At 44.8% G+C, this 105,720-nt stretch overlaps 1 long non-coding RNA gene across 1 annotated transcript; it reads left to right on the forward strand.

Moving 5' to 3' along the window:
- Window positions 1-3,618: 3,618 nt before the first annotated feature.
- Window positions 3,619-99,812, forward strand: LOC149436063 (uncharacterized). Its single transcript, XR_016308336.1, has 3 exons — window positions 3,619-3,753; window positions 17,814-17,894; window positions 99,672-99,812. It is a non-coding gene; the product is annotated as an uncharacterized LOC149436063 (long non-coding RNA).
- Window positions 99,813-105,720: the final 5,908 nt, after the last annotated feature.

Consider the following 105,720-nt stretch of genomic DNA (forward strand, 5'->3'; position numbering starts at 1 on the left):
GAACACTACACCCCCCCAACATGGCCGACCACTGGACACCATCATAATACAATTCTATTACACTCTATACATAGAACACTACACCCCCCCAACATGGCCGACCACTGGACACCATCATAATACAATTCTATTACACTTTATATAATTTATGTAAATGGTGCTAAACCTAATTGGACCATTCTGTGAATTAAAGCCTCGAGTCCGCACCCCCACCGCTCTTCTTGCCCGGAAGGCCTCTAAATATAGGAGAATATATTTAATTTACAGATTTTTATGTTCTTTCTGGAGCTGAGTAGATTAACAGTTGCTACTTCATATGCAGTTTGTCCTGCAGAAAATACGACTGCATTGCCACATTATGGAGAATTGTTTAAATTAAGACCAGACGGGTAAGTGCAGCACGAGGTCTGTTTCTCCGGCCATCGCGAATCAATAATATTTTATTTGCTCGAATAACTCCCATTTAAAGATCGCCTATATTGGCGTCGGCGTGATTTCCGGGGGTTAATATACTGTCATTTGGTTTGTTTAGCTGTGTTTGTGAAGGAGCAGTTGGCAAACTCTCCCCAGCTGTCCATTCAGTCGACCATTACAGATAATGTGATGGAGAAAATTGCATTTTTGCGGCGGCGAATATCCAGCGTTCAGCGTGAGGCCGGCACCGAGGACGGTATTAATACCACCGAAGAAAGGAACAGGACAAAGGAAGGGACTGGCACCGGATTCCTATTTCCGTCTCATATGAAAGAATTTTTATTCAGCGCCGGGACCATGCAAAAGCAACGCAGAGATGGAATCGGCGGTGAATGTCATTTGTGGAATAGGGCAGACAATATCACGTTCATTCAGCAAACACAAAGAGTGACCATGACGTGGAAAGTGCAGTAAATCAAAGTCATCAAATGGAAACAAATCATCTCCACAAACTTAGTTCTGGTCAAAAAGATATAAAAACCCTAACAGAGGAAAAAACGAATGGGGCTTTTAACTACTTCATGTCCGGACACTTCCCCCCCCTTCCAGTCCGGACACTTTCCCCCCCCTTCCAGTCCGGACACTCCCCCCCCCCCCCCCCTTCCAGTCCGGACACTCCCCCCCCCTTCCAGTCCGGACACTTTCCCCCCCCCTTCCAGTCCGGACACTTTCCCCCCCCTTCCAGTCCGGACACTTTCCCCCCCCTTCCAGTCCGGACACTTTCCCCCCCCTTCCAGTCCGGACACTTTCCCCCCCCTTCCAGTCCGGACACTTTCCCCCCCTTCCAGTCCGGACACTTTCCCCCCCTTCCAGTCCGGACACTTTCCCCCCCCTTCCAGTCCGGACACTTTCCCCCCCCTTCCAGTCCGGACACTTTCCCCCCCCTTCCAGTCCGGACACTTTCCCCCCCCTTCCAGTCCGGACACTTTCCCCCCCCCTTCCAGTCCGGACACTTTCCCCCCCCTTCCAGTCCGCACACTTTCCCCCCCCTTCCAGTCCGCACACTTTCCCCCCCCCTTCCAGTACGCACACTTCCCCCCCCTTCCAGTCCGCACACTTCCCCCCCTTCCAGTCCGCACACTTCCCCCCCTTCCAGTCCGCACACTTCCCCCCCCCCCCTTCCAGTCCGGACACTTTCCCCCCCCTTCCAGTCTGCACACTTTTCCCCCCCTTCCAGTCTGCACACTTTTCCCCCCCTTCCAGTCTGCACACTTTTCCCCCCCCTTCCAGTCCAGACACTTCCCCCCCCCACCCTCCAGTCCGCACACTTTCCCCCCCCTTCCAGTCCGCACACTTTCCCCCCCCTTCCAGTCCGCACACTTTCACCCCCTTCCAGTCCGAACACTCCCCCCCCCCCTTCCAGTCCGCACACTTTCCCCCCCCCTTCCAGTCCGCACACTTTCACCCCCCCCTCCTTCCAGTCCGGACACTTTCCCCCCCTTCCAGTCCGGACACTTTCCCCTGCCTTCCAGTCCGCACACTTTCACCCCCCTTCCAGTCCGGACACTTTCTCCCCCTTTTTTACAGTTCTGTAGCAGGGCCCTTTGACATGTTCTGCAGCGGGGCCCCTTCCTGCCATTTTGGCTCCCCCCCCCCCACCATGGCAGAATGCTAGGGCCCAATTGCAGGTGCAATCTTTGCCACCCTGGTAGTTCCACCACTGCCAATAATGTGGAGCCATCCTCCCATCACACCTAAATGAGCTTTTCAAAATTATGGCCAGTAATGGGGCAACTCCACATGTCCATGGTTTCCAATCTTCCAGGGAGACGTCTAACTGCTACTTTTTTTTTTTTTTTATGGTTGAATTGGATGGACTTTTGTCTTTTTTCAGCCAGACTAACTATGTATGTATTATATTAATAAAACAGTGAAGTACAAGCAGTAACCCGTAATAACCAATTAATCATTCTGACTGTACCAGCATGCTAATATCTGATTGGATGCCTTGACCAGGGGCAGATTGAGCATTTGGAAACTCGGGCACTGCCTGAGGGCCCGGGGTCAGTAGGGGGCCCCATGAGATGCCCCTGGTACCTTTTTCATAGGCTTTTTTGAGTTTGGGCAAGGACACAGGGGCCCTATGATCCCCTATTGCCCGGGGGCCCCATGAGTTGGCAGCCCGCCCCTGGCCTTGACTATACAGCAAAAGTTTGACTATCACACTTATGTGTCATTGTTGGACATCCCATTCCAAAACCATGGCCGCCAATATGGAGTCACCCTCTTTTGTGTCTATAACAGCTTCCACACTTCTGGGGAGACTATCCACAAGATTTTGGAGGGTGTCTGTAGAAATGTGTCCCCATTTGTGAGGTCAGATATTCATGTTGTCTGGTTTAGGCTGGAGAACGCACTGGACTGACTGGATTGGTCACTAGTCATAGGTAGGTGGTTGTGTGGGCAATGAGGAATTAGTCAGTTTCAACGGGTTGTTCTCGGTGGTGGTGCACCCTCTTGGGGGCTTGGACTGCTACCTTTCTGGTATGGCCATGTGGTCAATTCAGCAAGAAGACTTGATCGGGGACATTAGGTGCCCCACCCAGGTACTGATGTCGGAAAAGAAGACCTGGCTCACCATCAGTATTCCAGTTCTTCCCAAAGGTGTTGAGTAGGGTTGAGGTCAGGACTATGTGTAGGACATTCATATTTCCTCCACACTAAATAGGTCAAACCATGTCTTCATCTAGCGGGCTCCACTCCTCATATAAAGTTGTTTTTTTTTTTTTTTTTTTTTTTTTTTGTGGGCATAACATCCTCCACTCTTCTAATAAGACCCTCCACAAGATGTGTCTGTGGAAATGTGTCCCCATGTGTGTGGTCAAGTACTGATGTTGGATGAAGAGACCTGGCTTGTTGAGGTCAAGGCTCCATGCAGGACACTCCAGTTCCTCGCCAGACTGGTCAAGCCATGTCATTATGGAGCTGGCTTTGTACACAGGGCACAGTCATGCTTGAACCGAAAAGTGTTTTCTCTAAACTGTCACCACAAGGTTGGAAGAGAACAGTTGAAGAACCCTTTCACTGGAGACACGGGAACCCCTTCATAGTCATTTCGCTGTAGTTCCTGCATTATTATGACGAGTGCTGTATTTATGTACATTGTCTGTGGCTGAACTTCTGGTGTATTTCTCACCCTCTAGGAACGGATCCAAGATAGTCCCTCCCCCGCTCCCTCCATAGAAGACCCCCAGCGACCTGGAAGTCATGCATCGTCCCATCAAAGCAGCAGCATATCCAGCTCACCTTCACAACTAGACAACATTGCAGACCGTGTCAGTAAGTATCCTTTTTTTTTTACAAGTTGCTGTAACTGTGGCGGGACTGCATAGAATTTTTGTGAAATGTGGCTTCAGTCTTTTTCATACATGTTGTGAAAACGTTTCAAAGAGGATAACCGTTATGTAGTACTTCATATAGTAAAAAATAGGCTATGACCAGGGGCGGACTGACCATTCCAGCACTCGGGCACTGCCTGAGGGTCAGGGGTCAGTAGGGGGCCCCATAAAATGCCCCTGGTACCTTTTTTATAGGCTTTTTTGGGTGAGTTTAGAATTTGGGCAAGGACACAGGGGCCCCATGACCCTCATTTGCCTGGGGGCCCCATGAGTTGTCAGTCCGCCCCTGGCTATGACCATTTCACAAAGGATTACTCCTGTCTGAGTTGAAATAAAGCCTTGAGGCACATGTAAGAAGCAGAGCCTATAGCTCAGGGTTTTAGTAGATGTAGTACACCCATCCACCCCACCAGGGGTGGACTGACAATTTGGAAACTCGGGCACTGCCCGAGGGCCCAGGGTCAGTAGGGGGCCCCATGAGATGCCCCTGGTACCTTTTTCATAGGCTTTTTTGAGTTTGGGCAAGGACACGGGACCCATGATCCCCTATTGCCTGGGGGCCCCATGAGTTGTCAGTGCACCCCACTGCCTTTTGTCTGGAATTTGGGAACCCAATTTGCTTAACTGCTTGTACTGGAAGATGATTCCCAAACACACCCTCTGCAGCCAGGGCTGTTGCTGTAGAGCAGGCATCTTTGAATTACAGTTCCCAGGCCACATCCGGCCCACAGCAAGACTTTATCCAGCCTACAGCTAGGATCAATGGAGTATTTTTTGGGTGCCCTCCTTTCTGAAGGCTGCCCATCACTGCTCAGTGCTGCTGTGTTCAAATACCCATTGTTACAAAACAGAGAGAACCAGACACCCCCTTGGGACTTTGCAGGCAGAAAGAATTATCTAAAAAAAAAATATCTTTCTTTATTGCAAGTGTGATGGGAGTGACTTTTGGGGGTGGGGAGACCCCTGTCTCAGCTCCATAAATTACTCATATGTGTAAGCCACCCTGTGTCTGTTAGGGGTACAGGGTGGGAATGTCCTAGTATTGTGTATTGGTGTGGGAGTTGTCCATTGTTCACTGCCATGTGCTGCATCCCATTGTTCTATTGTGTGTCTTGGTTTGGTGGGGGGTGTTTCCAGCAGCCCTTCCCTCTGATGGGATGGCCTGCTGATGTGTTTCCTGTTCCTGTTTGTATTTCCCCGCCCTGTGTATATATCTTGTGTTTTGTTAAAATAAAGCAGTTCACTTCCTGTCTTAAGAAGTCTGGTGCTGTCTATTTCCTGTATGGTCAGTGGTGGTGTCCGGGGATCTGTGTTCAGACAGGGAAGCGGGAGTCTAACGGAAATACCCCAGTGCAGACTGCGTCCAGTTCCGTTACAGCAAGTATATCAAATATATCAATAAAGCAGATCAACAGGTCAGATAAAAACATACAACCTTTGCATAATACAAAACTGTATAGGAGAAAAGACCCCCCTCAATGGGACTTTAAAGGCATCACCAATATAGGTACAAATTACATCAATCTTTATTGAACATAGATAAATATTCGCCATAAAACATTCAACAGGCAGAGATATACAAATGAATACAGTAATACCGTACAAAGTTGTGTCGACATAAGAGTTCCTAAATAGCATCCGATGTGTTTCAGCTTAAGTCTCCTCCTTCAGGGTCCAGTCCAGTGGAGGGATTGGCAGAGAGGGGTGGAGGACACTGAATGGTGGCCAGTGGAGGGATTGGCAGAGAGGGGTGGAGGACACTGAATGGAGGCCAGTGGAGGGATTGGCAGACAGGGCTGGAGGACACTGAATGGAGGCCAGTGGAGGGATTGGCAGACAGGGCTGGAGGACACTGAATGGAGGCCAGTGGAGGGATTGGCAGAGAGGGGTGGAAAACACTGAGTGGAGGCCAGTGGAGGGATTGGCAGAGAAGGGTGGAGGACACTGAATGGAAGCCAGTGGAGGGATTGGCAGAGAGTGGTGGAGGACACTGAATGGAAGCCAGTGGAGGGATTGGCAGAGAGTGGTGGAGGACACTGAATGGAAGCCAGTGGAGGGATTGGCAGAGAGGGTTTATGTATCCTCCCCAGACCGCATCCAGACAAGAAGTTAGTTAGTCTGGCTGAAAAAAAGAAAAAAGTCTATCCAGTTCAACAATAAAAAAAAGGTTATAGTCCTACACCAAACGCGTTTCAGAGTAAATCATACTCCTTCTTCAGGGTCCAGACTCTGTGCATGAGATGTACGCCTCTAAAGAAGTGTATTATGATGGAGACCAAACAGAAAATATCAATAATCGAGTTTTCAGCCATATTCAAAACAATTGGCGCATAGCCAGGTTTATGTATCCTCCCCAGACCGCATCCAGACAAGAAGTTAGTTAGTCTGGCTGAAAAAAGGCAAAAGTCCATCCAGTTCAACCATTAAAAAAAAAAAAAAGTTATAATCCTACACCCACAGTTGATCCAGAGGAAGGCAAAAAAAAAACCCAGCAAAGCACCATCCAATTTGCTCCTGCAGGGAAAAAATTCCTTCCTGATCCCCCGAGAGGCAATTGGATATTCCCTGGATCACCTTTCCCTATAAATGTTATATCCAGTTATATTCTGTGTATCCAAGAAAGAATCCAGGACTTTCCTACAGCAATCCACTGAGCTGGACACAACCAACTCTGGAGGGAGTCTATTCCACATTCTCACAGCTCTTACTGTGAAGAAACCTTTCCGTGTTTGGAGATTATATTTCTTTTTCTCCAGATGTAAAGAGCGCCCCCTTGTCCTCTGTGATGACCTCAGGGGGAATAACTACACCGAGTTCACTATATGAACCACCGATGTATTTATACATGGAGATCATATCCCCCCTTATGTATTATACATGGAGATCATATCCCCCTTATGTATTATACATGGAGATCATATCCCCCCTTATGTATTATACATGGAGATCATATCCCCCCTTATGTATTATACATGGAGATCATATCCCCCCTTATGTATTATACATGGAGATCATATCCCCCCATTATGTATTATACATGGAGATCATATCCCCCCTTATGTATTATACATGGAGATCATATCCCCCTTATGTATTATACATGGAGATCATATCCCCCCCCCCTTATGTATTATACATGGAGATCATATCCCCCCTTATGTATTATACATGGAGATCATATTCCCCCTTATGTATTATACATGGAGATCATATCCCCCCTTATGTATTATACATGGAGATCATATCCCCCCCTTATGTATTATACATGGAGATCATATCCCCCCTTATGTATTATACATGGAGATCATATCCCCCCTTATGTATTATACATGGAGATCATATCACCCCTTATGTATTATACATGGAGATCATATCCCCCCCTTATGTATTATACATGGAGATCATATCCCCCCTTATGTATTATACATGGAGATCATATCCCCCCTTATGTATTATACATGGAGATCATATCCCCCCTTATGTATTATACATGGAGATCATATCCCCCCTTATGTATTATACATGGAGATCATATCCCCCCCTTATGTATTATACATGGAGATCATATCCCCCTTATGTATTATACATGGAGATCATATCCCCCCTTATGTATTATACATGGAGACCATATCCCCCTTATGTAATACATGTATCAGTTTGGTTGCCCTTCTCTGTACTTTCTCCAGTTCCCCAATGTTCTTTTTGTGAATTGGTGCCCAAGCACCAACTGGCCCCCCAAGAGAGCACTGAGGCCTCACGATAGCCACAGAGGCGAGCGTTGCTGAAGCAGAAGCAGTTTCCATTATAGCCACTATTCTCAAAAGGTTGGTGGAAAAAACACATCTCCATACACTGTGAGATCCTCCAATGTTGTAATCCACAGCTCAGCCAGAAAACCCTAACCTGGAGAACGAGCAGCAAGACCGGAACGGGTTATGTCAGACTTGTCACCCGAGTGCAGTCTGGGGAGGATACATAAATCTGGCTATACACCAATTGTTCTGAATATGGCTGAAAACTCAACTGTTGATATTTTCTGTTTGGGCTCCATCATAATACACTTCTTTAGAGGCCGTACGTCTCATGCACAGAGTCTGGACCCTGAAGAAGGAGGAGACTTCCTCTGAAACGCGTCGGATGCTATTTAGGAACTCTGTTATGTCGACACAACTTTGTACGGTATTACTGTATTCATTTGTATATCTCCGCCTGTTGAATGTTTTATGCTGAATGTTCATCTATGTTCAATAAAGATTGATGAAATTTGTACTTATTTTGGTGATTCCTTTGAAGTCCCATTTAGGGGGGTCTTTTCTCCTGTATAATTTTGCACTTTAGGGATGTTGGCATGCCGTGGATAAGGGGGTACCAGCAGTCCTCCTGTACGGGGCCCAGGCCAGCAGGGGGGACCAGGCAGCTGGGTGAATTGTATGTGGGCAGCGAGATTGATCGGCATGGCGGGGGGGGGCAGTTACTGGAACCGATCCCCTGTATGGCTCTCTGCAGCAGCTGAAAGATGGCTTCTTCTCCTCTCCTTCCCTGGCTTCCAGCTGCTGCAGGGAGAGCCATACAGGGGATCAGTTCCAGTAATTGCCCTCCCCCCGATGCAGCTATCACCCACCCAATACATACATTTCCCTCTGCTGCCCCCCACCCCTGTAATGTTGCCGGCTTCCCTCCTCTCCTTCCCTGGCTTCCAGCTGCTGCAGGGAAAGCCATACAGGGAAACAGTTCCAGTAATTGCCCTCCCCCCGATGCAGCTATCACCCACCCAATACATACATTTCCCTCTGCTGCCCCCCACCCCTGTAATGTTGCCGGCTTCCCTCCTCTCCTTCCCTGGCTTCCAGCTGCTGCAGGGAAAGCCATACAGGGAAACAGTTCCAGTAATTGCCCCCCAACCCCCGATACAGCTATCACCCACCCAATACATACATTTCCCTCTGCTGCCCCCACCCCTGTAATGTTGCCGGCTTCCCTCCTCTCCTTCCCTGGCTTCCAGCTGCTGCAGGGAAAGCCATACAGGGAAACAGTTCCAGTAATTGCCCTCCCCCCGATGCAGCTATCACCCACCCAATACATACATTTCCCTCTGCTGCCCCCCACCCCTGTAATGTTGCCGGCTTCCCTCCTCTCCTTCCCTGGCTTCCAGCTGCTGCAGGGAAAGCCATACAGGGAAACAGTTCCAGTATTGCCCCCCAACCCCCGATACAGCTATCACCCACCCAATACATACATTTCCCTCTGCTGCCCCCACCCCTGTAATGTTGCCGGCTTCCATCCTCTCCTTCCCTGGCTTCCAGCTGCTGCAGAGAGAGCCATACAGGGGATCCTTTCCAGTAATTACCCCCCCCTCCGATGCAGCTATCACCCACCCAATACATTTCCCTCTGCTGCCCCCACTCCTGTAATGTTGCCAACTTCCCTCCTCTCCTTGCCACCGGCAGCTGCAGGCATACAATAGGACCCTTCAGGATGGAGAGCGGGGGAAGGAGATCTGGTAAATATGTCGCATTTACCAGCACCTTCCTTTCCTGAATGAACACAATGAGCGATTGGTACCAAGCAATCACTGTGTTCATTCATAATTGCAGCCTACTAAACTGTGTTTTTTGTGGGAATTTAGGGGAAGGGGGTGGTTAAGGTTGGCTGTATGGTGCCCCATGGTTTGGATGGTCCTGTCAGGTTGGGTGTATGGGGCCTCATGGTTTGGAGGGTCCTGTCAGGTTGTGCTGTATGGGGCCCCATGGTTTGGAGGGTCCTGTTAGGTTGGCTGTATGGGGCCCCATGGTTTGGAGGGCCCTGTCGGGTTGGCTGTATGGGGCTCCGTGGTTTGGAGGGCCCTGTCGGGTTGCTTGTATGGGGCCCCGTGGTTTGGAGGGCCCTGTCAGGTTGGCTGTATGGGTCCCCCATGGTTTGGAGGGCCCTGTCAGGTTGGCTGTATGGGTCCCCCATGGTTTGGAGGGCCCTGTCAGGTTGGGTGTATGGGGCCCCACGGTTTGGAGGGCCCTGTTGGGTTGGTTGTATGCGGCCCCGTGGTTTGGAGGGCCCTGTCAGGTTGGCTGTATGGGGCCCCGTGGTTTCTACCAGCAGCCCTGAGTGTACCCTGTAACATGGACACACACCAGGCGATAAAGAATCAGTTGTCTGAAATGAATGAATCAATTTGAGAATATTCTTCCAAAGATCGCCAACATTTCGGAAAATAATTCCTTCATCAGGGTGAAAACTTAGGCGCACCAATCCTATAATGTGATGTACAGGAACTAGTCACATGATGCTGCATGTATAAGTAATACAAGGGCTGGATATCCACCGTCCAAAGGTTCCACGGGGAAGCCATCCCCCATGAGGAACCATCAGCCCACCACAAGGATCCCAGGGCTCCCCGCCATATGCATGCAAAGAGGTCTACAAGGAAATGCAGATGTTCTACTGGATGCCCTCAATGGAGAGGGAGCCAATATTTCCACAAGTAAATGGAATTAGTATTGATTTGGAAAAGACTGAAGTAGTTCCAGTAGTAGATAATTATCGCACTGCATGAGGCCCGGAAGGCGGTATGGGGGGGGGGCTTGGGGGGGGTCGAAAAATTAGACAAAGAACTTACCGAGTACACATGGAGCTTAAGTAATCGATGGCAGCAGTAAGGGGATATGAGTGCTGACCCCATTAAATAGGAGCCCACCTTTTGTCACTGGCCAATCATGTGGTGGGAGGTAATGACGCCGCGTACAGCCGCCAATGTTTTGTAAAATACACAATGTGGCCCTCTTGCTGAAGGCTTCCCGCCACTGCTTAGTGCTGCTGCGTTCAAATACCCGTTATGGTCATCATACCCCATATGGAAGAAAAATATGTTTGAAATATGTTTTAAAAATATTCTTCCCAAATATATCTCTGCCAATCCCTCCACTGGCCTCCATTCAGTGTCCTCCACCTCTCTCTGCCAATCCCTCCACTGGCCTCCATTCAGTGTCCTCCACCCCTCTCTGCCAATCCCTCCACTGGCCTCCATTCAGTGTCCTCCACCCCTCTCTGCCAATCCCTTCACTGACCTCCATTCAGTGTCCTCCACCCCTCTCTGCCAATCCCTCCACTGGCCTCCATTCAGTGTCCTCCACCTCTCTCTGCCAATCCCTCCACTGGTCTCCATTCAGTGTCCTCCACCCCTCTCTGCCAATCCCTTCACTGACCTCCATTCAGTGTCCTCCACCCCTCTCTGCCAATCCCTTCACTGACCTCCATTCAGTGTCCTCCACCCCTCTCTGCCAATCCCTTCACTGGCCTCCATTCAGTGTCCTCCACCTCTCTCTGCCAATCCCTCCACTGGTCTCCATTCAGTGTCCTCCACCCTCTCTGCCAATCCCTTCACTGACCTCCATTCAGTGTCCTCCACCCCTCTCTGCCAATCCCTTCACTGACCTCCATTCAGTGTCCTCCACCCCTCTCTGCCAATCCCTTCACTGACCTCCATTCAGTGTCCTCCACCCCTCTCTGCCAATCCCTTCACTGACCTCCATTCAGTGTCCTCCACCCCTCTCTGCCAATCCCTCCACTGGCTTCCACTAACCCAACGTATAAAATTCAAAATACTAACCGCAGCTTACAAAGCCATCCACAACACTGCCCCTAGCTACATCACCAACCTCATCCACAGATACCACCCAAATCGCCCACTCCGCTCCTCCCATGATATCCTCCTCTCTAGCTCCCTCATCACCTCCTCCCACACTCGCCTCCAGGACTTCTCCAGAGCCTCTCCCATCCTCTGGAACTCCCTACCACAGTATGTCCGGTCAGCCCCCACCCTGTCTGCCTTTAGGTGATCTTTGAAAACTCGCTTCTTCAGGGAAGCATGTCTCATGCACAGAGTCTCGACCCTGAAGGAGTAGACCTACTCTGAAACGAATTGGGTGTAGGATTTTAACTTTTTTTTTATGGTTGAACTGGATGGACTTTTGTCTTTTTTCAGCCAGACTAACTATGTAACTATGTAAACACTTGTGAAAGCGGTAGATACTTTTACGAGCGTCACACGGTTTTAATGTGAAAACGCTGCTGCCAGGAGGAGGAACGCTTTTAGGAGAGGTTTTTTTTGTGTGTATGAGGCCTTCAGCTTGTCTGTTTCCTCGTACTCTCTATAGCACGGTAATCACAAACCACGACTGCCCAATGAGATATGATGCGGACATTGTATGTGTATGTTTCTCACCTCCGAAGTACGTTTTCACGCGTGGACAAAATTACAAAGTAATCTACCGACAAATATGTAGCAATTTGAAGTAAAAGCTGACCTTCAGGTTCCTCTCGTCCCCCTTGAAGGGCCCCATTCTGTAGATATTTCTGCTTGTTTGAAGGGCCCCATTCTGTAGGTATTTCTGCTTGCGTCTTGCAAAATGGTGTCGCTTCAACCTCTTAAGGACCGCCCTGATATACCGCTACAGTGCGGCACCTGTGCGCAGGATCACGTGTATATATACACGTCATCCTGCATGTCAATCACCGGGTCCCCGGACAGTAATTACCCGCCAGCGCCCGGTGATTACCGAGCATATCCGATGGGGAGGAAGACTGTTTTGTTTACAGCTGTCAGCTCGGGCACACTGCACAGCACAGCCATCCTGATCAGTGTGCTTACAGTGAAGCACACAGACCCCACCCCCTAGTAAAACACTAACTGCACACAGTTAACCCTTTGATTGCCCCTCATCTTAACCCCTTCCTGCCCAGTGCCATTATCAGGGGTGTATTTACCACAAGGCAAACAAGGTATTTGCCTAGGGCGGCATTTTTCAGGTGGGGGCAGCTGCAGTTTTCAGGGGGGCAGCGCTGCCCCCCCCCCGAAAGAAGGGATGGAAGAAGAGACACACGCAGGGTGGGGACCAAGTGGGATCTGAGAGAGGCTGCGGGCTTCTTGATTATGTATGCAGAGCCCGACTCTTGTTCCTGGGGATGTCCGGAGCTGTGAAGGTAAGTGTCTATATCTCGCCGGAGTGTGGGGGGGGGGGGGTAGTGGAAGGCAGGCTCTCTTGGGTGGGGCCAGGGTGTTGTCAGTCAATGTCAGGCTCTTTTCATGTTCATGGGGGAGGGGGTGTTGGTCGGTGTCAGGGTCTCTCCATGGTGGTGGTGGTGGGGAGGGGGGGTAGTGGAAGGCTCTCTTGGGTGTGGGGGTGCAGGGTGTTGTTGGTCAATGTCAGTCTCTCTTCATGTTCATGCGGAAGGGGGGTGTTGGTCAGTGTCAGGGTCTGTCCATGGTGGTGGTGGTGGGGAGGGGGGGGTAGTGGAAGGCTCTCTTGGGTGGGGGGTGGGGGCAGGGTGTTGTTGGTCAATGTCAGTCTTTCTTCATGTTCATGCGGAAGGGGGGTTTTGGTCGGTGTAAGGGTCTCTCCATAGTGGTGGTGGCGGGGGGGGTGCTGCCTAGGGCAGCACAAAACCTAAATCGATTTTTTTTTTTGCTTATAACACAAAAAATTAAAACTTGCACAGGCGATCGAGTACCGCCAAAAGAAAGCTCAATTCCTGGGAAAACAAAGGTTGTAATTTTATTCGGGTGTGGCGTTCCATGACCGCGCAATTGTCAGTTCAAGTAACGCAACGCCGTAACGCAAAAAATGGCCTGGTCAGGAAGGTGGGGGGGGAGATCTTCTGGAGGGCGAGGGGTTAAAGGCTGCCATACAAGGCGGGCTGCATCTTTCTGGTACCAATGTGCTTTATTGGCACATTGACGTAGTTTATGCAGAGGTGTAATGAGCGTAAACATTCATGAATATCTAACGTAGGGTGATAACATGGGGTCGCAGACGATAACGGCTTGGTAAAAGGGTGGTCTTCGTGGTTCATGACAATGAAGATAGGGCCGCCCCTACTCTGTCTTCTAGCTTCGGTTGCGTGGTACACAACTCCCTGAGGGTTGGGCGAATACACCTGCTGCTTCGATCAGAAAAAGCGTTAACAAAATAGAAGGTTATTTTAAAAAAGCATGTTGATTGGGGGTTTGACCGTAAACATCAGACCTGGGTATGCGTGTCGGCAACATTGGGCGACCGCTAAGGTCAAAAGGAACTAAAGAGAAAGTCCTTACCTGGTGATGGAGGCCAATGGAGAGAGGTCTTCCCTTGCGGCTAAGTTCCGGACTCCCCTGAGAGTGGGACAGCGGGAGTCAGGCCCAAAGTTGCACAGGTCACCTGTAGGAGTGCTGATTGGTAGTCCACTCAGAAGCACAGCTGGTGCACGGAGATAGGTCTGCAGACAGGAGGCGCTTGTGTGTGGTATGCAAGCCCTTCTGGGATTTAGATGTTTACTGGGTAGTCGGTTCAAGCCAAGGTCAGGTACCAGGTGGGAATCAGAGCTGACGTAGTCAGATGGGATAGCCGAGGTCATACACAGAGAACCGAGAGAGAGAGTATCCGTAAGCCAGGCCGAGGTCAGATCAGGGGTAAGGCAGAGTACCCAAGTCCAGGAGCAAGCCGAGTCGGTAACAGGAAATCACGGGTCACAGGGAACAGGGGATGGGGAGCTAGAGATCATCCTGCAACTTGAAGAAGTGATGAGCCTCCTTATAAAGGGCGCCTGGCACCAGACTGAGGCTCATGTGTCCTTCTGTGGCCATGCAGAGTACTGGCAGAAATTCCAGATCTTCCAGAACCTCTGCCTTGGACAGGACCCTGACAGTCTTCTCATGAGCTATAGAAAAAAAGTGCCAAAGGGCTCATGCAGGAACCAAGGAAAGTAAGAGGTGAAGGTAGAGGAAGAAGGGTTTCTCGTGGTAGTGGAGGTCAAACGCGGGTCTGTTTCGGGACAGACCAGGTGGGGAGATGACAGAAATACTAGTTGGGTTGTAAGTCTACAGACTGGTTGGTAGTTGAGCCAGGGCTGCCGAATCGTCAGAAACCGGTCATGTTGGTCTTCCAATACTGCCGTTCATTTTTCATTCATGAAGATGCCCTGAATTCTGGATTTCAATTCTTCAAAATGTCGGAGATTTCCAGGCATGTACTATGATTTGTCGGGTTGCCATAAAGAAGAACTCAATCAGTATCCTAGATTTGCGTGGGATCTCTTGGAACGGTCTGTGAAGGAGAACATTGCTGTCAAGGTCCTACCTTTCCTCAGGGCTGTGCTGCTCCATGTGCTGGCATCCATCTTAGGTGTCTGCAAAGCATTGTGGGATCCTTTATACTTTCAGTCCTCTGCGGCTCCTCCCCCAGGAGGTGGCGGCTTATCACATATAAGTCTGCTGTTTGTAGCTGTCCATTGCATTCGTGTCCTGTCTCTTGCATAGCAACAAGCTCCTATTTAGTTACTCTTTGCTTTCCTGGATACCGACTCGGCTTTGGCTAAGACTCCTGGCTTCTGACCCCGGCTCTGGCCACCATTCTTCCTGGCTCCTGATCCCGGCTCTGGTGACGATTCTTCCTGGCTCCTGATCCCGGCTCTGGTGACGATTCTTCCTGGCTCCTGATCCCGGCTCTGGTGACGATTCTTCCTGGCTCTTGATCCCGGCTTTGGCTACGATTTCTACTGTTGGACTTGCATAGACTCTTGTCTTATTTTTATATTAATAAACCTACCTTTAATTGCACCTCCTTGTGTGTCTGGCTCCTCGCTCCCTGACAGTTGCTCAGATTTTTCGGCAAGTTGGGATGAGTGACCAGGTGGATCAAGTTGTATACCCTAGTCTGGTGTGCTGTGTCTTTCAATGGCCTCCTAGCACAGAACACAAAGAGTTTTTCGTTAATGAAGATACCCTAAATTCTGGATTTCACTTCTTCAAAATGGAGTGTCGGAGCTTTCGGGCGCGTGCTATGATTTGTCCGGTTGCCGTGAAGAAGAACTCAATCAGTATCCTAGATTTGCGATTTGCGTAGGATCTTTTGGAACGGTCTATGATGGAGAACGTTGCTCAGATTTTTCTGCAAGTTGGCACCAGTGACCAAGTGGATCAAGCTGTATACCCTAGTCCGGTGTGCTGTGTCTTTCAATGGCTTCCTAGCACAGAACACAAAGAGTTTTTCACAAGAATACTGCTCAGGGGGGAATCTGCAAACACCAAGCAGAAATAGCTTCACATTTGCCCGCATCCTCCACCAATTGTGAGTTTTTAACTTTAGATGGGAAATTTTGACGGCCCATTCAACAACATCCATTTTAATTGTCCGTAGAAACCCTTAACAAAAGGCTTTGGCCTTGCATGGTTGCAGATGAAAATTCTATTCAGCCCCCAGACTATTTGGTGTTCTCAGATCCTCAACCTGTTTCAGCACCTGCTGAATATTTCTTTTAGGCATTGGCCTATTAAGGGTGCCTGTCTGTAAGACACGTGCTCCTTGCATGTCTATCTCCACACCCAGGTGGGAGGGACAGGAGGAAACCTGGCAGCATGGCGGGGGTGAAGGGGCACACAGAGTAAAAAGAAAAATTGTAAAAAGAATTGCTGGCATTGCCCTGTAATTGAAAAAAAAGATGATGTGGAACCCCCCCCCCCCCCCATCCATACCAAGCCCTTTGGGTTTGGTATGGATTTTGAGGGGAAACCCCGTGCCAAATATTTTTACAAAAATGGCTTTGGGGTCCCCCCCAGAACCCATACCAAACCCTTATCCGTCTGCGAGCGGGGGCTTATTGGAATCTGGAAGCCCTTTTTAACAAGGGGGCCCCAACATCCCAGCCTCTCCCGATGTGAATGAGTATGGGGTACATGGTACCGCTGCCCATTCACAAAAAAAAAAAAAAGTGTAGTGTGAAAAATGACAGTAGACCGACATAAAATGTACGAAATGTCCCCTGAAGTAGATCCAACATCAATCACAATGCCCGCTGTCACCGCCGACCCGAAAAAAAAACCGCTCTGCTCTCGACACTGGCTCCTGACCATCTGGCAGCTGCACCGCGATGGCAGTTCCTAAATACAGCGATGATGGCACAAGGGGGTGGGGCCATCCCTGCCCCTTTGTGATGTCATCATGCTCTGTGATTGGCCAAAGCATTGCACCTTGCTTTGGCCAATCACAATGCACTGTTGGGGCGTGGCGCATTGTGGGGCGTGGCAGATGAACAGCCCGCCGAACACACTTATGTTCAACTCGAACATTTAGCCCAGTGGTCTCCAAACTGCGGCCTGGGGGCCTGATGTGGCCCTTTTCTTGCCTTTATTTGGCCCTTGGGGCACTATTCCCCCCACTGACACCAATGACGGGGCACTATTCCTCCCACTGATACCAATGAATGGGGCACTATTCCTCCCACTGATACCAATGATGGGGCACTATTCCTCCCACTGATACCAATGATGGGGCGCTATTCCTCCCACTGACACCAATGATGGGGCACTATTCCCCCAACTGACACCAATGATGGGGCACTATTCCTCCCACTGATACCAATGATGGGGCCCTGTTGCTCCCACTGACACCAATGATGGGGCTCTATTGCTCCCACTGACACCAATGATGGGGCCCTATTGCTCCCACTGACACCAGTGATGGGGCACTGTTGCTCCCACTGACACCAATGAAGGGGCACTATTCGCCATACTGACACCAGCAGTAGAGCACTATTACTCCCACTGACACCAATGATGGGGCACTATTCTTCCCACTGACACCAATGATGGGGCACTATTCCTCCCACTGACACCAATGATGGGGCACTATTCCTCCCACTGACACCAATGATGGGGCACTATTCTTCCCACTGACACCAACAATGGCATAGTTTACTTCCACTGACACCAGGACATTTTCTACTCCCAAAAGTCACAGTCCCGGCCCCCCCTAAAGTCTGAAAGACCATAAACTGGCTCTTTGTTTAGAAGGTTTGGAGACCCCCTGAAGTAGCCCAACACTACTCCACACCGTGTCACCATTCCTCCCGACGTTCCGGAGTATGGATCCTACTTCTTGATTGTTACACGTAGATTTATCTGTGTGTCCCGATGAAGCCGTGTTTGGAATCTGCGATGATATCTTGTTACTTAGTTGTTTTATCTCTCGCCCTCAGCAATGCTGCCCAACTCCAGGGAAGGAGACCTGAGCGAGCAGGACATGGGAAGCAGCATAAAGAAAATGTCAAAAGAGAAAGGTAACCATCGGAGTTCCCATGATTCGCAGAATCGCATCGCATGATCATTGCTGTGATTGTGGGGATGTTGTTATTATACGGCATTTATATGGCGCCAACAGACCGCTCAGCGCTTTACAATATAACGGGAGACAATACAGCGAGGATACAAGAACAAAACTGAGAGGAGTAAGAGGGCCCTGCGCATTATGCAGGCCATAGACGGGTCGAACATCGGCCGATTTAAAAAAAAAAAAAAAAAAAAAAAAAATCTGTCGTTTGATCAACCGACGTTACCACCAACGTTAAAAAAATCGGCCAATTTTCGACCCGTCTATGGCCGGCATTAACCCCATAACGTCTGTCCCTTGCAGAGACGGGGCACACCATACAATGTAACGGGGGAGCGCACCATACAATGTGACGGGGGAGCGCACCATACAATGTGACGGGGGAGCACCATACAATGTGACGGGGGAGCACCATACAATGTGATGGGGGAGCGCACCATACAATGTGACGGGGGAGCGCACCATACAATGTGACGGGGGAGCACCATACAATGTGACGGGGGAGCGCACCATACAATGTGACGGGGGAGCGCACCATACAATGTGACGGGGGAGCGCACCATACAATGTGACGGGGGAGCGCACTATACAATGTGACGGGGGAGCGCACCATACAATGTGACGGGGGAGCGCACCATACAATGTGACGGGGGAGCGCACCATACAATGTGACGGGGGAGCACCATACAATGTGACGGGGGAGCGCACCATACAATGTGACGGGGGAGCACACCATACAATGTGACGGGGGAGCACACCATACAATATGACGGAGGAGCGCACCATGTGACGGGGAATCGCACCATACAGTGTGACAGGGGAGCGCACCATACAATGTGACGGGGGAGCGCACCATACAATGTGACGGGGGAGCGCACCATACAATGTGACGGGGGAGCACACCATACAATGTGACAGCAATACAAATACATTACTTGGATTACAATGTTTTTATTTGGATACATTTGTTGCAACCGCAAGACTTTTCATATAAAATATAATGACGGACTGGACTTCCTCTTCTTCTTTCTTCTGTTTGTTCTTCTTCCTTCTGCTTCCTTCTTCTTCTTCTTCCTTCTTCTTCCTTCTTCCTTCTTCCTCCTCTTCTTCCTCCTCCTTCCTCCTCCTTCCTTCTCCTTCCTCCTCCTTCCTTCTCCTTCCTCCTCCTTCCTTCTCCTTCCTTCTCCTTCCTCCTCCGTCGTCCTCCTTCTTCTTCTTCCTTCTTCTACTTCCTCCTTCTTCCTCCTTCCTCCTTCTTTCGTCTTCTTCTTCCTCTTCTTCTTCCTTCTCTTCCTTCTTCTTCCTTCTCTCTTCTCTTCCTTCCTCTTCCTTCCTCTTCCTCCTTCCTCTTCCTCCTTCCTCTTCCTCCTTCCTCTTCCTCCTTCCTCTTCCTCCTTCCTCTTCCTCCTTCCTCTTCCTCCTTCTTCCTCCTCCTTCTTCCTCCTCCTTCCTCCTTCCTCCTCCTCCTCCTCCTCCTTCCTCCTTCCTTCCTCCTCCTCCTTCCTTCCTCCTCCTCCTTCCTTCCTCCTCCTTCTTCCTTCCTCCTCCTTCTTCCTTCCTCCTCCTTCTTCCTTCCTCCTCCTTCTTCCTTCCTCCTCCTCCTCCTTCCTTCCTCCTCCTTCTTCCTTCCTCCTCCTCCTTCCTTCCTTCCTTCCTCCTCCTCCTTCCTTCTTCTTTCTTCCTTTTTCCTTCCTTTTTCATACCTCCTTCCTTCCTCCTCCGCCTTCTTTCTTCTCTCTTTTCCTCCTCCGCTTTCTCCCTCCTTCTTCCTCTTCCTTCGTCCTCTTCCTTCTTCCTTCGTCCTCTTCCTTCGTCCTCTTCCTTCGTCCTCTTCCTTCTTCTTCCCTTTTTCCTTTCTTCCTTATTTCTATTCTTCTCTCTTCTTCTTTCTTCCTTTTTCCTTCCTTTTTCATTCTTCCTTCTATTCTTCTCTCTTCTTCTTTCTTCCTTTTTCCTTCCTTTTTCATTCTTCCTTCTATTCTTCTCTCTTCTTCTTTCTTCCTTTTTCCTTCCTTTTATTCTTCTCTCGCGCCGCGTTCGTGTGAAGTGGTCCTTCAGCTTCACTCTCCCCCCTCCCCCGAGCACAGATCGGTGTGGCCTGTGTGCTGATCAGGGTAAAGATGCGACGCTGACGATGGCAGACATTATTATGCGGCGCACACGGCGGTATCGACTCGCTCCGGCTGACGCGTGCGCTTGGCTGAATGGCGATCTTCACACCATTCCGACGCGTCAGCAGTTTTGGGCTGAGATGTGAGCTACGTGTCAATACAGCAAAGACGCAGAGGAGCAACTCCGGACTCCTCCGCATACAGAGACTGCGAAAGTCGGGAAAGCAGAGGCGTGGCATGACAGCCAGGCAACACGCATTTCCAGAAGGGGCTTCTCGGCCCCCCGCCCCTCCTCCATCTCCGATTGCCTCCCTATAATGGAAGATCTTTGCTCCATGATACGAGGATGGATTAATTGTATCTATGACTCCATCTGTGAACTCCAACCTTTGATGCCAAAATCCTGCGACTCCAAATCTGTGCGATCTCCATTGCGACTTTTGATGCAATTTTTGGATGGGTGCCGCCTCGGCGGGACTTTGGCTTTGACTGTTGCAGAACTGCAGTTTGTGTTCGACCTGTTTCTGCATTTTGTGTTTTTGCACCTGCGTTTTTTTGTTTTTGTAAAAAGGGTCAGGTGCTTTTTTGAACGCAGAAAGTTGCGTTTTTGTTTCTATGGACTTCAATGGAAAGGCTGCAGAAAATCATGTAATGCATTTTTGATGCATTTTGCTTTTTTTTTTTTTTTCCTTGTTGCCAGGCCGTCAACACTACATGCTTTTCTGCAACCTTTCCATTGCAGTATATCGCATGTGAGTCGCACAGGAACCGCATCGCATTCCTGTGCCAATCACATGCGATTGGTGATTTGATGGTGGTGCGATCGGAGACATACATTATGCACGGCTCTAATCGCACCAAAAACATACAGGGCCCTTTTTTGGGTCCGCACTAGAATCAGATCACATGGGTATTCACACCCATGTGATCCGATTCTGCACATTGCACTGCGTTTTGTGGATCGCTTTCGGGGTGCTAACATACACACTTGCAGTGGTTCGCATGACCGGGGTGTGATTCTGATGCAGTGCGGAATTCGCACTGAAAACACTGCAAATTACGCACCGCATCAGCGTGAACCCGGGCTCAAAGTTGCACAAAAGTCTTGTCTTGGTGTCATCGGTGGGACAGCTGTGCAACAGTCAAATTCGCATCCAAGTCGCACCCATCTGAAGTTGCATCAAAGTTGCAATGGAAGTATCATGATTTTGGAGCCACACAGGTGTCAATGGAGCCTAAAGTGGTGCAAAACCCAAAAGCAAGCGTTTATTATATATCGCATTTATTATATATCGCATTTATTATATATCGCATTTATTATATATCACATTTATTATATATCGCATTTATTATATATCGCATTTATTATATATCACGTTTATTATATATCACATTTATTATATATCGCATTTATTATATATCGCATTTATTATATATCGCATTTATTATATTGCGCTTATTATATATCGCGTTTATTATATATCGCGTTTATTATATATCACATTTATTATATATCACATTTATTATATATCGCATTTATTATATCGCGCTTATTATATATCGCGTTTATTATATACCGCATTTATTATATATCGCGTTTATTATATATCGCATTTATTATATATCGCATTTATAATATATTGCATTTATTATATATCGCATTTATTATATCACATTTATTATTTCGCATTTATTATATCTCGCATTTATTATATATCGTATTTATTATATATCGCATTTATTATATCACATTTATTATTTCGCATTTATTATATATCGCATTTATTATATATCGTATTTATTATATATCGCATTTATTATATCACATTTATTATTTCGCATTTATTATATATCGCATTTATTATATCGAATTTATTATACAGTCAGGTCCATAAATATTGGGACATGGACACAATTCTAACATTTTTGGCTCTATACACCACCACAATGGATTTGAAATGAAACAAACAAGATGTGCTTTAACTGCAGACCGTCAGCTTTAATTTGAGGGTATTTACATCCAAATCAGGTGAACGGTGTAGGAATTACAACAGTTTGCATATGTGCCTCCCACTTGTTAAGGGACCAAAAGTAATGGGACATTTGGCTTCTCAGCTGTTCCATGGCCAGGTGTGTGTTATGCCCTCATTATCCCAATTACAATGAGCAGATAAAAGGTCCAGAGTTCATTTCAAGTGTTCTATTTGCATTTGGAATCTGTTGCTGTCAACTCTCAAGATGAGATCCAAAGAGCTGTCACTATCAGTGAAGCCATCATTAGGCTGAAAAAACAAAACAAACCCATCAGAGAGATAGCAAAAACATTAGGCGTGGCCAAAACAACTGTTTGGAACATTCTTAAAAAGAAGGAACGCACCGGTGAGCTCAGCAACACCAAAAGACCCGGAAGACCACGGAATACAACTGTGGTGGATGAGCGAAGAATTCTTTCCCTGGTGAAGAAAACACCCTTCACAACAGTTGGCCGGATCAAGAACACTCTCCAGGAGGTAGGTGTATGTGTGTCAAAGTCACCAATCAAGAGAAGACTTCACCAGAGTGAACACAGAGGGTTCACCACAAGATGGAAACCATTGGTGAGCCTCAAACACAGGAAGGCCAGATTAGAGTTTGCCAAACGACATGTAAAAAAGCCTTCACAGTTCTGGAACAACATCCTATGGACAGATGAGACCGACATCAACTTGTACCAGAGTGATGGGAAGAGAAGAGTATGGAGAAGGAACTGCTCATGGTCCTCAGCATACCACCTCATCAGTGATCATGGTGGTGGTAGTGTCATGGCGTGGGCATGTATGGCTGCCAATGGAACTGCTTCTCTTGTATTTATTGATGATGTGACTGCTGACAGAAGCAGCCGGATGAATTGTGAAGTGTTTCGGGAATATTATCGGCTCATATTCAGCCAAATGCTTCACAACTCATTGGACGCTTCACAGTGCAGATGGACAATGACCCAAAGCAGACTGCAAAAGACACCAAAGAAGTGGAATGTTCTGCAATGGCCAAGTCCATCACCTGACCTGAATCCGATTGAGCATTTCACTTGCTGAAGACAAAACTGAAGGGAAAATGCCCCAAGAACAAGCAGGAACTGAAGACAGTTGCAGTAGAGGCCTGGCAGAGCATCACCAGGGATGACACCCAGCGTCTGCTGATGTCTATGCGTTCCACACTTCAGGCTGTCATTGACTGCAAAGGATTTGCAACCGAGTATTAAAAAGTGAAAGTTTGATTTATGATAATTATTCTGTCCCATTACTTTTAGTCCCTTAACAAGTGGGAGGCACATATGCAAACTGTTGTAATTCCTACACCGTTCACCTGATTTTTATGTAAATACTTTCAAATTAAAGCTGACAGTCTGCAGTTAAAGCACATCTTGTTTGTTTCATTTCAAATCCATTGTGGTGTATAGAGCCAAAAATGTTAGAATTGTGTCAATGTCCCAATATTTAGGGACCTGACTGTATCTCATTTATTATATCGCATTTATTATATCACATTTATTATATCACAGCTTACCAATCCTCCGATGTGGCGGCTGCATTCGTCTTTTTAATTTTAGGCTTTCTTTCCTTTTATTTTCAATTGGTGATCCTACCTGTAAGTCTGTTTTTTTTTTCCCTGCAGATGTAGCAGTTAGAGGGTTGAGACAAACCTTTACAACTGGCAGGGGTGCTTTTGATGATTAGCTTTTAATCATGTAAACCGTTTATCCTGTAATGGAAGAAATGCGTCTGCTGCTACAGCGCACATAAGTCAGCCGGCGAAAGTGTTCCTCCAAATACTTGGGAATACCCTTGGGATGGGAAGCGGGCCCCCTTGGGCTCAGGGGCCCCCAGACTTCCCGTAGCGTATTGTTCTGCAGTAGAAAGGGCCACATTGACTATAACGCCATCCTGCGTGCTGCCGATACCGATCTTCCATCCAGCCAGACCAGTCTATAAATGATACAATCCCTGAACTAAAGATCCCCTCCGTGCCCCTCCCCCCTGAGATGTAAATCGGGCCCCCTCAGGCTCAGGGGCCCCCAGACTTCCCGTAGCGTGTTGTTCTGCAGTAGAAAGGGCCACATTGACTAAATCGCCATCCTGCGTGCTGCCAATACTCGCAGCAACGGCTCCCATCCAGCCAGACTCATCCATAAATTTTATAATCCCCCTCCATGCCCCTCCCCCTCCCCCATTCCCTTCAAAAGTTTTCCAAAACCGGGATGGTAATAATAAGGAAAAACAAAAATAAAAGTGCGTGTGAAGTTGGGCATCACCATTTATTAAAGCTGACAGGCGCGCGCGTTACGCCGCTGCGGCAAACATATGTCTCCACATCTGCTTTCAGTAATATCATCATGATTTTAAAAATGATTTATAGCGCCGCGCATCATAAATCGCCGCCGTGGCGGTTACTTACAAATTCAAGACTTCGCTGAAAATGTGTTCGGGAGACGAGGGGTTCCGGGGGAGCATGTAAAGATTTCGCCGAGGGGGGGGCTGGCGGCCCTGCATGGGGTTAGCTACAAAAGAGGCAAAACACCAAATTTGGGTTTTTTGTTCTTTTTTTTGGGGGGGGGGATTTGCGAAATTCTCCCTCTGCCAGTCCTGGTGGTGTTGGGATGAGTTGGCACCTGGAACGCGGTTTCTGTGGCGTGAACCGGCACCCCAAGTACAGATTTAGGGCTTCCTCACAGCAAGTTATTTAAGGGATTTGTGCAATTTATTCCCCTTTTTTTTTTATTTTTTTGCTTTTTTACATGTCCTACATGGCAGTACCCGCTGCCCAGTTCCCTACCCCCCCCCCCCTTTAAAAAAAAAAAAACATACAAATTGGCCAAAAAGAAGTTATGCCAGCCATAGATGGGTAGAAAATCGGCCGATTTTCGCACCGTTAGTGGGTTAATTGGTTGCCTGTTTTTCGGGCTTTTTGCACATTTTTTTTTATCGGTCATGTTGGAAAATTTGCGGACGATTTTGACGATCGGCCGATTTTCCCGGCAATGATGGGCAAATCAGCCGATCATTTTACCCATAAAAAATCTGCGCATGAGCCGTGACCTGCAAGAAGAAGAAGAAAAATAAGAAAAAGAATAAAAATTCCAGTCCGCTATTACCGTATTTTTCGCCGTATAAGACGCACTTTTTCTTCCCCAAAACTGGGGGGGAAATGTCAGTGCGTCCTATAAGGCGAATATGGAGCAGGCGGTCCGGTATTTCCACCGCGGCCGTGTCAGAATACCGGGCCGGCCGCTCAGCTCTGCAGCGGGACCTTACCTGTTCCTCTATCCAGCGGCGTGCTGTCTTCCTGGCTTCTGTAGTGTGGGCATGACAGCAGGGTGCCCAGTGCGCATGCGCGAGAAGCGGTGCCTTTTGTGAATGGTAAGGCGGCACCTGGGACACATGACAGATCCCAGAAGCCGCCGGACCAATCACAAAGCGCAAGTGCTTCTCACACATGCGCACTGGGCACCCTGCTGTCATGCCAAGCGCCATTACAGAAGCCGGGAAGACAGCGTGCGGCTGGATCAAGGAACAGGTAAGATGAAAGAACAACTCCGCAGAAGTAAGAGCGGGTACCTGTCAAATTCAGGTACCCGCTCCCCACCTCCCCAAAGGTCAGCAGTCATCTGTACTGTCCGCAGTCTCTGGTCATCCCTGCGCTGTCCGCAGTCTCTGGTCATCCCTGCGCTGTCCGCAGTCTCTGGTCATCCCTGTGCTGTCCGCAGTCTCTGGTCATCCCTGTGCTGTCCGCAGTCTCTGGTCATCCCTGTGCTGTCCGCAGTCTCTGGTCATCCCTGTGCTGTCCGCAGTCTCTGGTCATCCCTGTGCTGTGTCCGCAGTCTCTGGTCATCCCTGTGCTGTCCGCAGTCTCTGGTCATCCCTGTGCTGTCCGCAGTCTCTGGTCATCCCTGTGCTGTCCGCAGTCTCTGGTCATCCCTGTGCTGTCCGCAGTCTCTGGTCATCCCTGTGCTGTCCGCAGTCTCTGGTCATCTTTGTGCTGTCCGCAGTCTCTGGTCATCCCTGTGCTGTCCGCAGTGTCTGGTCATCCCTGTGCTGTCCGCAGTCTCTGGTCATCCCTGTGCTGTCCGCAGTCTCTGGTCATCCCTGTGCTGTCCGCAGTCTCTGGTCATCCCTGTGCTGTCCGCAGTCTCTGGTCATCCCTGTGCTGTCCGCAGTCTCTGGTCATCCCTGTGCTGTCCGCAGTCTCTGGTCATCCCTGTGCTGTCCGCAGTCTCTGGTCATCCCTGTGCTGTCCGCAGTCTCTGGTCATCCCTGTGCTGTCCGCAGTCTCTGGTCATCCCTGTGCTGTCCGCAGTCTCTGGTCATCCCTGTGCTGTCCGCAGTCTCTGGTCATCCCTGTGCTGTCCGCAGTCTCTGGTCATCCCTGTGCTGTCCGCAGTCTCTGGTCATCCCTGTGCTGTCCGCAGTCTCTGGTCATCTTTGTGCTGTCCGCAGTCTCTGGTCATCCCTGTGCTGTCCGCAGTGTCTGGTCATCCCTGTGCTGTCCGCAGTCTCTGGTCATCCCTGTGCTGTCCGCAGTCTCTGGTCATCCCTGTGCTGTCCGCAGTCTCTGGTCATCCCTGTGCTGTCCGCAGTCTCTGGTCATCCCTGTGCTGTCCGCAGTCTCTGGTCATCCCTGTGCTGTCCGCAGTCTCTGGTCATCCCTGTGCTGTCCGCAGTCTCTGGTCATCCCTGTGCTGTCCGCAGTCTCTGGTCATCCCTGTGCTGTGTCTGCAGTCCATTAGTTCAGAATTTTTTTTTCCTGTTTTCTGCCTCTAAAACCTAGGTGCGTCTTATGGTCAGGTGCGTCTTATACGGCGAAAAATACGGTATATTGTATATGAAAAGTCTTGCAGTTGCAACAATGTATCTATTTGTATCCAAATAAAAACATCTGTATCCGAAATGGATACATTACTGCATTTCTTCTTCTTCTTCCTACTTCTTCCTTCTTCTTCCTCTTCCTTCCTTCTTCTTCCTTCCTCTTCTTCCTTCCTCTTCTTCCTTCCTCTTCTTCCTTCCTCTTCTTCCTTCCTCTTCTTCCTTCCTCTTCTTCCTTCCTCTTCTTCCTTCCTCTTCTTCCTTCTTCTTCCTCCTCCTTTTTCTTCCTACTTTTTCTTCCTCATCTTTCTTCCTCCTTCTACTTCCTCCTTCTTCTTCCTTCTTCTTCCGCTTCCTCCTTCTTCCTCCCTCTTCCCTCTTCCTTCTTCTTCTTCTTTCCTTCTTCTTCTTCTTTCCTTCTTTCCTTCTTCTTTCCTTCTTCTTTCCTTCTTCTTCCTCTTCATTCTTCCTCCTCCTTCTTCTTCCTCTTCATTCTTCCTCCTCCTTCTTCTTCTTTCTTCCTCTTCATTCTTCCTCCTCCCTCTTCTACTTCCTTCTTCCTCCTTCTTCCTTCTTCATTCTTCCTCCTCTTCTTCCTCCTCTTCCTCTTCTTCCTCTTCCTCCTCTTCTTCTTCTTCTTTCTCTTCTTCCTCTTCTACTTCCACTTCCTCTTCTTCCTTTTCCTCTTCTTCCTCTGCAAAGGACAGAAGTAATTATGGGGTTAAATGCCGGCTATAGACGGGACGAAAATCGGCCGATTTCTTTACCGTTGGTGGTAACCAACGAATGACTGATTTTTTTTTTTTTCTTTTTTACAAAAAAAAAACGGCCGGTTTTCGACCCGTCTATGGCCTGGTTTAGTTCCCATAGACTTTAGTAGGCTCCGGAGCCGTGTTCAGGCTCTGTGGACGTTTTTTTGAGTTTGACGAACCTCCTGCGAACGGTTCCTCGCCTCGTTTTCTCATCCCTAACTGCTCTGTCACTGCATCAAAGATGTTGATGGCACTTGCCGTTCAGCTTTTGATCTCCACTTTTTTTTTTTTGTGGGGGTGGGGGGATTGTTGCGTCCTCCACACAGTTGTATAGTTGGCTTTGGCCTCTACAGAGTTATTTAGCTATTGGAACCCCTTACCCTTACCTTTCCAAAGATCATTATCATTGATGTTCCACTGAAGACCTCCCATTATCAGCCATTAAGCAGTGCACAGCCGACTGGCGATCAGCACGGCGGTTGGATGTCACAACCTGCCAATAGAAACCAAGCACTGGAGCACTCCAGTCTCAGAAACTCATTGGTACTCTACAGTGTATGTGTGGTTGAAGAAAACCGGACAATTTTGAGTGGTGGCCATAAGTGCTAGGTTTTTTTTCCCATAGTGCCATGCTTGTTGATGCCCAATGAACATAAAAGTAAACCGTGAAATCAAAGCTCACTTGAAAGTTCATGAGGGTACAGTGTGGTCTGACCTCTAAAGAGGAAGGCCCTATATCCCTAACCCCCCCCAGCCATGGTGCAAGGCTCCCGACAGGAACATAGCCCTCTAGTCTACCTGTTCAAAACGAAATGGACTCCAATCCTTAGGAACCAGCCATAGTTGGTCCTCCAATGGTGCAAGGCTCCCAACAGGAACATAGCCCTCTAGACTACCTGGCCAAAACCAGGTGAACTCCAATCCTTAAGGACCAGCCATAGTTGGTCCTCCAATGGTGCAAGGCTCCTGACAGGAACATAGCCCTCTACTCTACCTGGCCAAAATCAGGTGGACTCCAATCCTTAGGGACCAGCCATAGTTGGTCCTCCAAGTACTGGGTGAGGGCTCTCCCAAAGAGAAACCCCCAGTTGGAGAGAGGAAAAAGACTTGTGAAGGCCACAGATCCTCTCCTCGACTTCAGGTCAGGCCCCCAATGAAATCCCTGCGGCTTGTGGAAAAGAAGAAACCCACACATGCAGTGCAAGTGCCAAGTGAAAAACACATGGGCAGGCCTTTTTGCAGGTTTAAATGTTGCTCCAGGCCAGGCAAAAGGCCTTCCCGAGAAGCATAGTGCAAGAAAAGCAGTAATGACTTGAAACTCAGTGGGGTCCTAAACCCACCAGGTTTTCCTGGCATCCCTGGGACGTAGGGTGTAGTGAGGTTTACTTGGAGCTAGTGATGGCCTTGGTGCCCTTAGAGATGGCATGTCTTGACCCAGCAACAGGTGCACAGTGGTCTGGATCTCCCGGGAAGTGAAGGAGGAGCACTTCTTATGAGTCAGGTGGGAAGCGTCTCTGGTGATGCACTCAAAGATGCCATTGACAAAGCAGTTCATGATGCTACTGGCCTAGGACAAGATATCTGTGTTGGGGTGTATCAGCTTGCACGTACAACACAAAAATTGGCCGCCCTCCCCCTGGGCAGAGAGAGCCTGATACCAATCCACCCCCCACTCGCGAGAGCCTTCCATTACCACCACCCTCCATACACCGGCCACCCCAATCCCCACCCACCCCCAGCAAGAGAGAAAGGCACTCACCTTCACAGCTCCAGACATCCCCTGGAAATAGAGTCAGACTCTGCATACACCGTCAAGCAGCTCGCATCCTCTCTCAGATCTCACCTGGATCCCACGCTGCGTGTGTCCCTTCTTCCATCTCTTGTTACAGGGGGCATTGCTACCCACCTTGAAAAATGCCACCCTAGGCTAATTCCTTGTTTGCCTTGTAGTAAATGCACCACTGCATAGATGGCCTAATTCTCTTTCCTGCTCTTCTGCAGCTTCTTGCCATCCTTCTTCTGGTTCTTGGTCATGGCTCTCTTGGAGCCAATCTTGGGCACTGGGGCAGACTTGGCTGGTTCAGGCATGACAAGATAAAAAATCTCTTCACTACATGCTGTAATTGTGCCGACCCCAAAATGGGCACATCACCCAGAGCTCATGCTCCCCAAACCCCTAACCAGACAAGAGCAGCTCCATCCCTACCAGGAGGCATTAGGACTTATGTAGAGTACTGTCTACAGCTGAGGACAAGCCTGGTGCACCAGGCCAGAATCAACCCGGGAGGAAAGGATTAACTTCTCAGTCCACACCTATTATATCTGGAATTACTAACTGCCATCGCACCTGATAGGATGAGTGGAAGTGTCAATCCACTTTGAAGAACAGACCAACCTTCTCCTGAACTCCATCTCCTCAGAGAAACATCCTAAATGCTTTTCATTTTTGCACAGTTTGCCATGGCGGTTGGCTGCAGGTGCGGAGGATGCTGGCGGATCTGTTCGCTGCGAATTTCCTACTGTGAAAAATTAAGACATTACCTGTTTTTCACATGCTCCGATTTTCATGATGATCCTTCCTGGTCTAAGACGGAATGTCGGCGTTGGGGTGTATCAGCTTGAGCACCTTGAACATCGATGGTCTAACTCTCCTTCCTGTTCTTCTCCAGCTCCTTGCTATCCTTCTTCTATTTCTTGGTCATGGCTTTTTTGGAGCCCATCTTGGGCACTGGGGCAGACTTGACTGGTTCAGGCACGACAAGGAAAAAAATCTCTTCACTCCATGCTGGAAATGTGCCGACCCCCAAGAGGCACATCACACGGAGCGCGTGCTCCCCAAACCCCTAACCAGGCAGGAGCAGCTCCTTTCCTACCAGGAGACATTAGGACTTATGGTGAATCCTGTCTACAGCTGAGGACAAGCCTGATTCACCAGGCCAGAATCAACCCGGGAGGAAGGGATTCCTCCTCAGTCCACACCTATAACATCTGGAATTACTACCTACCATCGCACCTGATAGGATGAGTGGAAGCCTCAATCCACTTTGAAGAATAGACCAACCTTCTTCTGAACTCGATCTCCCCAGAGAAACATCTGCTCGCTACAGATTTCCTACTGTGAGAAATGAAAACGTTATCCGTTTTTCGCATGCTCCGATTTTCATGATGCTCCTGGCCTAGGACGAGATGTTAGTGTTGGGGTATATCAGCTTGAGCACCTTGCATGTAGATGGCCTAACTCTCCTTCCTGCTCTTCTCCTGCTTCTTGCCATCCTTCTTCTGGTTCTTGGTCATGGTTTTCTTGGAGCCCATCTTGGGCACTGGGGCAGACTTGGCTGGTTCAGGCACGACAAGAAAAAAAAATCTCTTCACTCCATGCTGGAAATGTGCCGGCCCCCAAGGGGCACATCACCCAAACCCCTAACCATACAAGAGCAACTCCATCCCTATCAGGAGGCATTAGAACTTATGGAGAGTCCTGTCTACAGCTGAGGACAAGCCTTGTGCACCAGGCCAGAAAGAGAAACCCCCAGTTGGGGAGAGGAAAAAGACTTGTGAAGGCCACAGATCCTCTCCCCGACTTCAGGTCAGGCCCCCGATGAAATCCCTGTGGCTTGTGGAAAAGAAGAAACCCACACATGCAGTGCAAGTGCCAAGTGAAAAACACATGGGCAGGCCTTTTTGCAGGTATATATGTTGCTCCAGGCCAGGCAAAAGGCCTTCCCGAGCAGCATAGTGCAAGAAAAGCAGTAGTGACTTAAAACTCAGTGGGGTCCCAAACCCACCAGGTTTTCCTGGCACCCCTAGGAATGTAGGGTGTAGTGAGGTTTACTTGGAGCTGGCCTAGGACGAGATGTTAGTGTTGGGGTGTATCAGCTTGAGCACCTTGCATGTAGATGGCCTAACTCTCCTTCCTGCTCTTCTCCTTCTTCTTGCCATCCTTCTTCTGGTTCTTGGTCATGGCTTTTCTTGGAGCCCATATTGGGCACTGGGGGAGACTTGACTGGTTCAGGCATGACAAGAAAAAAAATCTATTCACTCCATGCTGGGAATGTGCCGACCCCCAAGGGGCACATCACCCAAACCCCTAACCATACAAGAGCAACTCCATCCCTATCAGGAGGCATTAGGACTTATGGAGAGTCCTGTCTACAGCTGAGGACAAGCCTTGTGCACCAGGCCAGAATCAACCGGGGAGGAAAGGATTCCTCCTCAATCCACGCCTATTACATCTGCCATTGAACCTGATAGGACGAGTGGAAGTGTCAATCCACTTTGAAGAACAGACCAACCTTCTCCTGAACTCCATCTCCCCGGAGAAACCTCCTAAACGCTTTTCATTTTTGCAAAGTTTGCCACGGCGGTTGGCTGCAGGTGCGGAGGATGCTGGCGCACTTTCTCGCTGCGGATTTCCTACTGTGAAAAATTAAAACATTATCCGTTGTTTTCGCATGCTCCGATTTTCTCCGTCGCCGCGCAGATTTCCGTTCGCCCTTTTGAATTAATCATTGCCAACTAGAATTAAGTTGTTTAAGGAAAACAAGATAAAACAGGTGCTGAACACCTGAGACAGCAACGGGGAGCTGCGCGGCCGGGGAAATCTTCTCTCCGGGGACGTCAATTATATATTTTTTTTTCTTTTTGTATTTACTTTTTTCTCTCTCCCCCTTCTTACAATTACAGTATTCTAAAAGGTGGACAGATGGAGTTGAAAGGGAAAAAAATGGCGCATTAAGCGTCGTGAATTCTAATTTTTTTACAGTACGGGATGCAAAACTAATTAAAGCAACTTAGAAAGTAATTTTAAGACAACTGCAATCCATTATCTAATTCGGTTTTCCGGGGGCAGGAACATGAGTTTCTTTTAGAAAATAAACCGCTAATGACTTTTCTTAGTTTGTCCGCCAAGGAATACCTGGACAGAAAGATAAATGAGGATGCAAGGAGGGTAATTGTAGCCGGCTTGCAGACGCTTTGTGATAAAAAGGCTGTTCGCTGCGTTGGTCTACAGCAGATACATGGACACCACTGTGAGCAAAGCTGCTGCTTCCTGCTTTGAGTTGTCAGCTTAGTGTCACATTTCTCCAATCTGCCATAGCATGATGACAACCCACCCGAATCCATCGAGCCATGGACTCCACTAGACCTCAGAAGGTGTGCTGTCAGCAAAAGATCCCGTAACGTTGGTTCTCCATGGATCGGACTTTTTTTCCCCACAGATGCCTGATTGGATTGAGATCTGCAGAATTTCAAAGCCAAGGCAACGCCTTCAACTGGTTCCTCTAACCCACGGGCGTCAAACTGGCGGCCCTCCAGCTGTTGCCAAACTACAAGTCCCATGAGGCATTGCAAGACTGGGGGTTACAAGAATGACTCCCAAAGGCAGGGGCATGATGGGACTTGCAGTTTCGCAAAAGCTGGAGGGCCGTCAGTTTCACACCCCTGCTGACCATTCTTGGATTCATCAGACCAGGCCACCTTCTTCCATTGCTCCGTGGTCCAGTTCTGATGCTCACTTGCCCATTGTAGATACTTTTGGCTGTGAACACGGGTCAGCATGGCCACCCTGACTGGTCTGTAGCTATCCAGCCCCCTACACAACAAACTGCAATGCTCTGTGTGTTCTGACACCTTTCTATCAGAACCAGCATTCACTCTTTCAGCAGTTTGAGCTCCAGTAGGTCTTTCCTTTGGATCAGGTTACACGGACCAGCCTTCCCTCTCCACCTCCATCAATGAGCCTTCCCTCCCCATCTCCATCAATGTGCCTTGCCTCCCCTCTGCCATCAATCAGCCTTCCCTCCTCCTCTGCCATCAATGAGCCTTTCCTTCCTCACCATCATCAATGAGCCTTCCCTCCTCCACCATTAATGAGCCTTTTCTTCCTCACCATCATCAATGAGCCTTCCCTCCCCACCTCCATCAATGAGCCTTCCCTCTTCCACCTCCATCAGTGAGCCTTCTCTTCCTGACCTCCGTCAATGAGCTTTCTCTCCCCCACCTCCAACAATGAGCCTTCTCTCCCCCACCGCCATCAATGAGCCTTCCCTCCTCCACCGCCATCAATGAGCCTTTCCTCCCTCACCATCATCAGTGAGCCTTCCCTCTCCACCACCATCAATGAGCCTTCCCTCTCCACCACCATCAATGAGCCTTCCCTCTCCCACCTCCATCAATGAGCCTTCCCTCCCCCACCTCCATCAATGAGCCTTCCCTCCCCCACCTCCATCAATGGGCCTTCCCTCCCCCACCTCCATCAGTGAGCCTTCCCTCTCCCGCTTCCATCAGTGAGCCTGCCCTCTCCAGCCTCCATCAGTGAGCCTTCTCTCCCCCCACCTCCAACAATGAGCCTTCTCTCCCCCACCGCCATCAATGAGCCTTCTCTCCCCCACCGCCATCAATGAGCCTTTCCTCCCTCACCATCATCAATGAGCCTTCCGTCCCCACCAACACCAATGGCAACCACCAAACCCAGACACATCCATTGGTTTGCCATCCAGAGAAGCATGATTGGTCACTCCAGAGAACACGTCTCCATGCTCTAGAGTCCAGTGGCGGCGTGCTTTACACCACGGCATCCAACGCTTTGCATTGCACTTGGTGATGGAAGGCTTGGATGCAGCTGCTCGGCCATGGAAACCCATTCCATGAAGCTCTCTACACACTGTTGTTGGGCTCATCTGAAGGCCACACCAAGTTTGGAGGTCTTTAGCTATTGACTCTGCAGACAGTTGGTGACTTCTGCGCACTGTGCGCTTCAGCATGCGGTGACCCCGCCCTGTCATGTGACGTGGCCTACCACTTGGTGGCTGAGTGGCTGTTGTTCCCAGTTGCTTCCACTTTGTTATAATCCCACTAACAGTTGAGCGTGGAATATTTAGTAGCCAGGAAATGTCACGGATGGACTTATTGCCCAGGTGGCCACCTATCACGGGACCACGCTTGGAGTCACTGAGCTCCTGAGAGCGACCCATTCTTTCACCAATGTTTGTAGAAGCAGTCTGCATGCCTAGGGGCTTGATTGTATACACCTGTGTCCATGGAGGGGATTGGAGCACCTGAATCACATGATTGGGAGGGGATTGGAGCACCTGAATCACATGATTGGGAGGGGATTGGAGCACCTGAATCACATGATTGGGAGGGGATTGGAGCACCTGAATCACATGATATGGAGGGGATTGGAACACCTGAATCACATGATTGGGAGGGGATTGGAACACCTGAATCACATGATTGGGAGGGGATTGGAACACCTGAATCACATGATTTGGAGGGGATTGGAACACCTGAATCACATGATTTGGAGGGGATTGGAACACCTGAATCACATGATTTGGAGGGGATTGGAACACCTGAATCACATGATTGGGAGGGGATTGGAACACCTGAATCACACGATTGGGAGGGGATTGGAACACCTGAATCACACGATTGGGAGGGGATTGGAACACCTGAATCACACGATTGGGAGGGGATTGGAACACCTGAATCACATGATTGGGAGGGGATTGGAACACCTGAATCACATGATTGGGAGGGGATTGGAACACCTGAATCACATGATATGGAGGGGATTGGAACACCTGAATCACATGATTTGGAGGGGATCGGAACACCTGAATCACACGATTGGGAGGGGATCGGAACACCTGAATCACACGATTGGGAGGGGATCGGAACACCTGAATCACACGATTGGGAGGGGATCGGAACACCTGAATCACACGATTGGGAGGGGATCGGAACACCTGAATCACACGATTGGGAGGGGATCGGAACACCTGAATCACACGATTGGGAGGGGATCGGAACACCTGAATCACACGATTGGGAGGGGATCGGAACACCTGAATCACACGATTGGGAGGGGATCGGAACACCTGAATCACACGATTGGGAGGGGATCGGAACACCTGAATCACATGATTTGGAGGGCGGGGACAATACTTTTGTCAATATTGTGTGTGTATGTGTGTATATATATATATATATATACTATGTATATATTGTTCCCAGTTTCTTTGTCTCATGTCAGGCCTCATCTCAGACGTGGCGGTTCCTTTAGGCTCACGATTGCCTTGTTTATTATATCAATAGATGTAAAGTTTCTTCAGCAACAAATGTATTCCTAGCTCTCCGCCTCCTCGCCAAAACCCAACCGGCTTCCAGCAACTCTCCGCCAATCGTCTGCCTCCCATTACGTAATTAAAAAGAATTACAATCACACCAATACTTCCCTGCCAGGTAAAGCCCATAACAAGGTAACCTTGTGCTTTCTGCCACTTTGACCCCCCTCCCCTCCCCTTCCTGGGTCCCCAGGGGCCACTCTCCTCCACATACAAACAGGAAACAAAAAAGGTAGCGGCATCTGGTTGTAATCTGTGTGTTTCCCTTTTTTCAAAAGTTCCTGAAGAAAAGTGATTATAAAGTGGCCTCCGCTGATTCCAGATAGGCGCAGGCAAAACATCGCACGGCTTTGAGATAAGAACTTGTGACAAAACCTGCAAAATAGATGCAAAACATTTTTATTTAAAAAAAAAAAAAAAAATAAAAAAAATAAAAAAACGAACGGCACGAGATTAACATTTTCTCTGTCGCTTGCCAAGAGTTGCGCATTTCAACGGCGAGCAGTTGGCTTGTTTTCAACGCCGATAAATAATGATGTTTGCCGAGGAAACAATTATACTAAAAATAATTTGAAAAGGCTGGGTACCTTTTTCTTTTTTTTTTTCCCGTTTAAAGACCGCGCGTGCGACTCATTGAAAGAACGTCGCATATGGGCAGTGAGGGGCCCTCTTGCATCTCGCAGCCAGTTCTTAAACAGTCGCACTTATTGATGTGCGCAAAGAGCGATCGGAGGTTTGCGTTTGAAGCCGGGAATTTTTTTTTTTTTATTTCCCTGTGACACGGAGCTTTTGATTCGTCCTTTTTTTTTTTTTTTTACGAGTTTGACATCTGTTAAGAGTCGATTCGGGAAAACTTTGACACACTTCGTTCGCCGTGACGGTTTGGATGTGGCGGCGCCTGTGATCGGGGGAGGAAGATAATTAGTTGGGAAGAATTTGTTGCCGGCCCTGAAAACTTTTCTGTTTAATAACGGGCCAGCACTTCATCTGTGGCGCGGCCTCCTCGGAGAGCGGGGCGATTCATCTGCGGGCGCATATTAATGGGGGGTTCATTTATATGGCCGGCCTCAGGTGTGAGATTCTAGTGCTGACAGCTTTCTTTCCCTTCATTATGTAGTCCGCATCACTCAGCTCGGGTTCAAACTGATGCGGTGCGGAATTCGCAGCATTTTCTGTGCGGATCAGAATCGCACCCCGTTCGTGCGAACCGCTGCGGGTGTGTATGTTAACAGCACCCCGAAATTAGGCCGCAGAATGCGGTGCGATGGGCAGAATCGGATCGCATGGATGGGAACAGATCCGATTCTAGTGTGGACCAAAAAAGGGTCCTCCACCTTTTTGGTGCGGATGCGTTGCTATCTGAGCCGTACAAAATGTACATCTCCAATCGCACCGCACAGAATTCGCATGTGATTGGCACAGGAATGCGGTGCGGGTCCTGAGCGAATCACATGCGATATGCCGCACCGCAGAAGTGTGTCAGAGTGGATCTAAACTCAAAACCAAAAATTTTATATTTTGCCGCAAACCAGTCATTAGATGTGGCAGCTGCATTCGTTTTCTGTTTTTAGTTTTTTTGTATCTCTATCTCCCGTCTGATCGATGTTTATAAACAATGTTACTTTGTATCTCTCTATTTCCCATCTGATCGATGTTTATAAACAATGTTACTTTGTATCTCTCTATCTCTCGTCTGATCGATGTTTATAAACAATGTTACTTTGTATCTCTCTATTTCCCATCTGATCGATGTTTATAAACAATGTTACTTTGTATCTCTCTATCTCCTATCTGATCGATGTTTATAAACAATGTTACTTTGTATCTCTCTATTTCCCGTCTGATCGATGTTTATAAACAATGTTACTTTGTATCTCCCGTCTGATTGATGTTTATAAACAATGTTTCTTTGTATCTCTCTATCTCCCGTCTGATCGATGTTTATAAACAATGTTACTTTGTATCTCTCTATCTCCCGTCTGATCGATGTTTATAAACAATGTTACTTTGTATCTCTCTATTTCCCATCTGATCGATGTTTATAAACAATGTTACATTGTATCTCTCTTTTTCCCGTCTGATCGATGTTTATAAACAATGTTACTTTGTATCTCCCGTCTGATTGATGTTTATAAACAATGTTTCTTTGTATCTCTCTATCTCTCGTCTGATCGATGTTTATAAACAATGTTACTTTGTATCTCTCTATCTCCCGTCTGATCGATGTTTATAAACAATGTTACATTGTATCTCTCTATTTCCCGTCTGATCGATGTTTATAAACAATGTTACTTTGTATCGAGAGTATAAATTCAGTTCCTCTAATCTTTCCTCATAGCTGAGCTCTCCCATGCCTTGTATCAGTTTGGTTGCCCTTCTCTGTACTTTCTCCAGTTCCCCAATGTTATTTTTGTGAATTGGAGCCCAAAACTGAACTGCATATTCCAGATGAGGTTTAACTAATGATTTGTACCGGGGGAGGGGGGGGGGGAGATGATATCTCTCTCTTTAATTGGATACTTATAGGCAGCTCCTGAAAAGTCCCGTGGTTCCCTTCTGTTCTATGGTGTCGGTTCTGAGGTTTTAGTGCCATCACCTAGTTAGTCCATCAGTGCCATCCAATCAGATGGGAGACAGAGAGGTACAAAGTAACATTGTTTATAAACATCGATCAGATGGGAGATAGAGAGATACAAAGTAACATTGTTTATAAACATCGATCAGACGGGAGATAGATACAAAGTAACATTGTTTATAAACATCGATCAGACGGGAGATAGAGAGATACAAAGTAACATTGTTTATAAACATCGATCAGATGGGAGATAGAGAGATACAAAGTAACATTGTTTATAAACATCGATCAGATGGGAGATAGAGAGATACAAAGTAACATTGTTTATAAACATCGATCAGACGGGAGATAGAGAGATACAAAGTAACATTGTTTATAAACGTCGATCAGATGGGAGATAGAGAGATACAAAGTAACATCGTTTATAAACATCGATCAGACGGGAGATAGAGAGATACAAAGTAACATTGTTTATAAACATCGATCAGACGGGCGATAGAGAGATACAAAGTAACATCGTTTATAAACATCGATCAGACGGGAGATAGATACAAAGTAACATTGTTTATAAACATCAATCAGACGGGAGATAGAGAGATACAAAGTAACATTGTTTATAAACATCGATCAGACGGGAGATAGAGAGATACAAAGTAACATTGTTTATAAACGTCGATCAGATGGGAGATAGAGAGATACAAAGTAACATCGTTTATAAACATCGATCAGACGGGAGATAGAGAGATACAAAGTAACATTGTTTATAAACATCGATCAGACGGGCGATAGAGAGATACAAAGTAAAATTGTTTATAAACATCGATCAGATGGGAGATAGAGAGATACAAAGTAACATTGTTTATAAACATCGATCAGACGGGAGATAGAGAGATACAAAGTAACATTGTTTATAAACATTGATCAGACGGGAGATAGAGATACAAAGTAACATTGTTTATAAACATCGATCAGATGGGAGATAGAGAGATACAAAGTAACATTGTTTATAAACATCGATCAGACGGGAGATAGAGATACAAAGTAACATTGTTTATAAACATCGATCAGACGGGAGATGGAGAGATACAAAGTAACATTGTTTATAAACATTGATCAGACGGGCGATAGAGAGATACAAAGTAACATTGTTTATAAACATTGATCAGACGGGAGATAGAGAGATACAAAGTAACATTGTTTATAAACATCGATCAGACGGGAGATGGAGAGATACAAAGTAACATTGTTTATAAACATCGATCAGACGGGAGATAGAGAGATACAAAGTAGATCATTAGACAATTCGGTTGTATCCAGATTGTATCGTCTTTTATACTCCAGTAACCTTCTCACCCATATTGAGGGATCATTTGTGGTCAATGGATACTTAGTCTACATAAACCCTCACCTGGTGAAGCAGCCCATTGGTTTAATCACTTGTACCGCGGAGTGAGCGCTACGGGCAGGCTAGGCCGAACTTCAGGTTTTGAGGCTCGCATGCACATGCCCCCACCCCCCACCCGACCTGCACTGTGATTGGATACAGCGTAAGTTTGGTAGCTGATTTCATCCCATGATTTTGGCCGAAGTCAGCTGATCGGCTGTGTCCAATCACAGGGAACAGCGATCTGGCTGTTTATCCAATAATAAATTGCCGTAAAGTATAGGAAAAGCGGCACACGTTACCAGGGGCGGACTGAAAACTCATGGGGCCCCCGGGCAATAGGGGATCATGGGGCCCCTGTGTCCATGCCCACACTCAAATCACACCAAAAAAAAGCCTTTGAAAGGTACCAGGGGCATCTCATGGGGCCCCCTACTGACCCCGGGCCCTCGAGCAGTGCCCGAGTTCCCAAATGGTCAGTCCGACCCTGCACTTTACGCATCGCTAGGCACACAGTTAACCCCTCGATCGCCCCTAGATGTTAACCGCTTCTCAGCCGGTGTCATTAGTACAGTACCGGTGTCACACCAACGGCCCTCCAGCTGTTGGCAAACTACAAGTCCCATGAGGCATTGCAAGAGTGACAGTTACAAGCATGACTCCCAAAGGCAGGGGCATGATGGAACTTGTAGTTTTGCAACAGCTGGCGGGCCGTCAGTGTGACACCCCCGATGGACAGTATTAGCACCGATCACTGTATTAGTGTCACTATTGAGGTCAGTGTCAATTAGTGTCCCTCCTGGCCAGCGTCCGCTAGCGCCAGATTGCCCGCCACACTATCACAGTCCCACTATAAGTAGCTGATCACCACTATTACCAGTATAGCATCATAGCTGCATAAATTCCGGTATAAATACCATAGTTTGTAGACGCTATATGTATACAGTTATTGGGATTTTGCCAAAGACGTAGCAAAATACATACTTTATTAAAAAAAATAGATTTTTTAAATTTTCATTGTTGATGCTTTATAACAGAAAGTAGAAAATGTCCTTTGTGGGTTTTTTTGTGTGTTCTTTTAAATTTTGGTCTGTTTTAGTTTATATAATAAAATATTAAAAATAACAAAGTGATCAAATACCAACAAAAGAAAGCTCTATCTGTTTGAAAAAAAAAAAAAAAACGATATAAATTTCGAGGGGGAGGGGGTGGTCCTTCACTCGCACATCGCAAAATACATTTTGGCCTAACTTTATGAAAAAAAAAAATATTTTTTAAATTTTCATTGCTGATGTTTTATAGCATAAAGTAGAAAATGTCCTTTTGGGTTTTTTTGTGTGTTCTTTTACATTTTGGTCTATTTTAGTTTATATAATAAAAAAATGAAAAAAAAACCAGTGGTGATTAAATACCAACAAAAGGAAGCTCTGTGTAAAAAAAAAAAAAAAAAGTTATCAATTTCGGAGGGGGTGGTCCTTCACTCGCAAGCAGAAAAATACATTTTGGCCTAACTGTATGAAAAAAAAATAGATTTTTAAAATTTTTATTTATGTTTTATAACAGAAAGTAGAAAATGTCGGGGGTTTTTTTTGTGTGTTCTTTTAAATTTTGGTCTATTTTAGTTTATATAATAGAAAAAGAAAAAAAAAACAGTGGTGATCAAATACCAACAAAAGAAAGCTCTGTGAAAAAAAAAAATATATATATATCAATTTCGGAGGGGGTGGCCCTTCACTCGCACGCAGAAAAATACATTTTGGCCTAACTTTATGAAAAAAAAATATTTTTGAAATTTTCATTGTTGATGTTTTTTAGCATAAAGTAGAAAATGTCCTTTGTGTTTTTTTGTTTTTTTTGTGTGTTCTTTTTGGCCTAACTTTATGAAAAAAAAAAGATTTTTGTAATTTTTATTAATGTTTTATAACAGAAAGTAGAAAATGTCCTATGTGGGGTTTTTTTTTGTGTTTTTAAATTTTGGTCTATTTTAGTTTATATAATAAAAAAAATGAAAAAAAAAACAGTGGTGCTTAAATACCACCAAAAGAAAGCTTTATCTTTGTGAAAAAAAAAAAACGATATAAACTTAGAGGGGGAGGGGGTGATCCTTCACTCGCACTTCACAAAATACATTTTGGCCTAACTTTATGAAAAAAAAAATAGATTTTTAAAGTTTTATTTGTTTTATAACAGAAAGTAGAAAATGTCCTATGTGGGGTTTTTTGCGTGTTCTTTTAAATTTTGGTCTATTTTAGTTTATATAATAAAAAAATGAAAAAAAAAACCGTGGTGATTAAATACCAACAAAAGAAAGCTCTATCTGTGTAAAAAAAAAAAAAAAAAAAACAACAAACAATATCAATTTCGGAGGGGGTGGTCCTTCACTCGCAAGTAGAAAAATACATTTTGGCCTAACTTTGTTAAAAAAAAAATTTTTTAAATTTTCATTGTTGATGTTTTATAGCATAAAGTAGAAAATGTCCTTTTGTGGGTTTTTTTTTGTTTGTTTTTTATGGCCTAACTTTATGAAAATAAAATAGATTTTTAAAATTTTTATTGATGTTTTATAACAAAAAATAGAAACTGTCCTATGTGGGGGTTTTTTTTGTGTGTTCTTTTAAAATTTTGGTCTATTTTAGTTTATATAATAAAAAAAATGAAAAAAAAAAACAGTGGTGATTAAATACCAACAAAAGAAAACTTTATCTTTTGTGAAAAAAAAAAAAAAACTATATCAATTTCGGAGGGGGTGGTCCTTCACTCGCAAGCAGAAAAATACATTTTGGCCTAACTGTATGAAAAAAAAATAGATTTTTAAAATTTTTATTTATGTTTTATAACAGAAAGTAGAAAATGTCGGGGTTTTTTTGTGTGTTCTTTTAATTTTGGTCTATTTTAGTTTATATAATAGAAAAAGAAAAAAAAAACAGTGGTGATCAAATACCAACAAAAGAAAGCTCTGTGAAAAAAAAAAAATATATATCAATTTCGGAGGGGGTGGTCCTTCACTCGCACGCAGAAAAATACATTTTGGCCTAACTTTATGAAAAAAAAATAGATTTTTTACATTTTCATTGTTGATGTTTTTTAGCATAAAGTAGAAAATGTCCTTTTGTGGTTTTTTGGGTTTTTTTGTGTGTTCTTTTACATTTTGGTCTATTTTAGTTTATATAATAAAAAAATGAAAAAAAAACTGGTGATTAAATACCAACAAAAGAAAGCTCTATCTGTGTAAAAGAAAAAAAAAAAAGCTATCAATTTCAGAGGGGGTGGTCCTTCACTCGCAAGCAGAAAAATACATTTTGGCCTAACTTTATGAAAAAAAAATAGATTTTTAAAATTTTCATTGTTGATGTTTTATAGCATAAAGTAGAAAATGTCCTTTGTGTTTTTTTGTTTTTTTTGTGTGTTCTTTTTGGCCTAACTTTATGAAAAAAAAAAGATTTTTGTAATTTTTATTAATGTTTTTTAACAGAAAGTAGAAAATGTCCTATGTGGGGTTTTTTTTGTGTTTTTAAATTTTGGTCTATTTTAGTTTATATAATAAAAAAAATGAAAAAAAAACAGTGGAGCTTAAATACCACCAAAAGAAAGCTTTATCTTTGTGAAAAAAAAAAAAACGATATAAACTTAGAGGGGGAGGGGGTGATCCTTCACTCGCACTTCACAAAATACATTTTGGCCTAACTTTATGAAAAAAAAAATAGATTTTTAAAGTTTTATTTGTTTTATAACAGAAAGTAGAAAATGTCCTATGTGGGGTTTTTTGTGTGTTCTTTTAAATTTTGGTCTATTTTAGTTTATATAATAAAAAAATGAAAAAAAAAACCGTGGTGATTAAATACCAACAAAAGAATGCTCTATCTGTGTAAAAAAAAAAAAAAAAAAACAACAAACAATATCAATTTTGGAGGGGGTGGTCCTTCACTCGCAAGTAGAAAAATACATTTTGGCCTAACTTTGTTAAAAAAAAAATTTTTTTAAATTTTCATTGTTGTTTTATAGCATAAAGTAGAAAATGTCCTTTTGTGGGTTTTTTTTTGTTTGTTTTTTATGGCCTAACTTTATGAAAATAAAATAGATTTTTAAAATTTTTATTGATGTTTTATAACAAAAAATAGAAACTGTCCTATGTGGGGTTTTTTTTTTGTGTGTTCTTTTAAAATTTTGGTCTATTTTAGTTTATATAATAAAAAAAATGAAAAAAAAAAACAGTGGTGATTAAATACCAACAAAAGAAAACTTTATCTTTTGTGAAAAAAAAAAAAACAAAACGATATCCATTTCGGAGGGGGTGGTCCTTCACTTTCAAGTAGAAAAATACATTTTGGCCTAACTTTATGAAAAAAAAAATAGATTTTTAAAATTTTTATTGATGTTTTATAACAGAAAGTAGAAAATGTCCTATGTGGGGTTTTTTGTGTGTTCTTTTACATTTTGGTCTATTTTAGTTTATATAATAAAAAAAATGAAAGAAAAAACATTGGTGATTAAATACCACCAAAAGAAAGCTTTATCTTTGTGAAAAAAAAAAAAACGATATAAATTTCGAGGGGGAGGGGGTGGTCCTTCACTCGCACATCGAAAAACTACATTATGGCCTAACTTTATGAAAAAAAATAGATTTTTTTAATTTTCTTTGTTGATGTTTTATACCATAAAGTAGAAAATGTCCTTTTTGTGTTTTTTTTTTGTTTTTTTCGTGTGTTCTTTTAAATTTTGGTCTATTTTAGTTTATATATAAAAAAAATGAAAAAAAAGTGGTGATTAAATACCAACAAAAGAAAGCTCATTCTGTGTAAAAAAAAAAACAAAAAAAAAAAAACTATATCAATTTCGGAGGGGGTGGTCCTTCACTCACAAGCAGAAAAATACATTTTGGCCTAACTTTATGAAAAAAAATAGATTTTTAAAATTTGTATTAATGTTTTATAACAGAAAGTAGAAAATATCCTTTGTGGGGTTTTTTTTTTTTTTTTATTCGTGTTCTTTCTGGCCTAACTTTATGAAAAAAAATAGATTTTTAAAATTTTTATTGATGTTTTATAACAGAAAGTAGAAAATATCCTATGTGGGTTTTTTTTGTGTGTTTTTAAATTTTGGTCTATTTTAGTTTATACCAATGTTTTTTCTTTCATTTTTTTATTATAATCAAATACCACCAAAAGAAAGCTTTATCTTTGTGCAAAAAAAAAAATATCAATTTCGGAGGGGGTGGTCCTTCACTCGCACGTCGCAAAATACATTTTGGCCTAACTTTATGAAAAAAAAAATAGATTTTTATATTTTCATTGTTGATGTTTTATAGCATAAAGTAGAAAATGTCCTTTGTGTTTTTTTGTTTTTTTTGTGTGTTCATTTAAAATTTTGGTCTATTTTAGTTTATATAATAAAAAAAAATGAAAAAAAAAAAACAGTGGTGATTAAATACCAACAAAAGAAAACTTTATCTTTGTGAAAAAAAAAAAAAAAACGATATCAATTTTGGAGGGGGTGGTCCTTCACTCGCAAGCAGAAAAATACATTTTGGCCTAACTTTATGAAAAAAAATAGATTTTTACAATTTTTATTGTTTTATAGCATAAACTAGAAAATGTCCTTTTTTTTTTTTTGTACTTTTTGACCTAACTTTATGAAAAAAAAAAAAAGATTTTTAAAATTTTTATTGATGTTTTTTAACATAAAGTAGAAAATGTCCTATGTGGGGTTTTTTTGTGTTCTTTAAAATTTTGGTCTATTTTAGTTTATATAATAAAAAAATGAAAGAAAAAATATTGGTGATCAAATACCAACAAAAGAAAGTTCTATCTGTGTGAAAAAAAAAAAGCAATCTCAATTTGGGGGGGGGGGGGGGGGTCCTTCACTTGCACTTCCGGGTTACACGATATTCTGCACATCCCGATGGAGATGTGTCTTGGATATGGCGGTCTGTGTCGCGGATCACGTTTAATAATCGCGGTCCCACACGAACTCTGCGCAGAGCTGTGTACACTTTATCGATCAGCACTTTGTTTCGCACGGATTGCTTTGGACGTTAATTTTGGATTTTAATAGTCAGACTTTCGCCGTTTTTGAGATGTGTATTGGGAATCGATTGTATTTTATCGATGGGGAATTGTATAATAATTGATTGATTTTGCTATTTTTGCGTTAGATCATCAGTTTTAGAAATCCTCAGACCAGTATTGATAAGGAGTGTCAGTCATTTCCTCGGTCCGTCCTCTGGATGGGGGATGGGCGGGTAGCAATTGGCTGTGAACTCTTCTGGAGTAATAAACTATTTATACAATAATCGCGATGATTTCTGCCAAGAAACGTCTGTAGGAAATAAGATCTTCTGTGTGAGAGGAGAGGAGAGGAGAGGAGAGGAGTCACCTTGTGCAGTTTTATCATAAGATAAACCACTTATCAAACTTTCCACAAATAATAACGAAGTATAACATGAAACTAAATGTTACTTAAACTGAAGGCCTTTATAATTCCCTAACTCTCCTCTCCTGAAATACTCTGCGCTGCTGGAGGACTCCTCTCCTTCCTCTATAACTCCTCTCCTGAAATACTCCGCACTGCTGGAGGACTCCTCTCCTTCCTCTATAACTCCTCTCCTGAAATACTCTGCTCTGCTGGAGGACTCCGCTCCTTCCTCTATAACTCCTCTCCTGAAATACTCTGCACTGCTGGAGGACTCCTCTCCTTCCTCTATAACTCCTCTCCTGAAATACTCTGCTCTGCTGGAGGACTCCTCTCCTTCCTCTATAACTCCTCTCCTGAAATACTCTGCTCTGCCGGAGGACTCCGCCCCTTCCTCTATAACTCTCCTCTCCTGAAATACTCTGCGCTGCTGGAGGACTCCGCTCCTTCCTCTATAACTCTCCTCTCCTGAAATACTCTGCGCTGCTGGAGGACTCCGCTCCTTCCTCTAAAACTCCTCTCCTGAAATACTCTGCACTGCTGGAGGACTCCGCCCCTTCCTCTATAACTCCTCTCCTGAAATACTCTGCACTGCTGGAGGACTCCGCTCCTTCCTCTATAACTCCTCTCCTGAAATACTCTGCACTGCCGGAGGACTCCGCCCCTTCCTCTATAACTCCTCTCCTGAAATACTCTGCACTGCTGGAGGACTCCGCTCCTTCCTCTATAACTCTCCTCTCCTGAAATACTCTGCACTGCTGGAGGACTCCGCTCCTTCCTCTATAACTCTCCTCTCCTGAAATACTCTGCGCTGCTGGAGGACTCCGCTCCTTCCTCTATAACTCCTCTCCTGAAATACTCTGCTCTGCTGGAGGACTCCTCTCCTTCCTCTATAACTCCTCTCCTGAAATACTCTGCTCTGCTGGAGGACTCCTCTCCTTCCTCTATAACTCCTCTCCTGAAATACTCTGCTCTGCTGGAGGACTCCGCTCCTTCCTCTATAACTCCTCTCCTGAAATACTCTGCGCTGCTGGAGGACTCCGCTCCTTCCTCTATAACTCTCCTCTCCTGAAATACTCTGCTCTGCTGGAGGACTCCGCTCCTTCCTCTATAACTCTCCTCTCCTGAAATACTCTGCGCTGCTGGAGGACTCCGCTCCTTCCTCTATAACTCTCCTCTCCTGAAATACTCTGCTCTGCTGGAGGACTCCTCTCCTTCCTCTATAACTCCTCTCCTGAAATACTCTGCACTGCTGGAGGACTCCGCCCCTTCCTCTATAACTCCTCTCCTGAAATACTCTGCTCTGCTGGAGGACTCCGCTCCTTCCTCTATAACTCTCCTCTCCTGAAATACTCTGCTCTGCTGGAGGACTCCGCTCCTTCCTCTATAACTCTCCTCTCCTGAAATACTCTGCTCTGCTGGAGGACTCCGCTCCTTCCTCTATAACTCCTCTCCTGAAATACTCTGCACTGCTGGAGGACTCCGCTCCTTCCTCTATAACTCCTCTCCTGAAATACTCTGCACTGCTGGAGGACTCCTCTCCTTCCTCTATAACTCTCCTCTCCTGAAATACTCTGCACTGCTGGAGGACTCTGCTGTTTCCATAATATTGCTGTGTTGTGATTGCGCTTTACAATTATCCCAGTTATTCCCGGTGTTATAACAGTCACACTGTGCGCTTGCTGAGTTTCCCTTTAGTATCAGACGCAGATAGTTCCAGTCTGGATGGTGCGGCGATCCCCCCCGTCACCTGTTTGTCTTGAAAGACTCGGGGACCTTGCGCTTTATTATTTATTGAGAGATAATGCAGCGCCAGCAGGATTATTGTTGTGATAGCGCTTCGCCTTTCACGAAAACCAGATTGCCGCGTGACTGACGGGTCTGTCAGTTGGTGAATGAAGACTGACAGTGTAATATTGAAAGCGCAACGCTCGCAGAACTGCCGCCTGAAGTTTTCTCATGACGCGGCATTTTTCCTATAAAAGACGGCAATTTTATTTGTCCTCCTTTCAATGTATCGCTTTCCACCCAGAACAACAATTTTGTTTTACTCAATAAGCAGAGAAGCGGAGGATCTCGGGGCGGGATTAACCTGTCAGGTGCCGGGAGTTCTCCAGAGAGCGCGCAATCACGGCTCGCAGTGTCACTGGAAGTTCTACGGAGAACGCACGTTCACGGCTCGCAATATCAACAGAAGTTCTCCGGAGAACGCGCGTTCACGGATCGCACTGTCACTGGAAGTTCTACGGAGAACGCGCGTTCACGGATCGCACTGTCACTGGAAGTTCTCCGGAGAACGCGCGTTCACGGATCGCACTGTCACTGGAAGTTCTACGGAGAACGCGCGTTCACGGCTCGCAATGTCAACAGAAGTTCTCCGGAGAATCATGGCTCGCACTGTCACTGTAATTTCTCCGGAGAACGTGCGTTCATGGATCGCACTGTCACTGGAATTTCTCCGGAGAACGTGCATTCACGGATCGCAGTGTCACTGGAAGTTCTCCGGAGAATGCGCGTTCACGGATCGCAGTATCACTGGAAGTTCTCCGGAGAATGTGCGTTCACGGCTCGCACTGTCACTGGAAGTTCTACGGAAAACGCGCGTTCACGGATCGCATTGTCACTGGAAGTTCTACGGAGAACGCGCATTCACGGCTCGCAATATCAACAGAAGTTCTACGGAGAATGCGCGTTCACTGCTCGCGATGTCAACAGAAGTTCTACGGAGAACGCGCGTTCACGGCTCGCACTGTCACTGGAAGTTCTCCGGAAAACGCGCGTTCACGGATCGCATTGTCACTGGAAGTTCTACGGAGAATGCGCATTCACGGCTCGCGATGTCAATGGAAGTTCTATGGAGAACGCGCGTTCACGGCTCGCAGTGTCACTGGAAGTTCTCCAGAGAATGCGCGTTCACGGATCGCAGTATCACTGGAAGTTCTCCGGAGAATGTGCGTTCACGGCTCGCACTGTCACTGGAAGTTCTCCGGAAAACGCACGTTCACGGTTCGCATTGTCATTGGAAGTTCTACGGAGAACGCGCATTCACGGCTCGCAATATCAACAGAAGTTCTACGGAGAATGCGCATTCACTGCTCGCGACGTCAATGGAAGTTCTACGGAGAACGGGCGTTCACGGCTCGCAGTGTCACTGGAAGTTCTCCGGAGAATGCGCGTTCACGGATCGCAGTATCACTGGAAGTTCTCCGGAGATTGTGCGTTCACGGCTCGCACTGTCACTGGAAGTTCTACGGAGAACGCGCAGTCACGGCTCGCAGTGTCAATGGAAGTTCTCCGGAGAATGCGCGTTCACGGATCACACTGTCACTGGAAGTTCTCCGGAGAACGTGCGTTCACGGATCGCAGTGTCAGTGGAAGTTCTCCGGAGAACGTGTGTTCACGGCTCGCACTGTCACTTGGAGTTCTCCGGAGAACGCGCATTCACAGCTTGCACTGTCACTGGAAGTTCTCCGGAGAACACGCATTCACAGATCGCAGTGTCACTGGAAGTTCTCCGGAGAATGCGCATTCACGGATCGCACTGTCACTGGAAGTTCTCCGGAGAACGTGCGTTCACGGATCGCACTGTCACTGGAAGTTCTCCGGAGAATGCGCATTCACGGCTTGCACTGTCACTGGAAGTTCTCCGGAGAATGCACGTTCATGGTTTGGAATGTCAATGGAAATTCTCCGGAGAACGCGCGTTCACGGCTCGCAGTATCAATGGAAGTTTTCCGGAGAACGCGCGTTCAGGGCTCGCAATGTCAACGGAAGTTCCTTTCTCACACTTAGGAGGTGTGGAGGGAATGAGAGTGCCACACATATACACTAATCAGCCATGACCTTATGACCACCCACCTCCATCAATGAGCCCCCCCCCCTCATTTCCTTCAATGTGCCTTCACCCCCTCACCTCTATCAATAAGCCCACCTCCAAAAATGAGCCCCCTCTCATCTCCTTCAATTAGCCTCCCCCCCACCTCCATCAATGAGCCCCCCCCCATCAATGAACTTCCCCCTCCATCAATGAGCCTTCCCTCCTCCCACCTCCATCAATGAGCCTCCTATCCCACCTCCATCAATGAGCCTCCTATCCCACCTCCATCAATGAGCCTCCTATCCCACCTCCATCAATGAGCCTTCCCTCCCCACCTCCATCAATGAGTGTTCCCTCCTTACCTCCATCAAATAACCTCCCCCCTACCTCCATCAATGAGCCTCCCCCCGTCCTCCATCAATGAGCCTCCCCCCGACCTCCATCAATGAGCCTTCCCTCCACCCCCATCGATGAGCCTTCCCTCCTCCCACCCCCATCGATGAGCCTTCCTGCCCAACCTCCATCAATGAGCCCCCCACACTATTAATGGACCTTGCCCACCCTTGACCCTGTCACTGGTTTTCCTCCCTTGGACCCCTCTTGGTCAGTCCTGACCTCTGCAGACCAGGAACATCCCACAAGAGCTGCAGTTTTGGAGTTGACCCAGTCGTCTAGACATTACGATTTGGTCCTTGTCAAAGTCCCTCAGATCCTCATTCTTGTCCATTTTTTCTGCTTTCAACACATCAACTTCAGGGACAATATGTTCTCTTTCAGATGTCATTGGTACCAGAAAATCAATGTTTTTCCCTTTTACCTGTCCATGGTCAGAGTTATGGCTGATCATTGTAAGTCCTGGAAATATTTCACACCACAGGAGGTCGCCAGACAAATAAATACGATGAATAACATCAAATACCACATTGTTACCTTATATATAAAAAAAGTATCAATTTAAATTTTAATTTCATTGTATTTTGTTTTTTTTGTTTTTTTTCCAGCCAATGATGAGCTCCAAAAATACGTCGGATTTTCTTGCACCCAACTTTCATGTGAAATAACCCAACTCTCCTCTTCTGAAATATTCTGCAAACTGCTGGGGAGGCCCAACCAACTATAGTTATTTTTTTGGGGCGGTTTTTCAGGCTCCGCCCCTGCAGAGCCACACCAGTCATTCAGAGATTTTGTAGTTCTCGATGAATTGTGAGGGCGCTGATGAGCACGCTCATAATTTATGGATTCTTCCTGCATACTGACAGTCTGCAGGAGCTTGACTTTGCACCCAACCGTCCGCTTATTGCAGGTGCAATGCTCTGCAGGCGCCTGAGAAAAAAAAAATTAACTTCTTCACCTGAAAAATTATGTGCTTTTGTTTTATTTTTGTTTTTTTAAAAGTGAACTTGGCCTGTAAGCCCTAATGAAGGGGGAGGTGCTAATCTCTGAAACACGTTGGGACAAAACTTACCTTGCCAGTGCAAGCATAGATCTATACTCAGAAAAGTTTACACCCCCCCCCCCCAAAAAAAAAAAGAAACAAAAAAAACAAAACAAATAACAAACACACACCCACCCCCTCCCAAAAAAAAAAAAAAAAACAGGCAGACTCAATAAACCACTTAGACTTTTTCTGCTGTCACTTTTCTATGTTTCTATTTCACTGATCCTCTTGTACAAAAAATAAAAAGTGCTGTATTCAGAAATGCATTGTCAGGTTCTCCCTTTATATTTCACCTCCACCTAATCCCTCTTTTAAAAACAAACACCCCCTCCCAAAAAACAAACAGGCAAAATCAATGGTCCACTCGGATTTTTTCTGCCGTCACTTTTCTATGTTAATATGTCACTGATCCTCTTGTAAAAAAAAATGTGCTATATTCAGAAATCCATTGTCAGGTTCTCCCTTCATATTTCACCTCCAACTAATTCCTCTTTAAAAACAAACAACCCCTTTTAAAAAAAAAAGAAACGACAAACCAGGCAAATTCGATGCACCACTCGGACTTTTTCTGCCGTCACTTTTCTATGTTTCTATTTCACTGATCCTCTTGTAAAAAAAAAAAAAAATTGCTGTATTCAGAAATCCATTGTCAGGTTCTCCCTTAATATTTCACCTCCACCTAATCCCTCTTTAAAAACAAACACCCCCTTCCAAAAAACAGGCAAATTCGATGCACCACTTTAGAAACATAGAAAAATTACGGCAGAAAAAAAAATCTAAGTGGTGCATTGAATTTGCCTGTTTTTTGGAAGGGGGTGTTTGTTTTTAAAGAGGGATTAGGTGTAGGTGAAATATAAAAGGGAGAACCTGACAACAGATTTCTGAATACAGCTAAATTTTTTTTTATTTTTTTGTACAAGAGGATCAGTGACATAGAAACATAGAAAAATGACGGCAGAAAAAGTCCAAGTGGTTGTCACTGATCCTCTTGTACAATGCAAAAAAAATACAATTTACTGTATTCAGAAACCTTTAGTCGGGTTCTCCCGTCATATTTCACCTCCACCTAATCCCTCTTTTAAAAACGAGCACCCCCTCCCAAAAAACAAGAAAAAAGGCAGATTCGATGTACCACTCAGACTTTTTCTGCCGTTACTTTTCTATGTTTCTATTTCACTGATCCTCTTGTACAAAAAATAAAAAAAATTTAGCTGTATTCAGAAATCCGTTGTCAGGTTCTCCCTTTTATATTTCACCTCCACCTAATCCCTCTTCAAAAACAAACACCCCCTCCCAAAAAACAGGCAGATTCGATGGTCCACTCTGATTTTTTTCTGCCGTCACTTTTCTATGTTTCTATGTCACTGATCCTCTTGTAAAAAAAAAAAAAAAGTGCTATATTCAGAAATCCATTGTCAGGTTCTCCCTTCATATTTCACCTCCAACTAATTTCTCTTTAAAAACAAACAACCCCTTTAAAAAAAACAAATGACAAACCAGGCAAATTTGATGCACCACTTGGGCTTTTTCTGCCATCACTTTTCTATGTTTCTATTTCACTGATCCTCTTGTAAAAAAAAAAAAAAAATAGCTGTATTCAGAAAAAAAAAGAAAACAGGCAGATTCGATGGACCACTCAGACTTTTTCTGCCGTCACTTTTCTATGTTTCTATTTCACTGATCCTCTTGTAAAAAAAAAAATAGCTGTATTCAGAAAAAAAAAGAAACCAGGCAGATTCGATGGACCACTCGGACTTTTTCTGCCGTCACTTTTCTATGTTTCTATTTCACTGATCCTCTTGTAAAAAAAAAAAAAATTGCTGTATTCAGAAATCCATTGTCAGGTTCTCCCTTCATATTTCACCTCCACCTAATCCCTCTTCAAAAACAAACAACCCCTCCCAAAAAAACAGGCAGAATCGATGGTCCACTCGGATTTTTTCTGCCGTCACTTTTCTATGTTTCTATGTCACTAATCCTCTTGTACAATAAAAAAAAATACAATTTACTGTATTCAGAAACCTGTTGTCAGGTTCTCCCGTCATATTTCACCTCCACCTAATCCCTCTTTTAAAAACGAGCACCCCCTCCCAAAAAACAAGAAAAAAGGCAGATTCGATGTACCACTCAGACTTTTTCTGCCGTCACTTTTCTATGTTTCTATTTCACTGATCCTCTTGTACAAAAAAATAAAAAAAATTTAGCTGTATTCAGAAACCCATTGTCAGGTTCTCCCTTTTATATTGCACCTCCACCTAATCCCTCTTCAAAAACAAACACCCCTCCCAAAAAAACAGGCAGAATCGATGGTCCACTCGGATTTTTTCTGCCGTCACTTTTCTATGTTTCTATGTCACTAATCCTCTTGTACAAAAAAAAAAAAAAATTAGCTGTATTCAGAAATCCGTTGTCAGGTTCTCCTTTTTATATTTCACCTCCACCTAATCCCTTATTTAAAAAAACAAATCGCTCGGCAATTCGCCCGCGCTTTCAAACGCAGCGGCGCTCTTATCCGAGGCCTCGTTCGCCGGAGACGTTTTTTATTGAACGCGATTCACCCGACGTCGATTGCTCATTCCGAAAGTATGCTTTGAACTTAATGAATTATTGAAAGCAATTTGTTTTGCATAATACAGTCACATCATTGCGAATTTGTTTCCTTAATGCATTCGTTACCCAAACAGCCTGGCCTCATAGACTCCCTCTCATTAAGAAGAAGAAGAAAAAAAAAAAAAGAAAATAGTTTATTAATCTTGCTGAGCTGGTTATTTATTTATATCTTCTGGCGCGATGATTACTCACTAATCACATCGAATTACTGGCGAGTCGTCGTGATTTCTCAATAAACGGCCGGAGTATTCCGCTTTGTCTTCTTCTGTTTTCTCTTAAATGCGGTTTTTGCTTTTGCCACTTCCTGCGAGTGAACATCTGAGGATCCCTTGTTCTTCTAACGTTGACGTGACACCGGACTCCATAAAAAACCCGCAGAGACCCCCGTTGGTGGCGGCGAGAATCACCGGCGCAATCGCTTTCAGAGTCCTGTGTGATTTTTTTTTTTTTTTTTTTTTTTTTCCCCCCACCCCGGATCAAAGCACATAAAAGCAATTTAGATTTCCTTTTTATATATTTTCGCCTCTTCTGTTGTTACGACGTCTCGGCTGCTCCCTTGTTATCCGGAACACTTCAGAGGTGTAGTTTAGCTGCTGCTCAAAAGTCAAACCTTTATAAAAAAAAAAAAAAAAGCAGCAAAGTATCACTCCATTCTATATTTATACAAAAAAAAATTTTTTTTTTCCTATTATCTTTTGAAATCGGTTCTACGAGGAGTACAGACATTAACAAACAATAACCTGTCGTGGATAAAGCAAGGTCGATGTAGAAATCTCTTTTGATAGACCTGCCGCCTCTGGCAACTGGGAAGGCATCCGATTTTAGTGGCTTTCGGTCCAGGCGCGGATTTATTCCAAGGTAAAATGTAAAAAAAAAAAAAAAAAAAAAAAAAAAGATGTTTTGTCTCAAAGCCAACGCGTTTCGGGGCTTGGCACCCCTCCCCCTCCCTCATCAGAACCTCAAGAGGCCGGTTCCTTCTTTTTAACCAATGCTTGAGATGAGATCTATACTCAAAGAAGTAAACGAAAAAAAAAAAAAAGTTTTGTCTCAAAGCCAACGCGTTTCGGGGCTTAGCACCCATCCCCCTCCCTCATCAGAACCTCAAGAGGGCAGTTCCTTCTTTTTAGCCAATGCTTGAGACGAGATCTATACTCAGACAAAAAAAGTAAAAAAAACAGCCAAACAAAGAAAAACCAAATAAGATGTTTTGTCTCAAAGCCAACGCGTTTTGGGGCTTAGCACCCCTCCCCCTCCCTCATCAGAACCTCAAGAGGGCGGTTCTTTCTTTTTAACCAGTGCTTGAGGCGAGATCTATACTCAGATAGAAAAAAAAAAAACTAAACAAAAAAAACAAATAAGATGTTTTGTGTCAAAGCCAACGCGTTTCAGGGCTTGGCACCCCCCCCTCCTATATCAGAACCTCAAGAGGGCAGTTTCTTCTTTTTAACCAATGCTTGAGATGAGATCTATACTCAGACAAAAAAGTAAAAAAAAAACAAATAAGATGTTTTGTTTCAAATCCAACGCGTTTCGGGGCTTGGCACCCCTCCCCCCTTATCAGGACCTCAAGAGGGCGGTTCCTTCTTTTTAACCAGTGCTTGAGACGAGATCTATACTCAGATAAAAATGTAAAAAAAAAAACCTAAACAAAAAAAAACAAATAAGATGTCTCAAAATTCCAACGCGTTTTGGAGCTTAGCACCCCTCCCCCTTATCAGGACCTCAAGAGGACCCCGCCTTTATAAAACTATCAATATTTTGTAATGAGAGGAAAAATGTGTCCATGGGACTTTTCCTCCTTTAAAGAGTAACTCTACTATTATGGAGTACAAAAACCCCTCCCTCTTTTTAAAAAAAAGATGAACTTAGCCTAATGAGGGGGAGGTGCTGAGCTCCGAAACGCGTTGGAACAAAATGTATCTTATTTTACCTTGGGATAAATCTGTGGCTGGGGGTTTGTGGCAGTTCCTTCTTTTTAACCAATGCTTGGAACAAAATTTAAAAAAAAAGATGTTTTGTCTCGAACCCAACGCGTTTTGGAGTTTAGCACCCCCTCCTTATCAGGACCTCAAGAGGACCCCACCTTTATAAAACCATCAATATTTTGTAATGAAAGGAGAAATGTGTCCATGTGACTTTTCCTCTTTAAAGAGTAACCTTACTATTGTGGAGAAGAAAAAACCCCTCCCCCTTTTTTTAAAAAGACGAACTTAGCATTTAAGCACTAATGAAGGGGGGTGCTGAGCACCGAAACGCATTGGGACAAAACATATTATTTTACCTTGGGATAAATCTGTGGCGGTTCCTTCTATTTAACCAATGCTTGGGACAAAGTTTAAAAAAAAACAAAGAAAAATCAAAACAAAATAAGATGTTTGGTCCCAAACCAACGCATTTCGGAACTTAGCACCCCCAGCATAAATAGCTGTTTGTTTCTCTGTGTCCTGGTGCAGAGTGAGCCCGGGTTCACTTTTTTTTTGTGTGATTTTGGCCAATGAAGTCCACAATGAAGCGGCTGGCATGACACGCCCCAGCCATGTGAATGGGCGCTCGAGGTGTTGCAGTCATTTTTTTTTTCCGCATTTTTTTTTTTGCGCCTGGCAAAAAAAAATTGCAACAACCATCTTTATTTTCTAGGGCCTCTGCTTAAAGAAAAAAAATTAAATTTGGGGGTTCTAAGTAATTTTCTAGCAAAAAAAAATGAATTTTGACATGTATGTGAGAAATGTCAGAATTGGCCTGGGAGTTAAGTTGTTAAAATAAATAAATACAATTTAATAATATATATTTACTATATAATAATACAATTATATATATATATATTAAATTGTATTTATTTTAAATCATAATATATTTTAAATAAATATGTTATATATAAAATATATAACAATAATAATGATTAATTTATACATTTAAATAATAATAATAGTTAATACTTTTTTTTGTATGATTGTGGGCAATATGCGTTGATAGTCATCCACAATGAAGCAGCTGCCATTACACGCCCCAACAATGTGAATGGGCCCTCGAGGTGTTGCAGCCATTTTTTTGCGCATTTTTGTTTTCTGCACAAATACAGCCTGGCAAAAAACAAAAATTGCAGCACCCATCTTTATTCTCTATGGCCTCTGCTTAAAAAATATATATATATATATTAAATTAAAAAATATATATATATTAAATATATATATATATATATATATATATATATATATTTGGGGGCTCTAAGTAATTTTCTAGCAAAGAAAAAAAAAAAAGTTAATTTTGACATGTATGTGAGAAATGTAAGAATTGGCCTGGGAGTTAAGTTGTTAAAAAATAAATAAATACAATTTAAGGATATATATTTACTGTATAATAATAATAAAATATATTTATATATATATATATATAATAATTAATTTATACATTTAAATAACAATAATTACTTTTTTTTGTATGAATGTGGGCAATATGCGTTAAAATAAATACAATTTAATAGAATATATTACCACATTATATATATATATATATATATATATATATATATGTGTGTGTGTGTGTATATATATATATATATATATATATATATATATGTGTGTGTGTGTGTATATATATATATATATATATATATATATATATATATATATATATAATAATAATTTATAAATTGAAATAATAATAAATAATACTTTTTCTGTATGATTGTGGGCAATATGCGTTGATAACCATCCACAATGGAGCTGCTGCCATGACACGTCCCAGCAATGTGAATGGGCCCTCTAGGTGTTGCAGCCATTTTTTTTGCGTCCCTCAGAATTAATTTCCCGTCTCATCCATAAACTTTCTCCGGCGTGTCCCCCCCCCCCCTCTCCCCCCACCTCCAGTAAATAATCGTATTTCTCAGAAACAAAAGAACTTTCATCTCCCCGTTTAAAAGGAATAGTTAATTTAGTGTTTGCTTTCATCTGCTGAAATAATTACCTTTTTTTTTTTTTCTTTTTCCCTCGAATAGTTTGTTCTGGTCATTAAGTTTTCTGTAAAACGAAGTCGGGAGGGGAAAAAAAAAAAGTGGCTTTAATGTTCAGATCGACCGCCGCGCACATTTGGGGCCGTTAACGTCAACCTACTTAAGGCAGAACTAATGTGTAACGCTCTCCGCCGTGGCGTTTTTTTTTTTTTTTTCTCATCGTTGGCCTGTTTAATGGCGCCGTCCAAGGACATCACTGAGACTGTTGGATTTCATTGTCTTATTACTGCCGCCGTGAAAGTTTACGAGATTCTGAGGTGATCGCGCTGCTTCGTCTGCGATATTTTAATGCACATTTTTAAAACATTGTTGAACAATTTTGTTAATATTATATCTTATTAATATTATTTTTTTTCCGTTGTATTACCTTTGCAGACGAGTGTAACAAAGTGCGATTTATTCTGTCATTGTTACACTTCCCGGTACCACCCCCCCCCCCCGTGCAATGCGGGTCCCCTTCCCCCCCAGCATAGGGGGGGATTTGGATGGGTGGGGGGGGGATTTGGATGGGTGGGGATTTGTGCTCAAGGGGGAAATTTTTTTTTTTCGGAGGTGGGCATTTTTGTTGGAGGCATACACGGGAGAGAGGATTTGAGATAGGGGGTGGCAAAGATTTGTGCCAGGAATGGGGATTTCAGCAGGGGGGAGGATTTTTGCTGTGAGGAGGGGGAATTTATTAGGGGGTAACCATGCATATAAGTGCTCGATTTTGTTTATTTATTTTTTGGGGGGGTGGAGATTTTGGCTCACACATAATGACCATACCTCTTGGGGGGGCAGGTTCGCCCTGCCCACATGAAAGATATATTTTGAATATATTTTAAAAATATTGACATCTATTTGAAATACAAAAATGTTGGCCATATTCAATATATTTCAAAAGATATTTCAATAAATTAAAAAAAAAAAAAAAAAAATATATATATATATACACTGTATGCTGAAATGCATTTTTATTACAAAATATATGAAAAATATTTTTAAAAATACATTTTCAATTATACTGTATGTGTTTGAAAATACATTGAATCTACATTTTTGGAAGTCATTTACAAATATATGTAACAATATATGTTAAAATGACTTTTTATATGTTAAAAAAAATCTGAAGAATTTATTTTAAAAATATATAAAAGGTTAAAAATATTTTCCAGAAATTTTGTAATATAGAAAAAACGCATTTCAACATGCAGTGTGTATGTGTGTATATATGTGTGTGTATGTATGTGTATGTGTATATATATATGTATATATATATATGTATATATATATATAATTTCAATACATTTATTTTTTTTTTTTCCATAAACTTAGTAATATATAAAAAATGTATTTTTAACATGCAGTGTATGTGTATATGTGTGTGTGTGTGTATATATATATATATATATATATATATATATACCGGTATATATATCAATACATATATTTTTTTTGTCATAAATTATGTAATATATAAAAAAAGCATTTCAACATGCAGTGTGTGTATGTATGTACATATATATATATATATATACACTGCATGTTGAAATATTTTTATATATTACAAAATTTTTGAAAAAAAATATATATATGTATTTAAATATATTGAATACGGCAAAAATTGTAGTACTTCAAATATATGTCAATATATTTGGGAAGAATATTTTAAAAACATATATCAAATATATTTTTCTTCCATGTGGGTTCGGCTCTAGCAGGGGCGGACTGACAACTCATGGGGCCCCCGGGCAATAGGAGATCATGGGGCCCCTGTGTCCTCACCCACACTCAAATAAGCCTATGAAAGGTACCAGGGGCATCTCATGGGGCCCCCTACTGACCCCGGGCCCTCGGGCAGTGCCCGAGTACCCGAATGGTCAGTCCGCCCCTGGGCTCTAGGTGATTTTATCCCGGCACTAGTTAAGTGGTTTGGATTTCCTACATCTGCCTGGCACTTTAAGCATCGATTCTTGGTGGGGTGGCCCTTTAAATAGTCGGTAAGATGGGATTGTGTTCCATTGCGTCTCTCTGTAATGTATCGGAGATCCTCCTGTTTCTGCAGCCTCTGCTGGTTAGAATGTTTTATCGAATTTAGGGAACATGTCGAACTTCTACTGACAGACGGACAAAGTCTGAGATATTGGGGATTGGGGGGGGGGGACTTTGCTGATTGTCAGAAATAAAGAGGGCTGAGATATATTTTACTGAGAGCTGGAGCCGGCGTTGATAGCGGCCTGCGGGGTTTTAATAAACATGTGGTTTCCGCCTTCGATTTCAAAAGCTGATTAAACTTTTTAAAAGGTGAAAATCCAGACATCGAGCGAGACAGCCGAGCATTTTTAAAGTAGTCAATTACACGCCGTTCCCGATGACTTCAGAGCACTTTGTGCGATTGGGATTTTACGGCTCTTAGCGGCCAGACGGGGCTGCGCTCCAGAACGTGCCGCCGCTGTCAGGAGACTTCTTTAGAAGTTTTGTTTCTTCGCAAATTCGGGAATAAAATAGCAACTTAAATGCTAAAAACAGATATATACTGTATTGCCAAAAGTATTGGCCCTGCCCTCCCAATCATGTGATTCAGGTGTTCCAATCCCCTCCATATCATGTGATTCAGGTGTTCCAATCCCCTCCATATCATGTGATTCAGGTGTTCCAATCCCCTCCATATCATGTGATCCCGGTGTTCCAATCCCCTCCATATCATGTGATTCAGGTGTTCCAATCCCCTCCATATCATGTGATTCCGGTGTTCCAATCCCCTCCATATCATGTGATTCAGGTGTTCCAATCCCCTCCATATCATGTGGTTCAGGTGTTCCAATCCCCTCTATAACATGTGATTCCGGTGTCCCAATCCCCTCCATGGTCACAGGTGTATACAATCATCCCCTAGGCATGCAGATGGCTTCTACAAACATTGGTGAAAGAATGGGTCGCTCTCAGGAGCTCAGTGACTCCAAGCGTGGTCCCGTGATAGGTGGCCACCTGGGCAAGAAGTCCATCCGGGACATTTCCTGGCTACTAAATATTCCACGCTCAACTGTTAGTGGGATTATAACAAAGTGGAAGCAACTGGGAACAACAGCCTCTCAGTCACCAAGTGGTAGGCCACGTCACATGACAGGGCGGGGTCAGCGCATGCTGAAGCGCACAGTGCGCAGAAGTCGCCAACTGTCTGCAGAGTCAATAGCTAAAGACCTCCAAACTTGGTGTGGCCTTCAGATGAGCCCACCAACAGTGCGTAGAGAGCTTCATGGAATGGGTTTCCATGGCCGAGCAGCTGCATCCAAGCCTTCCATCACCAAGTGCAATGCAAAGCATTGGATGCCGTGGTGTAAAGCACGCCGTCACTGGACTCTAGAGCAGAGGAGACGTGTTCTCTGGAATGACCAATCACGCTTCTCTGTCTGGCAATTCGATGGGAGTGTCTGGGTTTGGCGGTTGCCAGGAGAACGGTCCTTCCCTGACTGCATTGTGCCAAGTGTAAAGTTTGGTGGAGGGGGGATTATGGTGTGGGGTTGTTTTTCAGCGGTTGGGCTTGGCCCCCTAGTTCCAGTGAAGGGAACTCTTAAGGCGACATTTTGGACAATTTCATGCTCCCAACTTTGTGGGAAGAGTTTGGGGATGGCCCCTTCCTGTTTCAACATGACTGCGCACCAGTGCACAAAGCAAGGTCCATAAAGACATGGAGGAGCCAGTTTGGGGTGGAGGAACTTGACTGGCCTGCACAGAGTCCTGACCTCAACCCCATAGAACACCTTTGGGATGAATTAGAGCAGAGACTGCGAGCCAGGCCTCCTCCCCCGACATCAGTGCCTGACCTGACAAATGTGCTTCTGGAAGAATGGTCCAACCTTCCCATAGACACCCTCCTAAACCTTGTGGACGGCCTTCCCAGAAGAGTTGAAGCCGTTATAGCTGCAAAGGGCGGGGCCAACTCAATATTGAACCCTACATACTAAGACTGGGGGGCCATTAAAGGCCATGTGTGTGGAAAGGGTGGGGCCAACTCAATATTGAACCCTACGGACTAAGACTGGGGGGCCATTAAAGGTCATGTGTGTGGAAAGGGCGGGGCCAACTCAATATTGAACCCTACGGACTAAGACTGGGAGGCCATTAAAGGTCATGTGTGTGGGAAGGGAGGCGTCCAAATATTGAACCCTACAGACTAAGACTGGGGGGCCATTAAAGGTCGTGTGTGGAAAGGCCGGCCGACCAATACTTGGGGCAGTGTAGTGTACATCTATGTCTCTGCAGACACTTGTTGCCAATATTGTTACTTTTAATTTTTTTATGTTGCTTTTCTTGCCTGTCTTATGTTTTATTTACAAATATTTTAAAGGAGAATAAAAGGTGTTATGTGCCTCTGGAACCAAAAAAACGGAGGAGAGCGTTATGAGGTAATAGTCTCCTTAAAGTGGAGCTTCAGCCTCGGCTCCAACATTGTGGTGCATATGATGTGCCCACATATTCTGCTTTAGCCTTCGGCGCATGTGCAGGTGATTTACTGCGCATGCTTGTGTGAAACCTCGCGCATGCACAAATGGTCGGGGAACTGGTGCATGCGTTGATGCACAGATTCCAGTAAGCCCACAACCACCGACCAGGGTTGTAGGGAAGAGGCCCTTGTCCTCATCAACATGGAGACAAGGTTCTTCCAGATTCTGGTGAGCTTCCCAACCGCAGACCCCCGCGAGACCACCAGGCCACGGTTGTGGGGAAGAGGCCCTTGTCCTCATCAACCTGGGGACAAGGTTCTTCCAGATTCTGGTGAGCTTCCCAACCGCAGACCCCCGCGAGACCACCAGGCCAGGGTTGTGGGGAAGAGGCCCTTGTCCTCATCAACCTGGGGACAAGGTTCTTCCAGATTCTGGTGAGCTTCCCAACCGCAGACCCCCGCGAGACCACCAGGCCAGGGTTGTGGGGAAGAGGCCCTTGTTTTCTTCAACAAGAGTACAAAGTGCTTTGCAAGGAGGTCCCACTTGTCAAGGATTCCCCTCTTATGTTGAGGACATGGGGGGTTTTGGTGGGGATTGTCTTGGGGACCTCACTAGGGTTGCCACCTCATCCCTTTAAAACCAAACACATATTAATTACACAGGTTCTGTGGCTGATTAAGTCATTTGCCAGCTATTGGTGACCTTTAGAGGGGTCTGTGTGCCTCTTTTTGGTAAAATCTGGAAGGGAAATGTCTTTTGCCAGCTATTGTGGGGACCTTTAGAGGGGTCTGTGTGCCTTTTTTTGATAAAAGCCGTGAGGGAAATGTTGTTTGCCAGCTATTGGTGACCTTTAAAGGGGTCTGTGTGTCTTTTTTTTTTTTATAAAAGCCGAAAGTGAAATATCATTTGCCAGCTAACGGGGGACCATTAGAGGGGTCTGTGTGCCTTTTTTTTTTTTTTTTTTTTTTTATAAAAGCCAGAAGGGAAATGTCATTTGCTCACTATCAGGGGACCTTTAGAGGGGTCTATGTGCCTTTTTTTTCCTGTAAAATTTGGAAGGAAAATAATTGCCAGCTTTTGAGGGACCTTTAGAGGGGTCTGTGTGCCTTTTTGTGGTAAGATCTGGAAGGGAAATGTCATTTGCCAGCTATTGGTGACCTTTAGAGGGGTCTGTGTGTCTTTTTGTGGTAAGATCTGGAAGGGAAATGTCATTTGCCAGCTATTGGTGACCTTTAGAGGGGTCTGTGTGTCTTTTTGTGGTAAGATCTGGAAGGGAAATGTCATTTGCCAGCTATTGAGGGACTTTTAGAAGGGTCTGTATGCCTTTTTATGGTAAAATCTGGAAGGGAAATGTCATTTTTCAGCTATTGGGTTCCTATAGAAGGGTCTGTGTGCCTTTTTTTGATAAAAGCCAGGAGGGAAATGTCATTTGCCAGCTATTGGGGACCTTTAGAGGGGTCTGTGAGCTTTTTTTTTTTTTATAAAATCCAGAACGGAAATGTCATTTGCCAGCTATTTAGTAATTACAGGTACCTATATAGCACCATAAATTGAAAAAAAATCACTGCTCTTGCCCCAAACTTTTTTTTTTTTTTTTGTTTTATTGCAGCCCTTTGTCTATTAGCCCAGAAAATGGACATTTTTGATTTGACAGGTTTGGCTCCCATTGATTTCAATTAGGCCCATTCTCGGCATCCAAACATCTTTGAAGTTTGCAGATCCCTGTCAGACCGAACGCCGGGCGGTTCAGCTCATCCCTAGTCATAATGAAAGGTCTGATTGGTCGCGTTCAGAAGGTTCTTCATCTCCATCATTTTAATATTTTTTCTTTCATTTCCTCTATTTGATCAATCCTTTTTTTTCATACACAAGGTGAAAGGCCCTTTGTAAATTTTGTTGCGTTCGTTTATTAACCACTTCATGTCCAGACACTTCCCCCCCCTTCCAGTCAGGACACTTTCACCCCTTTCCAGTCCGGACACTTTCACCCCCCTTCCAGTCCGGACACTTTCCCCCCCTTCCAGTCCGGACACTTTCCCCCCCTTCCAGTCCGGACGCTTTCATCCCTTTCCAGTCCGGACACTTTCACCCCCTTCCAGTCCGGACACTTTCCCCCCCTTCCAGTCCGGACGCTTTCCCCCCCTTCCAGTCCGGACGCTTTCCCCCCCTTCCAGTCCGGACGCTTTCCCCCCCTTCCAGTCCGGACGCTTTCCCCCCCTTCCAGTCCGGACGCTTTCCCCCCCTTCCAGTCCGGACGCTTTCCCCCCCTTCCAGTCCGGACGCTTTCCCCCCCTTCCAGTCCGGACGCTTTCCCCCCCTTCCAGTCCGGACGCTTTCCCCCCCTTCCAGTCCGGACGCTTTCCCCCCCCTTCCAGTCCGGGCGCTTTCACCCCCTTCCTGTCCAGGCCAATTTTCAGCTTTCAGCGCTGTCGCACTTTGAATGACAATTGCGCGGTCATGCAACACTGTACCCATATGAATTTTTTAGCATTTTTTTTGAGACAGATAAAACTTTATTTTGGTGGTATTTATTCACTGCTGGGATTTACATTTTTTTTTGCTATATAAATGAAAAAGTCCAAAAATGTTGAAAAAAAGTGTTTTTCTTATAAAATTTTGCAAATAAATAATCTTTATTCATAAATCTTGGCCAAAATTTATTCCGTTATCTCTTTAGTCAAAAATAAAAAAAAAATTATTTTTTTTATATATATATATATATATATATATATATATATATATATATATATATTTTTTTTTTAACATACTGTCACCCTAGCAGTACAGTCACCATGGTGACACTGTACTTGTGGGGGGTGATGAGTATTTTTTTTTTTTTTTATACTGATTGCTTTTACACCCATAAAGGCTGTAAAAGCAATAATTTCTCCTTCTCTCTGGCTGCATTCCTGCAGCCATTGAGAACTACTGTGAGAGCTGTGATTGGTCACAGCTTGTCACATGGTACAAGGCTGTTGTGAATAGCCCTGTACCATGTGACCTCTGTGATCATTCACAGATTTCACACGTAGTAAGCATTGATGTCACAAGTGACATCTTTCTTACTACTTTTTATGTGATCACTGATTGACCAATCAGTGATCACATGATCGGGACCTCACACAGAAGTCCCGTATGACGATCGGTGTTCCACTGTCTCTGGAGGACCCAGCGGGCACCGGATCGCGGTGCTGCGTGCTCCCAGGGAGCGCGCACAAGCAGGTAGTGACATCTTGCTTACGCCTATTCATGTAATCACTTATTGGCCAATCAGTGATCACATGATCAGGACCTCACACAGAGGGTCCCATACAGTGTTCGCAGTGGCGCGCTCTCCCAGGGAGCGCGCACAATCCAAAATGGCGGGTGCCATTTATGAACGCCCACCCGCCCCTGCACTGCCACCATCTAGCCGTTTATATACAGCGGCCGGATGGGAAGTGGTTAAACACACAGTTACAAACTGACCGGGTCCCGTTTTCCGAGCGCCGTCTCCTCTTCCCGCGGAGCGCGTTGTCCTCCGTAGAATCAAAGTTTTCTTTACCTGTGACTCCGAAGGATGGAGTCATTTCGCGGAGTGGCGTTGGCGTCGGCCAGCGAAGAGGAGGTGGCAAGACGGGTTGAGGAGACAAGGACGTATTTTATTGCTGCAAAAAACAGAAAACAATCACACCGCAGAATTCCGAACCTTAATGGGACCATTTAGAGAAGAAGTAATTCACCTGGAGAAAGTTCTGCGCGGCCTGACAGTGATCCCGCCATAAAAATGCTGATTGTTCCGTTCTCGGGGGACGCGGTCCGCTGATTCATAAGACGTCTGGGATGACATTTATTTCAGAACATCATTTTTCTGTCTAGGTAAACCGAGGGCTTCTTCCTCTACAGTTCACCTAGAAGGTGACAAAGAAACCATTCTGGATGGAATACTTCCACACCTCTCTGTCTGTCTGCCTGTTTTCTGGTTTTCTTGGGGTCAGGTCTAGACACATGCAATTCTTTTCGTTCGAAAGTCGAAATTTTGAACGAATTTTTCCTTATTCGGAGATTCGAATGTATCCGAATTCCGATTTGTAATAGTAACGGATTTAAACGAATCAGAAATGATGAATTCGGCTGAAATCGATTCGAAAACAAGAATAGAATAAAATAGAACAGAAAATAATAGAAAAGAATAGAAATAGAAAATAATAGAATACATTAGAAAAAGAATAGAATATAAATGAATAGAGGGAAAAAGAACTGAATAGAAAACGAAAGAATAGAACAGAATACAGTAGAAGAAAATAGAGTAAAAACAGAACAAAATAGAATAGAAAATAATAGAATCCGTTAGAATAAAAAAGATTAGATTAGAAAATCTAAGAATAGAATAGAAAAGATCAGAATAGAAAATCAAAGAATAGAATAGAAAATAATGGAGTAAAACAGAGCAAAATAAAAACAGAAAATAAAAGAATAGAATTAGTTTGATTTTCTATTCTAATCTTTTCTATTATATTTTAAGGATAGATTAGAAAAGGATAGAATCAATTAGAACAAAATAGAAAAAGATTGGAATAGAAAATCAAGGAATAGAAAATAATAGAATGCATTAGAACAGAATAGAAAAGATTGGAATAGAAAAGAATAGAATCAAATAGAACAGAATAGAAAAGATTAGAACAGAAAATCAAAGAATAGAAAAGAATCGAATAAAAAAAAGAATAGAAAATCAAAGAATAGAATAGAAAATAATAGAGTAAAACAGAGCAAAATTTAACAGAAAATAAAGGAATAGGATAGAATCAATTAGAACAGAATAGATTAGAACAGAGAATCAAAGAATAGAATAGCAAAGAAAAACAATAGAATAGGATAAAAAAGAATATAACTGCCTTCTGAAATTCAAATTTTGAATAGAATGAATTTGAATTTGAACCGAATTTCATCAGATTTTGGAGGGTGTCTGTGGGAATTTGTCCCCATGTGAGTGGTCAGGTACTGACGTTAGATGAGTAGACCTGGCTCCCCATCAGTGTTTCGATTTACTTCTAAGGTGTTCAGTAGGGTTGAGGTCAGTACTCTGTGAGGGCCACTCAAGTTTCTCCACAGTAAACTGGCCAAACCATGTCTTTATGGAGCTGGCTCCACTCTTGATATAGAGTTGGTTTCTTTGTGACCATGACATCTTCCACTCCGCTGGAAAAACCTTTCATCAGATTTTGGAGGGTGTCTGTGGGAATTTGTCCCCATGTTTGTGGTCAGGTACTGACTTTGGATGAGAAGACCTGGCTCACCATCGGTGTTTCAGTTCATTCCAAAGGTGTTCAGTAGGGTTGAGGTCAGAACTCTGTGACGGCCACTTGAGTTCCTCCACACCATACTGGTCATACCACGTCGTTATGGAGCTGGCTTTGTACATAGGGCACAGTCTTTAGGAGGGGTAGTCAACCCTAGAGAGGTGGAGGGGTAGTCAACCCTAGAGAGGTGGAGGGGTAGTCAACCCTAGAGAGGTGGAGGGGTAGTCAACCCTAGAGAGGTGGAGGGGTAGTCAACCCTAGAGAGGTGGAGGGGTAGTCAACCCTAGAGAGGTGGAGGGGTAGTCAACCCTAGAGAGGTGGAGGGGTAGTCAACCCTAGAGAGGTGGAGGGGTAGTCAACCCTAGAGAGGTGGAGGTTGACCTGAATAACATGGAAGATATTTAAGATCACCAGAGTGCAGCACACTTTTTGTAAGGAGGTCTCAAGTATCAAGTCCCCATTAAAAAGTGAGCAAGGTTTAAACAATCTGGGGGTAAGTAGTATGTAATGCAAAGTGCAGGGGGTCAGTAGTAAGTAATGAAGTATTCAGGGGTCAGTAGTACGCGTAGAGCAGAGTTCAAGGGGTCAGAAACACGAAGGGTGTCCCAAAGGTTCACGGCCCAACACAGGAGTGACCACACAGACATGAAACTATCATCCCAACAAGCCAGATGTTCGATGCTGAACATGATGCATGCATGCTATAACGTTTCTGCGTGTTCCTGGCAAACCATTGGCACCCCCTCGTTGTCTGGTTGAAAATGAAGAAACTAGAAGGAGAAGGTGGGCAGGATGGGGTGACAGTGTCTGGTGGACAGGACGGGAGTTTCAGTGTCTGGTGGGCAGGACGGGGGTGACAGTGTCTGGTGGTCCCAACCACAGACCCCCCACAACTACTGGCCAGGGTTGTAGGGAAGAAGCCCTTGTCCTCATCAACATGGGGACAAGGTGATTTCAGATTCCGGTAAGCTTCCCAACCACAGACCCCCACAACCACTGGCCAGGGTTGGAGGGAAGAGGCCCTTGTCCTCATCAACATGGGGACAAGGTGCTTCCAGATTCTGGTGAGCTTCCCACCTGCAGACCCCCACAACCACCATCCAGGGTTGTAGGAAAGAGGCCCTTGTCCTCATCAACATGGGGACAAGGTGCTTCCAGATTCAGAAAAGCTTCCCAACCGCAGACCCCTATAACCACTGGCCAGAGTTGTGGGGAAGAGGCCCTTGTCCTCATCAACATGGGGACAAGGTGCTTCCAGATTCAGAAAAGCTTCCCAACCGCAGACCCCCACAACCACTGGCCAGGGTTGGGGGAAGAGGCCACTGGCCAGGGTTGTAGGGAGGAGGCCATTGCCCTCATCAACATGGGGACAAGGTGGTTCCAGATTCAGATAAGCATGCTGCCCACAGACCCCCACAACCATCGGCCAGGGTTGTAGGGAAAAGGCCCTTGTACCCATCAACATGGGGACAAGGTGGTTCCAGATTCTGGTAAGCTTCCCAACTGCAGACCCTCACAACCACTGGCCAGGGTTGTAGGGAAGAGGCCTTTGTCCTCATCAACATGGGGACAAGAAGATTCCAGATTCAGGTAAGCTTCCCAACCACAGACCCCCACAACCACAGGCCAGGGTTGTAGGTAAGAGGCTCTTGTCCTCATCAACATGGGGACAAGGTGCTTCCATATTCTGATAAGCATACCATCCAGAGACCCCCACAACCACCGGCCAGGGTTGCGGGGAAGAGGCCGTTGCCCTCATCAACAGTCATGCATCTTGTCCTGGTTGATCCCATCCCTCAATAATAACCATCAGTGGTCATTATACTGCCTTATCGGCCCTCGTTATTTGCTCCGGTCACGCGTGTACCCCGCCGCCGTCCTTCGTAGCAGATGCTGCGCCCCGTCTCCGCTTTGTCTCCCTCTCGGCAGATATTTACAGCAAAACATTTTCTCAGTGATTGAATTTTCGAAGCACTAAAATGCCGGCGATATATATGATCTTCCCAGAGCCGTTACGGCTCCCCAGACGCCGGCGCCGCCAACCTCGTACCTGTTAGATCTCAGAGAGAACGCGGCTAAAAATATACGCCTTCTGCCCGTTTCACCTCCTCTCCGGCCTCGCCGTGGACCGGCCGTCCCGGAATTGTCGGAGATCTGACGTTGGTTTTATGAAATGGCGTCTCCCTGGCCGCCATATACGCTGTTCTGTAAAGGTTATTCTACATCCGTGCGCGGCATTACAACCGCCATTACTTTCTGCGCGGCTCGGTTTTAATGGCCGGCCGGGGATGTCATATTTATGAAGTCTGAGCAGGGGGAGCTTGTAATGGCCGCGGCGTCCTTTCTGGAGTCGTGGAATAAGCCCTTATGAAGGGGGGGAAGGTGATTACCTGTGGAGGGGATGGGGGGGATTACTTGGGGGGGGGGGGGTGATTACCTGGGGGGGGATGAGGGTGATTACCTGTGGAGGGGATGGGGGGGATTACCTGGGGGGGGGACACTCTGCTTCCTGCGTTCGGGGTTATGGGGCGTCACCTCCTAAATTTCATCGACAAGAGACACGGCTCGCGCTGATTGGCAGCCAGGCTGGAAAGGGTTAAAAGGCGGGTCATTATTTGTATTCATAAACATAGAATTATTCATCTAGATTGCAAACAAGCTGAAATCTGAAATCAGCCTGTGTAAGCTTATGGGTGGGAGGAACCAGGGGCGGACTGACCATTTGGAAACTCGGGCAATGCCCGAGGGTCCGGGGTCAGTAGGGGGCCCCATGAGATGACCCTGGTGCCTTTTTCATAGGCTTTTTTGAGTGTGGGCGAGGACACAGGGGCCCCATGATCCCCTATTGCCCGGGGGCCCCACGAGTTGTCAGTCCGCCCCTGGGAGGAACATAGGTGGGCTTAAAGGATAAGTAAAGGCAAACGGTTTTATTCATTGTAGGTAGACTAAGGAAAGGTTCTGACCCCTAGCAAGTTTTTTTTTTTTTTTTTTTTTCCCTGCCATCTGTGTCCCCTTGGGGAGAATTGCCTTCACTTCCTGTCCAAAACAGGAAATCGCTTTAAAGAGCGGAAAATCCCTCTGAGGGTGATAGTGACTTTGCCTAGGCAGAGATGATGTCATCAGTCTGCTGCGGGCAGGAGGAAGCATTTCCTCAGTTTCCCCTCCCCCAGTGATCAGACTATACATTGTAACTATGTAGAAATAGGAGGAAGCATTTCCTCAGTCCCCTCCTCCAGTAATCAGACTGTACATTGTAACTTTGTAGAAGGAGGAGTAGGCATTTCCTCAGTCTCCCCTCCCCCAGTGATCAGACTATACATTGTAACTTTGTAGAAATAGGAGGAAGCATTTCCTCAGTCTCCCCTCCCCCAGTGATCAGACTGTACATTGTAACTTTGTAGGAGGAGGAGGAGGCATTTCCTCAGTCTCCCCTCCCCCAGTGATCAGACTGTACATTGTAACTTTGTAGAAGGAGGAGGAAGCGTTTCCTCAGTCTCCCCTCCCCCGGCGATCAGACTGTACATTGTAACTTTGTAGAAGCAGGAGGAGGCATTTCCTCAGTCCCCTCCCCCAGTGATCAGACTGTACATTGTAACTTTGTAGGAGGAGGAGGAGTCATTTCGGGGAAGAATACAGAAACCAGAAGAGCTTACGATCTGACAATTAGAAGGGAGAGATATAAAAGGTCGCAGAGTTTCCGGATCTCACAATCGTCCGATCTGCATATTTAAATTCGGCGCCCGTACGGTGGAGATATTTGTTTTGGTTTCTGCCGGATGTAACGCCGGCGCTCAGCCGCCGCGATTCTCCCTCCATAATGGGCGATGTCAGTATAAATATTAATGACGCGTCTCCAGCGGCTGGAAGTCGGAGGAGAGAGAAGAGGAAGCTGCTGACGCAGCAACAGGATTACAGAGGAATGAGATGATTCCTCCGCGGTGCGCAGACATCTGCTCCTCCATATGGCGGCATAAATATCGGGATCCGACCACGACTGCTACCGACCACGGCTCCGTCATTGCCGGGGAAAGGGCGGTGTAGAGGGGCCCTCTCCATTGTGCCCCCCCCATTCCTCCTTGGGGTCCCCTGTCAGATTTTTACAGGTCCCCCCCCCTTTTTTTTGTTGAATTATAACTAAATCACCCCAAACAATTGTTCAGTTGCCGGGCACTGTCCCTCCCCCTTCCTGCCCACCGGACACTGTCCCCCCGCCGTCCTGCCCACCGGGCCCTGCTCCCCCATCCTGCCCACCAGGCACTGTCCCCCCCCCGTCCTGCCCACCGGACACTGTCCCCCCCGTCCTGCCCACCGGACACTGTCCCCCCCGTCCTGCCCACCGGACACTGTCCCCCCCCGTCCTGCCCACCGGACACTGTCCCCCCCGTCCTGCCCACCAAACACTGTCCGTCCCCCCCGTCCTGCCCACCAAACACTGTCCCCCCCGTACTTCCCACCGGGCCCTGCTCCCCCATCCTGCCCACCACCAGACACTGTCCCCCCCGTCCTGCCCACCGGACACTGTCCCCCCCGTCCTGCCCACCGGACACTGTCCCCCCCGTCCTGCCCACTGGGCCCTCCTCCCCCATCCTGCCCACCAGGCACTGTCCCCCCCCGTCCTGCCCACCGGACACTGTCCCCCCCGTCCTGCCCACCGGACACTGTCCCCCCCGTCCTGCCCACCAGACACTGTCCCCCCCGTCCTGCCCACCAAACACTGTCCGTCCCCCCCGTCCTGCCCACCAAACACTGTCCCCCCCGTACTTCCCACCGGGCCCTGCTCCCCCATCCTGCCCACCACCAGACACTGTCCCCCCCGTCCTGCCCACCGGACACTGTCCCCCCAGTCCTTCCCACTGGGCCCTCCTCCCCCCCGTCCTTCCCACTGGGCCCTCCTCCCCCCCGTCCTGCCCACTGGGCCCTCCTCCCCCATCCTGCCCACCGGGCACTGTCCCCCCCGTCCTGCCCACCGGACACTGTCCCCCCCGTCCTGCCCACCGGACACTGTCCCCCCCGTCCTGCCCACAAGACACTGTCCCCCCCGTCCTGCCCACCAAACACTGTCCGTCCCCCCCGTCCTGCCCACCAAACACTGTCCCCCCCGTACTTCCCACCGGGCCCTGCTCCCCCATCCTGCCCACCACCAGACACTGTCCCCCCCGTCCTGCCCACCGGACACTGTCCCCCCAGTCCTTCCCACTGGGCCCTCCTCCCCCATCCTGCCCACCAGGCACTGTCCTCCCTGTTCTGCCCACTGGGCACTTCCCCCCCGTCCTTCCCACCGGGCCCTGCTTTCCCATCCTGCCCACCAGGCACTGTCCCCCCCGTCCTGCCCACCGGACACTGTCCCCCCCCCCCCCCCCCCCGGTCCTGCCCTCCGGGCCCTGCTCTCCCATCCTGCCCACCAGGCACTTTCCTCCCCCCCGTCCTGCCCAACGGGCCCTGCTCCCCCATCCTGCCCACCGGGCCCTGCTCCCCTGTCCTGCCCATCGGGCACTGCCCTCCCCCCGTCCTGCCCATCGGGCACTGCCCTCCCCCCGTCCTGCCCACCGGGCACTGCCCTCCCCCCGTCCTGCCCACCGGGCACTGCCCTCCCCCCGTCCTGCCCACCGGGCACTGTCCCCACCCTTTCTGCCCACCAGGCCCTGCTGCCCCATCCTGCCCACCGGGCACTGTCTCCCCCTGTCCTGCCCACCGGGCACTGTCTCCCCCTGTCCTGCCCACCGGGCCCTGTCCCCCCCCCCCATCCTGCCCACCGGGCCCTGCTCCCCCATCCTGCCCACCGGGCACTGTCCCCCCTGTCCTTCCCACCTTGCACTGTCCCCCCTGTCCTTCCCACCTTGCACTGTCCCCCCTGTCCTTCCCACCGGACACTGTCCCCCCTGTCCTTCCCACCGGACACTGTCCCCCCTGTCCTTCCCACCGGACACTGTCGCTTTTTTTTTCTTTTGGTGGCATTTAATCGCTATTTGCTAAATAAAACAAAAATCCCCTGAAACTTTTGAAAAAAAAACGCACTTTCCTTAGTTTCTGTTATAAAATTTTGCAAATAAATAACATTTCTTTAAGATATTTTAATATGTGTTATAACAATAATACAATAAATATATTGTACAATAATAATTAGTATTAATATTATTAGATTATTATCTTTTTTAATATTTGTAATAATACAAGAAATATATTTATTGTACAATAATTGGTACTATTATTATATTAGATTTTAATATTTGTTATAATAATAATAATACAATAATAATTAGTACTAATATGAGTATTAGATTATTAGATTTTAATATTTGTAATAATACAAGAAATATATTGTACAATAATTAGTACTATTATTTTATTTGAATATGTTATAATAATAATAATGTATATATAACACACACACATAATATATATATGTGTATCACTATTATTATACAGTATTTATAAAGCGCCAATAGTTCGCTCAGCGCTGTACATTACAGAGGGGGACAGAACATGTGACAGAACAATACCAATACAATACAAAACATGAGGGGATCGAGGGCCCTGCTCTTTGGAGCTTACAATCTAGGAGGGAGGGGATGATGGTACAGGAGGAGATAGCTGTGGGGGATGGGGTGGTAGGAAGAGTGGAGGAGGTCGGCAAGTTAGCAGGGGGTGGGGTAGGCTTCCCTGAAGAGATGGGTTTTCAGGGTGCGCCTAAAGGAGAGGAGAGTAGGTGATAATCTGATGGGTTGGGGCAGGGAGTTCCAGAGGATGCGTGACGCCCTGGAGAAGTCCTGGAGGCGGGCATGGGAGGAGGAGACCAGGGAACTGGAGAGAAGGAGGTCTTGTGAGGAGCGGAGTGTGCGTGTTGGGCGGTACTTGGATATTAGGTCAGTGATGTAGTTCGGGGCAGTATGGTGGACGGCTTTGTACGTCAGTGTTAGGATTTTAAATTTGATCCGTATATATATAAATTGTACAATAACAACTACTAGATTATTGTTATATTACAGTATTTTTATTATACTAGATATTATTAGATGATGATTATTATATTGTAATATTTGTTATATTGTACAATGATTAGTACTATTATATTATTTTAATATTTGTTATAACAGTAATTTATATATAAATATATATAAATTGTACAATAACTAGTACTATTATTAGGTCATTATTATATTGTAATATTTGTTATAATAATAATACAATAACTCTATTGTACAATAATAATTAGTACTAATATGATTATTAGATTATTATATTTTAATACAATAAATATATTGTACAATAATTAGTGCTATTATTTTATTTGAATATTTGCTATAATAATAATAATGTATATATAAGCGCACACACACATATATATATATGTAAATTGTACAATAATAACTATTAGATTATTGTTATATTATAATATTGTTATTATACTAGATATTATTATATGATTATTATATTGTAATGTACAATAATTAGTACTGTTATTATATTATTATATTTTAATATTTGTTATAACAATAATGTATATATAAATATATATAAATTGAACAATAACTAGTACTATTATTAGATGATTATTATATTGTAATATTTGTTATAATAATAATACAATAACTCTATTGTACAATAATAATTAGTACTAATATGATTATTAGATTATTATATTTTAATACAATAAATATATTGTACAATAATTAGTACTATTTTATTTGAATATTTGCTATAATAATAATAATAATGTATATATAAGCGCACACACACACATATATATATATATATATATGTAAATTGTACAATAATAACTATTAGATTATTGTTATATTATAATATTGTTATTATACTAGATATTATATGATTATTATATTGTAATGTACAATAATTAGTACTGTTATTATTTTATTATATTTTAATATTTGTTATAACAATAATGTATATATAAATATATATAAATTGAACAATAACTAGTACTATTATTTGATTATTATTAGATTATAATTTAATTATGTGTTATTATACCAGTAATAATACAACAAATATATGTATTTATTGTACAGTAATAATTAGTACTTTTGATTATATGATTATTAATTATGATTGTTATTTATTTTTATTTTTTTTTTCTCCTTCTAAAACGGCTGCTTCAAAGCCTTTCATAAATCGCAGCAAGAGCCAATTTCTCTGCACTCCCAATCAGGAGGGGGATGGGGGGGGGGGGACACGCTGCAAGGTTTTACGGTCTCCCGTTTACCATCCCCCGGCCCGGCCCAATGTGGCGCTTTTATTAGAAGTGCGTTTTATGATAAACGCCGCTAATGAAATACGACAATTTTACTCTTAAGTAATTTTGTAATTTATTTTGGAAGTAAATACAGTTGTGATTTAGAGCCGGTAAGAAGCATTAATCAGCCGCTCCTCCGGCCTGCGCTGACCCGCGGACTGCGAGATTAATTAGGAAAGCCGCCGTTGGCGGAGGAGGGGCATTGTGAATTGTGAAGACGGAACTGGTTCGTTCTGGTGCTTTTCTCTCTCCTGCTTGGTGGCGGGATCCCTCCTTTACAAATAGTCGAAGGGCCCGATCACACGTATACTCACTGTGGAGCCTAAGGGGTTAATCCTCCGTATTGTGTAAAAAAGGCGGTTTGATTCTGTCTTCTCTGATCCTCCCCTTCTACTGTCCCCAATCTATCTGCTGACAGTAATGAGCCCTAGGAGTCACTCTGCACATGCTCAGTTTGATGTGTACCGCTAGAGAGGGTTTTCTTTTTCTCGGGAGGGTGCATGTGATCAGCACAGGGCCAATCAGCACTATCCAGGCAGAGGATCAGGGGTTATGCAGCCTCATAGGACAATCTGGGGGAGAATGAAAACTCCTCCTACAAGGTTTAACTATTCTATTCTGTTTTATTCCATTTTTTTTTAATTTAGGAAGGCGGCTATGTTCTAATTTATTCTATTCTATTGTATTGATTCATTTTCTATTCTATTATTTTCTATTCTATTATTTTATATTTTTTTTCTTCTGTTCTGTTTTTTTTCTATTCTTTACAAATTTCGGAAGGTGTCTATATTCTATTTTATTTTATTCTTATTGTATTCTTATTGTATTGATTTCTTTTCTATTCTTTTTATTCTAATATTTTCTATGCTATTATATTCTATTATTTTATATTTTTTTCTTCTATTCTGTTTTTTTCTAATCTTTACAAATTTCGGAAGGCGTCTATATTCTATTTTATTCTATTCTTATTGTGTTGATTTCTTTTCTATTCTATTATTTTCTATGCTATTATATTCTATTATGTTTTTTTTCTTCTATTCTGGTTTTTTCTATTCTTTTCGAATTTTGGAAGGCGGCTATATTCTATTTTATTCTATTCTATTGTATTGATTTATTTTCTATTCTATTATTTTCTATGCTATTCTATTTTATATTTTTTTCTTCTATTCTGCTTTTTTCTATTCTTTACGGATTTCAGAAGGTGGCTATATTCCATTTTATTCTATTCTATTGATTTCTTTTCTATTCTATTATTTTCTATTCTATTATTTTATATTGTTTTTCTTCTATTCTGTTGTTTCTATTCTTTACGAATTTTGGAAGGCGGCTATATTCTTTTTTATTCTTTTCTTATTGCATTGATTTCTTTTCTATTCTATTATTCTATTCTGTTCTTTTATATTTTATTCTGTTCTGTTTTACTTCTCTTTTTTTTATTTTCAATTCTATTCTATTTACTACTTCAGTTCTTTTCTATTTTATTCCTTTATTTTCAATTCTGTTTTATTCTATTCTTTTTTTTTTTTAATTCAATTTTGTTTTAGAATTCTGATTCGAATCTCGGATAAAATTTAGTTTCATTATTTCGGATTCATTTAACTTTGCTACTATTGTAATTCTGAAAATTGGATACATCCTAATAAGGAAACATTTGTCTGAATTTTGATGAGGAACCGCACTTGTCTAGCACTAGAACACCTAATATGTTCTTTAAAACATAGAACGATACAACCCAAACCGGCCACTTCAACCCGACACCAAGTGGATGTGTATCACGTATCTGGTGATGGAGGCCAATGGAGAGAGGGCTTCCCTTGCGGCTAAGTTCCGGACTCCTCTGAGAGTTCGACAGCGGGAGTCAGGCCCAAAGTTGCACAGGTCACCTGTAGGAGTGCTGGTTGGTGGTCCACTCGGAAGCACAGCTGGTGCTCGGAGATAGGTCTGCAGACAGGAGGCGCCTGTGCGTGGTATGGATTTGGATGTTTACTGGGTAGTCCGTTCAAGCCAAGGTCAGGTACCAGGTGGGAATCGGAGTGGATGTAGTCAGATGGGATAGCCGAGGTCACACACAGAGAACCAAGAGAGAGAGTATCCGTAAGCCAGGCCGAGGTCAGATCAGGGGTAAAGCTGAGTAGACAGGTCCAGGAGCAAGCCGAATCGGTAACAGGAAATCATGGGTCAAAGTCACAGTAAACAGGAACAGGGCACAGGGAGCTAGAGATCATCCAGCAACTTGAGAAAGTGATGAGCCTCCTTATTAAGGCCGTCTGGCACCAAACTGAGGCTGATGTGTTCTTCTGTGGCCATGCAGAGTACTGGCAGAAATGCCAGATCTTCCAGAACTTCTGCCGTGGACAGGACCCTGACAATGTGGCTGGTCAAACCACTTGGACTTTTTATATCTCCATTGGGCTGAACAGCTGTCTATGTGCCTACCGGGAAGACTTCCCCCTTACTTCCTGTGTGATGATGGGTATCACCAAGAGAGGAAGTGGGGCTAAAACTACCCAATGGGGGGTCACAGCCAGAAATAAAGATCTGAAAGAGGTTCCAACCGTTTCCTCAAACTGTCCATGACTAGGAAAAAAAAAAAACGGCTAGAAGAGTCTGTCAGATGTCTTCACTTTCCACCATCTGCCAAAAACTGAGAAGTTTTGGATGGGCTGACCCTTTTTAAAAGTTTATGGAGGGGGAGGGGAGGGGGGCTAAACGAGTCCCTTGGTAAAGCAGAAAGCACTAAAAGTCATTCCAGAATGTCCAAGATTAAGAAAAGCCGCACAAAATGATACTGCGAGGCTTGTTCGCGGAGAGTTAAAGGCATAAAGCTATTGATAGGGATTTGGCGTTCCGTCTCTACTTAGCAAAGTCTATTGAATTAGTAATAAAACGGAGCACTCAGTATATAACGGCGAGGCTGCCATTTGCACAGAGGTCCCATCACTCACTGGTAATAGGTTTTCAGAATTTAGGGCAGAACATAATCCCTGAATGACACAGAAGAGAAAGTCGAACCAGGGATTTCTGCCACGGAAAGCATGCTACTGGGGCAAAGGCTGGGTTCGAAAACTTGGGTAAACCAGTTGCCCAAACCGTTAAGCCACATTTACCCATAAACCAAATCTTTTACAGCCATCTGTAGACCCAACCTTAACCTTTACCCAACAATGAAGCCTGATCCTTAACCTGCACCCGGAGCCTCAATAGGTTCCTCTTACATTAATCCACTGATGGTGGATAATCCACTGGGTAAACCAGTTGCCCAAACCGTAACCCAGATCTACCCATAAACAAAACCTTTTACAGCCATCTGTAGACCCAACCTTAACCCTTACACAACAATGAAGCCTAATCCTTAACCTGCACCCGGAGGCGCAACAGGTTCCTCTTACATTAATCCACTGATGGTGGATAATCCACTGGGTAAACCAGTTGCCCAAACCGTAACCCACATCTACCCATAAACCAAACCTTTTACAGCCATCTGTAGACCCAACCTTAACCCTTACCCAACAATGAGGCCTAATCCTTAACCTGCACCCCGAGGCTCAACAGGTTTCTCTTACATTAATCCACTGATGGTGGATAATCCACTGGGTAAACCAGTTGCCCAAACCGTAACCCACATCTACCCATCAACCAAACCTTTTACAGCCATCTGTAAACCCAACCTTAACCCTTACCCAACAATGAAGCCTAACCCTAACCTGCTCCCGGAGGCTCAACAGGTTCCTCTTACATTAATCCACTGATGGTGGATAATCCACTGGGTAAACCAGTTACCCAAACCGTAACCCACATCTACCCATCAACCAAACCTTTTACTGCCATCTGTAGACCCAACCTTAACCCTTACCCAACAATGAAGCTTAATCCTTAACCTGCACCTGGAGGCTCAACAGGTTCCTCTTACATTAAACCACTGATGGTATCGGATGTCACCACCACAATTTTAGCTTTCCTGGCCGACCATGTAAATGACCTCTCTCCCGCAAAATGAAAAGCAAGTATCTTATGTGACTGCCTTATAGCGATTGGCCTTAACCTTTGATACAATTCTCTCTCTGAGGTCCAATTCCTTGAATTAACTCACAAATGTACCAAAGAGGCCTCAACCTACCAGGCCCTTCTGCTTACATTAAAAATAAAGATTGCTTAATTAGAATTCTCCATGAGCCAAGTTTTTTGTTAACTTTTAGCCAGGTCTACCCGTCTTAAACAGAACTAACCCATCTCATAAACTGAATCCCTGGAATGAACCACCTTTAAACCCTACCTTAAACCCTATACCCCCAATGATGAAACCTAACCCTCAACCTACCCCTACTGATGAACCAAATCCATCAAATGAATCGCCTGTAAATCCAGCCTTAACCCTTGCCCAATGGTGAAACCTAACCCTCAACCTACCCCTACTGATGAACCAAATTCATCAAATGAATCACCTGTAAATCCAACCTTAATCCTTGCCCAATGGTGAAACCTAACCCTCAACCTACCCCTACTAATGAACCAAATGAATCACCTGTAAATCCAACCTTAACCCTTGCCCAATGGTGAAACCTAACCCTCAACCTACCCCTACTGATGAACCAAATTAATTACCTGTAAATCCAACCTTAACCCTTGCCCAATGGTGAAACCTAACCCTCAACCTACCCCTACTGATAAACCAAATCCACCACATGAACCACCTTTAAAACCAACTTCAACTCACCCGCAGTTGTGAGACCTAACCTTTAACCTACCTCTATTCAAAAAAAAAAAAATCTTTGAACTGAACCACCTGTAAACCCAACCTTAACCTTTACCCATCAATGAACCCTAACCCTTCCCTTACTGATAAACAGAATCCATCAAATGAATAACCTTTAAACCCTACCTCAACCCCTACCCAATGGTGAAACCTAAGTCTTAACCTACCACCACTGATAAATTGAATCCTCCAAATGAACCTCCTATAACCCGACTTTAACCTTTACCCATGAATGAACCCTAACCCTTCCCTTACTGATAAACAGAATCCATCAAATAATCACCTGTAAACCCAACCTCATCCCTTACCCAATGGTGAAACATAACCGTTAACCTACCACCACTGATAAATCGAATCCACCAAATGAACCATCTGTAACCCAACCTTAACCCTTACCCAGTGGTGAGACCAAACCCCTATCCCACCACTATTCACGAAACAAATCCTTTAAATGAACCACCTGTACACCCAACTTTATCCCTTACCCATCAATGAACCCTAACCCTTCCCTTACTGATAAACAGAATCCATCAAATGAATCACCTTTAAACCCAACCTCAACCCTTACCCAATGGTGAAAATTAACCCTTAACCTACCACCACTGATAAATCGAATCCTCCAAATGAACCTCCTGTAAACCCAACCTTAACCTTTACCCATCAATGAACCCTAACCCTTCCCTTACTGATAAACAGAATCCATAAAATGAATCATCTGTAAACCCAACCTCATCCCTTACCCAATGGTGAAACCTACTCCTGCTGATAAACTAAATCTTTCAAATGAACCATCTGTAACCCAATGTCATCCCTTACCCAATGGTGAAACCTAACCCTTAACCTACACCTACATATAAACTGAATCCTCCAAACGAACCATCTTTAAATCCAACCTTAGCCCTTACCAGTGATGCAACCTAACTCTTAACCGATCCCTACTCATAAATTGAATCCTTCAAACGAATCACCTGTATACCAAACCTAAACAGCGATGAAACCTAACCCTTAACCCATCCCTACTCTTAAACTGAATTCTTCAAATGAACCATCTGTAAACCCAACCCTAGCCCTTAACAAACGATGGGACCTAAGCCTTAACCCATCTCCCATCCCTACTCATAAACAGAATCCTTTAAATGAACCACCTGTATACCCAACCTTAACCAAGCAACTGAGGACGTGCAAGATCCTCCAAGTTTAATGTCACCATTGCCAGGTGACTGGACTGTCGTCCAATAGGAGTTTTGCTGAGTGATCCATGCATGCACGCCATGGCCGCCCATACCATGGCAACTGAGGTCATCAGGCGGCCGGCCTACCAAAGCCATAGAAACATGACATCAGGACGTTTCCATGTATGGGTGGACCAGCCATCCTAAGTTGCCATGGTATGGGTGGCCATGGTGCTCATTCAGTATGGCAAGTAAATGTTTGTCACCCTAGAACAAGAAGTGCGTTGTTGAAAGCACTTTGTGATATTTTGTTTAAGGCTACAATGGGCCTTAAATGGCTCCTGAGGCGGGCAAGTCCCTCCCAAGCCAGGACTGCTGGGAGGTATGCAAAGGCTCTCTAGGGTTTGTGGGTGCAAAAACTCACCTCCTTCTTCTGGGAAGTGAAAATGCACAGTGTTCCTCAGCAGCTGGTTTAGGCAACTGAGGAACCAGCTGCTGAGGAACACTGTGCATTTTCACTTCCCAGAAGAAGGAGGTGAGTTTTTGCACCCACAAACCCTAGAGAGCCTTTGCATACCTCCCAGCAGTCCTGGCTTGGGAGGGACTTGCCCGCATTTTCACCTTTGTCCCGCGGTCCCGGTGTACAGGGGGTTTGTCCCGAATTACTCTATTCTTTACATGGTAACTTCCAGCCGAGGAGGACCTGCAGCAGTGTGAACAGTGTGCACAGTGTGCACATCTAAAAATACCTCCACCTATTCAGTATCGCCTATTATTAAAGATGCGGGCACAGATGCCAGATGCTGTGGGTCCTTCAAACTATGTGAAGGTCAGACATGAGATGCCCATCACCCAGTCATACAGATCTGTCAGATAAGCCTGATTGAGGAGGTGCGTGATCATCCAAGTCCAATGTCACCATTGCCAGGTGACTGGACTGTCGTCCAATAGGAGTTTTGCTGAGTGATCCACGCATGCACGCCATGGCCGCCCATACCATGGCAACTGAGGACGTGCAAGATCCTCCAAGTTTATTGTCACCATTGCCAGGTGACTGGACTGTCGTCCAATAGGAGTTTTGCTGAGTGATCCATGCATGCACGCCATGGCCGCCCATACCATGGCAACTGAGGTCATCAGGCGGCCGGCCTACCAAAGCCATAGAAACATGACATCAGGACGTTTCCATGTATGGGTGGACCAGCCATCCTAAGTTGCCATGGTATGGGTGGCCATGGTGCTCATTCAGTATGGCAAGTAAATGTTTGTCACCCTAGAACAAGAAGTGCGTTGTTGAAAGCACTTTGTGATATTTTGTTTAAGGCTACAATGGGCCTTAAATGGCTCCTGAGGATTATGGAAGCTGCTTTCAACTGTCCTGGATCTGTTCTTGTGCCAGAAATTGGCCCTCATCAACTGGCAACACAATGATGGATATTGAGGAACCCTAAGCCTAACCTAGTTATCACAAGGCCTTGTGATCACATGGTTTTCTTAGTAGAAAAGCTCGTACCTGGGCTCCCGCTACATCAACTTGCACCACTTGGCCAGTTTTAATTGCTCCTGAGGATTATGGAAGCTCCTTTCAGCTCTTCTGGATCTGTTCTTGTGCCAGAATTTGACCCTCATCAACTGGGAACACAATGTTGGATATTGAGGAACCCTAAACCTAACCTAGTTATCAACAAGGCCTTGTGATCACATGGTTTTGTTATTAGAAAAAACCCATATCAAGCAAAATTTGCCAAATTTTGCAAAATTCAACATAATTGCAACTATATTATAAAGCGTTTTGGGCAAAATAATGCCACACATCCCTACCTGCAACTTGTGGAACTTTATGGCCACCTCTACACAGTGTGCCACAAGTCAACGGCACTCCACTAGGAAGTCCACAAGCTCTTGTTTCATAATCGGAAGGTAGCTGATTGAAGGTGTTGAGTTTTGGGTGGACTAACCCTTTAAGAATTTTTTCATAAAAAAAAAATGTATTTTTCCTTCCCTTCGGTAGTCCACCCACAAGCCAGCGTCCTCTCCTACGGTCAAACACTAGTACCTGGGCTCCCGCTACGTCAACTTGCACCGCTTGGCCAGTTTTAATTGCTCCTGAGGATTATGGAAGTTCCTTTTAACTGTCCTGGATCTGCTCTTGTGCCAGAAATTGGCCCTCATCAACTGGGAACACGATGGAACCCTAAACCTAACCTAGTTATCAACAAGGCCATATCAAGCAAAATTTGCAAAATTTTGCAAAATTCTGCTTAATTGCAACTATATTATAAAGCGTTTTGGGCAAAATAATGCCACTCCTCCCTACCTGCAACTTGTGGAACTCTATGGCCAGCTCTACACAGCATGCCACTCCACTAAGAAGTCCACAAGCTCTTGTTTCATAATCGGCAGGCGGCTGATTGAAGGTGTTGCGTTTTGGGTGGACTAACCCTTTAAGAATTTTTTTCATTAAAAGAAAAAAAAAAATATTTTTTTTCCTGTCCCTTCCATTGTCCACCCCCAAGCCAGCGTCCTCTCCTACGGTCAAACACTCGTACCTGGGCTCCCGCTACGTCAACTTGCACCGCGTAGCCAGTTTTAATTGCTCCTGAGGATTATGGAAGTTCCTTTCAACTGTCCTGGATCTCCTCTTGTGCCAGAAATTGGCCCTCATTAACTGGGAACACAATGATGGATATTGAGGAACCTTAAACCTAACCTAGTTATCAACAAGGCCTTGTTTGCCATTTGCCAAATTTTGCAAAATTCTGCTTAATTGCAACTATATTCTAAAGCGTTTTGGGCAAAATAATGCCACTCCTGATTGAAGGTGTTGAGTTTTGGGTGGACTAACCCTTTAAGAATTTTTTCGTTAAAAGAAAAAAAATATTTATTTTTTTTTCCTGTCCCTTCCATTGTCCACCCCCAAGCCAGCATCCTCTCCTACGGTCAAACAGTCGTACCTGGGTTCCCGCTACGTCAACTTGCACCACTTGGCCAGTTTTAATTGCTACTGAGGATTATGGAAGTTCCTTTCATCTGTCCTGGATCTGCTCTTGTGCCAGAAATTGGCCCTCATCAACTGGGAACACAATGATGGATATTGAGGAACCCTAAACCTAACCTAGTTATCAACAAGGCCTTGTTTGCCATTTGCCAAATTTTGCAAAATTCTGCTTAATTGCAACTATATTCTAAAGCGTTTTGGGCAAAATAATGCCACTCCTGATTGAAGGTGTTGAGTTTTGGGTGGACTAACCCTTTAAGAATTTTTTCATTAAAAAAAAAATATTTATTTTTCCTGTCCCTTCGGTAGTCCACCCCCAAGCCAGCGTCCTCTCCTACGGTCAAACACTCGTACCTGGGCTCCCGCTACGTCAACTTGCACCACTTGGCCAGTTTTAATTGCTTTACCAATTAGGACTTTTCACGCTCGGCTGATGAATGGCTCACTAAAAGCGCACTTATCCGAAGAAGGGGGGGAGACGCGCAGCCACCGTTCTGATGTAAAAGAGCCATTACAAGATTGGAATAGATTGGCAAGCCGTTTATCATTCATCCGCGCGAGCACGGGGCGTCGGTCAGAAACAAAAAAAGGTGATGAATTAGCTCGCCGGTTTTCTCCCCACGTACGTAAAGATGCAACGTTCCCCGCGAACCAGACCTTCGCTATTAAAAGGACCTTAACGCGCGGCGTGACCTTGCTCTGCGAAAACATGTTTGCTTAGCACAAAAACTTAATCATAAGAACTCCTAAGTGGAATCCTTCTTTTTTACGGCCCCCTTTTTTTTTTTCCTCGCGACGGGAATTTATGGCTCGCAGGACAGGTAGGATATGAACAATGGGCCAAATGGAGTCCGGGGTTATCTCATCTAAGTGAAAACGCTGCTAAAAATCGATGTGACCTCTTCTGCACTGTCATCCCAATTCCCACCCTCCGCGTCCTATTTGTCTTTGCCTGGATGCTCCGATCCGTGCGCTGTCTCGGCTCCTCTCTCTTGGGCCAGATTATCAAAATGAATCATTGCCCGCTCGCCTCTTATATTTCTATTTATTTTCCTGCTGCTGGCGAGCTCGGTTGAAATATGATTCTCTTTGCATTTGATTTGGGCTGCAGCCGCCAGCACCTAATTTCTTTGTGTGTCTCTTTGTAACCGAGAGTGATATTATTTTGAAACTTCAATTTAGTGTATGGAAACATTTGCAGGCTGGCCGGGGTGACACTCGTCCCCGCCATCGATAGTCATTGTCAGGATTAGAATTGACTACGGGAGCCGCCAACATTGCAAGGTGGACGCTAACAGACTGTGATATTGGCCGGGATCTGGGTGCCGTGATGGACAGAGGTCTCCACAAATAATGTCGAAAGGAGTCAAACTAAAAATTAATATTATGCCAAAATTTTGGCAAGATTTACTGGAGTTGACGAGGAAGGTGAACTTAAGTGTTTTTATATTTTTTTTTTTTGGTAGGCCTGGGACTGGAGAGAGGTCTCCACAAATAATGTCGAAAGGAGTAAAACTACAAATTTTCCTAAATCAAAAATTTAATTATGCCAAAATTTTGGCGAGATTCCCGGGGAAGGTGAATTTAAGTGTTTTTTTTAATGTTGGTTTTTAGTAGGCCTTAGATGGTTGGGTGCTGGGACTGGATACAGGTCTGCACAAATAATGTTCAGTAAAATGTAGAGTTTTTCCTTCTTAAAAAATAGATTTTATGGCAAAATTTTGGTAAGCTTCACTGGAGTTGACGGGGAAGGTGAACTTAAGGGTTTTAATGGCTGATTGTTGGGACTAGAGAGAGGTCTGCACTAATAATGTTCAGTAGAAAATAGTCAAATTTAGAGTTTTTCCTTCTAAAAAATTTAGATTATGATAAAATTTTGGTAAGATTCACTGGAGTTGATGGGGGGAAAGTGAAATGCAGTGTTTTTCTTTATGTTGGTTTTTAGTAGGCCTTAGATGGTTGGGTGCTGGGACTGTTTTTTTTTTCTTCTTAAAAAATTGAGATTATGGCAAAATTCTGGTAAGCTTCACTGCAGTTGACAGGGAAGGAGAACTTAAGGGTCTTAAATGGCTGGTTGTTGGGACTGGAGAGAGGTTTTCAGTAGAAAATAGTCAAATTTAGAGTTTTTCTTTCTAAAAAAAATTGAGATTATGATAAAATGTTGGTAAAATTCACTGGAGTTGACTGGGAAGGTAAACTTAAGTGTTTTTTTTTTATGTTGGTTTTTAGTAGGCCTTAGATGGTTGGGTACTGGGACTGGAGAGAGGTCTGCACAAATAATGACTGTGATGTTGGCCGGGATCTGGGTGCCGTGATGGACAGAGGTCTCCACAAATAATGTCGAAAGGAGTCAGACTAAAAATTTTCCTAACTCAAAAATTAAAATTATGCCAAAATTTTGGCGAGATTCGCTGGAGTTGATGGGGAAGGTGAACTTAAGTGTTTTTATATTGTTTTTTTTGGTAGGCCTTAGATGGTTGGGTCCTGGGACTGGGAAGAGGGTTCCACAAGTAATGTCAAAAGGAGTCAAACTAAAATTTTTCCTAAATCAAAAATTAAAATTATGCCAAAATTTTGGCAAGATTTACTGGAGTTGACGAGGAAGGTGAACTTAAGTGTTTTTATATTTATTTTTTTTTTGGTAGGCCTGGGACTGGAGAGAGGTCTCCACAAATAATGTCAAAAGGAGTCAAACTACAAATTTTCCTAAATCAAAAATTTAATTATGCCAAAATTTTCCGGGGAATGTGAATTTAAGTGTTGTTGGGCTGGTTGTTGGGACTGGAGAGAGGTTTTCAATAGAAAATAGTCAAATTTAAAGTTTGTCCTAAAAAATTGAGATTATGATAAAATGTTGCTAAAATTCACTGAAGTTGACGGGGAAGGCGAACATAAGTGTGTTTTTTTGTTTTGTTTTTTATGTTGGTTTTTAGTAGGCCTTAGATGGTTGGGTGCTGGGACTGGATACAGGTCTGCACAAATAATGTTCAGTAAAATGTAGAGTTTTTCCTTCTTAAAAAACAGATTTTATGGAAAAATTTTGGTAAGATTCACTGGATTTGACGGGGAAGGTGAACTTAAGTGTTTTTCTTTAGGTTGGTTTTTAGTAGGCCTTAGATGGTTTGGTGCTGGGACTGTTTTTTTCTTCTTAAAAAAATTGAGATTATGGCAAAATATTGGTAAGCTTCACTGCAGTTGACAGGGAAGGGGAAGTTAAGGGTTTTAAATGTCTGATGTTGGGACTGGAGAGAGGTTTTCAGTAGAAAATAGTCAAATTTAGAGTTTTTCTTTCTAAAAAAAAATTGAGATTATGATAAAATGTTGGTAAAATTCACTGGAGTTGACTGGGAAGGTAAACTTAAGTGTTTTTTTTTTTATGTTGGTTTTTAGTAAGCCTTAGATGGTTGGGTGCTGGGACTGGAGAGAGGATTGCAGAAATCATGACTGTGATGTTGCCCGGGATCTGGGTGCCGTGATGGACAGAGGTCTCCACAAATAATGTCGAAAGGAGTCAGACTAAAAAGTTTCCTAAATCAAAAATTTAAATTGTGCCAAAATTTTGGCAAGATTCACTGGAGTTGACGAGGAAGGTGAACTTAAGTGTTTTTATATTTTTTTTTTTGGTAAGTCTTAGATGGTTGGGTCCTGGGACTGGAGAGAGGTTTCCCCAAATAATGTTGAAAGGAGTAAAACTACAAATTTTCCTAAATCAAAAATTAAAATTATGCCAAAATGTTGGCAAGATTCACTGGAATTGATGGGGAAGAAGAGCTTGTGTTTTTTTTTATGCTGGTTTTTAGTAGACCTTAGATGGTTAGGTGCTGGAACTGGAGAGAGGTCTGCACTAATAATGTTCAGTAAAATGTAGAGTTTTTCCTTCTTAAAAAATTGAGATTGTGGCAAAATTTTGGTAAGCTTCACTGCAGTTGACTGGGAAGGAGAATTTAAGGGTTTAAAATGGCTGGTTGATGGGACTGGAGAGAGGTTTTCAATAGAAAATAGTCAAATTTAAAGTTTTTCCTTCTAAAAAATTGAGATTATTATAAAATGTTGGTAAAATTCACTGGAGTTGACTGGGAAGGTAAACTTGTGTTTTTTTTTTTTTATGTTGGTTCTTAGTAGGCCTTAGATGGTTGGGTGCTGGGACTGGAGAGAGGTCTGCACAAATAATGTTCAGTTATATGTAGAGTTTTTCCTTCTTAAAAAATTGAGATTATGGCAAAATTTTGGTAATCTTCACTACCGTTGATGGGGAAGGTGAACTTTTAAGGGTTTTAAATGGCTGGTTGTTGGGACTGGAGAGAGGTCTGCACAAATAATGTTCAGTAGAAAGTAGTAAAATGTAGAGTTTTTCCTACTTAAAAATTGAGATTGTGGCAAAATTTTGGTAAGCTTCACTGCAGTTGACAGGAAAGGAGAATTTAAGGGTTTAAAATGGCTGGTTGTTGGGACTGGAGAGAGGTTTTCAATAGAAAATAGTCAAATTTAAAGTTTGTCCTAAAAAATTTAGATTATGATAAAATGTTGGTAAAATTCTCTGGAGTTGACAGGGAAGGCGAACTTAAGTGTTTTTATTTTTTTGTGTTTGGTTTTAGTAGGCCTTAGATGGTTGGGTGCTGGGACTGGAGAGAGGTCTGCACAAATAATGTTCAGTAAAATGTAGAGTTTTTCCTTCTTAAATAATTGATTTTATGGCAACATTTTGGTAAGCTTCACTGCAGTTGACGGGGAAGGAGAACTTAGGGGGTTTAATGGCTGGTTGTTGGGACTGGAGAGAGGTCTGCACTAATAATGTTCAGTAGAAAATAGTCAAATTTAGAGTTTTTCCTTCTAAACAAATTGAGATTATGATAAAATGTTGGTAAAATTCACTGGAGTTGATGGGGGCAGTGAACTTAAGGTTTTTTTTTTTAAGTAGGCCTTAAATGGTTGGGTGCTGGGACTGGATAGAGGTTTGCACTAATAATGTTCAGTAGAAAGTAGTAAAATTTAGAGTTTTTCCTTCTTAAAAAATTTAGATAATATTTTGGTAAAAATTCTCTGGAGTTGATGGGGAAGGAGAACTTAAGAGGTTTTTTTTTTGTGGGTTTTTCTTAGTAGGCCTTAAATGGTTGGGTGCTGGGACTGGATAGAGGTCTGCACTAATAATGTTCAGAAGAAATTGGTAATATTTAGAGTTTTTCCTTCTTAAAAATTTGAGATAATAAAATTTTGGTAAAATTTACTGGAGTTGACAGGGGGGAAGGAGAATTTAAGGATTTTAAATGGTTGGATGTTGGGACTGGTCTGCACTATTAATGTTCAGTAGAAAATAGTCAAATTTAGAGTCGTTCCTTCTTAAAAAAATTGAATTTATGATAACATTTTGGTAAAATTTGCTGGAGTTGATGGGGGAAGTGAATTTAAGGGTTTCTTTTTTTTAAAAGTCGGTCTGCTTAAAGAGGTCTGCGCAAATAATGTTCAGAAGAAAGTAGTAATACTATTTGAGATTGTGATAAAATTTTGGTAAAATTCACTGGAATTGACGGGGGAAGTGAATTTAAGGTTTTTTTTCATGTTGATTTTTAGTAGGCCATAATGGCTGGGTGCTGGAACTGGAGAGAGGTCTGCACTAATATTGTTCAGTAGAACATTATAAAATTTAGAGTTTATCCTTCTTAACAATGTGAAATTATGACAAAATTTTGGTAAAATTTACTGGAGTTGACGGGGAAGGAGAATTTAAGGGTTTTTTTTTCTGTTTTTCTTTTAATAGGCCTAAATGGTCAGGTGCTGGAACTGGAGAGAGGTCTGCACTAATAATGTTCAGTAGAAAGTAGTAAAATTTAGAGACTTTCCTTCTTAAAAAATTGAGATTATGATAACATTTTGGTAAAATTTGCTGGAGTTGACGGGGGAAGTGAATTTAAGGGTTTTTTTTTTTTTTTTTAAAGTAGGTCTGCTTAAAGAGGTCTGCACTAATAATGTTCAGTAGAAAATAGTAAAATTTAGCGTTTATGCTTCATAAAAATGTGAGATTATAATAAAATTTTGGTAAAATTCACTGGAGTTGATGGGGGAAGGAGACATAAGGGTTTTTTTTTGTGTTTTTTTTAGTAGGCCTTAAATGGCTGGGTTTTGGGACTGGAGAGAGGTCTGCACTGATCATGTTCAGTAGAATTTCAGGTACGATTAGTGAATTGAAATCGCATCGAATGTCGGTGTCTTAACACGAGCGATTTGCTGCAGCGCGATTTCTAAAGTAGTTCTTGCATTACTTTTTCTGAAGTTTTCACACAAAGTACAGAATTTATTAAAGCTTGTCTGGGCTGTCAGAAAAAAAGGGGGTGGAGAGCTGAAGTTACACTCTGCAGAGCTCAGTGAGGAGAGCTCTGAGAGCTGATTGGCGAGAAAGGGACACAACCCCCTCCACACAGCACACAGGAACAGTGCTTAGGCTGTCAATCCGCTGGAGGTCCCTCCCCTGTCACCATTTATCTCTTGGTGTCAGGCAGACTTGTCAGAGGTGATGGCAGAGGAAGGAGGCAGCAGACAGAAATGGCACTGGGGGGGGGGACTTACTAAAACTGGAGAGTGCAAAATCTGGTGCAGTTCTGCACAGAAACCAATCAGCCTCCAGGTTTTAATGCCAAAGCTTCACTGAAGAAGCTAGAAGCTGATTGGCTGCCGTGTACAGCTGCACCAGGTTCTGAGGGCTCCAGTGTTGGTAAATCTCCCCCTTCCCCTCCAGTGCTCTGGATAGAGACAAGAACACGCTACAGAGCAGTGGGTATCAAGAATTTAGAGGGGCCAGTGGCAGGAGAAAATTAATGTACTGTCGTTGGAAACAATGCCCTATCTTTGGTATCAGTGGGACAAATAGTGCCCCATCATTGGTGTCAGTGGGAGGAATAGTGCCCCATCATTGGTATCAGTGGGGGGAATAGTGCCCCATCATTGGTATCAGTGGGAGGAATAGTGCCCTATCTTTGGTATCAGTGGGACAAATAGTGCCCCATCATTGGTGTCAGTGGGAGGAATAGTGCCCCATCATTGGTATCAGTGGGGGGAATAGTGCCCCATCATTGGTATCAGTGGGGGGAATAGTGCCCCATCATTGGTATCAGTGGGAGGAATAGTGCCCCATCATTGGTGTCAGTGGAAGGAATAGTGCTCCATCATTGGTGTCAGTGGAAGGAATAGTGCTCCATCATTGGTGTCAGTGGAAGGAATAGTGCCCCATCATTGGTGTCAGTGGGAGGAATAGTGCCCCATCATTGGTGTCAGTGAGGGGAATAGTGCCCCATCATCTGTGTCAGTGGGAGGAATAGTGCCCCATCATCGGTGTCAGTGAGGGGAATAGTGCCCCATCATCGGTGTCAGTGGGAGGAATAGTGCCCCATCATTGGTGTCAGTGAGGGGAATAGTGCCCCATCATCAGTGTCAGTGAGGGGAATAGTGCCCCATTATCGGTGTCAGTGGGAGGAATAGTGCCCCATCATTGGTGTCAGTGGGAGGAATAGTGCCCCATCATTGGTGTCAGTGGGAGGAATAGTGCCCCATCATCGGTGTCAGTGAGGGGAATAGCATCCCAACCAGAGGGCGGCAGTTCGGAGACCAGTGCTATGGGGGGTGGGGGGATATAAGTCATTCACATTTCCTGCCTGAAGTTTACAATCACTTTCTCTTTCTTCGTTGACTTTGATACATATTTTCAAAACCGCAAAGTTTTGCTCAAATCTCCCAATTTTCAGCGACTTTTGAGGAAACAACATTTTCCCACCGCGTACATTCAGTATGCGGGAATCCGGGCAGAAGGCGGGACATTTTGTTTTCCAGCCAGTGCGTCCTCTTCCCCCCCCCTCCCCATCGAACTAAGGAAGGTTTTCATAGTCAAATAAATGTAGTGCCATAACTGCACCGAACGTCCTTCTGACACCGTCCCGGACACAAGGCAGAGCAGCCGCATCTTCAGAGCATTCCCTGGCATTTTCCTTTCTTCTCAATCTCGAGAGATCATCTTGAAGCGCGCCCATTTGAACGCACGCGGCCCGGTGACAAATGCCGCCATCGCCATGGATTCAAAATAAATACACGCGAGTGCAATCTGCCGTCGTGTAGAGTCGTGTTCGCTGTCAGTAAATGGCTTTCTGAAAACGTAATAGAGACGTCGGCTGTCTCACGAGTGGCTGCGGTATTTGTCTGCGCCGGTCGTGACATTGAAGCCCCCTCTCCCCCTCGTGTCCTTTAATCATTCCGGCCGCATTCAGAACGGTTTTGCGCCCCCCCCCCCCTTGGGAATTATAAAGAGAGAAAAAAATTTAATTGTCCCCGCGCCTAATGCAGGACATAGACAGGTCGAAAACCGACCGTTTTAAAAAAAAAAAAAAAAAAAGAAAAATCAGTCGTCCAATAGGCCGACGTTACCACCAGTGGTAAAAAAAAAATCGGCCGATTTTCGTCCCATCTACGGCCGGCATTTAATTACTTCTGTCCCTGCAGAGAGCTCCGCTAATATATTTTATATGAAAAGTATTGCGGTTACAACAATGTATCTATTTGTATCCATTTCAGATATAGATGGTTTATTCGGATACAAATAGATACATTGTTGTAACCGCAATACTTTTCATATAAAATATAATAGTGGACTGGAATTCTTCTTCCTTCTTCTTCTCCTTCTTCCCTCTTCTTCTTCCTTCCTCTTTCTTCCTTCCTCTTTCTTCCTTCCTCTTTCTTTCTTTCTTTCTTTCTTCCTCTTCTTCTTCCTTCTCTTCTTCCTTCTGCTTCCTGCTTCTTCTGCTTCCTTTTTTCTTCTTCCTTCTTCTTTCTTCTTCTTCCTTATTCTTCCTTATTCTTCCTTCTTTCTTCTTCCTTCTTCCTTCTTTCTTCTTCCTTCTTTCTTCTTCCTTCTTTCTTCTTCCTTCCTTCTTTCTTCTTCCTTCTTTCTTCCTTCTTTCTTCTTCCTTCTTCCTTCTTCCTTCTTCCTTCTTTCTTCTTCCTTCTTCCTTCTTCCTTCTTTCTTCTTTCTTCTTCCTTCTTTCTTCTTCCTTCTTTCTTCTTCCTTCTTCCTTCTTCCTTCTTCCTTCTTTCTTCTTTCCTCTTCCTTCTTTCTTCTTTCTTCTTCCTTCTTTCTTCTTCCTTCTTTCTTCTTCCTTCTTTCTTCCTTCTTTCTTCTTCCTTCTTTCTTCCTTCTTTCTTCTTTCTTCTTCCTTCTTCCTTCTTCCTTCTTCCTTCTTCCTTCTTTCTTCTTCCTTCTTTCTTCTTCCTTCTTTCTTCTTCCTTCCTTCCTTTTTCTTCCTTCTTCCTTCCTTCCTTTTTCTTCCTTCTTTCTTCTTCCTTCCTTCCTTTTTCTTCCTTCCTTTTTCTTCCTTCCTTCTTCTTCCTTCCTTCTTCTTCCTCTTCTTTCTTCCTCTTCTTTCTTCCTCTTCCTCTTCTTCCTTCCTCTTTCTTCCTTCCTCTTTCTTCCTTCCTCTTTCTTTCTTTTTTTCTTTCTTTCTTTCTTCCTCTTCTTCTTCCTTCTCTTCTTCCTTCTGCTTCTTCTGCTTCCTTCTTTCTTCTTCCTTCTTCTTTCTTCTTCTTTCTTCTTCTTCCTTATTCTTCCTTATTCTTCTTTCTTCTTCCTTCTTCTTCCTTCTTTCTTCTTCCTTCTTTCTTCTTTCTTCTTCCTTCTTTCTTCTTCCTTCCTTCTTTCTTCTTTCTTCCTTCTTTCTTCTTTCTTCCTTCTTTCTTCTTCCTTCTTTCTTCTTCCTTCTTTCTTCTTCCTTCTTTCTTCTTCCTTCCTTCCTTTTTCTTCCTTCCTTCTTTCTTCTTCCTTCTTTCTTCTTCCTTCTTCCTTCTTCCTTCTTTCTTCTTCCTTCCTTCTTCCTTCTTTCTTCTTCCTTCTTTCTTCTTCCTTCTTTCTTCTTCCTTCCTTCTTCCTTCCTTCTTTCTTCCTTCTTTCTTCCTTCTTTCTTCCTTCTTTCTTCCTTCTTTCTTCCTTCTTTCTTCCTTCTTTCTTCTTTCTTCTTTCTTCTTCCTTCTTCCTTCTTTTTTCTTCCTTCTTTCTTCTTCCTTCTTTCTTCTTCCTTCTTCCTTCTTCCTTCTTTCTTCTTCCTTCTTTCTTCTTCCTTCTTCCTTCTTTCTTCTTCCTTCTTTCTTCTTTCTTCTTCCTTCTTTCTTCTTCCTTCTTTCTTCTTCCTTCTTTCTTCTTCCTTCTTTCTTCTTCCTTCTTTCTTCTTCCTTCTTCCTTCTTTCTTCTTCCTTCTTCCTTCTTTCTTCTTCCTTCCTTCTTTCTTCCTTCTTTCTTCCTTCTTTCTTCCTTCTTTCTTCTTCCTTCTTTCTTCTTCCTTCTTTCTTCTTCCTTCTTCCTTCTTCCTTCTTTCTTCTTTCTTCTTCCTTCTTTCTTTCTTCTTCCTTCTTCCTTCTTCCTTCTTCCTTCTTCCTTCTTCCTTCTTTCTTCTTCCTTCTTCCTTCTTCCTTCTTCCTTCTTCTTCCTTCTTCCTTCTTCCTTCTTCCTTCTTCCTTCTTTCTTCTTCCTTCTTCCTTCTTCCTTCTTCCTTCTTCCTTCTTTCTTCTTTCTTCTTTCTTCTTTCTTCTTTCTTCTTCCTTCTTCCTTCTTCCTTCTTCCTTCTTCCTTCTTCCTTCTTCCTTCTTCCTTCTTTCTTCTTCCTTCTTTCTTCTTCCTTCTTTCTTCTTCCTTCTTTCTTCTTTCTTCCTTCTTCCTTCTTCTTCCTTCCTTCTTCTTCCTTCTTCCTTCATCTTCCTTCCTTCTTCTTCCTTCTTCCTTCATCTTCTTTCTTCTTCTTCCTCCTTCTTCTCCCTCTTCTCCTCCTTCTCCTTCTTCTTCTCCTCCTTCTCCTTCTTCTCCTCCTTCTCCTTCTTCTTCCTCCTTCTCCTTCTTCTTCCTCCTTCTCCTTCTTCTCCTCCTTCTCTTTCTCCTCCTTCTCCTTCTCCTCCTCCTTCTCCTCCTCCTTCTCCTTCTCCTCCTCCTCCTCCTTCTCCTTCTCCTCCTTCTCCTCCTTCTCCTTCTCCTCCTCCTTCTCCTTCTCCTTCTCCTCCTTCTCCTTCTCCTTCTCCTCCTTCTCCTTCTCCTCCTTCTCCTTCTCCTTCTCCTTCTCTTCCTTCTCCTCCTTCTCCTCCTTCTTCCTTCTTCTTCCTTCTTCTTCCTTCTTCTTCCTTCTTCTTCCTTCTTCTTCCTTCTTCCTTTTTCCTTTTTTTTTCTTCTTCTCTCTTCCTTCCTCTTCCTTCTTCTTCTTCCTTCCTCTTCCTTCTTTTCTCTACCTGCTTCTTTTCTTCTTCTTGCCCATCATTGCCAGCAAAATCGACTGATTCTTTTCCAACTTTACCGATAAAAAAATGTGCCAAAACCCCGAAAAATGGCCGACCAATTAACCCACTAATGGTGTGAAAATCGGGCAATTTTTTTTTTTGTTTTTGGCCGAAAAATCGGCTGATTTTCGACCCGTCTATGGCCTGCCTAATTGTAAATCTCCAAATGAATAGGACAAGGGGGGGGGGGGGGGATGGCGGCGTACCGGCCGGACGCACGATCGGCGCTTAGAAAACAAATGTATCAAACTCATAAAGCCGATATATGTATCTGGAAAGGAGGATTAGGAGACGGCGAGCGCCGGGAAGATTTCCTCCAGAAGAGGTTTTTATGGGCCGGCTGTAGAGCGGCGCCGTATTTTAGAACGATTTTTTTTTTGAGGCGTTTGAAGGGTTTCGAAGACTTTTTATTTCAGTTTATGGGCCTCTATGGATTGTGAGGGAAAATTGGACAGTTTTTCAGATTACATTTTTTTTTTTGCTTTTTATTGACTATCACTTTATTCTCTAAATCAGAAGTCAGTTTTTTTTTAAATGTTTGGCTGACCCAGAAGGGCGACTCGCCCTATGAAATCGCACTGAGCCACGCAGCAGCCGGATTAAAGTCACCCGATGGGGGCCAGGTGTGCCGGGGACTGGAATTGTATGTTGTTCGAAGGACAGGGGGCGCCGCGCTTATCAGCATGAGGGCCACGTCATACATTTTACAGAGAATTGTGGTCCTCATCAGAGTCCCTCTCATGTCAGAGTCTCCGTACAAGCCCCCCCCCCCTGACCTCAGAGATCCCATAAGAGTCTCCCTTAAGAGCATTAGGGATCCTATCACCCACCCCATTATATAACAGGGTCTCCATCAGAGTCACTCTATTACATTGGGTTCCCATCAGAGTCCCCTCTTCAGGGAATTGGGGCCCCCCTTACCTCAGGGTTCCCCTCAGAGTCCCCCCCCCCCTTACCTCGGCCCCCCATCAGAGTCTTCCCTTACGACTCTAAGGCTTACAGTGTGATTGTAGCAACAGGACAGGAGTCTATTGGCAGAGAAGGTCTAGACAGAGGAACCTCTGAGATATAAACTACTGCGAGAAAACCCCCCATTGTGGGAGGGGCAGAGACACCAACTACTGCGAGAAATGCCCCTCCTGCCAGGGGATTGGCCAAGGTCCCTCAAACATGCAAATCTGGGCCTACTCCCCTCTTTCAGAAAGTTCTCAACTTTCCAGAAAGGTGGGAGGGCTCCAGATGCCCTGACCTGTTAGAGCCTCCAAGCCTGTCCTGTGGTGACCTCACTACCTAACTCCCAGGCTTACTCATCCCCAGGCTGCTACTCAACTAACCTGGAGGGCGTTACATTAGTTTGCTACAGGGCCTTTATTCTCAGAGAATAGGTGCAGGAACTCCCTACCTTTTGAGTCACCCCTTGTCTCCACCCCCTACCCACCTCCAAGTATCGTCCCTTGGTTCCACCCCCTACCCACCTCCCAGTACCGCCCCTTTTAGAGAATACAGAACTAATTATCATTTTGGGGTGCTACATAATTTGTATGTAATGTGTTAATGATAACAAGAAAAGTAATAAAATACAGGAGATCCCCTGCAGCCAGCAACAATAAATCCCCACATAACCATACACCCCCCCAGCAACAATGGACCCCCCCACAACAAAATACCACCCCAGCAACAATAAATCTACCCCAGCAACCATAGACCTCCCCTCAACAAAATACCACTCCAGAAACAATAGATCCACCCCAGCAACCATAGACTCTCAGCAGCAACAACAGATCTCCATGCAGCCAGCAACAATAGACTCCTCCCTCAACAGGGGATCCTTCCCAGCAACAATGGACCCCCAAGCAACAATAGACCCCATCCCATGCAAAAATAGATTCCCACCAGTGACAATAGATCCTCCTGCAGCAATAGACCCTCCAGTAGCAAGCAGCAATAGACTTCTCCCTCAACAGGAGCTCCCTTCCCAACAAAGACCCCCCCCCATGCAAAAAATAGATTCCCACCAGTGACAATAGATCCCCCAGCAGCCAACATCAATAGACCATCCAGCAGCCAGAAACAATAGACTCCTCCCCCAACAGGAGATCCCTCCCAGCACAACCCCCCCCCCCCCAGCAATAGAACCTCCGTGCAATAATAATTCCCACCAGTGACAATAGATTCCTCAGTAGCCATCAGCAATAGACACCTCCCACAACAGGAGATCCCTCCCAACAACAACTGACCCCCCTCCAGCAACAATAGATCCCCCATGCAAAAAATAGATTCCCACTAGTGACAATAGAACCCCAGGCAGCCAACACCAATAGACCATCCAGCAGCCGGAAACAATAGACTCCCTCAACAGGAGATCCCTCCTAGCAGCAACTGACCCCCCCAGCAACAATAGAACCCCCGTGCAAAAATAGATTCCCGCCAGTGACAATGGATTTCTCAGCAGCCAGCATCAATAGACTCTCCAGTAGCCAGCAGCAATAGACACTTCCCACAACAGAAGATCCCTCCCAACAACTGACCCCCCTCCAGCAACAATAGACCCCACGCAAAAACAGATTCCTGCCAGTGACAATAGATCCCCCAGCAGCCAACATCAATAGACCATCCAGCAGCTGGAAACAATAGAAACCCCCCAGCAACAATTGGACCCCCCAGCAACAATAGACCCCTGTGCAACAATAGATTCCCCAGCAGCCAGTAATAATACACCCTCTAGTAGCCTGCAGCAATAGACCCCTCCTTCAACAGGAGATCCCTCCCAACAACAACTGACTCCCCCCTCCGGGCAACAATTGTCCCCCCATGCAAACATAGATTCCCACTAGTGACAATAGAACCCCAGGCAGCCAGCAGCAATAGAGCCCTCCCTCAACAGGAGATCCCTCTCAGCAGCAACTGGACTCCCCCCGGCAACAATAGAACCCCCGTGCAAAAACAAATTCCCACCAGCAACAATAGATCCCCAGCAGCCTGCATCAATAGACCCTCCAGTAGCCAGCAGCAATAGACGCTCCTTCAATAGGAGATCCCTCCCAACAACAACTGACCCCCTCCAGCAACAGTAGAACCCCCATGCAAAAATAGATTCCCACCAGTGACAATAGATCCTCCAGCAGTCAGCATCAATAGACCCTCCAGCGCACCCCTTGCCATTACATAAATTCAGTGCTGGAGATGCTGGAACTGCGTCCCCCCTGGTTTGCTGTAACCCATGTGACCTGGGAGGATGGGTCTAAAAAAAAAGCCAAAAACGGAGTTTCACTTTAAACTTTGTAAATAAGTAGATCACAAACCCGCAGATGATGAACCGTCTGGGAAATGAATCCGGAGACCTCTGTGCGTTGTTTTCCGCCCTCTACCATGGCGGTATATTTCGTTTATGGCCACTAATTGAATTCGATGTGTTTATGACCCTCCCATTATATATCGTGCCATCCCTAATGAATTATTATTTTTTTTTCTTGTGTCTTTCCTCAGATGACATCCAGATCGCCATTCCAATCATGAAGCCGACCCTGGAGAAAGTCCAGCTGGCGGGCCAGACTTTACCGCCCGGCTTTCCCGCTCCCTTCCTCTTTGCAGACGGGCTGTCCTCTGTAGAAACTCTTCTCACCAACATTCAGGTAAAGTTCCAACCTGGAGTGACACCGGTGACAGCAGATTCCCAGGGTGACACGCCAGGAAATGGTCACCAATTATCGGTCACAACTCGTTATGTGCTGGTTAATGGTGAAGTTTATTCTGCTTCTCTGGCTCCGCCCTCCAGCCAACAGAAGAATATATATCTTGAAATAAAACCTTTCCAATTTCATTACCTGCCTTATGTTAGATCCAGTGAATTCATTCATACAGACGTGAAAAGTTACCGGAAGGTTCACTTTGAATATCTCCCTTCAGTCATGCACAGGTGTATCGGCTCCTCCCCTCCAGTCTTGTCCAGGTATATCGGCTCCTCCCCTTCAGTCTTGCACAGGTGTTACGGCTCCTCCCCTTCATTCTTGCCCAGGTGTACCAGCTCCTCCCCCTCAGTCTTTCAAAGGTGTACCGGCTCCTTCTCTTCAGTCTTGCACAAGTGTACTGGCTCCTCCCCTTCAGTCTTGCACAGGTGTACTGACTCCTCCCCTTCAGTCTTGCACAGGTGTACTGACTCCTCCCCATCAGTCTTGCACAGGTGTACCGACTCCTCCCCTTCAGTCTTGCACAGGTGTACCGGCTCCTCCCCTTCAGTCTTGCACAGGTGTACCGGCTCCTACCCTTCAGTCTTGCACAGGTGTACTGGCTCCTCCCCTTCAGTCTTGCACAGGTGTACCTGCTCCTCCCCTTCAGTCTTTCACAGGTGTACCGGCTCCTCCCCTTCAGTCTTGCACAGGTGTACTGGCTCCTCCCCTTCAGTCTTGCACAGGTGTACTGGCTCCTCCCCTTCAGTCTTGCAAAAGGTGTTCGGGCTCGTCCCCTTCAGTCTTGCACATATGTACCGGCTCCTCCCCTTCAGTCGTGCACAGCTGTTCCGGCTCCTCCCCTTCAGTCTTGCCCAGGTGTACCAGCTCCTCCCCCTCAGTCTTTCAAAGGTATACCGGCTCCTCCTCTTCAGTCTTGCACAGGTGTACCGGCTCCTCCCCATTCCTGGCTTCCTCTGATGTCACTGCACACTGGGAGCTTCTCACAATGTGCATTAGAAGCTGCAGCCAGTCAGATAGAGCTCCGCCTTCTTTCCTGGCTGGAGGATGTCCAACAGCATCTAGGCCTTTCCTCTCCACCCAGCTGGACTTTCCCTGACCCCGCCCCTTTAATTTAATGCAGTTATCTCTGAACTGTAGCCCGAGGGTGGGATGCAGCCCTTTGTTTGCCTTTATTTGGCCCTTGCCACTGACACCACTGATGGGGCACTATTTCTTCCACTGACACCAATGATGGGGCACTATTCCTCCCACTGACACCAATGATGGGGCACTGTTCCTCCCACTGACACCAATGATGGGGCACTATTCCTCCCACTGACACCAATGATGGGGCACTATTCCTCCCACTGATACCAATGATGGGGCACTATTCCTTCCACTGACACCAATGATGGGGCACTATTCCTCCCACTGACACCAATGATGGGGCACTATTCCTCCCACTGACACCAATGATGGGGCACTATTCCTCCCACTGACACCAATGATGGGGCACTGTTCCTACCACTGACACCAATGATGGGGCACTATTCCTCCCACTAACACCAATGATGGGACACTATTCCTCCCACTGACACCAATGATGGGGCGCTATTCCTCCCACTGACACCAATGATGGGGCACTATTCCTCCCACTGACACCAATGATGGGGCACTGTTCCTCCCACTGACACCAATGATGGGGCACTATTCCTCCCACTAACACCAATGATGGGACACTATTCCTCCCACTGACACCAATGATGGGACACTATTCCTCCCACTGACACCAATGATGGGACACTATTCCTCCCACTGACACCAATGATGGGGCACTATTCCTCCCACTGACACCAATGATGGGGCACTATTCCTCCCACTGACACCAATGATGGGGCACTATTCCTTTCACTAACACCAATGATGGGGCACTGTTCCTTCCACTGACACCAATGATGGGACACTATTCCTCCCACTGACACCAATGATGGGACACTATTCCTCCCACTGACACCAATGATGGGGCACTATTCCTCCCACTGACACCAATGATGGGGCACTATTCCTCCCACTGATACCAATGATGGCGCACTATTCCTCCCACTGATACCAATGATGGGGCACTATTCCTCCCACAGATCATGGGATGGGGCGCTATTCCTCCCACCAATCATGGGACACTTTCTCCCACTGACACCAATGATTCCTCCCACTGACACCAATGATTCCTTCCACTGACACTGGGGAATTTTCTACTCCCACTGGCCACAGTCCGGCCCCCCTAAAGTCTATAGAACAGTAAACTGGCCCTTTGTTTAGAAGGTTTGGAGACCCCTGATTTAATGGTTTGCAGTTCTTCTAATCATGTAGGCTGAGCATCGCATTTGGGCGTTACCTATGCAAATAGAGCCTAACCTCGGACCGCCCACTCATCCAGACCGACACCCACCCACCCACCCATCAAAGCATTTTGATATTTGCATAATCCCTCCCACTGCTTGCATCAGGACTGAGGGCTCTTGAGAGGAGTAATGAGGCATTGGGTCCTGTGATGTTCTTGGAAAGCTTTTTAGAACCCCATGCCAGCCCCTTCTACCAGCCATTGTCTCTCTTGCATTGCATAGAGAAGCACAGAGAGCCGCTGATGGTATTATTAGGACTAAAATATGATATGTCATAAAAATGGAAAGGTTTTATTAAAAAAAAAAATGTAATTATGTTGATAAGGAAGGAGGGGGAGGGGACCCGGGAAAGAAAAATATAAGTAGATTAAATTTCGCCTTTCGGGGCTTTTGAAAGGATTTTGTCTTTCTGGTGCCTGATGAATATTTAGGTCATTCTTGGTGAACATTTAGGCCATTCTTGGTGAACGTTTAGGTCATTCTTGGTAAATTATTATTATTATACAGGATTTATGGCACCAACAGTTTGCTCAGCGCTGTACAATATAAGGGGGGGTGATACAATTACAATACATTTCAGTACAGAAGGAATAGGAGGGTCCGGCTCGTGGAGCTTACAATCTAAAGGAAGGGGGAGCTGATACAAAAGGTGAGAGCTGTGGGGGATGATCTGGTGGAGGTGATTCAAGTACAGTTCTTAAATGGAGGTGGAATAGGCTTCCCTGAAGAAGTGAGTTTTCAAAGATCGCCTAAAGGCAGACAGGGTGGGGGCTGACCGGACATGCTGTGTTAGGGAGTTCCAGAGGATGGGAGAGGCTCTGGAGAAGTCCTGGAGGCGAGCGTGGGAGGAGGTGATGAGGGAGCTAGAGAGGAGGATATCATGGGAGGAGCGGAGTGGGCGATTTGGGCGGTATCTATGGATGAGGTTGGTGATGTAGCCGGGGCAGTGTTGTGGATGGCTTTGTAAGCTGTGGTTAGTATTTTGAATTTTATACGTTGGGTTAGTTGACGCCAATGGAGGGATTGGCAGAGAGGGGCAGCAGTCGCTGATCGGTTGGTAAGGTGTATGAGTCTAGCAGCAGCATTCATAATAGACTGAAGGGGGGATAGCATGTGTAACGGTAGACCAGTGAGGAGGGAGTTGCAGTAATCAAGGCGGGATATAACCAAGGCGTGGATAAGTTGTTTTGTGGTGTCATTGGTGAATATTTAGGTCATTCTTGGTAAATATTTAGGTCATTCTTGGTGAAGGTTTAGGTCATTCTTGGTGAAGGTTTAGGTCATTCTTGGTGAAGGTTTAGGTCATTCTTGGTGAATATTTAGGTCATTCTTGGTGAAGGTTTAGGTCATTCTTGGTGAAGGTTTAGGTCATTCTTGGTGAAGGTTTAGGTCATTCTTGGTGAAGGTTTAGGTCACTCTTGGTAAATATTTAGGTCATTCTTGGTGAAGGTTTAGGTCATTCTTGGTGAATATTTAGGTCATTCTTGGTGAATATTTAGGTCATTCTTGGTGAATATTTAGGTCATTCTTGGTGAATATTTAGGTCATTCTTGGTGAAGGTTTAGGTCATTCTTGGTGAAGGTTTAGGCCATTCTTGGTGAATGTTTAGGTCATTCTTGGTGAATGTTTAGGTCATTCTTGGTAAATATTTAGGTCATTCTTGGTGAAGGTTTAGGTCATTCTTGGTGAAGGTTTAGGTCATTCTTGGTGAAGGTTTAGGTCATTCTTGGTGAAGGTTTAGGTCATTCTTGGTGAAGGTTTAGGTCATTCTTGGTGAAGGTTTAGGTCATTCTTGGTGAAGGTTTAGGTCACTCTTGGTAAATATTTAGGTCATTCTTGGTGAAGGTTTAGGTCATTCTTGGTGAATATTTAGGTCATTCTTGGTGAATATTTAGGTCATTCTTGGTGAAGGTTTAGGTCATTCTTGGTGAAGGTTTAGGCCATTCTTGGTGAAGGTTTAGGCCATTCTTGGTGAATGTTTAGGTCATTCTTGGTGAAGGTTTAGGTCATTCTTGGTGAAGGTTTAGGTCATTCTTGGTGAAGGTTTAGGTCATTCTTGGTGAAGGTTTAGGTCATTCTTGGTGAAGGTTTAGGTCATTCTTGGTGAAGGTTTAGGTCATTCTTTGTCACGGATCCCCTCGGTCTCCGCCGCGATGGTCCCGGCGCAGGCGCAGTGTGCCGCCCTGTGCTGGGACTCGAGCATTAGGTCCGGGCCGGCCGCGGCGTTCGAGTTCGCGCATGCGCAGTAGAAGCCGCGGCCGCCCGCTGGGCACAAATGGCAGCGCAGGGCGGGATATTTAAATGGCCCTGAGCTGTCATTCAGTGCCTTCTGGTCTTACCTGTATCCTGTATCTGCGAACCTGTGAATAGTAAGTTGCTGACCCGGATTGTGCTTGACCTTGCTGTATTTCTCCTGCCCTGACCCTTGCTTTGCCTGACCTCTCTCTTGAATGCCCCCTATTGGATCTGACCTGCTGTTGCTGACCTGGCGTGTGACCCGACTATTCTCTGCCCGCTGCCTTGTACCATACCGTCCTCCCTGTTACCGACCCGGCTTGTCTGACCCCGCACCTGCTCAGCCATCCATCCATCCATCCGTCCATCCCTCCCAGTGGGGTCTCCTGACCTCCTCATATCAGGCTCTTCCCCGCAGGAGCCCTCGGCGAATACCACTACCACTAACGGGTTTGCCCAGTAGCCACGACCTGGTCTCGGGGGGCTCCAAGTCCATCCCCACCATCAGGGGCCCTGGTGAACAAGCCCCCTGGGACTTAGACTCCGTGCTCTGGAAACACCTATTTAGTGGAGTGCTAGTGGTACCGCCAGGCGGTCCCTTACATTCTTGGTGAAGATTTAGGTCATTCTTGGTGAAGGTTTAGGTCATTCTTGGTAAATATTTAGGTCATTCTTGGTGAAGGTTTAGGTCATTCTTGGTGAAGGTTTAGGTCATTCTTGGTGAATATTTAGGTCATTCTTGGTAAATATTTAGGTCATTCTTGGTGAAGGTTTAGGTCAATCTTGGTGAAGGTTTAGGTCATTCTTGGTGAAGGTTTAGGTCATTCTTGGTGAAGGTTTAGGTCATTCTTGGTGAAGGTTTAGGTCATTCTTGGTGAAGGTTTAGGTCATTCTTGGTGAAGGTTTAGGTCATTCTTGGTAAATGTTTAGGTCATTCTTGGTGAAGGTTTAGGTCATTCTTGGTGAAGGTTTAGGTCATTCTTGGTGAAGGTTTAGGTCATTCTTGGTGAAGGTTTAGGTCATTCTTGGTGAAGGTTTAAGTCATTCTTGGTGAAGGTTTAGGCCATTCTTGGTGAACGTTTAGGTCATTCTTGGTGAACGTTTAGGTCATTCTTGGTGAACGTTTAGGTCATTCTTGGTGAAGGTTTAGGTCATTCTTGGTGAATGTTTAGGTAATGTTTGCTGTACAGCTGGAAAATGCAGAGAGCGTCGTGGGGTGCTACACAGAAC

This window comes from Staurois parvus, unplaced genomic scaffold (assembly GCF_062004578.1).
Source record: "Staurois parvus isolate SC_StPar_1 unplaced genomic scaffold, SC_StPar_1.0 ptg001430l, whole genome shotgun sequence".
Classification (NCBI taxonomy): domain Eukaryota; kingdom Metazoa; phylum Chordata; class Amphibia; order Anura; family Ranidae; genus Staurois; species Staurois parvus.